The sequence below is a fragment of the Pipistrellus kuhlii genome, unplaced genomic scaffold (genome assembly GCF_014108245.1).
Source record: "Pipistrellus kuhlii isolate mPipKuh1 unplaced genomic scaffold, mPipKuh1.p scaffold_m20_p_29, whole genome shotgun sequence".
NCBI lineage: Eukaryota > Metazoa > Chordata > Mammalia > Chiroptera > Vespertilionidae > Pipistrellus > Pipistrellus kuhlii.
Window position 1 is genome coordinate 6,965,419 of NW_023425528.1, and position 144,179 is coordinate 7,109,597.

Below are 144,179 nucleotides of genomic sequence, written 5' to 3' on the forward strand. Positions count from 1 at the left end.
TATCATTTTTATTTTAAACATCATTTTACTAATGAGGAAACTAAGGCATTAAGAGATAAGTAACTTTCCCAAGTTAAAATAGAAAGCAAATTTTAAAACTGGGGTTTGGAGTTAGTTTTGTTTTGGAATCCCTGCTCTGAACTTCCTTGAAGAATACTGCCCTCAAAGAGAAAGAGGAGAAAAAGTCAGCAAAAGAGACTGCAAAGTAATATAACCCCTAATAACATCAGTTCTCTCATCTGTGAAATGGAAATTAAAAAAAGTGTGTGATTCACAGGGCTGTTGCGAAGATTAAAATCTTATAATGCTTGCCAAGTACACATCACAGTGCTGTCAAGTAGCCACTTGATAGATGGCAGCTACTATTATTACTTCTGACACTATTGTAATATGTCTCTAGATGGCCTACTTGACTCCTTGCTCTCAAGCTGCACCATCCCCTCCCCTGATCCCAAACCAGACAACCAACTCACATATTCCAATTTATCTCTATGTAGTAGTGGTGTCGCTGTGATCTTACATATTGCTCACTTTCAATGGCTCCCAATTGCTTACAGCAGAGGTAGGCCAATGGTTTATGTAAAATAGCATATAGTAAATATTCTTAGACTTTGTGGAACGTATATTCTTTATTGCCACTACTTGTTCCTGCCATTGTTTAGCAAAAGCATTCATAGAAAACACATAAAAAATATCTTGGATGTATTCCAATAAAACTTATCAAATGGCAAAGTTCAGATTTGGCCCATAGGCTATAGTTTGTCAACCCTTGATCTACAGAATTAAGTTTGGCATTAATGACCCTACCTGCTTCTAAGAACCTTGCTTCCAACTATTCTCAATTTTTAGTTTGCAAACTGACCCCTGTACACAGAGAGTAAAGAGAGACAGAAGAAAGAGTTAGGTTCTCCAGATTGGTAGATGGTAAGTTTAACAAGCACTTACATTAAGGCTTGTCTTGTATAGTTGCAATACAAGTAGATCTCTGTATCTGCCTACCTGAACCTTAAAAGTTTAAATACAGACTTCATCTTGGATCAGTCACATCACCATGATCTCAACAACACATTACTATCTCAAGGCTGTGTCCTTGGGGTGGTTTCTAGCATGGGAAAAACAAGTGGAATGCACATTCCAATTATAGGGGAAGGGGTGAGGATCCTCCAGTTGCCCAGGTCCAGTTTGTGGCTCAACTGGTGGTCACTTCCTCTCATGACCTCCTCCAATGCCAATCATTCATTAAAAACTCCAGTCAAACCAGGTGTTCTCTCTGTTTATACTTGTTCTTATGTAGGATTCCCCTCCTCTTCAAGTGCTGTCTGTTTAAATCCTATGTACCTGTATTGGTGAGGGTCCTTTGTAAGCAACAGAACTAACTTTTGGCTGTGGTATAGACTGCAGGTGCTCAGTAATATCAGTGCTCTCTTTGGATTTCCATCTATATTACATTTCCTAACCTGCCTTACAGCTAAGTGTGGCCATGTGACTGAATTCTGGCCAATGTGATGTGAGCAGAAGTGATATGTATCATTTTCCACAAAACGTCCCACATTTGATCTTTCTAGCTGATGCAGAGGATGCATGTCTTAGATAGCTTAAGATGTGATAACAAAATACCATAAAATGAGAAAATTTATTTCTCACAGTTCTAGAGCTAGAAAGTTTAAGGTCTAAGTACCAGCCTGGTAAGGACCTTATTTATATCTGCAGAAGGATTCATTCTTGCTGTATTCTCACATGTCTCTTCTCATTTTCCTTCTTTTACTGTAAGAGCACTGATCCAATTCATGTATGCTCCATCTTCATGATCTAATTACTTTCTCAAAGGCCCAACTCCTAATAAAATTGCATTGGAGGTTAGGGCTTCAACACATGAATTTTGGGGAGACATAAACACCCGGTCTGTCGCAACTCCTAAGACCTAGAAGAGAACAGAACCAAAGAATAGAAGGAGCCTGGATTCTTGAATAACTATGGAACATAGTGTTCCTCCTGACCCATTTTGGATTGGACATGGAAAAAAAAAGTGGACATTGTTAAACCACTAATATTTAAGAATTTGTTTATTTCTTACCCAAACAAATTGATTGACTAATCAAAGAATTTATTTGAGAGGCAATGGGTTAGCTCAAAGAGGAACAACTAAACAACCAGGTCTTGGGAACAAGGTATCTTCTTAGATCCAGATAAAGGGGTCACTTTTTCAGGGCACCACTGGCACTATGAATCAGCTCCAACTGTTTTCCATCTTTGCATTTCTCAGCTTCAGATTCAATTGACTTGGAGAACCCATAGACTTGGCTTGGATCTTGTGCCCACCTCTTGACCAGAGGAGTGCAGGTAATATTTATTGGCAGTCCCCAAAAGCTACACACAATGGGGAAGGGGAACCTTCCAAAGGAAATAACTTACCTGGTACTTGGCATGTCCTGGAAAGTAGCAGTAAACCTTAGGCATTATAAGGCTCATCAATTGAATTCTTAAATTTATTGTTTTATTTATTTTATACTTTGATTCTTTAAAAAAATAGATTCCAGCTTTTTAGTGAAAATCGTCATGTTGTTCTTTATTTTCTCAAATATTTATAGATCATGTCCTATGACTACCATAACTGGATCACTATGAATCTATTTCTATTGCTTGGGTTTTGTTTCTTCTTTTTTTCCAGTTTTTTATTATTATTTCAAGAAAATGATTTTTAAAACATTTAATAAATCTTGGCGAAACCGGTTTGGCTCAGTGAATAGAGCATCGGCCTGCAGACTGAAGGGTCCCGGGTTCAATTCCTGTCAAGGACATGTACCTTGGTTGCGGGCACATCCTCAGTAGGGGTTGTGCAAGAGGCAGCTGATCAATAACTCTCTCTCATCGATGTTTCTAGCTCTCTATCCCTCTCCCTTCCTCTCTGTAAAAAAAATCAATAACATATATTTTAAAAAATTTAATAAATCTTTATTTTTCAGATTATTACAACTGTTCCTCTTCCCCTACCCCCCAGAGCTCCCCTCCACCAGATTCCTATCCCACCCTCCCTCTGCCCTTACCTCCTCCCATCTGTCCTCATCCATAGGTATACGCTTTTTGTCCAGTCTCTTCCCACACCCCCCACTCCTCTTTTCCCCCAAGAATTGTAAGTCCACTCCTTTTCTATTCCCCTGATTCTATTATATTCACCAGTTAATATTGTTCATCAGATTTTTTTATTCCCTTGGTTTTAATTTTTTTATTTTTTAAAATATATTTTATTGATTTTATACAGAGAGGAAGGGAGAGAGATAGAGAGTTTGAAACATCGATGAGAGTCATCGACCAGCTGCCTCTTGCACACCCCCTACTGGGGATATGCCCGCAGCCAAGGTACATGCCCTTGACCGGAATCGAACCCGGGACCCTTCAGTCCCCAAGCCGACGCTCTATCCACTGAGCCAAACCGGTCCGGGCTCCCTTGGTTTTTAGATTCACTTGTTGATAAATGCATATTTGTTGTTCATAATTTTTATCTTTATCTTTTTCTTCTTCTTCCTCTTCTTAAAGAATACCTTTCAGCATTTCATATAATTCTGGTTTGGTGGTGATGAACTCCTTTAGCTTTTTCTTCTCTGTGAAGCTCTTCATCTGACCCTCAATTCTGAATGATAGCTTTGCTGGGTAGAATAATATTGGTTGTAGTTTCTTGCTATACATCACTTTGAATATTTCTTGCAATTTTCATCTGGCGTGCATAGTTAATGTTGAGAAATCAGCTAACAATTGTATAGGTACTCCCTTGTAGGTGACTTAACTGTTTTTCTCTTGATGCTTTTAATATTCTCTCTTTGTCTTTTGCTCCTGGCATTTTAATTATGATGAGTCTTGGTGTGGTCTTCTTTGGATTCCTTTTGATTGGGTTTCTCTGCACTTCCTGGACTTGTAAGTCTATTTCTTTTACCAGATAGGGGAAGTGTTTGGTCACTATTTCTTCAAATAGGTTTTCAGTATCTTGAACTCTGTCTTCTTCTAGCACCCCCATAATTCTGATGTTGTTATGCTTGTAGTTGTCCCAGAGGCTCCTTATACTATCTTCAGATTTTTGGATTCTTTTTTCTTTTCCAGTTGGATTTTTTTGCTTCTTTTTATTCCAATTTTTTAATTTGATTCTTGCAATCCTCTAGTCTGATTTTAGGTCTCTGTATAATATTTTTTATTTCACTCAGTATATGCTTAATTTCTAGTTGATCCTTTTTCATATTCTTGAGGGTCTTGCAAAATATATTGGGCTTTTCTAGGAAATTCTTGAATAAGCCTTATAACCATGGTTTTGAACTCTATATCCATTTGTCTTCTTTCCTCCATTTCCTTCATTTGTGATCTGCTTCTTTCTCTCCGCATTTTAGCTGCTTCCCTGAGTTGATGGAGTGCCTTTGTGTGCTATGTGTCCTAGCAGGGCCCAGTGGCTTAGCCTCTCCAGTTACCTGAGGAGGACACTCTTGGTGTGCCCCTTTGTGGGCTGTGTGTGCAGTCTTCTTGTAGTTAAGCCTAGATTGTTGTTAGTATCATTGGGGAGGGGGGTGTTTGACTTCCAGGCCAATTTGCTATGAGGATCAGTTGTGTCTCTGCTGAGAGAGCTTCTGTGCTCACCTTGGATGGGGTGGAGTCCCAGGGAGGAGCAGACAGCCTTGGTTTCCAGTCAGCCCCACCCTACGAAGCCCCTGTGTCTAAGTGTCCCATGGCAATGGCTGCACGCACCTCTGAGAGAAGGCTGCTTTTGAGTTTCACCTTCTGCCAGACAGTCCAGTTTCTCCCCGAATGAGTCTGGGTATCCTAAGTCTCACTTGGAACTGAATTTCAGTGCAGTCAGGAGGTTTTGTTTCCCTCCTTAATGAGAAAGCTAGCCATGTGCTCGCTGCCCACCCCCTCCGCGCACTGCGAATAAGCCAGCCACGTATTCAGCAGCCTGTCCTTTTCGCGAGTGCTGGTCTCTGCACCTCTGTCCTCCACAGCTCCTCTGGGTCTCAGTGTCCTTTTCTCTTTCCTTTTAGTTGTAGAGTTTCCACTCAGCTAGCTTTCTGGTGGTTCTGGATGATGTCTGCTATGTCTTCAAGTTGCAGTTTTGAAATTGTTGTGTGAGGTAGCAGTATAGGTGTTTACTTATGCCACCATCTTGGTTTCTCCAAGAAAATGATTTTAAATATAACAATGTTACATGCAATAAACCTTAATATTTCAAGAAAAACAATCTTAAATATAATAATGTTACATGCAATAAACATTAATATCTCAAGAAAAATAATTTTAAATATAATGTTATATGCAGTAAACACCAATTATTAAAGAAAAATGATCTTATATATAATAATATTACATATAATAAACATTAATATTTAAAGAATAAAAGGATTTAAGTATAATAATAATATTACCAAAACTGTACTAACATAATATGATAATACAAAAGTTGTAGGAAATATTAAAAATCTGCAAGTAACAGGATTACTTCTATTATATTCTAGTATATTTTTCCCCTCTGGCTCTATTTTTGTTCATCAGATTATGTTGTTTATTATATTCCACAAATGAATGAGATCATATGATATTTATCTTTCTTTGACTGGCTTATTTTGCTTAGCATGATGCTTTTAAAGTCTATTTTGTTATGTGTGAGTGTTGCTACTCCAACTTTTATTTTATTTTCCATTTGCATGGAATTTTTTTTTCATCCTTTCACTTTTATCCGGTGTGTATATTTTGTTTTGAAGTGGGTCTCTTGTAGACAGCATATATTGTAGTAAGGTCATGTTTTTGTATCCATTCAGCTACCCTACACCTTTTGATTGTAGCATTTATTCCATTTATATTTAGGGTTATTTTTGAGAGGTACTTAATTATAGCCATATTAGTTCTGTATGGCTAGGTTTCTTTCTCTGTTTCTTCTTCTCAGCAATCCCTTACAGCATTCCCTTTAGCATTTCTTGTAATGCTGGCTTGGTGGTGATTAATTCCTTTATTTATTTATTTATTTATTTATTTATTTATTTATTGTCTGGGAAGCTCTTTATTTGACCATCTATTTTGAATGATAGTAATCTTGCTTTCAGATACTTGCTTTCTATTACCTTGAGTACTTCATGCCATTACATTCTGGCCAGAGTTTCTTATGAGAAATCAGGTATCAGCTTTATGCGAACTCCTTTGTAGGCAACAGTTTTCTTTTCTCTTGCTGCCATTAAGATTCTCTCTTTGTCTTTAATTTTTGGCATTTTAATTATGATGTGCCTGGGCATGGGTCTGTTTGGGTTCTTCTTGTTTGGGGTTCTCTGTGCCTCCTGAACTTGTGTGACCTTTTCCTTTACCAGGATAGGGAAGTTTTCTACCATTATTTCTTCAAACACATTCTCTCTTTCTTTCTTCCTCTCTGCTTTTTCCGGCATACCTACTATTCTAATATTGTTATGTTTCACAATGCCCCACAGCTCCCTTAGTCTGTCCTCTGTTTTTTTAATTGTTTTTTCTTTCTGTTTCTTTAACTGAGTGATGTTTTCAACTCTGCCTTCTAATTCACTGATTCAATCTTCAGCTTCCCCTAATCTACTATGTATTCCTTCCAATGTGTTCTTTATTTGTGTTATGTCATTCTTTATCTCAGACTGTTCTTTTTTCATAGTTACTATATCTTTTTTCATACTGTTGAGCATTTTTAACATCATTACTTTTAACTGTTTCAGATAAATTTCTTACCTCTGGTTCATTTATCTCTTCTGGAGAATTCTCTAGTTCTTTCATTTTGGGGGTTGTTCCTTTGTTTCCTCATTTTGGTTGTTTGGGTGACTATGTTTTAGGTACATCCTCTGTACCTCTCAATCTCTAGTGCAGGACAGAGTTAAAGGATGTTTCTGACTAATTGAATCAGGCAAAGACTCAATGCCTCCAGAGATTGCCTACGTCAACAGACTAATAGGATTCTAACTTGAATTGCCCCCAGGCAATCGTCTTCAGGTGTGGAAAGAGGTTTTTTTTCCCCCCAATAGTGTGGGACAGTTGCTTCTTCCTGGAGGCTAATTGTTACCTTTGATCTCTTAAGTGGCTCAGGGCAAGGTGTTTTCCAATATAGTATGTGGGCTGTCTTCCCCCCAGCAAGGAAGATTTCTAATATGTGGGAAAGATGTCCTCTGCTGTGTGATTGCAATGATGCAGTCCAGGATACTTGGGGTGTCTGCCTTCTGAGCTCTATCCCTGAGTCCCCAGTCCTGGGTTCTGTTCTCACAACTCCAGTCCACTTCACCTTCCCTCTGCCAGAGCACAAGTTGGCTGGCTGGACAGGGAAATTTTGTGCATTGGCCCTTTAAGAGGGTGCCAAATTTTCATTTGCTACTCCCAGGCAGACAGCACCCCACTGCTTTTCACAGCTAGATGTTATGTGGGTACCCTCCTCAGTTTGGTGCTCTCTGCTGGGAAGCCCAGCTTTGGGATTAGTCCCAGAGTTCTCAGTGACAACTCCCCTCCCCCGCCAAGACTTCAGTTGCTGTCTGTGGATTCCTGGCTAGCCCTTTTGCACCTCCACCCTTCCTACCAGTTTTTATTCTTGCCATCTCCACCTGCAGTTCTTGAGTATCAGGGTTCTCGCCTGTGAGTTTTCTGTTGATTATTCAGGAAGCCTTTCCATATTTCAGTTGTAATTCCAGCTTGTTCCTGGGAGCATGTCAGTGCAGAATCCTCCTATTCTTCCATCATTTTTAATCTCCAGTCACAGGCTGGTTTTGTTTCTTCTTGAGCTTGTTTCTTAGTATGCCAATTAATTTTTTACTAACTGCCAGACTTTGTACCTGAAAAGGTATATAGATTCCAAATGATCTTATGTCCTTCCAGAGGGGATTCACCCTACTTTCTGCAAAACAGCAGGGGGGCAAATAACCTTTATCCAATCAGTCACTGAAGTTACTTGTGTCTGGCTTACAGTGTTTGCTAGACTCAACCTATCTCTAGTTTGCCCCATTTATAGGATTTAGATATTTAAGGGGTCTCAATTGAGAATCAAGGTGAATGTTTTCTAGGGACCTTCTTCCTTGAGAAATTCTGAACTCTAATATTTGTCTTCCCAGCTCTGTTGTGAAATTCCCAAAACTCCACTCCACTATTTAGCCACTTTGCTTGACTTCTACTTTTTTGCCCTGTGTGCCATAATTGGAAAATTCTTGTACTGTCAGGCTCACTTTTTTTGCTTCTCCTTTCTCCAAATGGTGGCTGCTCAAATCCTAGCTGGCCTTGGCAGACATTAAATTCCAATTTTTCATCCCTTCCAAGTCCTGTGATAGTAGCTAAAACTATGGTCGCATCTGCCTCTCAGGAGCTATCCCATACCATGTCTGGCACAAGAATTGACAAATATCATAATAGAAAAAATATCAACATATAGAAAGTTGTATTTACTTTGATGAGTTTGCCTTCTTTCTGGGATCTCACCTCTCAAATACTGGCTCTCTGACACTTCCAAAAATGATTTTTAAAAGGAATTTAACCTGATTTCTCTAGTTGTTCTCAGAAACCGCATTGGTATGTTCTAAGTTACTCCATCTTGAAGCAGAAGTCCCTTGTGTGGTACAATATTTTAATAAGTATTTGGCCTCCAAATATTTTCTTGTATATTTATCTCATTTTTGTGGTCTATAATTGGATTGAAAACCAGATGATGATGATGATGATGAGTGTATCACTCAGAGTTCAGTGCAGGAAATAGAAGCCACATTAAGAAGTTTAAGCAGGAAGGGACGTCCTTAACGCTTTATTACAAAAATGGATTTATACTACCTGTTTCATTAAATATATCACATATCATGACACAGTTTTAGGCTAATACACACAGCAATTTTTTTCAGTTTGATCGGAATATTCCATAGTGTGGATGTACTAATGAATTTAATCATTCCCCTTTTGATGGATGCTTAGGTTATTTTCAGTTTGTTGGGGTTTTCTTTTCACTAAAAATAACACAGCAATATATGCCTTTGTGGTCATTTATTTCTGTGCAATAGGCTTTTCCAAGTGAGATTGTTAGGTCAAAGAGTATACATATTTTCAAACTATAACAGACATAGATTACATTTTTAAAAGTTTCTAACAATTTACAGAAATAATCTAAAATAGAGAAGTGAGTGCTTACACAATTGCTGAAAGGTCTGGAGATGGGTATTGCCTGGATATAAAAGAATTGTTACACAAAAATATGGAACTGAAAGCTTAAGTGAGCTACTGTCTTTGATGTTACCCATAGAGCTCTGCCAAATCAAGAATCTGCCATTGTCATTTCTGCAATTGTCTTTGAATACCCAAGGAGCTAGATGAAGAACATCCATCGCTGTGCTCCAGTGATAACAAACTAGGTATAAAAACTTCTGTTGCTGCCCAGCTAGCTTGGCTCTGTGGTTGAGCATTGACCTATGAACCAGGAGGTCAGGGTTCAATTCCCAGTTGGGACACATGTCCAGGTTGTGGCCTCAATCCCCAGTGTGGGAAATGCAGGAGGCAGTAGATCAACGATTCTCTCATCATTGATGTTTATATTTCTTTCTGCTCTCCCTTCCTTTCTGAAATCAAAGGAGAAAGAAATAGAAACATCAATGATGAGAGGGAATCTTTGATCAGCTGCCTCCTGCATGCCCCACACTGAGGATCAAGCCCGCAACCTGGGCATGTGCCCCAACAGGGAATTGAACCTTCATCTCCTATTCACAGGTCAATGTTCAACCACTGAGCCATGCCAGTTGGGCAATAAAAAATATTTATTTTTTAAAATTTCTGTTGCTGCCTTTTCTGGAAGATAACTCCTCAATTCCTCTTTATACTCATAATGTTGGAGAAGATACATTGCAAGAATCTCATATATACATTCAGGACTGCTCTTTGTAAATTGTCAGACCATTTCCACCTGTCAGCCTTCACATAAGTATATCTCCTTGGTGATATATAATTTGCATATAAAACCCTAGCTGCTTTGGAATCTTGAGTGGAGTGCAAGTGGAGTAAACCAATAATAGTATTAGCTCAGTCTGTAGTTATTACGTAACATTCCTAATTACCCACTTCTGAGCAAGATGCTAATTTTGCTGTATTCTCTGCCTACCACTAGAACATTAGAATTAGTGGAAGATACAATTCACAAAACAGGAATCTCAAATGGCTTAGAAAATTATGAGAAAATAATTTTTAAGCAACTTCTTAGTAATCCAAAATTGAATATTGAAACTAGATATAATTTTGTGGCCTGTGAAATTAATAAATGTAAATTTAAGATAACCTGAAGCTGGTGACAGAGCAATAAAAGACACTTTTATTCCAGAGAGTATATATTGGCCCAAATATTTTGGAAACTAAATAGACTATATATGTCAAGAATCATTACTAATTTTCAATATTAGTAATAATTCCAATAATTCCACTTCTGGGAGTTATTCTAATGTAATCATCCTAATATACTGAAAAGAGGTTTGTATTAAAAGTTATTCTTTGTAACTTCATTTATAATAGGGAAAATTGGAAACAACTTAAATATATAATAACAGAGGAAGGATTTAATACATTTTAGCTCACACACAAAATTAAATATTCCACAGCCATAAAATAATGTATAAGTGAAGTGACAATAATGTTAATCAGAAACTTTAATTTTAATCTATAAACACTATAGGCACAAAGACTCAGGCCTCTGAACTTTTCAAGTACCTATAAAGATATTTGAAGCATGGTAAAAATTATTGGCTACAAAACATGAATGTAACTGCTGCTAAATAAATGTTTAAATAAAAAATGTCAAAACTGTAATGAATCAATTTTATAATTATTTTTTATTCATAAAAATTGAATACATTGGAAAAATAGTTCATTTGCACGAATTCCTGAGTATATATAACCTCTGTTAAGAAGTTATAACCAATAATATATTTCAAAAGCAAAATTTAAAAATTCAAAAATTTAAAAAAAAGTTAATGTAGAATGTGGGTACACGTTAAAGTATATATGTGCAGTGGGACCTCCAAAAGTAAGAGTGACTAGGATTTAGCATAGTCAAAATATTTTGGGTAATAAATGCCTCATTTTTATCATGCTATGTGTCAGATACATAATATGAATCATCTTTTTTTAATCCCTACAACAGTTATGGGTTGTAGCTCTGTTTATCATCAACTCGCACAAGGTTGAATAGCTAAGAAAGGCAGTGCTGTAATTTGAAGGCAAGCCAGCTTGACTAAAAATCCTGAGCTGTGAGTGAGAAATTACAGTGTTATGATATCAAATAATGATAATTTTTAAAAGCTTACAAAATTGTATAAATAGTTTGATTATAATTTTAGGAAAAAATGACTGTATTCATTGAAAACAAAACATGCTTCTGATTTTTACCATTCTATATCTTCTAAATTATCTTTACAATGGTTGTGCAACACGTGTTGATTTTTTTTATATTAAATTTATTGGGTGATATTGTTTAATAAAATTATATAGGTTTTTGGGTGTACAATTCTATAATAACTCATCTGTATTTTGTATTGTGTTCACAATCCTAAGTCATGTCTCCTTCAATCACTATTTATCACCCCTTTACCCTCTTTTCTACCACTTTTCACTCCGCCCAACCTTTTTACTCACGTGTGTGTGTATATAAATGTGAGTAACTGCACCGCAACCAAGATAAAAGGCATTCCCATCACCCCAGAAAACTCCTGGTGCTTCCCTTCAAGACAGCTCACCACACCATCACAAAGCTGTCTTGCTTCCATCACTACAGGTTCCTTTCCTCTCTTCCTAAGTTTCATCCTTTGTGAATGGGTTCTTCCACTCAGCATCAGGTTTTTAACATTCATGCATTTGGTTATTTACTTTTGTATTGCTGAGTAGTATTCCATTTTGTGAGTGTCCACAGCTGGTTCTTTAATTTTGCTGTTGATGGACATTTGGTAATTTTGAGTTTGGGATAAAGCTACCTTAAACATTGCACCGGTCTTATTTCAGACATGTAGTTATCTTGGGTGACATGTAGGAAGGATGCTTGGGTGACACCTAGGAGGGATGCTGCAAGTGTGTTTAACTTAATAAGAAATTGTCACAGTATCTTCTTGAGTGGCTATACCATCCCACACTCGCACCAGCAGTGTGTGGGTGATTGAGTTATCCAATAGCCAGTCCAGCACCAACCATCTCAGTGGTTTTAATTTGGGATGCTCAAGTATCCATAGAATAATATTTAATTATGGTTTTAAATGTACATTTCTTTGTATAACAAATGATTGTCCTGCATGATTTTAATGTGCTATTGGCTACTTGAATATCCCACTTGGGGAAGTGTCTGTTCTAAACATTTTGCTCATTGTTTAAACTGGCGTGGATTGTCTTTTTATCACTGATTTGTAGGAAATTCTATATATTTTGGATATATTTCATTCGTCAGATATATTAGTATGTTTGGCAAATGTGTTTCCCAATTTTTGATGTGCCTTTTTCATTTTCTTTTTTTAATGAACATTTTATCGTTGATAGTATTACAGATATCTGCCCCCCCCCCCTTTTTTAAGAAGCATTCAAGATTACTTGTAAAATAGTGTCATCTTGTGGTTTTTATATAGTCATTACAGTCTCAGCTTTAATTTCAGTTTGTGAGCTGATTACTAGAGGGCAGAACTGAGCTTTATTCTGGTCAAGTTTTCAGGGCTGAATGTGACAAAAAGCTAGGTCAGGATTCCACCTCTCCCTCAAAACTAAAAGAACAACAACAAACCATTTACAATGCCATAGATATATATCGTAGATACATAGATAGATAGATAGATAGATAGATAGATAGTCAAAAATACCTTCACATAGCTCCTCTGTATCTTGAAGCAATATAGCAGAATTATTAAGCATTGAGCCCTGCAGCCATGCTGTCTCAATTTGAGCCCTGACTCCACCACTTACTACCTGTGTGACCTTAGCCAAATCACATAACCTCTGTGGGTTTTATCTTTTTCTCCTTTTTCTCCATTTCGATAGTAAGGATAAGAATTGTTCCCACTTCTTAGGTTTGTTGGAAAAATAAATGAAATATAATAATATATTTATAGTGCCAGTTAAGAGGGGTGCTCAATAATTAGTAATTATTACATTGCCTTCTGCCCAAAGCTCTCCTTCTTTTAAGAATATATATATATTCTTTGTTAAGAACTTTGTTATTACTGCTGAACTTTCAAAAGAAATGCACAGCTCTTTAGCTCCGTAACCCATATCTGCCGAGATGTCAACTATGGTTGAGTCCTACGATATTTGTAAGGCTGGGAAAAGAACCCTGGCAGGTATTTTTTATAGTTTTCCTCTTCTGCTCTTGGTCTTCTTCCTCTAGCTCCCTGGCTACCCAGGTTCTCACTTCATGCCTGACTGCAAGGAGCTACATGTCTAAGTTTTGTTCTGGGTGATTAGCCAGGAACACGCCAGTCTGGACCTAGTTCTATAGCACATGCCCAAGTTTTATAGAGCTGTGCATTCTGTGTCTCAGTCTCAAAAGGAATACATATAAATGAGGACAATGCGGGGGGAAGGTAAGGGCAGAGGTTAGGGTGGGAATCAGGTGGAAGGCAGCTATGGGGAGAAAAAGGAGAAACTATTGTAATAATCTGAGCAATAAAGATTTTTTTTTAAAGGAATACATAGTTCCCAGCCTAATGTTATGGAAAGTCTTTACTGCTTTCACATGACATGCACACACACACACACACACACACACACACACACACTAGAGGCCTGGTGCATGAAATTCGTGCAGGTGGGGGCGGGAATCCCTCAGCCCAGCATGTACCCTCTCCAATCTGGGACCCCTTGAGGGATGTCTGATGGGATCAGGCCTAAATGGACAGTCAGATATTCCTCTCACAATCTACCGTGTTTCCCCCAAAATAAGACATCCTCTGAAAATAAGACCTGGCACATGGAAAGATAAAACATCCCCTGAAAATAAGACCTAGCACAACTTTGGGAGAAAAAATTAATATAAGACACTGTCTTATTTTCGGGGAAACAGGGTAGGACTGCTGGCTCCCAACTGCTCGCCTGCCTGCCTGCCTGATTGCTCCTAACCCCTTCTTCCTGCCAGCCTGATCACCCTAACCACTCCCATGCCACCCTGATCGATGCCTAACTGCTCCCCTGCCAGCCTTGTCACCCCTAACTGGCCTCTCCTGCCAGTCTGGTCCCTCCCAACTGCTCTTTCCTGTCAGCCTGGTCACCTGCAATTGCCCTCCCCTGCATGCCTGGTTGCTCCCAACTTCCTTACCCTGCAGGTCTGGTCCCCCTAACTGTCTTCCCCTGCAGGCCTGGTCACCCCCAACTACCCTCCCTTGCAGGCCTGATCGCCCACAACTGTCCTCCCCTGCCAGCCATCTTGTGGTGGCCATCTTTTGTCCACATGGGGGTGGCCATATTGTGTGTTGGAGTGATGGTCAATTTGCATATTACCTCTTTATGATATAGGATATATATGTGTGTGTGTTTGTGTGTGTGTGTGTGTGTGTGTGTGTGTGTGTGTGTGTGTTTGTAGTATTTAGCAGTAAAAAATGTTAAGGGACTCTGTTTTTGTTTTTGCAATCAATTAAAGTTAAGAGGGAAGTTAAGAGAGATGTGTCATTCCAAACTAGTATGATAAAATTTCAGGGCTTGCTGAGGCACTAAGATGGCCATGGTGGCCCCTCACCCTACGGGCTAGAGGCCGTGATCGTGACAAACTGCTCTCCCAAACCCGCCTCTTCCCGAGCCCCCGTCCCGGCGGCCGCTAATTAGCCCATATATGTTAATTAGTCATGCTAATATACTAATTAGCCCATATATGTTAATTAGTCATGACCAGTCAAGTGCTTAATAGTCATGATCAGTCAGGCGCGGCCCAGGAGCGGACCCCATGGAAGTGGCCACTGGTGGGGACATGCACAGGCCCGCGGCACTGCCCAGCCTGGAGGCCACACCGGCTGGGGATAATGAACAGGCATGCTGCATTGCCTGGCCTAGTAGTGCCCCCGGCAGAAGTGGCCACTGGCAGGGGCATGTGGGCACACTGCACATGGCCTGGAGGCTGCCTGGCTGAGTCACTTTAAAAGTATTAAAAGAACTTCTGGAGTGAGCATGGGAGAGGAAGTGGAAGGCTTGAACTAGACTGAACTAATGCAATTCATGTGCTATATATATATAGAGTTATTTTGATCACTTGGTGATCTCTCTATCTTGGTTGATAATATAGACCCAAGCAGAACAAATGACTTGGAATTCTGAAAAATCTAACATAGTATTCTTTTCTTTTTAAAATTCTGTGTTTTACTACTTGCTTTTCCTTCAGCCTGCAAGTCTCTTAATACCAATACCCTTTGCAACCCCATTCTTCAGGCTAACTTTTCTTTCAATACTCAACTCAGAGAAATGTCTCTTCTCCCTCCTCCCCTCCCCTGAAATTTGGGTTTGGGTGATCTTCTCTATCTTTCTCTGCCTGGGCTAATTTAATCATAGCACTTTTTATTCTGTATTGACATTATCTGTTTACATTTTTGTCTCTCTCCAAGAGGACAGTATGGTGGAGAAATGTTGACATATTTAATAGTATAATAATGATAATATCATTAATATAATGCTAACAACGTATCAGACCCTGTTATAAATGTTTGCTGTATGTTAACCCATGTAATCTTCGCAACAATGTGGACAGTTATTACTAAAGTTAAATCAACAGAACCTCGTGATGAATTGAATGTGGGGTCAGAGAATAAGGAAGAGTATCAGTTGACTCCCAGGTTTTTGACTGGAGCAAATGGATGAACTGTGCATGGAAGTGCTATCCGCTGATATAAATAGTACAGGAAGAACAAGAAAAGGAGGGATTTTGGTTGGAGGGAGCGAGGAAATATTTCCAGTTTGGGAACTGCTATCTCTTTTCCATTTTTTCATAACCAATATTTTCAGAAGCTTCAGGAATAATGTAACACGTATTTCCCTCTCATTGACAGGCATTTGGAAACACCACGGTCCATCTCGGGAAAGCACATTAACATTCCATTATTTCTTTGTTAGCTTTCTGGAAACAGGAAAGATATATTACTGGAACCTGGCCTTTCTCTCATCTTATACACTGGTTTAAGGCTCTCAGAAGACAGAGAGGACACTATGACCTTGCATTGTACAAGCTCTTGTGGTGGTTGTACCTCCTGGCCTTCACATCTCTCTCTAAGCAGGTGTGAGCACCCTCACAAGATAGGTGTTGTGGGCCCTTGTGCTCCTGATCATTTGTTCCTGATCATTGGTTGCTGCTCAATTCACCACTGAACAGATCAATAGAGACCCATCATTTGACCCGGGTTCTTGTTTTGAATATGTGATTTTCAATTAAGACTGTCAGACTTCCAGGGCCCTTTCCAGTTTCATTTCTCACCACCAGGTGGCTTTAGGATTCATTGGACCTGTCAACCCCAGCTACTGTGAGGCAGCCATGCTGTTTGGAAACAGCTGGGACAAAGGGATTTTCTTTTGGGCTTGTGTAAATTATGAATTAGGTTAAAACAAAAACAAACAAAAAACAACAACTACCTGACCTTTCTCAGACACTCCTTTCTTCCATTTGGTAACTGTCATGGAATATTTCCAGTGGGCTCAGACTGGAGTGATTATTTCTTCTTCTTCTTCTTCTTCTTCTTCTTCTTCTTCTTCTTCTTCTTCTTCTTCTTCTTCTCCTCCTCCTCCTCCTCCTCCTCCTCCTCCTCCTCCTCCTCCTCCTTCTCCTCCTCCTTCTCCTCCTCTTCCTCCTCCTCTTCCTCCTCCTCCTTCCCCTCCTCTTCCTCCTCCTCCTCCTCCTCCTCCTCCTCCTCCTCCTCCTCCTCCTCCTTCTTTCTCATTCTCCTTCTCCTTCTCCTTCTCTTTCTCCTTCTCCTTCTTCTTCATATATTTTATTGATTTTGTACAGAGAGGAAGGGAGAGAGATAGTTAGAAACATCGATGAGAGAGAGTCATCGACCAGCTGCCTCTTGCACACCTCCTACTGGGGATGTGCCCGCAAGCAAGGTACATGCCCTTGACTGGAATCGAACCCGGGACCTTTCAGTCCCCAAGCCAACGCTCTATCCATTGAGCCAAACTGGTTTCGGCTTAGAGTGATTTCTTTAGATGAAGACATTTGGGTGCACACAGCCAACCAAGTTGTAAATGCTCTTAGGAGCCATTGCCTACTTGTAGGGGTCGTCCTGAACACGGGACAAGTCAGCCAAAGCATCCAGGAAGCTCTCCCGTAAATTTGTCTGGTGGACAGAATTCGCAGTAAGTGCTTTTCTCCTGGCTGAGGTTTAAATGTAACTCAGAAAGATACTACAGTCTCCAACCTATTTCCTATCTTCAGCCATAGGGTATCAAATTACTCCCTAGTTCTTCATGCATTTGCCCCCTTTCACTCCCACACAGGCCGGAGACTGAAAAAAGGTACAGAGAATTCTGCAGTTAAAGTGCCTTTAGGTGCCAATGTCTGCTTTCAGCACCTGGGTGGGGAACAATAGCATCAAGAGCTATCCACATGCCTAACCCTGGAGGTTTCAGATTAGCCAAAGAGGAGTGTTTTTATTATTTCATTTTTGTCTGTTCTAGTCACTGAAGGGAGATTTTCCTTTCACTCCCTTCTGGGTACTTTCCCTCATAAGTGACCAAGGTCCTTGTGTTATCACATATCACTTTCTTTACCTTTTATTTATTTATTTATTTATTTATTTATTTATTTATTTATATTTTTAATATACAGTGGTGCCTCACACAACGAACTTAATTCGTTCCAGGAGCAAGTTTGTTATGCGAAAAGTTCGTTATGTGAAATGCGTTTTCCCATAACAATACATGTTAAAAAAAATAATTCGTTCTGTAGCATAAAATATGCTAAGATGACATAAAAAAAGATAAATTTTTTGTTATTATTTTTATTTAGATACATCTAAAAACATAATTTTTTTTAAAAAAACACATTTTTTTAATTTTAAGACAGACTAAGTAGAGTCTACCGAATCTTGCACATCTTCATCCATTTTCTGCTTTTTGGCCGATGGTTTCATGAAAAACCTGTCCAAAGTCGTTTGTTTTTCTCTTTTCTCCAACATCTGCCGGAAATAACGGACAAGAGTATCGGAGTAAAGATTGTTGATCCTGTTTGCTTCAGCTGAATCCGGATAGTGGGCATTGGTAAACTCCTGAACTGCTTTCTATTTGACCAGGATGTTCTTGATGTCAGCAGTCGGGATTGGTTGATTGTTTTGATTGTTGCTCCTCGTTATCAGATGACGCTTCCCTTTGAGCATTGTCCTGTTTCATTTCAACAGAAATCACCTTCCTGCTTTTTTTAGAAGCCATGATATAAAAAAAATATTGAGTTTAACTTAAAAGGACGACTGCCGTGATACGTGAGTGATTTAATTCGTAATGAAGAACGATTGCCGCGATACGTGCTTAAGTTAAGCGCAGTGACTAACGACTGCCTGCAGTGCCTGCGCGGAAGGATGCAATACATCGGCAGCGATCGTGGAAGCTCGGGCGAAGCAGTCGTGGAAGCTCGGGCAAAGCGGTCGTGGAAGCTCGGGCGACTTCGTTGTGTGAAACGAAGTTCGTTGTATGAATCATGAAATGAAGTTCGTTGTGTGCAGCGTTCGCTGTGCGAGGCGTTCTTTATGCGAGGCACCACTGTATGTTATTGATTTTGTACAGAGAGGAAGGGAGAGAGATAGAAAGCTAGAAACATCGATGAGAGAGAGTCATCAATCAGCTGCCTCTTGCACACCCCCTACTGGGGATATGCTTGCAACCAAGGTACATGCCCTTGACCGTAATCGAACCCGGGTCCCTTCAGTCCCCAAGCCGACACTCTATCCATTGAGCCAAACTGGTCTCGGCTACATATCACTTTCTTATCTGGACTCTGAAATGCATGTCCCCCTTCTGTCTTCTACCCGCAAACCAGGGCTACTTTCTCTGCAACACACAAGTAGCAGATATGGAACATCATTTTTGGCTAATAAATTAAAGCATATTAAAATAAGGCTGTCTGCATTTTAATATTTCCCCTTTCAAAAAAGTTTTTAAAAATATATTTTTATTGTTGATATTATTACAAATATATCCCATTCACCCCACCTCAAGAGAAGTTTTATGTTCAAAGATAAGTTTTACAAAGGCACTGGACAAATTGTGAACACTTTGGATCAACCCACTGAAGCTAGCATTAGCAGGGCGAGTGGGGACATTTTGGGGAAGAGGGTCCTTCCTGATCCTTTTAATTCAGGTCTTTTACTTACACTTATTACAAACTCTCATGACACTTAGTCTTGTTCTAATTTTTTAAGTATCCACTTTACATTTTTTCTAGAAAGTGGCAGTAATTTGTAAGAACACTGCTCATTTTCTTATTGCAGCCTCTCCACCACTTTGGGACAGATAGCTCAGACATTACTTTGTCAAACTGATTACTTCTAGGATTAGTCCTAGTCCCAGTCATTTCCTTAACATAACAATGGGCTTGTTAAAAAATGGTCCAGCTAATTCCTGGCCTATACTCAGAATCCCATTTTAGGTTTCAAGTGTCTTCAGTATTGGACATTAATTATGATTATTATGGGAGGATGAGGGCACTAATTTTTAGTTCCAGGAACTATAGTAGTCTGCTTTTAGCTCCACTCTACACAATTCTATAATGTTAAGCAATCTGTGTGGCTCTGATTACTTTATAATAGAGCTGAAACTTTTAACGCAGAGCTCAGAATTATTTTTAAAGATCTAAAACCGTTTCCAGGGAGGTTTGATGCCAGAAACAATATGTAACAAATCTTCAATAATCCCATTGTCTCTTGCAAGTTTACATTCCATGAGTGTTTCATATCCCACCCATTCTAAATAGTATACTCTTTGAAATGGCATTTTGACCTCTACCATGAAATGTTAAATAAATCTAGGTCCTGAAGCAATTTGGAGTGTCAGACTGAGAGAAGTTAGGGCTGAGTACTCACCACTCGCAACTCCTTTGAGGTAGGGAAATAGCAAATGTACACAATATTGCCCTATTAGAGATTTATTTCCTTAGGTCAGTGGTTCTCACTGCAGCTGCACACTGGAATTACCTGGATATCTTTTCAAAATGATTGATGCCAGAGTGCCTCCTCCAGAGATTCTCTGATGATCTGATAGTAGGGTCCCAGCAAAGTATTTTAAATAGCTGTACAGATGCTTGTAAAATATAGCCAGAGTAAAGAAATACTGCTTTAAGTTAATGCAAATGCAAATGAATGTTCCTTACTTTAAGCCGTTAGTCATTTTTGTCTTGTGACTTTGTTTAATCATTTTTTTGGTGTGTGTGACAGTATGGATGATCCCACTAAGGGAATGAAACTTGTAAGATTAGAGGTGAAAGTTAGAGAGGAAGGTATGTGATTATGGAACAAAGAAAGACAGCAACAAGAAGTATAGTAGGAACTCAGAAAGGGAGATAAAAGGTAGTGAAGACAAAGTTGTGTATTCCAGGACTTTGTCCTTGACTTCTGATAAAACATAGGCAGACTGAGATGAGGCATGAAGGGACAGGCAGGGAAAGTGAGCCATTTGTTAGGCTGTGCCCCAAGTATGACTTCTAGTAAATAAGTGTGCAAGTGTCCAAAAGAGTGTGTGGTACTTACTTACAGTTGATACTGCCAGTTGTTGGCATCTGCGGACATGCCAAGTGGTAGGTGGGATATGACAGTAGGAGTTGTGGAAGGGGAAAGAGTCTTAAAGTAAGATAGACCTGTCATCCACTTTATCATCTATTGAGAGCAGTGCCACAGCCCTGGGAGCATGAGAAGTAGGATCCAGAGTATAAATAGACAGAGTATTAGAACTTAGCTAAGTGGCCTTTGGTTCAAAGTACATCTCCAGCCCCATCATAGAATGATGAAAAACTGAGTCAGAAGTAAATGAGTATGGTTTTGACCAATAGAGCATTGAGGAAAGTTACAAAACACCAGGTAAAGCACAAACCAGATTAAATTTCAAGCTTATTTCCTAGCTCCTCTAAATTGGTAGGATTGAGAATGCTAAAGTGTTCCTAGTTATATTAAGGAGGTAAAAGAAAACTATAGAACACTGAAAAAAGAGATGGAGAAAGACATAAACAGATGGGAGAGCATACCATGTTCATGAATTGGTAGAAACAACATCATTAAAATGTCCATACTACCCAAAACACTCTATAGATTCAATGCACTCCCCATTAAAATACCAACAGCATATTTCCCAGATCTAGAACGAACTTTCCAAAAATTCATATGGAATAAAAAAAGACCCCAAATGACTGCAGCAATCCTGAGAAATAAGAACAAAGTAGGTAGAATCATATTACCAGATATCAAGCTCTATTACAAAGCCACTGTTTTCAAATCTGCCTGGTACTGGTACAACAACAGACATATAGATCAATGGAATAGAATAGAGAACCCAGAAATTGACTCAAGCCACTATGCTCAATTAATACTCAACAAAGGAGGCATGAACATACAATGGAGTCAAGACAGTTTCTTCAATAAATGTTGTTGGGAAAATTGGACAGATACATGCAAAAAAATGAAACTAGACCACCAACTTAAACCATACACAAAAATAAACTCAAAATGGATAAAGAACTTAAACATGAGATGGGAAACCATAAAAATACTAGAATCCACAGGCAGCAAAATCTCAGACATATGCCAAAACAATTTATTCACTGATACTGCTCATTGGGCAATAGAAACTAAAGAGAAAATAAACAAATGGGACTACATCAAAATAAAAAGCTTTTGCACAGCAAAGGAAATCATCAACAAAACAAGAAAGCCCACTTCATGGGAGAACATATTTGCCAATCATATCAAAGATAAGGGTTTAATCTCCAACTTTTACAGGGAACTCATACAACTTAACAAAAGGAAGATAAACAACCAAATAAAAAAAATGGGCAACATACCTAAATAAATACCATTTGAAAGAAGACAGAAGGAAGGCTAAGATTCATATGAAAACATGTTCAAAGTCACTAATCATCTGAGAGATGCAAATCACACCTTTCAGAATGGTTCTCATCAACAAATCAACAAATGACAAATGCTGGTGAGGATGTGGAAAAAAAGGAACCCTCCTTCACTGCTTGTTGGAATACAGACTGGTGTAGCCACTGTGGAGAATAGTATGGAGTTTCCTCAAAAAACTAAAAATGGAACTCCCATTTGATCCAGTGATCCCACTTCTAGGAATATATTCAAAGAAATTAAAAGCATCAATTAGAAAGGATACATGCACCCCCATGTTCATAGCAGCACAATTTATAATAGCTAAGCTTTGGAAACAGCCTAAGTGCCCATCAGTAGATGAGTGGATTAAAATATTGTGGTACATCTACACAATGGAATACTATGCTGGTTTAAAAAAGAAGTTCTTACCATTTGCAACAGCATGGATGAAACTGGAGAGCATTATGCTAAGTGAAATAAACCAGTCAGAGAAAGATAAATATCACTCATTTATGGATTTATGGAATATAATGAACAACAAACTGATGAACAAAAATAGGTCCAGAGACAGAGAAACATCAATCAGACCATCAAATCTCAGAAGGAAGGTAGGGGAGAGTGGGGGTAAGGGGGAGGGATCAACCAAAGGACTTGTATGCATGCATATAAGCCTAATCAATGGATACAGACAACAGTGGGGGTGAAGGCATGAGTGGGGGGGATAGGGGAGGTAATGGGGGAATAAGGACACACATGTAACATGTTAATCAATAAAGAAATTTTAAAAAATAAAGTGTTCCTAGTTATTATATATCTTGACTAGAAAGGTATAAGGTTTTTTATTGTATTTAATTCTCTACAAGCTATACATTTTATTTTCTTCACCTGAGGATATGCTTTTTACTGATTTTACAGAGAGGAAGTAAGAGAGAGAGGAGTGGGGAGAGGGAGAGGGAGAGGGAGAGGGAGAGGGAGAGGGAGAGGGAGAGGGAGAGGGAGAGGGAGACGGAGAGGGAGAGGGAGAGAGAGAGAGAGAGAGAGAGAGAGAGAGAGAGAGAGAGAGAGAGAGAGAGAGAGACAGACTCAGCCTTTTTCATGTACTGGACAACAACACTCCAACCAACTGACCCACACTGGCCAGGAAAAAGGCACTAAATGTTTTGTGTGACATCTGAGAATAGCTGGGGAAAGCAGACCTTTCTTATTCTGCTGGATATGAGGCTCCATCTTAACAATGTGGACCTCTAAACAAACCTTCAGAGAAGGACCCTTTGTGATATAAAAAGTACAGTGAAAAACAATCTCTTACTTTGAAGAGATCTGACAGTATTTGGAAATAATAGACATAGTTGGAAGATTGCTTTTGCCTGATCTGCTCAAAATAACAGCATTTGCAGCAAGCATGTCAAACTTGAGGCCCGCAGTTCACATGCGGCTTACAAGGAATAGTTTTGCAGCCCAGCCAATATAAAGGTATGTAAGAAACGTTTTAATGACAATTTCATAACTTGATTTTTACAATATCCTTTTATACATAATTATTAATAACGAACTACTATGTACCCTAATGACTGATTACTATAATCACGTTGCATTCATTTCCCTTAGGTGCTTTACGGGCAGGCACACCATTTCTCTCCACTAATACTAGTAGCGAATATTTTAGCAGCCAATTGCCACGTCATTAGGCTTGTACTGACTTATTTGGTGTGTGCAACAGGAAATATTTTGCTTTTGAAGAAAAAGAAAAATAGGTTTATTTGCATTACGCTTATTAATTTGTGCAGTTATCAGTGTCTGGTAAGTTAATATTCAAGAAAAAATATTACTTTTTATTAAAATGTTCTATTATTTTATCTTAACAATTATGCATTTATTTCAGCTCTTTGTATTCAGCATATCTCTATAAAAATAAATCTATGTTTCTATGAAAATTGAAGCTTTTAATTTTTTGCAGCCCACATAAACTTAAACCTTGTTTATTTGGCCTGTGTTAGACTTTGAGTTTGATATGCTTGGATTACAGCTTCATGTGGTGACAGTAGTGAAAGAAATGGTGGGAGGAAGGGGAGAGAAAGCCAGCCTGCTAATGGCTGGTATGTTATTTCTCCCTCTTGTAAATTTATGTTTCAAATTAGGAAATAACGCTAGCACCCTTACAGGAGTCAGGAAGACTGCCTTTCTTAGAACCAGGTCTAAATTGTGCTCATACAATACCAAGACAATGATAAAACTTTATAGTAAATATGATAACAATAACAATAATTATAGTTGTGGGCTTTTGGGAAGCAACAGGGACGTTATTAAATGCTACTACCAAAATAATAAAACAACCATAATTCCACTTTACATGTGAACAGCTCTCTACAGTTTATAAAGTATTTGCTTATAAATAATCTCATTTAATCCTCAGGATTAGGGAGGAGATAGGTATTTTTTCCTTTCAAATTTTACAACACCCGTGAGTCTCACATAACAAATAGGTAGGTGTAGGCATTATTAACACCAAAGAATGGGATAAATGTAGAAGTTACAGAGAAGACGGATTCAGCCTCTCCCATATTATCAACTCATTTCCTTTAAACTTCAGGGGCAATTACCAATCATCTTTGTTTCTGACAAAATCAAATAAGAAATATATTAATTATAGGCAAAGGCCTCAATTTACAGTCAGGGCTGCTGTGTGTGGTTATGTAGGTTATGCCCTGCACAAGGAATCTGACTGAGTAGGCAAGAGGGCCAAAATTCAGTTCATTCTCTGCTTCTTTAACCATGAGCTCTGATGGAGGTTTTGATCCAATGGGATAAAAGAGCATCCATTCACAAGACAGAACACTTGTGGTATTGCAATTACCCTGAAAAGGTTCTTTTGCTAATTCTCACAAAGGCTAGCAGGAGGCCTCACTAACAAAGTGCTTTAGAAAACTTTTCAAATGGCTATTTGAAGCCCTCCTCCATTCTCCTCAACTTCTTGCCTATCAATGCTTGGCTGATTGTGAAATCCTTTCAATTTGGGATTATCAGGTTGTTGAACTATTTAGGGATTCCTTTAAATCCCTCTAATTGGGGAATTCTTCATTACAATATGATGTTAAGTAAATTGGAGAAAATCAGAATGGCTTTCTTTTATACTTCAAAAAATCAGATATAGTATTACTATCTCATTGCCAGAAACCTGGCTTAATTCTTCCCATCTGTTGAAAATTTTGTGCATAAAAATAATAACAACAATAACAATGGCTAATATTTTTTGAGAGTTCATTATGTGGTATCATTTTGCAAGGACTTTATATAGACCACCTCACTCAACTCTTGCAACATCTGCAACATTGTTATAAAGTAAGGGTGATAATTATTTAATGTACTTTATGAAAGAGACTTCTGAAGCTGAGGGTAAATAACTTGCCCAATGTCACACAGCTAGTGAATGGGAAAGCCAGGATATATATTCAGCTTGTTATAAGGCAGAGACTCTAAAACCCAGGCATGTACCAAAATTCCCTGAAGGACATGGTAAAACACAGATTGCTGGGTCTTTCATAGTTTCTGATTCGTAAGGGCTAGGGTAGGGCCCCAACATTTTATTTTAAAACAGTTCATAGTGGTATTGATGCTGCTGGTCCAGAGTCCAACTTGGAGAACCATTAGTCTAATGAAAAACTTATGCTCTACTGTAAGCATGCCAAATTCAAAGGCTAACATGGGCCAACTAAACAAGGTTTAAGTTTATGTGGGCAGCAAAAAATCAAAAGCTTCAATTTTCATAGAAACAAATCTTTAGGAGAAACCAAGATGGCAGCATATGTAAATACATAAACTGCTGCCTTGCACAACAATTTCAAAACTACAGCTAAAAGACAAAATGGACATCATCCAGAACCACAGGAAGGCTGGCTGAGTGGAAATTCTACAACAATAAGGGAAGGGGAAAGCAAACTGAGACTCAGAGGAACTGCAGAAGGTAGAGGTACAGAGGCACGTGTATGGAGAGAGGATTGACTGCTGAGTGCATGAGTGGCTTTCTCAATTGGGAGGGAGACAAAAGCTCCAAACTTCTCTGAACTACAGTTCTGGGCAAGACTCTGGAGACCCAGACTCATTTGGGGAGAAACTGGACTGTCTGGTAGTGGGCGAAACTTGAGGGTGGCTTTCTCTCAGAGTGCTTGCAGTGATTACCGAGTGACACTGAGACCCAGAGGCCTCTTAGGGAAGGGCTTATGGGAAACTATTGCTGTCTGCTCCGCCCTGAGACTCTGCCCCATCCAAGTTGAGCACAGAGGTTTTTGCAAGTCTTGTCTCAGAAGGGTGTCTCCAGCACAGAAGTTCTCCCATAGTATACACAGCTGATCCTCACAGCCAATTGGCCTGGAAGTCAATTCCTCCCAGTGATATCAACAACAATCAAGGCTTAACTATAACAAGACTGTGCACACAGCCCACAAAGGGGTGCAAAAAGAGTGTCCACCTCAGGTAACTGGGGAAGCTGAGCCACTTGGCCCTATAGGACACCTAGCACACACAAAGCCACTCTGTCAACTCAGGGAAGCAGCCAAAATATGGAGACAAAGAAACAGGTCACAAATGAAGGAAATGGAGGAAACTAAACCATTGGATATAGAGTTCAAAACCACGGTTATAAGGTTTTTCAAGAATTTTCTAGAAAAGGCTGATAAACTTATCAAGACACTCAAGGATATGAAAAAGTATAAACTATAAGCATACCCTGACTGAAATAAAAAATAATATACAGTGATCAAATAGCCAACTAGAGGATTGCAAGAATCAAGTCAAAGATTTGAAATGCAAAGAAACAAAAAAACACCCAACCAGAAAAGCAAAATGAAAAAAGAATCCAAAAAGTTGAAGATAGTTTAAGAAGCCTCTGGGACAACTTCAAGTGTACCAATATTCAAATTATGGGGGTTCCAGAAGAAGAGAGAGAGAGCAAGATACTGAAAACCTATTTGAAAAAATAGTGACTGAAAACTTCCTCCACCTGGTGAAGGAAATAGACTTACAAGTCCAGGAAGTGTACAGAACCCCAAACAAAAGGAATCCAAAGAGGACCACACCAAGACACAGCATAATTAAAATACCAAGAGCAAAAGACAAAGAATATTAAAAGGAGCAAGAGAAAAACAGTTACCTACAAGGGAGCACCCATACGATTGTCAGCTGATTTTTCAACAGAAACTATGCAGGCCAGACGGGAGTGGCAAGAAATATTCAAAGTGATGTATAGTAAGAAACTACAACCAAGATTACTCTACCCAGCAAAGCTATCATTCAGAATTGAAGGTCAGATAAAGAGCTTCACATATAAGGAAAAGCTAAAGGAGTTCATCACTACCAAACCAGAATTATATGAAATGCTGAAAAGTATTTTTTAAGAAGAGGAAGAAGAAAAAGATAAAGATAAAAATTATGAACAACAAATACATATCTATCAGCTTGTGAATCTAAAAACCAAGGGAATAAAAAATCTGATGAACAATATTAACTGGTGAATATAATAGAATCAGGGGCATAGAAAGGGAGTGGACTGACAATTCTTGGGGGGAAAGGAAAGTGGGGGGTGCGGGAAGAGACTGGACAAAAAGCGTACACCTATGGATGAAGACAGTGCGGGGGAGGTAAAGGCAGAGGGTGGGGTGGGAACTGGGTAGAGGAAAGCTATGGGGGGAAAAAGAGGAACAATTGTAATCATCTAAACAATAAAGATTTATAAAAAAACAAACTGTAGGTTTATTTTAATAGTGACATGCTGAATACAAAGGGCTGAAATAAATGAGTAATCATTAACATAAAATAATAGAACATTTTAATAAAAAATATTTTTTGAATATTAACTTACCAGACAGTGAACAACTAACTGCACATATTAATAAGTGCAACAGAAATAAACCTATTTTTCTTGTTCTCTGAAAGTGAAATATTTCCTGTTGCGCATGCTAAACAAGTCAGTCCAAGACTAATGATGTGACAATTGGCTGCTAAAATATTCGCTACTGGTATTAGTGGAGAGAAATGGTGTGCCTGCACATAAGGCACCTACGGGAAATGAATGAAACATGATTATAATAATCATTCATTAGGGAACATTATAGGTCGTTATTAATAATTATGTAAAGCAGGATATTGTAAAAATTAAGTAATGAAATTTTTATTAAAAGGTTTGTTACATACTGTTATATTGACTTGGCCGCAAAAATATTTGTTGTGGGCCACATGCAGCCATGCTTACCCTACTGTCTCCTGTCCACTTGAGGTATGCCCCTAAAGCATTCTCATTGGAGATCTCTTGTGTTCTGTGTATGGTATATAATTTAGCCTTTCCATTTGTCTTTCTTAATTTTTTTGATCCATTGATGGAATTATTTTAAGTGCCTTAGGGTACCAGGCCTTGTTTTTCTAACGGTCATTACAATAATGATACTGATATTGTCAAAAGTCTTAGTCCTGGTAAGGAATAGGATTTGGTATAGATAAATGAAGGTAAATATAAACGATAAAGGAAAACTTGCTCTCATAAATGTGTCCACTATCAGAAATTATGAACTTATTGAAGACCCAGCACAAGAAGAAATCTCTAAAATTCTAGGTTTCCTGCATTTAACAGGCCTTATTTGTATAGCAGTTTAGGAAAGTTGAAGAAAATATATCAATATCTTGCAAGATGTGGAGGCCTAGTAAAACCTTATCTCAAGCTGGGCAGCAATGCAAATGCAAAAATTGTGCTTGCACTACCAGTTTTATATGGTACGGAAAAAAAACAACAAAAACAAACACAAGGTCTGATGCACCTAGAATGGTCATTGACTATAATATGTGTTTGACATCATGTTGAGCTACTTGGACCATCATTAGTGGCAGCTAAGAAAGTGGTTGTCTCAACACTTCAAGTGAAATGTGTGGGGTCTCCTTAGCCAATAGAAATAGCCACACACTGCCTAGTCCAGTGTTCTTAAAGTATGCTTTGAGGGCTTCCTATTCTGTGGGGTGGGGCTGGGAAACATGCAGATTCTATACCTTCCTATCCTCTTTTTATGTATCAATTTTATAGACTGGGTTGGGAAAAACTGAGAGGAATAGGACAGGAACGTACTTCTTTCACAGTGTGGCCAGATGGGATAAGTCCTGGAGAAATGTGAGACTTGGGATAAATTACACTGCATGCACCTCTCCTCCCATGACCTGACTGCCATTCCCTCTCTCTCAACATTTGTTAGAATAAATTAGGTTAAAATAGATGTCAGTAATAGTAAATGTCACAAAATGGTTAAAATGAAGAGCAAGTACAATAGAATGGGGGTTTCTGTGGGTTCAGAGCAATATCATAGGCTCACAATCTAAATATAACTCTTAAGGACTTTTTCAGCACATGCTAGTGGAAGCATTTCCATCTCATTATGTGCGATCCTGGGCCCAGTTTCCTCCACTAAGGACTATAGAACTAGTAATCTGTGAGAAATTTAAAAAGCAAACTTTGCATTCTAAGAAACATAGTTCCTCTATCTCAAGGAATTATTGGACAGAGTATTTCAATATAGGAAGATAAATAGGAGTTGATTGACTTGGTGATTGGATTTTCCTAGAGTTTCATGATATTTCCTGTTGCTAGTGTTGAAGGTGAAAGAGAAGTCTTGGACAGCCTGCCATAGTGGGTACCACAGTATAAACACATAGAGCTGCTAGACAGCTTGAGTCAAGCTTGGGTAACTCAGAGAACATGCTAATATTATATCTTGGTGAGATGGGATTTCAGGAGAATATATCTCCTGGTCTTTGTTTTGGTTATGGAGTGGCTTGACTATTAATAATCAGAATGGAAATTTACAAATTGGTATTATTCAACATATACCTGCTGACCCAGGCATTGTCTAGGATTTAATATTTCTGTCCACTAATCCTTTCCAGACAACAGCTTACAGGTAAAAATCCCATTTTAATGAATGTAATTTTGAGATAAAACTATTTAGTAAAATCATCATGTAGACCAGATGTATCCACAAATCCCTGCTCATGAAAACTATATTAAATATAATATATTTAGTTATATTAAATTAAGATGCTGTTGTTTGAATTCAGTATTTAAACTTTTTACTTTAATTATGTTTAATAGCAGGATCTTGCCATGCAAAAAAAAAAAAAAAAGAGAGAGAAACTTATGATTATTCCCTCTCAAGGCTTTCATTGCTTTGTCTGTAAAATAATGAGAGTGTGAGAAGAGCTAGATAGTCTTTCCAATTATAAAACTTCTGACTTTTTGTCTCAACTGTCATCAGTATAGGCCAATGAAAGGAAAATAAAATGGATTCAGGTTGAGGGTAAAGTCTTGAGAATACTTAATGATACTAAGCATTAAAGACAGCCACGATAGTATCTACCTGCCCAGCAACTATCTCTTCAAAATTTTTCTTCATACTAACAACTCAAATATGCTATGTATTTTAAGGAAACAACAAAAGATACCCACGTGTACAACCTCTCTTTCTGAAATTTTCAAATATTCATTTAAACAATGTTTATCTAGTGCATATTATGTACCAAAATAGTATGTACGAGATAGCACATAGTAACAGGAGCTCACAGTTTCATAGTGGAGTCTGACATAAATAGGGACAAAACATCTTGTATGTGCCATGACAGAAGTCAGTTCAGAGTAAAATGGAGCTCTAAACCAATGTCATAAGTCAATGCCCTGGAAAAAAAAAGTCTGTATGAAGATTTGTGTGAAGGAAGGTTATTGGGTATATGCTAAAGTACATCACCTGTAAGGGAGAAAGCAGAAAGAAATGGGCAGAAAGAAAAAACGAACCAGTCATAGTTGCAGCTAAGGTCTAGTACTAACAGGAACTTTCAAGCTGGAATGGCCCTCCAGAATTGTCCAGAATTGAGGTAAGGATTCTTGGCCTTTAAATCTCCATATTGACTAGTCATTGGGTACAGACTGATGCAGAGAAAAGGGTGCAGTGTGATAATGATTAACAGTTAGCATTTCAGGGGTGGGAATTGGGGAGGAAGCCCTGATTTTTGTAGCATTTGCTTATTTCAATGGTGTAATCACTGCCACCATGCCAAATTTCATGTTACAAATATGACATTAACTAGTTCACAAAATCCCTGAAAATTTAACCATAAACTCTTGTGAACCAGCACAAGCTGACTCCAGCACACTAATGATGGGATGTGACTTTGGGATATGTGGCTTTTCTTGGCTGAGGGAAATTCCCAGAGAGGCATCAGCTATTATCTCCTAACACCCACAGTAATTAGGAGAATGAATTCCATCTGGATGGCCCACAATAACATCAATTACATGTAGTGTATTTTAAAATTATTTCATATATTTTAACCAACACTATTTAGCTCTTTCCATCCAGTGAAGTGATTTTTAGTATTTTGTTAAGTAAATTAAATGGAATTCTATTTCTATTGGGTAACATTGATTGAGTCATCTAAATTCTGCTTTTGTAGAAGACAGTTATCAATACTGAGATATTTGCCAAGGATACTATTGGAAAAACTGTACAACTAACTGAAATACTTAACTCAATTTTTTCCCATCAATGGACCTGTTTGGATGAATTTGACCAAACTGATTCATGTTTAGTAGTATAGATAAATATAGGGAATTGGAAGCCTTTAGTTTTAGTTTCTCTTTCTAAATCTAACCCTTGCCTTATAAACCTCTTTGGCACTCCATTTTCTTATTATACAATACTAGAGGCCAAGTGCATGGATTCCTGCACTGGTGGGGAGTGTGGCCTGCAGGGATTGGCCTGCTGTGGGATTGCCACTCATCCTGGTCAGCTGAGTGGTGCTCCCACTGTGGGAGCACAGTGATCACCAGGAGGCAGCTCCTACATTGAGTGTCTGCACCCTGGTAGTCAGTGCACATCATAGCAACTGGTCAAACGGTTGTTCTGGTGGTTCTGCCTTTTGGTCACTGGGCTTATATATATATATATATATATATATATATATATATATATATATATATATATATGCAATTATGCACAAGGGAGACTGAATGGGATGTGACCTTGGGATATGTGGCTTTTGTATGGCTCATAAACTAGCTCCGAGGATATCCTGAGAGTATTTGAATGAATATTTGAGCATCAATACCTGTAGAACCCCTTAGGGTAATTATATTGAAGGAGATAATGGTCATTCAGAAACAGGTCATGGTGTGTGTGTGTGTGTGTGTGCGTGTGTGTGTGTGGTATTTAAATCAACTTCATAACTTACTAGTTATACCTTAATAGTGAAGATTTCTAGCTTTAGCTCAAAGAGGAAACTTTCTGGGGGTATTTAACAAGTGCAAAGAAGGTTTTTGAAAATAGATAAAGCAATGTGTAAATGACAAAGACCAGTCACTGAAATTAGTTAAAAATAGTCACATCCTGGGATTAAAGCTTCCCATTTAAACATGTATAATTAATATTTACCAATGGCAATAGAATCTTTTCCTTTCTTCAAGGAGTTCAGAATACTTGTCAGTCATTATCTAATTACTAGTAAATTATTCAATGTATCTGTGAAATGCATTGGAATTTACATTTTAAAGATGTGGGTACTGAAGCATAAGTGGGCTTACACTAAACCCATTTGGCATGCCTAAAAGCAAAATTGGATATGACTTCCAGTTTTATGATTTGGTTGCCATTCTTCAACTATGGCTCCCTCTATTCCATTTTATTTTAGCATAGCCTTGCTAACTAGCATAGTTTCATAAGTCTAGGAATAATTAAATTGAGTGCAAATAATTCAAATTATAGAAAAGTTAGATTTTTAAAAGTTGGACTTATTCATAATATTAGTAGCACTTATAAGTGAGTGTAAGTTAGTGCTATTCATTGTCTATAATGACTTTGGTATGGTTGGGAACAGTTGGTCAACATCTATTGGGACATATTTAGGAACTTGGCAATAAAAATTGACATTGGCTAGTGGAATGTCTCTATCCTCTCCTTTTAGCCTTCTTATTATCTTACCTAATAGTAGAGAAACGTGTAAACTGACCATACCTTTGCTACACCCACAGCCAATTAGAGTGAGTATGCAAATTAACCCAACATACATACCCGGGTCTTGGGAACATTCTCAGTACCCAGGTCACTCCCAGCCAGCCATCAGGCAGAAGTTTTAAGCTTGGGAAGGGGCTGAGCCTGCGATCAGATGGGCAGGGTTCCCTTCCCAAGCCTAAAGCCTAGGATGGAGGCTTTAGGCTTGGGGAGGTGCCAGGGGAAATCCCTTCCCAAGCCTAAACCTGGGGAAGGGGCTTTAGGCTTGGGAAGGGGCTGAGCCTGTGATCAGAGGTGTGGGGGGACACCTTCCCAAGCCTATAAACCTGTGGTGCAGGCTTTTGGCTTGGGAAGGGGCTGATCTTGGGATTGAAGGGAAGGGGAAAATATCAATGGAAACATCCTCAGGTGAGGATAAAAAGAAAAATAAAGTAAGAAATGTCATATCCGCCCTTACTGGTTTGGCTCAGTGGATAGAGTGTCAGCCTGCAGACTCAAGGATCCCAGGTTTGATTCTGGTCAAGAGCATGTACCTTGGTTGTGGGCACATACCCAGTAAGGAGTGTACAGGAGGCAGCTGATCGATGTTTCTCTCTCATCGATGTTTCTAATTATTTATCCCTTCCCCTTCCTCTCTGTAAAAAATCAATAAAATATATTTTTTAAAAAGGAAAAGTAATGTCATATCCTATGAAAGACACATCTTGAAAATGCTTAAAGAAAGTTGTCGTTTTTTCATGGTGAAGGGATTGGAGTCTGTGTTGATGAAAATACCTTGGTGGCTGCAATGACTGGCAGTGGCTGCAGCACTGGTGTGATGGGGCTGGCACCTTCCCCTAATCAGCCCAGTCTCCTCAAACAAAGGGAGGAGACTGTGGCTTAGGTCCACTCCCAATAGGGAGCATGCTTAAGCCATCCGTAGGGCATCCCCTGAGGGCTCCCAGTATGTGAGAGGGGGCATGCTTGGCTGAGGGACCCCTCCCCAGTCCATGAATTTCGTGCACTAGTAAGTATAATGATAACTATTGCTTATTGAGTGGTATGTGCTAGCACATTATATTAATTGCTTCTTTAATTGTCACTATGACCCATAAAGCACATATTTATTATCTCCATTTTGTGAATGAGACAGATAGAGATTAAGTAATTTACCTAAGGGTTTACAGCTAATAACTGATGACATTAGGATATAAACCTAGGCATTCCAACCCTAAAGCTTCTTTATTATTCTATCTCCTCTTTGTTATATTTATTGTTATTCCTATCTACTTTAGATTAAGCAGCTGTAGACATATTGTTCTTGTCCCTATGCCTTATCCAGAGTCCCTTAAACATACCTCACCCTCAGATCTGGGCTTCTAATCCTGCTCATCTTGGAGGCATAAGATAGAAATCATTTACAAATTGATTATAACACATTTATTTACTTCTCCCAATCTGTAGTTTTGGGCAATATATTTACTGACATATTGCTGCCATAACCTTCGTGCTTTGTTACAGTAATCATCATTTGTTTGCATTAGGCCTTGATTGTGAGAGGGACTGAGAAATATGCCTTGGAATGGGCTCATGATCTTAAAAAACGACTGATGAAACCTATGTCTTTGTTCCCTATGATGTCTTGCTCTACAATTTACCTTATAAGCATACTTCCCACCAGGTCCCGAAGAGTAATCCAAAACTCTGGGAAGCCTGTGATGCTGTGTTGACCATTACAGTGGAGTCCCAAAAAAAGACCTATCAAGCATATAAAGAAGCAATTAGAGGTAAAATTCTTGAGAAACGAGTCAGATTAAGTAAGCATAGATTCACAAGAAACTAAAAAATCATGAAGGTAAATATTTTTCCTATCAAGAGCCTCTATTCCATAGGAAACCTAATCAGTAACAGGCAATCACACATAAATGAAAAACACCATTTGTTTGCAGAAGGCATTTATAAAACAAATATGTATTATACTCTTGGAGATCTTTTCTCACCTTCAAGCAACTCACAATGACAGCATACAGCCATGAAGATTAAATAAAATATATTTAAGAACGGAGCAATAAAACTGTAATATAGAATAGAGCTGTTCAAAGGGGCCTAGTAAAAAGAAATCTTGTTTCTGACCCAATTTCTGAACCAATTCAACAATAGGACAAGAGATCTGGTATATAAGAGGACATTACCTTTATTATTGATAAATCTTATATTAGAGAGTTTGGCTTCTATTTGTATCAATAGGTATTTGACCTTCCCACTAATGAATCTGAGGATTAAATCTGATGTCTCCATCGAGTCATCAAAATTACTAGACCACCATATTCCTGCCCTATGGCAGCATACCTTTTGTAAAATGTACAGCCTGGAGAAGCATAGAAGAGCACATGTTTAGTTCTCTTTCCAAACTAACCAGTCCAATTAAATCACTTCTCCTTTGTGGGAAGAAATAAGTAAGGGAGAAAAGAAAGGTCAACTGTCTTTTGCTAATAGAGCTACCTCTATATGAAAGAAATAATTTGGAATTAGAAAGACTTACTACCTTCTATCATATAAAAAACAATATTTAAATGAATGCATGTATAAATCATTGTCTTTTAAGGGCAAAGGAATGAAAAGGAATGGGGAGGGGGGAAACAGAGAAAAGAATAGAGAGTAAAGGCAAAAACAAGGAGGAAAAATACACACATGAAAAAAGATGAGGAATATAAGAAGAATATGGGGAGGCCAAAGATGCCAGATTAGAGGCCAGATGTAGAAGGCAGTAATTTTCAGGAGTATTTAGAATGACACATAGATAAGTTTTAAGTGCTCTAGCATTTTCTAGCATACTGTATTAATTATAATGCTTTTGGCTGTAACTAACAGACAGCTCAACACAAAATGATCCAAGTAATTTTCTTTTTCAAAATTTGAAGCTATGGGAGATTCAGTCAGTTGTTCATCAGCTCAGTGATGTCTTCAGTGAATCAACTTCTTTTCATCTTTCTACTTTACAAGTCATAGAATGCTAGCTTGACCTTATGATCTGGTTGCTCTCATGTGCCCAAGATGGCTGCCACAGTTCCAGACATCACATACAGCTGGACCTGTCTACAGACAAAAATGGGGAATGTTCCTCTTACAGAAGCTCTTCAAGCAAACTTCTCCCCACATGGTCCTGGTCACAATCTTGTCCCATTCTCATACTTAACCCAATAATTTAGAAAGATGAATGAGACCACTGTCTCATTAAACAAAATGTGAACAAAATCACATTATCCATGATATATATTCTCCTTTTTTATCCACTCTTTATTTCTTTATCCCGTGGACTGCTTCTCTCTCTGAATAAGTGATTCAGATGACACTTAGGTTTACTTATCTCTTTCTCTCTTGAGTATTGATAGCAAAATTTTTATTGATTCTTGTTCTGATGGAAAAAGCAACTACCAGAACTATTAACAGTGCTGGACACACATACACACACATATTTAATGGAATAAAATTAATCAATTTGGTCAAGAATTGCAAGGATTCCTCAAATTGCTAAGAATGGTTGTTCAGAACAGTTGTTTGGTGTACTCATAGGCAAGCCACAATATAGTTGATCCTTATATTTTTTGACAATGATATGGCATCACATAGATATAGACTAAATTGTCTTTGTATTTTAATTACAGAATTTAGGGAAAGAGGAATGTGTGTGTGTGTGTGTGTGTGTGTGTGTGTGTGTGTGTGTGTATTATCTTACCTAATAATAGACAAACATGTAAACTGACCATACTTCCACTATACTCAATTAGAGTGAGTATGCAAATTAGAAGGCTAAAGATGGCGACCGCCCAGTTGCTCCAGGCACTGAGTAGCCAGACAGGGCAGGATGCCTGCTATGGGAGGAAGGGTGGGGGGCAAAGGAATCTATAGCAGTGGAGTGCTGCAGCGAAGACAGTACTGCAGGCTCTTGAAGTCTGCAGCGAAGATGAACATGGCAGACTTTAGCTGGAGCAAAGGCCTGGGTCCTGGGTGCTGGAGGAAAGTTGGTGCTGGAAGCCAAGGGAAGGAAGGCCTAATGCACGAATCTCTTTGTGCAATGGGCCTAAAGTAAATATATATGAGCAGATGTTTTGATACAAAAAATTCAGACATTCTCTTAATATTTGAGCCAATCTCTTTGAGCTTGTGGAAAAGATAATTAAGGCAAAAAAAGAGCTACCATTAGCTTGGTTGCTAGGCAGCCTGTACTCAGCTTTAGACGAGAAAATAGAGCTAAAAATAATCTAAAGCTTATAAAAAGCTTGTTTAGAATCTTGTTTAGATGCACTTCCACCCCCCACTTTGCAGGTGCCTAATCTTTACCTTCATAACCAAAGAATGATGAAAAGTGAGACAATTATCTTCATATTTGTGATAAACAAAGCTTCCCTACCCCCATTCCTAAATTATGCTGTTTTAAGGCCTTTTTGAAGGCAGCTGGTATAGCAGAAAGAGCATATAATGAGATAAACTCTGGTAAATCTCAGCTCTCATTCTTTTTTTAAAATTACTTTGTTGATTTAGGTATCACATATTTGTCCTCATCCCCCTATTCTCATCCCAAACCCCTTCCTACCCATGCCCCCATCCCCTGTTGTCCACTGGTTAGGCTTATGTGCATGCATACAAGTTTTTTGATTGATCTCTCCCCCTTTCTCCCACCCTCCCCTACCTTCCCTCTAGGTTTGACAGTCTGATCGATGGTTCCATGTCTCCGGATCTGTTTTTGTTCATCAGTTTATGTTGTTAATTAATCCCCCTAGAAGAGTGAGATCATGTGATACAAGAAATACATTTACAAGAACTGAAAATGAGACAAGCAATAATGATTATGCTAAGAGGCAAATGAACCAGTCTGTAGTGAGTTTCTTTCTGGGCCAATAGTTCTTTTGAGTCCCAATTTCAATGTCAAACAGTTTCTTATGTATACATGTCAGCAATGATAATTCAGTTAAGGATGGTGGACAAATGGTGGTGATGCAGATCTGACCCTCTCTGGTTTGGTCCTGGGCAACCTGCAGTGATGAACAGCTGATGACTGCCAGTATGGCAAGGTGTCCTCAGCATCTTCCATCTCTGGACTGTTTCTCTTCTGTCTTCATGGCTGGAGCAGTCCTGCAAATTTCTCTCTGTTGCAGGAATCCACATGGTCTTGGAGTTGTTTTCTGAAAATATACAAAATATTCTCAACCAAAAGTTAATAAAGGAATATTTTCTATAAATTTGACTTGGGATCCTTTTTCATTTTTTGCCCAAACGATTTTCCTTTGGCTTGTTTTGACACCATTTGTGTTTTTTATGGGTGTCTTGCTGTTAGCATTACAAATGAAAGTTAATTTTCTAAAGTATAAATTTTCTAGATGTAATTTACTTACAGGATATTTTTCCTTACATAATATTCTTCTAGTACCCCCCCTTTTTTAATTCAAATATTTGGAGGCTTTTGGAAATTTTATAATGTAGTCTTGATAGCTTTTAAATTTTAATTTTTGCACTAAAGTATGACTGCTATAGGTTCATTACATGTTACATATTTTTACCATGAGATGAACTAACAATAAAAATTTTAGTTAATACTTTAGGAACAGCCTTTTGTCCAGTGAAATCAATTTTTCTAATAGTCGCTTATTTCTCAGCTCTCATTCTTATTAGTTGTGTGTCCTTGGGCAAGGTAGTTAGACTTTTTTTTTTCAATTACACTTTATGTTCAGTATTCTTTTAGGTGGATAGCATAGTTTCAGGTGTATAGCATAGTGGTTATATTACTTAGATATTTAAAAATATGTTTTTATTGAATTTTAGATAGAGAGTAAGAATGAGGGAGAGATATAAACATTGATGGGAAACATCATTATCAGCTGCCTCTTGCATGCCCCCTTCTGAGAATTGAGTCCACAACATGGGCATGTGTCCTAACCAGGAATCAAATCTCTGACTTCTTTGTCCATGGGTTGGCACTCACCCACTAAGCCATACTTACCAAGCCACTTAGACTTTTTGAGTCTCAATTTTTCTATCTGTAAAATTGATTAGTGGTCTACTTCTTCTAAGATTACTGTGAATATTAAACAAAGTAATGCTGTGTAAGGTGTCTAGCAGAGTGCCTGTCTAAGAGCTACCTTGCTGTGGGCCAGAATGATCTTTTTGATATGATTTAGCATTAAATTACAATCTGACTTCAGCTTCCTACTTTCTTGTTTACTAATAACTGGTAGAAACACTCAGTAGTTCTAGCTTTCAAAATTATTTTACTTTTAACATCCAAATGGTATTTTCTAAGATCAAATTTTGTAATTAATGTTCACTTATTTCTAGGCTCCTGTGTTGTTGTTTTTCCTATTCAGTCAACAGATCAGCAACTATTTATTAAGTACCTGCTATGTGCCACACACTATGTTGAACTCCAGATAGAATAGTAAACAAGACAGGATTTTTGTCAGTTGTATGTTGGAGTCAGTCCACAAAAGTCAATTGTGTGAAAATTGTTAGAGCAACACAGTTATATTTTGTGGCTACAATGCACAACTGATAAAAAATCTTGTGGTATATACTGAAAATATTTGGGGGAGCACTTTGTAAACTATATGATTGTCTAACCACTATGCTATACACCTGAAACTAATACAAAATAATATTGAATGTAAACTGTAATTTAAAAATAAAAATACAAACACAAACGTTAATAGTGTGCATCTTTTCTCAATTCAGTGTTAGTGGCATCATGATGGTAGCTTGAATCAGGCATTGAGAATATTTCCACTACAGAAATTGATAAGTGCTCCAAGTAAGAGGTTTTTTTTTTCTCTTTCTTTCTCATGGAGATGTTAAACATTTGCTAGCACATCATTTGTCCCTACTCTTATAGGGCTTCAATTCTAGTGAGAGATATAGGTAGTAAATGATTCAATAAAAATATGAAAAACATTGCTGTATTTTTGCTTTGCCCAATAACTTACAGTGGAATTGAAATGTCTGCACAAAGGCTATATTGCCTATAGCAATGGTTTGCAACCTCTTTTCTTCTATACCCTTGCTTCTTTAAAAAGTAAAACAGACAAAAAATAAAACCATAAAAGTGATAAATACACATAATTTTAAAAGTCAATAAATGTTAAAAGTTTTGTATCACCAACAAAGCAGTCCTAAGACTCCCCCCGAACCTTTATCAGAAGCAACACTTTCATGTATTTTAAGTCTCTATTTTGGTATTTACTTCTACATATACTGCCACTGGTCTCTTGATTTATCAATTTTTGTCATTATTCATCGCTTTTCTTCTATAGTTGAGAATTGTTATTTCATATACTTATCTTTTTTAAGCCTTCAATATAGTTATATCACAATCTTTTTATTTATTTAGTTTTTTAATATTGTACCTATGTAAATATAATTCATAGCTGATCAATGTGGTATATTATGGTAATAATTCATTTTACATATAACTTTTTATTTTTACTGGATTCATAATTACTGTATTTTTAAAATTATTTACCTTAATTTAAATTTGTAAGTCTTTCAGTACTGTCTGATAAAGCTATAGAAACTTCTAAAAACAATTTTATATATGATAAAACCAGTTAAATCTCTTATCAATTTCATTTGTTTTTCCTGAGGCTTTCTGTTCTCTTTCTATTCCAATCTAAACTTTTGCACAACTATTGTGGTAAGATTTCCCTTTTCATGTCTCTGGAAATTCCTTTCTTCTTTTTTATGTGCTGGATCCACTACTTTGTGAATCTTTTGTATCCCATTTTCTTACTTTACTCATTCGGTGGAGCACATCTTCTAATAGCTTCTAAGAGAGGTATACAGGAGGTAAACTTTTGAGATTTTGCATGTCTGAAAGTCATTATTCTATCTTCACTTTTGATTTTTGAGTATGTAAATCTAGGTTAAAAATATATATTTTTTCTCAGCAATTTGAAGACATGGCACATTGGCTTCTAGTTTCCACTGTTGGTGTTGATAAATCCAATGTTATTCTCATTCTTGATTTTGTGATGCAACCTATTTTCACTCCTTATCTACCCCAGAAGCTATTAAGATTATCTCTTTATTCTTGATAATATGAAATTTCATGATGATGTCTGATATATATTATGCTGTACATTTGGTGGAGACTTTCAATCTATCAATAGAAGCTTATTGTGCATAGAAAATTTTCTTGTTGTTTATTTGATAATTTCCTTAATATTGTCTTTGTTATCCCTGGAAGTACTCTTTGTTGGATATAAGATTGCCTGGGTTAATTTTCGTTTGTCTTATTATTTCTCTTGTGCTATCATATCTTTGTTTTTCATTTTTCTTTCTGGAAGAATTTGTTAGAACTCTTTTACTAATTTAAAAACAAAATTTGCTATCACAGTTTTAATTCCAAGAATCAACTTTCATTGTTTGGTTATTTTATTTTAATAACATTCTGCATTTGTTTCATGAGTATAGTATTTTCTCTTATTTCTTTGAAGATGTACATTATAGTTCCCTTGAAGTTATCTTCTCTGTATTTTCCTCAATTCCTAATTTTTCATGACCCTTTATTTTGATGTTTCTATTTTATTTTTGGAGCTTTCCTTAAATGTTTGGTGATTCTGCCTGCCTGTTTACCCTTAAGACTTAAAGTTCTAAGTGAAATAAGCCAGTCAGCAAAAGACAAGTATCACACGATCTCACTCATATGTGGAATCTAATTAATAAAATAAACTGATGAACAGAGTGGATTCAGAGACATGGAAGGATAGAATAGACAGTGGGAATCTCAGCAGATGTTTGGGAGGTAATCAACCAAAGACCTTGTATGAATATATGCATAAATCAAGGACATAGACAATAGGGTGATGAAGGTCTGGGTAGGGTGGGCTGGAGGGGGTCAATAGCGGGAAAAGGGGGATATAGGTAATACTTTAAACAATAAAGATTTGTTTTTATTTATATTTATTTATTTATTTATTTATTTATTTATTTATGTATTTATTTATTTTCATGGCACACATTTATTACACACTTAAATTTTGCCAGACATTGTTATAAGCAGCCTATATACATTAGTTCATTTTTTGTTCCTTTTAAAAAATTTAATAAATTTTTATTGTTCAGATTATTACAGTTGTTCCTCTTTTTTCCCCCATAGCTCCTGTCCACCAGGTTCCTACCCCACCCTCTGCCCTTACCTCCCCACACTGTCTTCATTCATAGGTGTATGCTTTTTGTTCAGTCTCTTCCTGCACCTCCCACTTTCCTTTCCCCCCAAGAATTGTCAGTCCACTCCCTTTCTATACCCCTGATTCTATTATATTCACCAGTTAATATTGTTCATCAGATTTTTTATTCCCTTGGCTTTTAGATTCACAAGCTGATAGATATGTATTTGTTGTTCATAATTTTTATCTTTATCTTTTTCTTCTTCCTCTTCTTAAAAAATACTTTTCAGCATTTCATATAATTCTGGTTTGGTGGTGATGAACTCCTTTAGCTTTTTCTTATATGTGAAGCTCTTTATCTGACCTTCAATTCTGAATGATAGCTTTGCTGGGTAGAGTAATCTTGGTTGTACAATAGTTTCTTGCTATACATCACTTTGAATATTTCTTGCCACTCCCGTCTGGCCTGCATAGTTTCTGTTGAAAAATCAGCTGACAATCGTATGGGTGCTCCCTTGTAGGTAACTGTTTTTCTCTTGCTCTTTTTAATATTCTTTGTCTTTTGCTCTTGGTATTTTAATTATGCTGTGTCTTGGTGTGGTCCTCTTTGGATTCTTTTTGTTTGGGGTTCTGTACACTTCCTGGACTTGTAATTCTATTTCTTTCACCAGGTGGGGCAAGTTTTCAGTCACTATTTTTTCAAATAGGTTTTCAGTATCTTGCACTCTCTCTTCCTCTGGGACCTCCATAATTCTGATGTTGGTATGCTTGAAGTTGTCCCAGAGGCTTCTTAGACTATCTTCAAGTTTTTGGATTCTTTTTTCTTTTTTCTTTTCCAGTTGAGCGTTTTTTGTTTCTTTGCCTTCCAAATCTTTGAATTGGTTCTTGCAATCCTCTAGCCTGTTTTTAGGTCTTCGTGTAATAGTTTTTATTTCAGTCAGTGTATGCTTAATTTCAGTTTGTTCTGTTTCATATTCTTGAGGGTCTTGTTAAATTTATTGACATTTTCTAGGAAATTCTTGAAAAACCTTATAACCGTGGTTTTGAACTCTATACCCAATGGTTTAGTTTCCTCCATTTCCTTCATTTGTGACCTGTTTCTTTGTCTCCACATTTTGGCTGCTTCCCTGGATTGATGGAGTGGTTTTGTGTGCTAGGTGTCCTAGCAGGGCCCAGTGGCTCAGCCTCCCCAGTTACCTGAGGTGGACACTTTTGGTGTGCCCCTTTGTGGGCTATGTGTTCAGTCTTATTGACGTTAAGCCTAGATTGTTGTTAGTATCACTGGGGAGGTGGAGGGGGGAATTGACCTCCAGGCCAATTGGCTGTGAGGATGAGCTGTATCTCTGCTGGGAGAGCTTTTGTGCTCAGCTTGGATGGGGTGGAGTCTCAGGGCTGAGCAGACAGCCTTGGTTTCCCATCAGCCCCGCCCTACAAGGCCTCTGTTTCTCAGTATCCTATGGCAATGGCTGCACACACCTCTGAGAGAAGGCTCCCTTGAGTTTCTCCTGCTGCCAGACAGTCCAGTTTGTCCCCGAATGGGTCTGTGCATTTAAAGTCTCACCCAGAATTGGAGTTCAGTGCAGTCGGGAGGTTTTGTTTCCCTCCTGAATGAGAAAGCTGGCCATGTGCTTGCTGCCCGCCCTCTCTGAGCAACAGGAGTAAGCCAGCTGCATATTCAGCTGCCTGCCCTTTCCATGTACACAGGTCTCTACACTTCTGTCCTCCACAGCTCCTCTGGGTCTCAGTGTCCTTTTATCATTCCTTCTAGTTGCAGAATTTCCACTCAGTCACCTTTCCAGTGGTTCTGGACAATGTCCTCTCTGTATTCCTGTTGCAGTTTTGAAATTATTGTATGAGGCAGCAGTATAGGTGTTTACCTATGCGATAACAGATTTTTTTCCTCTTTTTTTTTTTTTTTTTTTTTTACAATATCTGTAGGTCTTGCCTGTTGGGCTACTCACTTTATTCAGAGAAGACTGCTCTAATCTCGTTCCCGCTGTCAGTATTCTAGGAACCACATTAGGGGAAGGAGACTGGGACTCTTCATCATTAAGTATGAAGACTTTAACTCCATGTCTCTTTTTCTGTGTGGCCCACCTAACTCCCAAAGGAATACAAAGGAAGGTGGTAGGACACTTTCCTTTGGATCAAGTGTCCCAGATCTGAAGCCAGTCTGAATTAATTTGACCTCTTTTCCATGGAGATCTGACTGTTTTTAGTAGAAATGCAGATGGTGATGTCTCACTGATCTTTACACAGACAATCAAGCAGCCCTCCCTCTTTTAGAGCTCTGCCTCACAAGAACTTCCATAGTAATTGGTGCCTCTAATTCCTAAGCCTTTCCGAGATTCTCAGAGGGCAAATCTGCTTGTTGCTTACCAATATTCACCTCTTCAAGTACTTAGGTTTAATCACCCTCCACTCTGCTAAATTAGTTGCCAGCAGCTTTTCATCTTCATTTTCTGTGGTTTCGAGTTACAGACATCTGCTAATGCCATTAGATACGGAGGTTTTTGTTCCTTGTTCTCTTTGTTTAGGAGTGAAGTTTATGAGAAGGAAGAGAGTGAAGAAAAAATATTTACTTATCTTTAATCAGGAAGTCATAAAGAGGTTAAAAAAGGGTGTCACTAATTAATTAATTAAGCAAGTATTTTATTAAGCTCAAATATAACATGGTAGTTAAGAGCATGGGCTTTGAAGGCGGACTGATGTGAATTTACTTAAGCTCTTTTTTAAATTTTTTAAAATTGAGAATAATACTAGTAACTATCTCATACAATTATGAGGATTAAATAAGTTAACAAGTTAACACACATAAAGAGCTTGCCTGGAACCTTCAGCTCCTTAATAAATGTAAATTATTATTGCTATTAATGTTATTATTTTAAATATATTTTTATTGATTTCAGAGAATAAGGGAGAGGGAGAGAGAAATAGAAACATCAGTGATGAGAGAGAATCATTGATTGGCTGCCTCCTGAACTCCCCACACTGGGAACTGAGCCTGCAATCTGGGCATATGCCCTAACCAGGAATCAAACCCTGACCTCCTGGTTCATAAGTCGATGCTTAACCACTGAGCCATGCTGGCTGGGTGGTTATTTTTATTATTACTATGGGCTAGTCCATGTGCAGGTAATATAATGAAGAACAAAGATGAACAAGATCTTTCCCAGTGAAGGGAACAGTTTTAGTATTTTAGGGCAGTTAGACATTGGTATAAAATTGGGACTTTGTTATGTATAGATCACAGATTCAAGACTGGAACAAAAGATTTGAACACTGCAATTCCAGGATGATATTACTAGAGTCCTGTTTCCTCTTCAGAGATGCAAATAATAGTAGCTATTATGTGTTTAGCACTTACTCTGCATGATTATAGTTTACATAAATGATTTCATTGAGCCTACAGATTAGGTATTAAAAGCTCCATTTTATGGACAATGAAATTGAAGCTCAAGGTAACTGGCCCAAGGTAATACAGCTTGCAAATGGCAGAGCTAGGATTCCAACAAAAATCTGCTACCAAAACCTTACCATTTAACAACACATTAGCCTTTAAAGCAATTACACTGTGTCCCATGTCTAGTGCTTTATTCAAAGTAACATTACTAAATAACTAATACTTTGATTGGAATGGGTTTGTCGGATTGTTTTCCTTTGATATAGGAGGTGATAGGGCTTAATGAGGACCCATGAAAAGAGAACAATAAATCAGAATGAAGAGACTAGGAGAATGGGACACCAGTTACAAATTTACTAATTTGGTCTCAGGATGATTGGGCAAGTTGTATTACTTTGTAGCTTTATATTTTGGCACAGAATAGACTTCTGAAATAAGGTTTTAGTTGTCTGCATTCTTCTCTTTTATTATATTCCCTTTATTCAATGAAATTCCATTGGCTACAAATGCATATTTCTGGAACACATATTTTGGATATCCCCCCCCCCCCCCCAAATGTGGTCTTATTTGGCTAAACAAAGGAAGTCCTCGGTATTTCTCAGCTAGCTTGGAGGACCTTAAGCTCCTTGCACCTATTGTTAATTGTATTCTTATATATCCCTGGCAAACAATTAGAAAATGAAAATTTCAAAATTTCTGTTTACAATATCACCAAAATCATAAAATATTTAGGAATAAAGCTAACAAAAGGAGACCAAGACTTCTACATTAAAAACTATAAAATATTGCTGAAAAAAGTTAAAGAAGACTTAAATAAGTGGAAAGATATAATATATTCATGGACTGAAAGACATTATTTTTAAGACGACAATATCGTTATGGTAAACTATACTCCATATGATACCAATAAAAATTTCAACAGAAAAAAAAAGATAATTGTAATTTTTAAAAATGGGTTTCACTGTGGTTTGTAACTATCTACAATTCAATTTACTTATCACACAAGCCGTGAATAAAGCTATGAAAGAAAATGGATGGGCTAGTGCTGCCAGCCTAGTTCATCATTCCAGAAACATGCAGTTCTGTGCATTCAACCAGTTGGTAAAAACAGATTCAAATTGAAATGCAATTTCAGAATATGTAATCCTGGACACCAAATGGAAAGAATGGGAACTCCATGGAACTTACAGTGTGGATGTGGAAACAGAGCTGCTACAATTCATAGTAGGGACTCTCATTCACTTCACTTGTGGCAGGCCTCTTAGAGCAGATGGAAGTTCATTTGTTCATTTGCAGAAGGGAAGATCAACCGAGGAGGTAAGGAATGAAAAGTCACTGGTAGTCAATTTTATTCAGCTTGGTATACAAGAGAACCTCTTTAGGGATATTTAAGTATTAGAACACTCATAGAATCAATCATTTGCATTCAGATGTAATAAATGTCTTGGCATGCTGTGTAGTCAACTTAAAATAATGACAATGAAAGGTACTTTACAGCCTTGAGTAATCATCCACAATTTAAAAGCTTCCTCCACTTGTTATTTTTTAATTTAAAGTTTTATTTTTTCAATTATAGTTTGCATCCAATATTATTTTGTATCAGTTTCAGGTTACAGTATAGTGGTTAGACAGTAATATACTTTACAAAGTGGTCCCTCTGGTATTTCATATACCCACCTGGTACCATACTAGAACATAGGTAATACAATATTATTGAATATACTAGAGGCCGGAAAAGGTGTGGGGGGGTGTCCCTCAGCCCAGCCTGCACTCTCTCCAATCTGGAACCTCTTGAGGGATGTCCAGTGGGATCCAGCCTAAACAGGCAATCAGACATCCCTCTCACAATCCAGGATGCTAGCTCCCAACTGCTCACCTGCCTGCCTTCCTGATTGCCCCTAACTGCTTCTGCCTGCCAGTCTGATCACCCCCTTACCACTCCCCTGCCAGACTGATTAATGCCTAACTGCTCCCCTGCCAGCCTGTTTGCCCCTAAATGCCCTCCCCTACAGACTTGATTGCTCCCAATTGCCCTCCCTTGCAGGCCTGGTCCCTTCCAACTGCCCTCCCCTGCTGGCCATCTTGTGGTGGCCATCTTGTGTCCACATGGGGACAGGATCTTTGACCACATGGGGGTAGCCATCTTGTGTGTTGGAGTGATGGTCAATGTGCATATTACTCTTTTATTAGATAGGATTATTTATGCTGTACTTTACATCCCATGACTATTTTGTAGTTACCAATTTGTAGTTCTTAATCCCTTTAAATTTTTCACCCAGAAACCCAGCTCCCCTCCCATCTGGCAACCATGAGTCTGTTCTCTGTATCCCCTAGTTATTTTTAAAAGGATCCTACTCTCAGAAGGATTGTAACCTTCTCTATCTTTTGTAGTCTGCTGTCCCTTCACCCCTTGCTAGAAAGACCACCTGTCCTTCCCTTGGTGTATCCAAATTCTATGGATCAGGTTTCACTGCAGAAATACCATATCTAGCCCCTCTCCTCTCTGAACTCCCATTGAACTAAAAGTCTATACCTCAGAGATTAGCACAAAATTGCTTTTCAATTGTTCCTGAATATTGATTGTATCTCCTCCTGTCAAATAGACTGATCCTGAGGGTAAGAGTTATAGCTAATAATTCTTATCCCCTCCCAAACTGCCTGACACAGTCAGCCTCCAATAAATATTTGCAGTTTGGTTGACTGATGGAACTCTGGCCTGTGAAATAGGGAAAACTCTACCAAATTTCTGAGAGTCAGAGGGGAACTTTGGAAGGATCCATATTATTGATATGTAAATGTACACCACAACCTTCTAAAACCAAATGCATATATTTGAAATGGACTTTCATTTCTATTTTACTTTAGTCTGGCATACCCAACCACCTCTTTACTCACATCATTACATATTTTCCCTCTGAAATGTTAGTAATCCACCCAAATATTTAGATTTTTCCAGAGACCAATTTATATCCTGATGAAAACACTAATTATCAAAACCAGACTCACCCTTGAAGGACAAGTGCTACTTTTTTTTATAAAAAACTCACAAGGTTTATGGGCTCTGGTGAATTAGAAAGGTCTTTTATTTTATGAAGGCAACATAATACTTACCCTTCACAGATGAGATAACATATTTATGCTGAAGAACTCTATTGCTATCCAACATAAAATAAGGTTCTCAAAGTTTTCCATTCGTGGACTTTTTCTTTCAGAGAAACACCCAGGTCAGCCCTAATTCATGTGATTTGCTATTGTCAGAGTGGTGAGTGGTTTTGCTTCAGAACAGTGAAATTGCTTTCTGTGTACATAAAATCAACAAGATAGACTGTGCTGTAGAAAAATAGGATTAAGTTAGGTAGATGTGGCTTGATTTTAGAGTCACCAGAAAGCATGAAGAGTCTCTTTGTGATGCCATTTATTTACAGCCTCTCTTTGATAATGCCATTCTTTCTCTTCCTTTTTTTCTCTTCAGGCATGGGCCCTGCCTTTGCTGTGATGGTTTGCCTTACTTTGCTTTTAACCCTGCTATTTATTAATGGATTTTCTTACTTTATAAGGTACATTTTTATTTTTTGTATATAAAAATATAAGCCCATAATAACCTTGTTAATATTAATTTCCAGGAAGTCATGTTGTAGTACAATTGCCTCATTATATGACCCATTGATTTTCTTTTTATCATAGTGATTTACCATTCCTACTGGCCTCATTTAGGGTGAAGCTGTTCATGATGCCAAGAATAACTTCTTCAGTTGTGTTGTCAGTGTTTTTGCCTGTGAGTAGATATGGCTCACAACACTACCATAAAATAAGGGAAACTAGTACTTCAGGGCCTGTCTACTCCCTATCTGTCCTCTTTTTTCCACTGGCAGTATCTTTCCTTTCCTAAATGGTATAGACTTGTAGTGAACAGAGTTTGGACATTTATAAAATTCTAAGAGTTAGGCAGAATTGGCTACAATCCAAGAGTTAGGGATTTTGATACTAACTCACAGGATTGTAGTTGGGGGTTAAAGAAACCAAAGTAGCTGAAACTGGTTTTGCCCAGGTTCGATTCCAGTTAAGAGCATGTACCTTGGTTCTGGGCACTTCCCTAGTAGAGGGTGTGCAGAAGGCAGCTGATCCATGTTTCTCTCTCATTGATGTTTCTAACTCTCTATCCTTTTCCCTTTATCTCGGCAAAAAATCAATAAAATATATTAAAAAAAAAAGAAAAAGAAAAGAAAGAAACCAAAGTACCTAGAACAATACCTGACTTGCTCATCAAATGGTAAATCTTAACTCTTTCCCAGACATATGAGACTTGCCTTATGATAGTTGGGAGCCCAGAATTCCCACTTTGACATTCATATTCCAGATTTTTACTATCCTTCTTCCTTGGACCAAAGCTCTCCTAGCTAATCATTATTACCATCCTTGTCATCATTCTTTGCTTTCTCCTTCAAATCCCTTAATAGGTGACAGGATCAGGGATAAATGGCTGAAGATGGCTTAATATGACATCCTTTTCTTCTAATAATTGCATTTTAACAATTGGGCCCTCCCTCATACTAGGATGATTTAGGAAAAGTGAAAAATTAAATCTATCACAACTCTCCTGCTTTAAGCTTTCCACCCTGCAAGCCACACCTTTGTTATCTCTTTGTAAGAGTGGTACTAACAGCAATGTGATGCAAATTTGGTAGGAAATGGAATGGAACTTCAAGAAATAATGTCTAGAGTGTATTAAGTAGCTATATAAATTTGGACCAGACACTAAACCTCTCTTGGCCAGAATTTTCTCATTTTATTTATTTATTTTATTTATTTATTTATTTATTTATTTATTTATTTATTATTATTATTTTTTACTTTTCACATTATTATTATTTTTTAAAATATATTTTATTGATTTTTTTGCCCCTCTCCCTCCCTCCCATACATACCCTCCCTCCCCAGAGTTTTATGTCCATTGGTTGTATATACTTATATGCATGTAAACAAGTCCTTCGGTTGATCTATTATCTCCCCCAGATCTTCCTCCCCTCCCCACTGTAATTTGACAGTCTGCCTGTTGCTTTACTGTCTCTATATCTGTCTCTTGGTTCATCAATTTATAATGTTCTTTATCATCCACAAATGAGTGAGGTCATGTGGTGTTTCTCTTTCATTGATTGGCTTATTTCACTCAGCATGATGTTCTCCAATTCCATCCAGGTTGCTGCAAATGATGAGAATTCCTTCTTTTTTATGGCAGCATAGTATTCCATTGTGTAGATGTACCACTGATTTTGGATCCAATCATCTGCTGATGGGCAACTAGGCTGTTTCCAAATTCTGGCTATTGTAGATTGTGCTGCTATGAACATAGGGGTGCATATATCCTTTCTGATTGGTGTTTCTAGTTTCTTGGGATATATTCCTAGGAGTGGAATTACTGGGTCAAATGGGAGTTCCATTTTCAGTTTTTTGTGGAAACTCCACACTGTTCTTCACAGTGGTTGCACCAGTCTGCTTTCCCACCAGCAGTGCACGAGGGTTCCTTTTTCTCCGCAACCTCGCCAACACTTGTCGTTTGTTGATTTGTTGATGTTGACCATTCTGACAGGAGTGAGATGGTACCGCATTGTTGTTTTGATTTGCACCTCTCGGACAGAATTTTCTCATTTTAAAATAAAGAAATTAGATTAGATGATCTTCAAGAGTTCTTTCAGCTCTGAAATTCTAATGACTTTGACATCGTGGATTGAAACTATAACAAGTATAGCTCCTAGTGTTTAATATGTCGATATTGCTGTGAAAAAAAAGTGTTATCCATTTTCCCTGTAATTAGAAACTTGAGAAAGCCTTTCAGAGTAATAGATAACTTATGAATTGGTAAAATACACTTGATAAATGTTAACAGCGGACAGGACAGCACCAGATGTTACCAGTGGAGCTAGACCTCAGTCCTTGAGCTTGGCTAAGAAAGAATTTAGTGCCAAGAACTCCAGCATAAGAAGTTTATTTAGAAAGTCATGGAGGTAGAAGTGATCTGTAGAAGAATTGTGCCAGCTGAGCTGCATGGACCCAGGAAACGCATTATAGTGGCAAAAGAAGCCCTTGGAACTTAGGAAAAAGAAAGGCAAAGAAAACACACCTGGGGAACTGAAAGGTGGAAAGGCATATGTGTGCTCCAGAGAGAGTTGGTCCTTCGTCTTAAGGGGTTTTATCTTTTTTTCCAAAAGTGGGGATTTTAAGGGAGGTCTCAGAGTACCATCTCAATAAAATATTCATCAGCTTTCCAGGTCTGTCCTTTTATGATTGTGGTCTCTACTGATTGATTGATGCTTGGGACAGGGGATTATTAGTCACTGATGTCAGCCATGGTGTCACTTCATCTGGATTTGCTGCTTTTCTAAGTATGAAGCTGAAACACAACTGAGGCTTAAATGCTATCTCAAGTTTCACCAAAACTCTGTCTCTGTGGTCAATAGACCTGAGGCTTTGTTCCTAAGATTATTTGATGCAAGACAGAGCCTCATTGTAATGGGGGCTTAATGCTTAAGGGAGTAGTGATGCAAGTGCTTGTGTGGGAATAATATGAGGCTATTCTCTGGCCCCCTTGTTTCTCCTAGAAGGTGGTCTACCACACGACTAGCAACATGCCAATGAAGAAAAGGTCAGGGGAAAGATCTGAACCATATGACTAAATATATGAAAGTCATGGGGTCTAAATCACATGACTAGCAGTATGCTATGGGAGGAAAGGCCATCATAGGGGTGAGGTCCCACCCTACAGTACTTGTTTTACCATTATTAGGCACCCCGGGCTTTCTGCCCTGATGACTTTCTGCACCTGGCTTATCATTCCTACTCTGCTCATGTCTGTTTAATTGCCCACTATGTCAATAAAAATATTACTTCAAAGGAAGTTTTTCTTTTTAATTTCTGCGACTGTTACATATCCCTGCTCACAGCAGAAATTTAATGTCTGTAATTTATCTGCTTCCAAAGAATAAAGTATTTAAATAACATCATTAACTACTTAGTGAAAATAAATTTCATTCAATAAAAAAGCTTCCCCATTCAGGGAGATTTGAGGACTAATAGGCTCTGGCTACCCAGTGCCAAAACATTCTATGGTAAGGTGGAAAATGGAGTCACTCAGCTGTTTGTGTTTGTTATCACCCCACCCCCACCTCAAATGACTGGTTTGTTTTTTTCCCCATGGAACTCACTTGTTCTTTGGGCTTAGAGTGAGCCCAATTGCAATTCTTAGTAAAGGGAGGGAAAAAATAAATGAAAATCATGGGTTTGGCAGGCATTTGTTTGGAGCTTGTGGGCTGAAGGGCAAAGAAGACTGGAGAGGAAACTGATTGGAGTGGGACATGATTAGTGATTAAAATGATTGGAGAGGAAAATGAATTTGAGACAATTGGTACTCAGAGTGGTCACAGAAAACTCAGAAAGGGGAGAAGAGCACATCGTTTTCCAGAGTAACTTGGTTCTTGGTTTTCAGTTTACAAAGCACAAAGGATGCCTTCTCTTTGCTACCTACCTCCTTCTCTCTGCCCACACGGCTGCAATCAGACAAGCTGAGTGGCTGATTAGTTTCTGTAATAGATGGTGATTACTTGCAGGAGAGTGACTCTCTGTTCCTTCATTTTCTGTGTTTTGATTAAGTTTTTTTTTTTTTTTTCCTTCAGAATTAAGGACATACAAAGAATTCAACCACCCCAAAATAAAGGATTCTTTGAACCCCTCCTTTCTCTCTCATCCAAAACAGATTGCCTTCTCCTTTCTATAAAGATCTCATGTGTTTTGTAATACTAATTATGATAATGATAATAATGAGGCCTTATACTTCCATAGTGCTTCATGATTTTCAAGGCACTTTCATATATATTATCTCATTTGATTTTCAAAACAACTATAGTATAAAAGCAGATAATGCAAGGGGAATTATCTCACTTAGATGAGGACATTGGGGCATGAAGAGGTTAAATTATTTATCAAAGGTCATTTGGCTAATAAATGACAAAATCTACACTATACCCCAGATCTTTAGATTGGGAGTCCAGTTCTCTTTTTACTTGAATATATTCTGCATCATGATTATTTTGACAGGTGTACCTGCTTTAAGACAATTGCCTACATTTATGAAACAGATAAGTTAGGGAGAGATGTTTTACTTTGCCAATAGATTCATATGGTTTACCCAAGAATTCACTACAGAGCTCTTTTATTTTTTTCTGCAAGGCTGTATCTTCCACAATGATAATGGACATATTTGTTGGCAGACAGAAACACATTAATTGTTTGTTTACAAATCGGTGGAATCACTGAAAAAACTGACTGGGTTCTGGTTCTTAGAGCTACAGTGACATTGTAGATTTCTTAGAGCAAGTTGACAAAGCAGTTTGATTCAGTTGTTTTCCCCACTCTGGCACTTAACTTTAGTATTTTCCATAGGGTAACCATTAAGGGGTTACAGAAAAAGTAAATACAAACTGTAGCTGTCAGACACCCAAGACAGAACAAAAGCAAACAACCACATGGACTAATCCAAGAATCCTTCCAGGTGCTCAAGTTGTCCCATTAATTCAACTGAGATGACCTACCTGGCTATGTGGGTAGATATCATAAACTCCTATGTATCTAGTAATTGATTTTTAAGAAATAATTGCATTCAGTGCAAATTAATAGGCACATTTGCAGAGAATCAGATTTAAACTGTGTCTATGTAATGTTCAGACAAGAGACGAGTTCAGTAAAAGAAAACAACAACGGTAAATCCCACATGTTTGGAATCAAGTAGATAAAGCAACCAAATGATTGATTTTTTCCACTTTTCAAACTGTTGCTTTGACAACACATACATGCAACTTTGTAAGACAAGTGGTCTTGTGGAAAAAAAAATTGGTCCCATGGCCAGGGACCAAGGATTCAAGTTCCAGCTGTGTCTCACATAATTTGCTCAATTTTTATTTGTTTCTTTAATGTGTTTTTATGACTATAAAATAAAGATGAATAATTATTGGCCCTGGTATTATTAGAAAATAAGCTATGGCATATGAGAAAGGGCATTGGGTTCTTTAAAAGTATTCAGACATTATATTTTTGAATGTGCCCTTGATGTGGGAATATTACTTTTTTATCTCAGATACCATACCATACAACACTTTCCCCCCTCCCTTTGATGTCTCTTGAATAGCATTTTCACTTTTCTCTTTTGGTCTTTGTAACTCTGCAAGTAGTGAGTATGAGGGTTTGTGCCTCTCTTTGCTGTGGGTACTATGAAATAGATCCATGTGTGGTTATTCTCACAGTTGTTTTGTGTATTTTTAAACTTTTATCATAGACAAATTTACCCTGGGCTTGAAAAATATCTATCCCTCTATGCTGACATGCTTGTTTCAGATGTCATATAAGTAAAATCCATTTAGAATTCTACTGATTTTGGAGGATGTGACAGTTATCAATCCTCATTTTGGCAGTAAGGTAAGGAGCTTCTCTTTCTCTTGTTGTACTATTCAATATGGTATTTACAAGCCACAAGTGACTATTGAGGACTTGGCTTGTAGCTAGTCTGAACTGGGCTGTAAGAGTAAAATTTTCACTGGATTTAGAAGACAGTTCAAAACCATGTAAAATATATCATTACATTTTAAAAATATATTAATTACATGACACATTATAATACATTGTATATATTGGGTTACAGTCTATTATTAGAGTTTATCTCATCTTTTATCTTCTTATGTTTTTTAATGTGCCTACTAGAAACTTAAAATTATATATGTGGTTCATGTTACATTGCTATTGGATGGTGCTGTTTAGAACAGTAATGTGGAAGTGATGCAGTGGACTTTGAGCAACGATGTGCTTTTTTACTCTATGTATCACCTCTTTATTCATTTGGACTCAACATTTGATTGCTAGTTCCTCAAGGGCACATCTTTTTTTTTTTTTAATGTTAGCCTAAAGCACCTGACATGGTGCTGATACTATAATAGGTGCTTATGAAAGTTTTATTAATGAATCAACTAGTGAAAGATAGTTGAGTTTCACACAGGGGTTCTGTTCAGATTTTGATTGTGTTGTAATTCATGATCTTTATTGAGGGGCTGCTAATAAGTTCTGGCCCCATGCTAGAGATGGCATATAGTTTCTGCCTTTAACAAGATTAGAGTCAAGTCAGAGAGTCATATCACAGTACACAAAAAAGATTATGGACATATTGCACAAAAGACACTAGAAATATGATAGTACTTCAGATGAGACAGATCAGTGGATAAAGGCTTTCTAGAGACCCAGTACTGAAGATGTGTCTTAAAGATGGAAGAATAGGATTTTTCTAATCTCACAATAAATTGTGAGATTAAATATAAAATTCTGGATTTCTGGGTATTTTTTAAAAGGTTGGACAATCTAGCAACCAGATGGAATATCCAGATAAATGTTTGTGTAGAGTTTAGGACAAACCCTTCTCCTCAAATGCTAGTTGTTCTTCCTATACATGTTATCCTCTGATATTATTGAAATAATAATTCTAAAGATTATTCATTTATTTATTTTTAAAGTATTCATGTATTTATTTTTTAGCCTATACTGACTCTTGGAGTAATGGGTTACTATCTTCTGTGTAAAATATAAATATTTTTTATTTCACTTAAGTTTCTGTCTTTCAAGCTTTAAGAGGCTACCCCTTGTTCTAAGATACTGGAATTTGGCAACCAGAACAAATCTTGCATCAGTTGGAGAGATGAACTGTTTCTTCTCAGCAGGAAGAATTAAGCAGGGGGTAAAAGGGAAACTAAAGTGCCTTTCTTTCCCTCCTAAGTGAGGCCTTCCCAGTGTGGTTTCCTTGTTTTGTTTGAAGGTACTCCCAAAAGCATCAAACATTCTAAATTTCAATAGTAACTACAAAGAAAGTCCAAAAGAGGACAGAATGGGTTTTTTAATTGTCTACCACATTGGGTTTTCAAAGTGAATGCTTTCTTCCATTGGATAAATTATTGACAGGGTCCTAAAACACCAAAATTGGCAAAGTATGTATTTACTCAGAGTAACTGAATGCTTTGAGTTAAATTTGTGGCAGTAAACCTCTGGATCATTCCTTGTTCTTAATTCAACTTGCTTAAAGTATAAACTTGAGGTACTGGGGAATTGACAGTTTTACTCTTTCAAAAACTACAGACAAGATGATCATATAGCTTTTGAATGTCAATGGAATGGGCTGATAGTTTTATACATGTATTAACACCTCCAATATTCCAAAGTAAATCTCACTTACCTAAGCCAGTCTCTTGGTTTTCCATCTGCAAAATGAGGGTTTGAACTAAATTATTTATCTTGGTTACTCATTAAAATCTCCAGATGACTGCTAGCTGGTTTGGCTCAGTGGATAAAGTGTCAGCCTGAGGACTGGTGGGTCCCAAGTTCCATTCTGTTCAAGGGCACATGTCCAGGCTACAGGCTCAATCATCAGTGGGGTGTGTGCAGGAAGCAGCCAGTCAATGATTTTCTTTCATCATTGATGTTTCTATCTCTCTGCTCCTCTCCTTCCCTCTCTGAAATCAATAAAATATATTTTATTCATTTGATATGGGATGGGCTTAACCATTTCCCTTATATGTGCAGCCATGGTTGAGAATTGCTAGACAAATAGATTTCTAAGGCCTCTTCTGGCACATATATGCTATGATTTTCTGATTCTATGGAAGAACCTATGTGTTGAATTATGTATGTTTTATTGGGTGGAGTTGGAAGGTTATAGTGTAGAATTGAGAAGGGAAAAAATAAACATATATATGTAACTGGCTTTTAATAATATGTCACATATGTCCTCATTTGGGAAGGAGGCAGAAAGTTCAGTTAGTTCCCATAATGACTGTTGGTCAGTCAGATGAGTATTTCTAAACTATATAGGCCAAAAGGGGCCTTCACCTGCCCAAAGGAGTGTGTTAGTGAGAATAATACCACACACTGAACTCAGTATTAAGCTGATGATGGGGTGCAAAGAAAGATAGCTGGAACTAGAAAACTGCCTAGGTAGGGCTGAGTTGGACTCAGGGAGAGAGCTTAAGTTAATTGAATCAAAAGATTAAACAATGAGGTCCAGTATTCCATCTGAAATTGTCCTCTATTAGGAGCTTTTTAAAATATATATATATTTTAATGATTTTTTTACAGAGAGGAAGGGAGAGGTATAGAGAGGTAGAAACATCGATGAGAGAGAAACATTGATCAGCTTGCCTCCTGCACACCTCCTACTGGGGATGTGTCTGCAACCAAGGTATATGTCCTTGACCACAATCAAACCTGGGACCTTTCAGTCTGCAGGCTGATGCTCTATCCACTGAGCCAAACTGGTTAGGGCTATTAAGAGTGTTGTAAAGAATATTTATTGTCTAATTTCTGTTTAAATAAATAACATTTTAAATAAAATGTATCCTGCTCAGACTCTTTCAGAAAATTCAAGAGGAAGGAACACTTCCAAGTTCATTCTATGAAGCCAACATCACCTAATATGAAAACCAGATAAAGATAACACAATGGAAGAGAATTACAGGCCAATATCCCCCATGAACATAAATGCCAAAATCCTCAACAAAATTCTATCAAATAAGATCCAGCAGTACATCAGAAAGATCACACACCATGACCAAGTAGGATTTATCCCAGGGATGCAAGGATGATACAATATTTGCAAGTCAATAAACATGATACATCACATAAACAAATTGAGATATAAAAATCACATAGTCATATCAATTGATGCAGAAAAAACATTTGACAAAATCCAACACCTTTTATTGATAAAAACATCTTAGCAAGGTGAGAATAGAAGGATCATACCTAAACATAACAAAAGTCATATATGACAAACCCACAGCCAACATCATACTCAATGCGCAAAAACTAAAACCTTTTCCTCTAAGAATAGGAACAAGACGGGGATGCCCACTCTCACCACTCCTGTTAGACATAATGCTGGAAGTACTAGCCATTGCAATAAGACAACAAGAAGAAATAAAAGGCATTTAAATTGGAAAAGAAGTAAAACTGTCCTTATTTGCAAATGACATGATACTGTACCTAGAAAACCCGTAAGACTCCATCAAAAAATTATTACACTTAATAAATGAATTCGGCAAGGTAGCAGGGTACACAATTAATGCTAATAAATCTATGGCAATTCTATACACCAATAATAAACTTACAGAAAGAAAGATTAAAGAAACAATCCCATTTACCATTGCACCAAAAAAATTAAGATAAGTAGGAATAAACTTAACTAAGGAGGTAAAAGACCTGTACTTGGAAAACTATAAGACACTGAAAAAAAGAGATAGAGGAAGACATAAACAGATAGGAGAACATACTGTGTTCATGAATTGGTAGAATCGACATCATCAAAATGTCCATACTACCCAAAGCAATCTATACATTCAATACACTTCCTATTAAAATACCAATGACATATTTCAAAGACCTAGAATGAACTTTCCAAAAATTTATCTGGAAAAAAAAGACCCCAAATAGCTGTGGCAATCCTGAGAAAGAAGAACAAAGTAGGTGGGATCACAATACCAGATATCAAGCTGTATTACAAAGCCACTGTTCTCAAAACAGAATGGTACTGGCACAAGAACAAACATATAGATCAATGGAATAGAATAGAAATCCAGAAAATGACCCAAACCACTATGCTCAATTAATAGTTGACAAAGGAGGCATGAACATACAATGGAGTCAAGACAACCTCTTCAATAGATAGTGTTGGTAAAATTGGACAGATACATGCAAAAAAAATAAAATAAAACCAGACCACCAACTTACACTGTACACAAAAATAAACTCAAAATGGATAAAGGACTTAAACATGAGATGGGGAAACCTAAAAATACTAGAGGAATCCACAGGCAGCAAAATCTCACACATATGCCAAAAGATCTTCTTCACTGATACTGCTTCTAGGGTAATGGAAGGTAAAGAGAAAATGAACAAATGAGACTACATCAAAATAAAAAGTTTTTGTGTAGCTAAGGAAACCATCAACAAAACAAGAAAGCCTACTGCATGAGAGAACATATTTGCCAATGATATCAACGATAAGTGTTTAATCTCGATAATTTACAAGGAACTCATACAACTTAACAAAAGGAAGATAAACAACCCAATCAAAAAATGGGCAACTGAAGCAAATAGGTACTTTTGAAAGAAGACAGAAAGAAGGCCAAGAGACATATGAAAACATGCTCAAAGTCACTAGTCAACCAAGAGATGCAAGTCAAAAGAACAATGAGATACTATCTCACACCTGTTAGAATTGCTATCATCAACAAATCAACAAATGGCAAGTGCTAGTGAGGATGTGGAGAAAAAGGAACTCTTGTGCACTGCTGGTTGGAATACAGACTGGTATAGCCACTATGGAGAACAGTGTGGAGTTTCCTCAAAAAACTAAAAATGGAACTCATTTGACCTAGTGATCCCACTTCTAGAATATATCCCAAGAAACTAGAACCACGAATCAGAAAGAATTTATGCACCCCTATGTTCATAGCAGCACAATTCACCATAGCTAAGATTTGGAAATAGCCTAAGTGCCTTTCAGCAAATGAGTGGATCAGAAAACTCTGGTACATCTACACAATGGAATATTACACTGCCATAAAAAGAAGGAGTTCTTACCATTTGTAACAACAATGGGTGGAGCTGGAAAGCATTCTGATAAGTGAAATAATCCAGGCAGAGAAAGATATCACATGATCTCACTCATTTATGGAATATAATGAACAACATAAACTGATGAACAAAAACATATCCAGAGACAGAGAAACATCGATCAGAATGTCAAACCTCAGGGAAGGTAGGAGACGATGGGGATAAGGGAGATCGATCAACCAAAGACTTAATGCATACATATAAGCCTAATCAATGTACACAGACAACTGGGGGGTAAGGGCATGAATGTGGGGGTAGGGGGTAATGGGGGAATAGGGACACATATGTAATACCTTAATCAATAAAGAAATTTTAAAAATAAATAAAATTTTCATGAGAATTACTATTGAAAGATCTGGAAGTTCCAGAAAATATGCCTAAAGTAACAAATACCTAATAGGAAAAGACAGACTTCTCTAAGGATATGCCATAACATTGTACTACACTGACACAAATTCACACTTTGATTGACACATATGCATACCATTCATAACTTCACAGAAAAATCAACCTTTATTTCATATTCTCTTGGAGATGTGAAAGGAAAGCCAGATGAGCAGACTTCTTGGGATAAAGAATTGTGAATGGCAGATGCAGGGGGAGCATGTTGTGATCCTGCTTCTAATAGCTACAATCTAAGATAGAGGATTGAGATAGGCATTAGTACAACCCTGGCACACACAGAGAGAACCCACTGAAATCATCATTCTTCTCCATTCTCTGACTCCATCTGTCTCTCAAGGCCTCTCCCTTTGTTTCCTTCTTTCTCATTTCACCCTCTCTCCCTTCACACCCTTCATATTCATCTACCTTTCCCAGAACCTTTTCCCCATCTTTCCACCTTCCTCTATACTCTTTATAACTCTCTCTCCTCCCCTCTCTTTCCCCCCAAACACCTCTCATCTCTCTCTCTCTCTCTCTCTCTCTCTCTCTCTCTCTCTCTCTCTCTCTCTCTCTCTCTCTCTCTCTCTCTTTCTCATCAAATCTGAAAAGAATCTAATAAATCATCTAAGTTATCCAGCTGTGTCAGTGAGGAAACTGAGGCTTAGGCTATTTAAGTGGCTGTTTTAAGGCTACCCCTAAATTTGAGGTAGAGTCAGGTCTAGGACCTAGTTCTCTTGACTCTTAGTTAATACACCATGGCCTCAGTTCAAAACTAATGGACGTTAAATTATTTCTAAAAACTTTAGTGGTTAGAGTTTGATATTTCTTCCTTTTAATTAAAAAGTGAATGATGGCCTAAACCGGTTTGGCTCAGTGGATAGAGCGTCGGCTGGGGACTGAAAGGTCCCGGGTTCGATTCCGGTCAAGGGCATGTACCTTGGTTGCAGGCACATCCCCAGTAGGGGGTGTGCAAGAGGCAGCTGATCTGATTCTCTCTCATTGATGTTTCTAACTCTCTATCCCTCTCTCTTCCTCTCTGTAAAAAATCAATAAAATATATATATTTTTAAAATTAAAAAAAATGTGAATGATGAGTGAAGTATTTTATTATTCATTCTCTTAAGAGAAAAAAAATACACCTCAAAACAAATAGTGCATGTGTAGTAAAGATAAAACTTGACTATTTCCTTCCTTTTCCTCATTATTTGTGAAGTGGGACATACACAGACTCAATAAAAATAATCTTATACAATTTGTGAGGATTATTTAAATCTTAAAACAAATACACACAAATCCCCTAAACCAAAGAAAGGCCAAGTAGAACAACAAAGTGAGAAATGGAAGAACTTGGTTCTGTTCCCACCTAGCTTTCTGACCTTGGGCAAGTCGTTTAATCTCTTTAGGATTCAGTTTCTTTATTATCATATGAAGGGATTGGCCTGGGGACATCTAAGACCCTTTCCAGCTCTCAAATTTAATAAATTGGCAGGAGAAAAAAAAAAAAAAAAGCTCTGCTTACCTACCTGTAAAGGCTAATAAGTGAGAGTGAAGGCTAAACTGTGTATATAATAAGATTGACTTCAGGAAGCAGCTATCTGGTACTGGGTATAAGCAGAGTTAGGGCTGTCAGTACTGATGTTCAGGTTGTGCCTTACACAAGGGCACCATATATCAGATGGTACTATTCATGTTGTAGAAATATACTAACTTCTATTATATGAGAGGGGTTGCAGATGCAGGCAGAGATTCTGGCCTTCTAACCTAGTTTTGGAATGAGGTATCAGGGGCACCTTCTCATATTTACATTTATACCAGCATACCAGCTCATGCACATACATAGTCACTGGTAAATATATGTGCACCTGGCTATGTGCTATCCTGACCATACCCCAGGAGTTTCTTGAGGTTACTCCTTTCTCCTGCCTAATATTCTTGGAGATACAGTTTTAGCTTCTCAAACCCATATCTACAGCCTGACTCTGAATCTGACAAAAAGGCTTGATGGTATACAGAGTATTCATGCCACTAGTGGAAAGTATTTCCTGGTGTTTGGAAGATGTATGAGTAAATGAGAGTGTGGTATATCCATGTGTGTTTATAGTTGTGGCTGCTGCCCAACATCACAGGGCTGCCACAGGCTGTAAAAATAACCATTTTTTATTTTTACTTGGGGGAAAGCACCCTTTTCTAATTAGCACAAAGGTGCCATGATGGCTAGGAGTGACCATGAGTCGAGTAATATAGTTGATTGCAAAAGCTCTAGGAAGGCTTTATTGCCCACTGGCATATCCCACACATTGACTGATTTTGTGAATTCTCATTTTAGCTTAAGCTTTGACCCCTATAAAGGCTTAAGTCCTCAGAATGCTAAAACTTCAAGCTCATGACTTCTATGATTAAGTAAGTGTGTATGTGTGTGTGTGTGTGGGGGAGGAGCTTGAGAATGGCCTTTCTATCTAGTTCCCAGGTGACCATGATACAGCTGCACGGAGTCACACTTGAAGAATTGCTAGGCACAAGAGCAGGAAGGCTGCCTTTGGTGTTTTGACTGGCTGCTGCCAGGCACTGGTCCTGGATTACCTTTCTGAACTCTATGGGTACTGAGCCAACTGGTACAATTTTGTTCAGCTGCTGAAGGCTTCTAAGAGCCATTCCATAGTTAAAGAGTTTTGAGTTCCTTGTCTAGAAGATGTCTTCTAACACAAAGTGTGGGCAGGAAACTCAGATGCCTGCAGCTCCTATTATTTAGCCTTTGCCTCTCTCTGGCAGGTGCCCAGATGCAGTACCACAGCTGGATATTCCTTAATAAGAGAATGGTTGCACTCTCATATTCTGCTTTATTATCTCTACCTAATGAAAAATTGGTACAACCTGAAATGGAATCTCCAGGCTATAGATAATAGATGTGAAAGCACTTTGAAGAGTAGCAAGCACTGTGCAAATATAAGGCATTATTATTATTATTATGGAGAAGAATCTATATTTGTATTGCTTTTTAAAAAAATTTCGGTTGGACAGAAACTAAATAGAGTTTAATGACTGATGAATTCTTGAGGCTATGCATGTAGAAGAAAATTATCAGTTGCCAGTGTTAAAGTGAAGACAATAAAATAATTGTTGTTTTTTACTTGACAGTAACCTTGCAAATTGCTTTTTTTTATACTTAAAATTTCAGAAATAGACTTGTAAAAGAGTCTAAGTTGCTTATATTACTATGGTAATACATTGTGCATCCCAATAAAAGTGTTTAATCTATATTTAAGCTAATTGGTTTATGATTAAAGCATAAGAAGCCATCAAAATGGCCTGTCTCACAAGAAAAAATGGATGAAGGTAAATGCAGGAAACATTTGCTGCACTATGTCTCCCACTACAGATGCCTCACAGCAGTGAGAATTGCAACCACCAACTATCACCATTTATCACAGGGAACCTGGTGCTACATCACTATAAATAAGTGAAATGACCTAGCACTTTCTGCAGTCACTTGAGTTGTTACAGAGAGTGGTATTATTCCTTTCTGGAGTTCTGAATACCTTTAATTGTTTTTCTATCTAGTTAATTGGAGTTTAAAAAATAAATTTCATCTCTTTTAATTTTTAAAAATATATTTTTATTGATTTTAGAGAAGAAGTAAGAGGGAGAGAAAGATAGAAACATCAATGATGCTCATCCACTGAGCAACACTGGCTGGGCTTAATTGGAATTTTTAATTTCTCTGTATAACCTCATTTTTAGCTCAGAATACAGAATGTCTATGGGCAGAGGATGAGAGAGGAACAATAAAGCCTGTTTAGATTGATGGTGTAACTATAAACCCTTCATGTGGAAGGGACATTTGCTGTACAGTTCTAAAGCAATTAAGTCTCATTACCATTCTCTACCTTTTAGGGTAATTGGGTGTGGCTGAAAAAATTTCCTTCTGGAGATGTTAAGTCCATCAAATCAAGTGCAAGTGATAAAACCAATCTGTTCTCTAAAATAACTAACATTTTCTATTTACATAAAAAATGATTTCCCAATCCCATCAATTATGTTCAAAGAATTCTTGGGTGGTTTATTTAACAAAGCAGCCTGAATATTTGGGTTGGACAGAAACTAAACAGGGTAATAGGGTTCAGTTTAAAATCTTGACTCCTCCTTGAACATAAAAGATTTGTGAAACTTAAATTATAGGGTGACCGGACACATTCAAATCTTGAACTTTTGATGGTAACCAGCTAGGGAGATATGGCAGAGGTGAAGTACATGCCTACCCAGTAAATGTTCAGATGACCATCTTGCTAGCAGAGGTGCTCCAAATATTCTCTGCTTCCTGGGTTTGTCCAGAATATGAGTAGGGTATGACTGCATGTATAGAATCTTCTCTATTGGTTGTAGCTGAGGACATATGACTATAAAGAACTATGGAAAATTTAAGCCTAAAATTTTCCATACTAGGGTTCTTAGTGTAAAGCTAGATGTTGTAACAAAATACCCTAAAATATTTAATGTCTCAAATACAGCACAAGGTTTTCATCCAAAGACCAGTATAATTTTGGTTTCATTAGTTGGCTGGTGACTCTTCTATTAATAATATGGTGATTCAGGGGCCTAATATATGACCATTTTATGACTCTGCTCTCTCCCAGGGCCTTATCATCTGCATTCACCTATTGAAGTGGGAAAATAGCATGGAAGTTGTATATTCACTTCTTAAAAACCTTAGACTAGAAATATCATTGGTCACTTTCTCTCATATTATATTGCTAAGAATTCAATCATATGGCTACACTTAGCTCCAAGCTAGGTTAGAAAATGTGCACTAGTTGTTTTCCAATAAGAAAAGTAAATGGATTTGTATTGAACTTCTAACAATCTCTGACATAACCACTTTGTACTCTGTCTTTCAACAGTGGTTCAGAGCCCCATAGTTTTGGTTACTTTGTCCATAAAAGCTGCTACAATGAAACCTGAGAAAAAATTGATCACTTTGCTATGTGTGGGCTGATTTTCCATGTCTGCCTTAGCTGGTTTAGGCTGGACTATGGTTTTATTTTGTTTATGTCTATATCTCTAGCATGAAGTCCAATGTCTTATACATTGTGGGCACATACTAAATGCTTCTCACATTAGTGAAAATAATTAATAATTGCAAAGAGAAAATGTAGCCAAAATTCTAGATGTTTCTTCTGGAACAAATTTTATAGGCAATCTATTCCAGCTTTTAATGTATTAACCTTCTTTAATCTTCCTAGGATATATATATATATATATATATATATATATATATATATATATATATATATATATATATTACTTCTTATTGGCATTGAGCAGTCTTTCAGTAATCCTTTCTTCTATTCCACTTCTTTGCTTTCTGGATGTGGGAAAGTGCTCATTTCCAGATTTTTTGGTGCTGCTTAGTCCCATCTCCTGGCTTTAACCTTCTAACAAGTGGTTCAGTCTAGAACTGGATGATGGGTCTTTGCGTACCATGGGTATAGATATGGAACTCAGCATGGCAAGAAAAACTAAAGACCATTGGGTCTATCAGGCAGCATATTAATTTTCTGAGGCAAGTATTATTTACAACCAATACAGTTCATGGATGGGCTTTAAAGGAGTTCATGAACTCCCTGGAATAATATTCAAATTCTGTCTATGTGCATTTTTATGAGGCTGATCTTTTTCAAGCTAGCTTTTATAGACATTATCTTGTTCCAATTCTCTGTAAAATAAGTGTGATTGACCTCCTTTTACTGAGGCGCAGAGCAGCTAAATGAGGTGTACTTTCTTATGTAGTATCTGCCACACATAGTAGGTGCTTAATAAATACAGAGGTGGGCAAAAGTAGGTTTACATTTGTGTGTACATGAAACACAGAGTATAGCCAGTAGACTACAAGAATGTGTAAAAAAATGAAGGCTAGTAATTTGAGCACTTATGAGATTGTACCTAAGTGCACTTTACCATTGTGACATTCTTTTGAGTTAATGAAAATATTGTAATAATTATAAACTGCCTGTCCTTTATGTGAAGAACTAGAAACCTACTTTTGCTTTCACCTGTATTTATTGTATTATATCAGCCACCTATTAAGTGGCAGAGTTGATAATGTTACAAAATTTACTAGGCAACTGGAAAATACACAGGAGTACCAAAGATTACAGGGGGAAAAAAAACCATTTGTTTCCAGATATACTAGTACCATGACTCAGGGAAACCTATTTCCAAATCTTGAGCAAAACAATATGGAGGAAGCTTTCTCCTTATACCCTTAGGTTTCTTTGTACCCCAAATATGGCTCATACTTCTAGAACTTTCACAGGCTTTGCAAAAAGCCCTGTGTGTTGGGATGGGGGCCGTGAGACCACACCTAAAGGCCTGGTCTGGTGCCAGCGCTGATAACCCCCTCTGGGGGTTGTGTATTGTTCATGGTTTATGGCCTCTGTAAAATGGGAGTGTTTAGGCAAACAGGTCTTGCAAGACCAGACAATTAAGGAAAGGGCAGTGACTAGACTATAGGCTAACAGGAATGTGCATTAGGGAATACAGAGTCAAGACTGCTAGGGACAACCCCCCCCCCCTCCAATGTTCTATTTTCTTCATCATTCCCCCCTTTATTCTTAAGCAGATTTTCAGCCTTGAGGATTCAATAGAAGACTCAAAGCTAGGGAGTACGGTGTTCAGCAGTTCAAGTCTTTTTCATCTACATCACCCAAGGAATTATAATGGCAATCCAGAGATCTGGTCTGGAGTAGCATCTGGGGCTTCAGGGCTTACTGATTCTATCTCTATTAGCTGTTCTAAAACCTGTTGGCTTTCTTAGAAGAAGGGAGAGTGAGTCTGCACAGTTTCTTCATTTCCAGCTTCAGATCAGTTGGAGTGGTAAGAAACACATCTCAGGGTTCCATCCATTTCTTCTCCAGTTATCCCATCGTCCTTGCTCTGCTCATGTCTGTCTAACTGCCTAACACATCCCCTCAAGTATCCTGGCTCTGAATTCTGTCAGGGAAAGTGGGTGTCAATGGGTTTCTCTGGCTACTTCCATGCTGAAGAGGGATAGAGTTTTCTTTTAGAGCCAAGATATTCTTGTCTGTCAGAGAGACAATGAAGGCTGGGCATGGAAGAAGGTGGGCTTGTGACCTGGCAGAGACAAATTGTATTATAAAATTTAGTATTATTGAGCAATTAGAACAGCAAGAGTTACAACAAATGGTCTGGTGGAAGGGAAAGAAAACAGTTCTAATAACCCCTATTGAAATAGAATTTTCCTCCTTAAAAATCAGAGTTATGTTTATAAAAGAGCCAAATTAAGACCAATTTATCTATTGCATTCAATTTGATCTGATTGTTTGCATAAACAAAAGAATGGTAACTGACCACCTTTGCCGGAATTTCATGATTGAGTCACAATGTGCCCCGTAGAGCCAGGAAGCAAAGTCATCCAGCTGCTGTCAGGCCTACCAGCAGTATCTGCTGATTTAGGTGAATTCCTCACCTGCAGTGCTCCAACCGGGCCCAAGCCCTAGGCTTCAAGGCCCATCTCAGAAGGTCTTTTACTTGTCGTGGCCTAGAGTGCCTGGGGATTTTGCAGGAACACAAAGGCACCCTTGTTGCTCCCCTTCCACTCTCACCAACTGCCAGCAACAGCAGGGTATGGGCCTGATGCTTCAGCATCATTCATTTTCAGGGCTATCAAGCAAGATACCAGGCTTTTGTCATGGCACTCTTATTGGCTTCAAGTCTTAAGAGTCCAGACAGGACTCTTTAAAACATGGCACTCCACTTAAAGTTTTTGGCCAATAAAATCACCATTAGAAACTGGTTTTATTGAATTTATGCAAAGAAATGCATTGCCATGATTCATTTATTAAGTATAGCCAAATTTCAGAGGGAGAAAAATACACTAACTTTAAGATGGTCAGATTTTTCCTTGCTGGTCCTATCCATGGACACTTCAAAAGATGTAATATTTTCCAAATACATTATAACAAAACAGTTACTGTTTCCAAATGACAAGACGAAATTTAAAATGACATGTTTATGGATTTTATTATAATGCAGATGACATGAAATGTTGTCCTTTCTATAAAACCCAACATATTATCCTGTCTAATAAAAGAGTAATGTGCAAATTAACCATCACTCTACTACACCCACATGCCACATCCACAAGCCACTCCCACACGCCAATCAGGAGTGAATATGCAAATAAACTCAACGAAGATGCCTACAGCCACAGAGATCAGGAGGGAGGCTTGAGTTTCCCAGGCAATAGAGGAAGCCAAACTTTCTGCCTTCCCTTGCTGGCCTAGGCCTCCACTAAAGGCTACAAAGTTTCAATGATAGAGGATACATAAACCCCAACAGAAATGGCTGCACCTACGGAGCAAGCAGGAGGCTTGGCTCCACTCCAAGCTACAGAGTTTCAATTGTAGAAGATAAATAAACTCCAGATACCAGGGCCACCACTTGGGTCACCAGGGGGCATAGCCAGCCTGCAAACCACCACAGGCCCCTCACCCAGGCCACCCTACTCTCCAAGGGAACCCCCACCCTGATCTTGGACATCTATCAGGGCAAACCAGCCGGCCCCCACCCATGCACCAAGCCTCTATCCTATCTAATAAAAGAGTAATATGCAGATTTAATGTAAAATACCATGACTCCAACACACAAGGTGGCTGCCCCCATTTGGTCAAAGATCCTGCCCCCATGTGGACACAAAATGGCCACCACAAGATGGCCAGAAGCAGAGGAAAGTTGGGGGTGACCAGGCATGCAGGGATGGGCAGTTGAGAGGGTCCCAGGCCTGCAGTGTAGAGCAGTTAGGGGTTACCAGGCCAGTAGAGGAGGGAAGCTGGGGGTGACCTGGCCTGACGGAAGGGCATTTGGGGGGCACCAGACGTGCAGTGGAGAGCTGTTGGGGGCACCAGGCCTGCAGGGGAGGGCAGTTAGGGGCAAACAGGCTGCTGGTAGGGGAGTGGTTAGGGGGTGATCAGGCTGGCAGGCAGAAGCGGTTGGGGCCAATCAGGCAAGCAGTTGGGAGCTAGCAGTCCTAGATTGTGAGAGGGATGTCTGACAATGGGCCTAAACAGGCAGTTGGACATCCCTTGAGGAGTCCTAGGTTGGAGAGGGTGCCCCCCCCACCCTTCACAAATTTCGTGCACTGGGCATCTAGTAATATTATAATTAATAACCATTGGTTATAAGCGTATTTGACAAAGGGTCCTATGTACCTGCAGTATAAAACTAACATTCAAGGCATTTCAGAGCCTATTAGAATGATCTAAAGCCAATTCTAGATCAAGAGAACATTTTTTGGAGAGAAACCAAGATAGCAGCATAGATAAGCACTTAAACTGCTGCCTAGCACAACAATTTCAAAACTACAACTAAAACTCAGAACGGACATCATCCAGAACCACAGGAAAGCTGGCTGAGTGGAAATTCTACAACTAGAAGAAAAGAGAAAAGCTCATGGAGAATCAGAGGAGCTGCAAAGGGCTGAGGTACAGAGACATGCACGCGGAGAGGAAGGGTGGCTGAGTGCTTGTCTGGCTTTCTCTGGCGGGAGCGAGAAGGAAGCTCCCAATTGCACTGAACCTCAGTTCTGACTGCACTGAACCCCATATCCAGGCATGACCCTGTGGACCCAGGCTCATATGGGGGGAGTCTGTACTGTCAAGGTAGAAAGAAAGGCACACGGAGACTCGGGAGCCATGGAAAATAGGGGTCTGGAAGCATGCATGCCAGTTGCACACAAAGAGGACTGACTGCTGAGGTTACCGCTAGCTTTCTCTAGCGGGAGGGAGTTGGAAGCTCCCAGCTACATTGAACACCAGTTCTGACTCCACTGAACCCAAGTTCTGGGTGAGCCCCTTGGAACTCAGGCTCTTACTGGGGGTGGGGGTGGGGGGGGAATCTGGGCTGTCAGGCAGAAACTCAGGGGTGCTGTGAAAGGCAGAGTTCTGGAGGCATGTGCACAAGTTCATGCAGAGAGGACTGACTGCTTAGTGTACTGCTGGCTTTCTCTAGCTGGAGGGAACATAAAGCTCCTGACTGCAATGAAATCCAGTTCTGGGTGAGAATCTGTGAATCCAGATTCATTGGGGAAGAAACAGGACTGTCTGGCAGCAGGCAAAACTTAAAGGTGGCTTTCTCTCAGTGGTGCTTGCAGTGATTATCGAGGGACAGTGAGACCCAGGGGCCTCATAGGGCTTGGGTGACAGGAAGCCAAGGCTGTCTGTTCATCAAGAGAAATAGTCCAGAGATGGAAGATGCTGATGACACTTTGCCATATTAGCAGTCAGCAGCTATGCATTGTTGCAGTTTGCCCAGGATTAAACCAGAGAAGGTTGGACCTTCATCACCACCATTTGTCCACCATCCAGAACTGAAATATCATTGCTGACATGTTCACTTAAGGAACTGTTTGACATTGAAATTGGAACTCAAAAGAACTGTTGGCCTAGAAAGAAACTCACTACAGACTGATTCATTTGCATTCAGCATAACCGCTATTACTTGTCTCATTTTTAGTTCTTATAAATGTATTTATAGTATCACATGAGCTCACTCATCTAGGGGAAATGATGAACAACATAGACTGTTCAACAATAACAGACCCAGAGACAGGGAGGCGTTGATCAGATTATCGGACCTCAGAGGAAAGGTAGAGGAGGGTTAGGATAAGGGGAAGAGATCAACCAATGGACTTGTGTGCCTGCATATGAGCCTAACCAGTGGTCACGGACAACAGGGTGGTGGGGGCATGCGTGGGGAGGGGTTTGGGATGGGAATGGAGGGGATGAGGACAAATATGTGATACCTTAATCAATTAAGAAATTTTAAAAATGAAAAAAAGATTGTTCATCCAAACTGAGCACAGAGAATTTTGCAAGTCTTGTCTCATAGGGCTGTCTCCAGCACAGAAGTTCTCCTAGTGTAGACACAGCTAATCCTCACAGCCAACTGGCCTGGAGGTCAATTCCTCCCAGTGATACCAACAAAAATCAAGACTTAACTACAACAAGGCTGTACACATAGTCCACAAAAGGCTGCACCAAGAGAGTCCACCTCAGGTAACTAGGGAGGCTGAGCCACTGGGCCATATAGGAAACCTAGCACACAAAGCTACCCTACCAACTCAGGGAAGCAGCGAAAATGCAGAGACAAAGAAACAGATCACAAATGAAAGAAATGGAGGAAAACAAACGTCTGGATATAGAGTTCAAAAACACGGTTATAAGAATTTTTCAAGGATTTCCTAGAAAAGGCTGATAAATTTAATGAGACCCTCGAGGATATGAAAAAGAAAGTAAAAGTACACTGACTGAAATAAAAATTATTATACGGAGACCTAACAGCAGACTAGAGGAATGCAAGAATCAAGTAAAAGATTTGAAATACAAAGAAGCAAAAAATACTCAACTGGAAAGCAAAAAGAAAAAAGAATCCAAAAATTTAAAGATAGTGTAAGAAGCCTCTGGGACAACTTCAAGTGTAGCAACATCAGAATTATGGGAGTGTCAGAAGAAGAGAGACAGCAAGATACTGAAAACCTATTTGAAAAAAATAGTGACTGAAAACTTCCCTCACTCGGTGAAAGAAATAGACTTACAAGTCCAGGAAGTGCACAGAATCCCAAACAAAAGGGATCTAAAGAGGACCACACCAAGACACATCATAATTAAAATGCCAAGGGCAAAAGACAGAGAATATTAAAAGCAGCAAGAGAAAAACAGTTAGTTACCTACAAGGGAGCACCCATACAATTGTTAGCTGATTTCTCAACAGAAACTATGCAGGCCAGAGGGGAGTGGCAAGAAATATTCAAGGTGATGAATAGCAAGAACCTATTGTACAAGCAAGATTACTCTACCTAGCAAAGCTATCATTCAGAATTGAAGGTCAGATAAAGAGCTTCACAGATAAGAAAAAGCTAAAGGAATTTATCACCACCAAACCACTATTATATAAAATGCTGAAAGGTATTCTTAGGAAGAGGAAGAAGAAAAAGTAAAAATAAAAATTATGAACAATAAATACATATCTATCAACAAGAGAATCTAAAAATCAAGTGAATTGAAAATCTGAGGAACAGAATAAACTGGTGAATATAATAGAATCAGGGGCATGGAAAGGGAGTGGACTCATAATTCTCAGGTGGGAAAGGAGTGTGGGGGGTGCTAGAAGAGACTGGACAAAAATTGAACACCTATGGACGAAGACAGGTTGGGGAGGGGAAGTACAGAGGTTGGGGGGAGAACCAGGTGGAGGGGAGCTATGGTGGGAAAAGGAGAAACAATTGTAATAATCTGAACATTAAAGATTTATTAAATAAAAAAAAATAAAAAAGAGAACATTTCAAACCTTGCATGCATATAAGCCTAACCAGTGGTCACAGATAACAGGGGGTTGGGGGCATGAGTGGGGGCGTTGGGAAGGTAATGGGGGGGGTGGGGAATGAGGACAAATATGTAATTATTTAATCAATAAAGAAATTTTAAAAAATTCAAACCCTTGAAGGACTGTCAAACATGATTTTACCAAAAGATTATATACTAAGGTGTATTAGACAGGAACATAGGCTAACAAACTTCAGTTCCCATGATTAAAAGATGGTCCATTTTTATTTGTTAAATAACTGATTAATATAACACAATTATTTTACTAGAAAAGAACTAACCAAAATAATGCTGATTTTCTAACTTCATTTGTCCTGGGTGTGGATAGCAAATGACACTAATTATATTTTTGCTATCAGTCTCCCTGAGTACTTTGACATAAGTAATTTACCCTCTTTTTAAGGAGGCAAAATACAAATCATTGACTCTCAAGTGCTCTTGGTTTAGGGAAGATAGGGTTTTCTAGATGTTTCAAATTGCTGTTTTACTATTTCAGTTTTGCTGTTCTGCTTGTCTTGGCTTATTGGCCTGTATCATTTAATCAATGTCCTTTTAACATTTCTTTTTATAAACTTCTTATAAATTCCAAGGACATTCTTACAACTTTCAAAAACATTTTTACAACTTTCAGAAATAACCACATTTAAAAACCACCTTCTTTTTCCTTCAAAATGGATAAACTTGTCTCAGTCCTTCCATTAAGTATTTCTACTCTAATATTCTTTCTTTCTGTCATATAATCAGCAACTTGTATAGATCTTTTCTTTTTTTAAAATGCATTAGAATTCTTCACTCTTAGAAACCTTAACTTTTCAATGATAACCAAAAAGTAAACAACCAGTATTTCTTAGATTAGCATTTATGAACACACTTTAAATGCACTCTTACTTTCAAGAAAATATACCTTCAACAAAGTACAAGAGACCTTCTGTAATAAATGCTAAGGGCAGGTAAATTAAAACGTGTCTAGCAATCAATACTTCAGTTTTTAAAAAAATGTTCTATATGTTTATTATTTAACCCAACAATGCTCAAGAGACTTTAAGTTACCAAAGACTTTGGAAAATTATGTATAGGCATATGAGGCTAGAGAAAAGGGGCCGGGGGAGTGGTTTGAGCAGGCTGTTCCCAGACCTCTCGCCACTTGGATTTAATCTGCCATATTTTCCCTTAGAGATAACATGTTAAAGTTTCTGCTGTGGCTTCTGTTTCTGGCCCTCCAGGCCAGCCCTTCCATAAGCCACTTGTTCTACAATTCTGAACATTATGTTAGTTTTCTGTTTTTGCCTTTCTTATTTTTATGCACATAGATTTTTCTGAGCCTCTTTTAACAGCTTTTCCACACTTCTGTCCTTCCAGTTCTCTACCTTTGCAATTTTCTTGAAATGTCAAGCCAACTATTGGTGACAAAAACTAATTTTTAAGATTTCTTGGCCCAACAGGTCCTCAGGGTCTGGCCCAGAGTACTTTCTCATTTTATCTTTTAATATTTGGTAAAATTTGAAAGGCCCTTCTTCTTTGCCTTGCTGAATATTGAAGGTGTTATTTAAGTTCCAAGTCCAATTGGGGCTCCCGGGTTTGGAAATATTCCATCTGCTGAAAGCACCCCAGGGCCAGCCAAGTGCTCCCTTTCCCAGATAGTTATAGCTGACTTTCAAATCATCCCCCCTTCTTTTAGTCTAGCTAGTCAGCTAAGACTCATGGTTCTTCCTGCAGATGTTTTAACTTTCTTTTTTTTACTACTGCTCCAACTCCTTTTGCAGCTGGTTTCTGGTGGTGCAGTGGATGCATGGTGGTTAGAGCCTTATAAAAAAAGCTCTCCTACCAATGGAGAAATTGGGATTGTAAATCGCCATCTTGGCTGTCATACCCTGGTCACATAGAGAGGGGAAGGCAGGATAAGGGCCTCACTCCCCTGTCTGCCCTTGTTCTCTTTTAGGCTTTTTTACTTTTACAGGCTGGCCCTTTCCTCCAACAGAGAGCACAGTCAGTCTCCTCTTGACTGACTGGACTTTCATTGTTAACATATCTATAATTATTACTGAAAAGGCTTTATCCAAATTTTTCATTTTAGTTTCATCTATTTATTATATCTTAACAACTTTGAGATTTTAAAGTCAATTATTACCTAAAGCATTTTCCTGACCAATGACCATGATTGTCCTTTTCATTCAAGAAAAGGACATGCTAATCTGGCTGGGAATCATATGCCCTTGGGACCCTTGGAATATCTTCATTCAAGAATCGCCCATTATCATGGAAGCATTAATCTTGTTACTCAAACCAGCCTGCATAGCTTACTTCCTTATATAATTTCAAGTGAATTGTATTGGTCCAATTTAGTTTAAAATTATTTCCTTTAGGGAGAGAGAATAAATCTTTGTGCCACCCCAGGGCTCTTGAAATGTCATAAAGCTGTCTCGCAGTTAAATTCTTGAAATATTACATTCGGGAAAGCTGTCAAATATACCCAATTTAAAGATTATCAAAACTTAAACTGATTTTAACATTAAAGATTTGATCTTCACCACAGAATTAATTATTTTCAATTTGGCTACTAAATTTTTGTATTTTAGTAATGTCGCTGATATGATATATTATACTTTGAATGTCTCAGAGAAAATGCTGGGGGAACAAGCCTACCACCCACCCATTTCCTTGCTGCCCTAACCTCAAGGGCACAGAAGCTGCCAAATTGTGACTGCTTTGTAGCCAGCCTCAGTTCTGCCTTGGCTGGCCTGTGTGGGTTTGTAATGTCACAAGCAGTCACAGGCCACCTGCTTACCCTCCTGTTTCTTTCACCATTAATACCAATGCTGACAACTGGATGTTTAATGGATGTGATGCTGGGCAGGATTTTGCTAATTTATTTGACCAGTTGAGTTCAGAAAGTACTGCCTCTGATTCTATCTGGCCTGGGAACTGAAACCTCAGCTTTTGCTCAGAGTAAAATGGCCCTCCCCCCTTTTTTTGTTCTTTTCCCCTCCCACTTTGCCTCAGGTAGGGAAGATAATGGTTTGTTAGGCTTGGAATTAGATAGCCTTTGTTTTAAATTCTCTGGGTTGCAACCATTACACATTTTGCATTTTCAAATTAATCTTAGAATCTTAAAATTTTAACCCAGCACAGCAAAATCATAAATCATGAAAGAGCAAATTAAAATACCTAAAAGTTAGAAAACCAAAATTACATTACAGATAGACAAACAGACAGAAATCTTACTAGCAAAGAGTTTCTGATGGGCTAACACCTTGACAGGAAGAGCAAGAAGTCCCCAAGAATAAGGATTCTTGGCAGCTGTTGGGACATCCTCAAATCTCTGTCATGTGTTCAGCTTCACCACACACACTGGGATACCGCCAAAACTAGATTTGCCCCATTTTCTAACAAATTAAAGAACAAAGAGACATAAAATATCAACAAACACTGTCAAGTTTACCATTCTTGGCCAAAAGCTGGGGGCCTCTGATTTCATGGAGAGAATTTGCATTGCAGGCAGCGGTATGAACCCTTCTTAAAATTATTTAGCATACATTATAAGACAGCAGGTTTACAGGAGCTACCTCCCATATTTGCAGTTAAGCCCCTCCCAGTTAACAGAGACACAGGATAATAAAAGGTAGTTTTCACTTCATGCAGACTCTCACACTCACATTCACACACCAGTCAGTCTGAGTTTTGATTTCTACCCATGGAAATTCCCTGAACCAAGGCAAATAATTTGCTTGAATAGTGATCAGCTACTACTTCTGTCCCTAAAGGCAGGCCTGAACTTGAACTGATCCCCAGATGTCTGGTTCCAGAAAAGGGCTTTCCTATCCTCCTTGGAGTCTACTACAATGCTAGTGAGGGCCCCAGTTGCCCAGGCCCAATGAGTACTGAGACCCAGTAAATCATTGGAAGTGTGCCTTCCTGTCATCAGGGGGTTGGTGGAGTGGGCCCACCCACCTGCTCTTGTGCAGTAGTGCCTCAAGGGGGAAAATTTGGCTGCATGTTCTCAGTCAGGGAAACAATTTTTATGTTACAGAATTTACTAGGGGACCAAAATATACACAGGACTACCCAGAGATACAGGAAAAGCCCACTTATTTCTAGATGTACTAGTGCCATGACTCAGGGAAAGCTATTTCCAAACCCTGAGCAAAACAATATGGAGGAAGCTTTCTCTTTATACCCTTAGGTTTCTTTGCCCCTCAATATGGATCATACTTCTAGAACTTTCACAGGCTTTGCAAAAAGCCCCATGTGTTGGGATGGGGGCTGTGAGACCACACCTAAAGGCCTGGTCTGATGCAATGTCTTATTTTCCTCATCAATAATAGAATCCAAATCTCCTAATTCCTATTTTAGTACTTTTCCACTTACCTTGTAAGCAAGGTCCTGTGAATTAAGGGAAAAACCTATAAATGACAGTGCTCTCAGGCCCATGATGAATGAACCCAAGCATTAGATAACCTGGGAAAAATCTTATCCACTGCAAACTATGCTAGGAAGTTATAGGTGACTGCAACCTTTTTGAGGTCATACGATATAAAGCATCTATATATATAAAGAGATAATATGCTAATTGGTCCTAATGGTGTCCCAGCCACAACTGGTCAACAGGATGCGCATGCACAGGAGCTGGTGGGTGGGGGGACATGAGGGCTGGGACTTCCTCCCCTAGTAGATGTGTGCAGGCCTGCTCCATGCTAATGTCACACTGCCTCGGAGGCGGAAGCCACTCCCAATGGAGGCACACACAGGCAGGAGCTGGTGGGTGGGGACACAGACAGGTGTCAGAATAAGCCAATGGAAAATGGTTTGGCAGAATGAAAAAATTCTGATTCCACTTTATAGAAAGGATTCCTTTATTAACCTTTGGTCAAGAATATGCCTATATATTTCCATAAAACTCCTCCAAGCCTGTGTGGATTCCTGCAACAAGGATCTAAGAGAGGAACTGACCAGACTACTCCAGCCACAGATGGTGGTGGCCCCAAGCAACATGCTGAGGAGACAGAGGAGAAACAGTCCAAAGATAGGGGATAGTAAAGACGCCTGGCCATGCTAGCAGACATTAGTTGTGCATTGCTGCAGGTTGCCCAGGACAAGCCAAAGAAGGTCGGATCTGCATTGCCATTGCTCACTGTTTATCCACCATCCAAAACTAGAGTATAATTGCTGTCATGTCACAGGGGACAGTGATTGAGAAAGAAACCTATATAAAAAAAACACAAACCTGTTAGACAGTAATTAAGAAGGGGGCTCAAAGAATTTGGCCCAGAAAGGAGCTTACTGCAAACTGATTCCTTTGATGCCTGGCAGCAATTTAAAAGAAAATGATAGAACTCAATCCTTATTATTGAATTTAAAAATCTTAAAAGGACCAGAGCTCTGCAAATGGTATACATTCTTGTTAAATTTATTAAATCAAAAAGGGTGATATGCTGGAGACTAAATCTAGTGGGTCATAATACATGTGAGAAGTCCTCAAAAGGTTGAAGGGATTCTTTCAGCAGGGCTAAAAATCTGCATGTTATTAATGTTATTACCTGCTGCTGGAACAGCCAAAGGCAATCCCCCTAACCTGATGGTCCTTTATTGTTTATCAGGCCTTACCTTTGATATTGTATATCTGCTTTGCTAAAGGGAAAATTTGGGAATAAAAAGCCAAGGGTCCCGAGATTTGGAGAACCCACTTCACTAGATAGTAGAGCCTCCCCTGGCTTTCCCATGCCTCCTAAATTTATAGTTTATGTCTAGTTTATTCATTTACGTGCAGCTCTTCTCCACATTCCCAAACCCTTGCAGCTGTGAAAAAGACCCTAGCAGATAGGTATTTATTGTATTTCAAATTATACAATATTATAAAGCAAATCTGCAATGAGAATTCTTGTATGTCTTCTTGTACAGATGAGCAAGCATTTCTTTGGAGAGGAAGTAGAATCTATAAGACTCTCTCTCTCTCTCTCTCTCTCTCTCTCTCTCTCTCTCTCTCTCTCTCTCTCTCGGTCAATTTTCCCATCTAAATGGATGTACCAGTTTCCATTCCTGCCAATTGTAGATGAGAGTTGAACTAGACCTTTGTGTGTGTGTGTGTGGGGGGGGCGAATCTTCAAATTCTTGATAATTATATATGTGTGAATCCATCCTGTGTTTGAAATGGCAGTAAATTTTCCAATAACACACAACTCTTGAAATGATTCCTTATCAAAGTATACAATTTTAGAATTAAAATCGACCTGGAAACAATTCTTGTCAGAGTTTGATTTGCCAGGATATAAGAAAAAAAAAAGGCTGAATTCTAGATCATAATAGCTCATGCCATTAATCTCAGAAAGCAGCTCTATAAGCAAAAATAGTTAAATAAGTTGCTAGATAAATCCCGTTTGTATTATCTTCAGGGCATGAAGTACTTACACTATAGAGAGTTTGTTTATTGGAAGTTGAAATCTGGTAACTATGTGGTAGATGGGCATTTTGTACTAAAAGTAATATATTATGACTTTAATGACATCTTGGAAATGCTAACACTCTCCCAACAGAAACCTTCTGCTGAAGGTAAGCAATGTATTTTTCCTTTCTGATGCACATAAGGTAGCTCCAAAGTTCAAATGAGTATATGCACTGAATTAAAGTCTCAGACTGATTCAACCCCTCACTTTTGTTGAAAAAATCAGCCTCATTTCCAAGCCAAAGGAGTTGAATGAATTCTGTAAGCTGTAATCTTAGCAAAGCCTAACCTTCAGAACAAAGCCTATGCAATAATGTTGAGTTCCTGCTGTGGCAGGATTAGGCTGTATTGTTTGGAGACCCCAGGAGTCCCTGGAGGAAAGTACTGAGTGCTGGGCACACAGTAGGTACTCAATAAATACTTGTCAGATTGAATGGAAGGTAATTTGGTAGCTGGACCCCTACAAAGCACATTCTGAAATGGCATATCATTAGAGCCTACCCTCAGTATCTCTGTCAGAGAGATAGAAGGAAGCCCCTAACAAGCTAATGCTCTATGGGTTGTGTGGCATGACTTCAGACAGAACTGTGGCATTCTAGTAAAGAAGAAAGTATGGCATTAAGGTCCATTTTGTGTTTTTGTCTTCTGTTAATGCACTAGTGGCAGCACCAAACAATGTCTGTAGGGATCATCATACATAAAATAGAAATCTGTAATGGGGAATGGGAATGAGTGAGTGAGAACTAGGAGGAAATAAACCGATGGAAGAGAGGGAGTAAGAAAGAGAAAAAATAAGGAGAAACAGTGAATCAGATAAAATACACATAAGAAACAGGCATTAAAAGTTTTAACCAGTATTGCAAGGGCAAAGAAGAGAGTGACACAGAAAACAGAAAAACACAAGAAAGAGAGGAGGAGAGAGATAAAATTACACATTCTCGTATCCTTTAAAGGATTTTTGGCATTATAAGTTTTAAAACTGCTGAGTGTATTACATAGAAAAAATGAAGAATGAAAGATAGAAGGACATGTGCAGATAGAGATGGACAGTCTGGTCACCAGTGGTATCATCTTTGTGCTTTACAAAACTTGTGGGATATTAAACTTTAGGGAATCATCTAGTCCAACTCTTATTTAACAGATAAGATAACTGAAGCTCAATATTTTCTCAAATAATGCAGCTACTTAGCAGCATTTCCAGGAATTCAATTTTGGTCTTTGGAAGACTAGCCCTTTCATCCAACTAAATTAAAACATATAATAATTTCCTTTTTTCCCTATCCATCCATGATTTGGAGGATGAAGCTCCTGGTAATCACAATAAAATTCTCTCTCTCTCTCTCTCTCTCTCTCTCTCTCTCTCTCTCTCTCTCTCTCTCTCTCTCTCTCCTTATCCTTATTGCACACTTAGTCCTATGGTAATTATTTGGCTGATTCCATTTTAAAAGTTTGGAGTAGTTTTCTGCTCTTAGATCTAACATATTGGGACAGCAGTTGCAGAGTTGCAAGTACTTAGCTTCCTGTCAAAATTAGTTACCCACAAAAGATAAAACACAATACCAAGTTTCCAAAGTTCCATTTAATTCACAGGTTGATAACTTTCAAAGTTAAGAAATTCTATTCTCTGAGTGAGGAAAGGATAGTTGCAGTGTGTGTGTGTGTGTGTGTGTGTGTGTGTGTGTACAGTGTCTGTCTTTTTTCATTTCACTCTCCAAATTGCAATGGCAGTGTAGATGCTCAATTCATTCTTCACACATTGCAGCCAAAAGTTTTCTAAACTGCAAATCTGATCATGTCACAGCTGTGCCAAAATTCACTCAATGGCTTCCCATGGTTTAAGATAAAGTTCATATTCTTTTACATGGCTTATGAGCCTTGTGCAGTCTGGGCCTTGAAAACCTCCCTCCATCTCTATGCTCCATCTCTATGCTCCAGTAGTGCTGAACTCCTTCCAGTTGTGTATTTACACCAGGCCCTCTCTTAGTTACAGATCTTCACACACACTGTGCATATTACTTGAGATAGTCTTCCCTTCTCTCTCTTTATACACTTATATGATTCTGGCTAAATTCTATTCCTTCTTTAGGGCTCAGCATAAATATCACTATTTCAAGAGGATTCCCATGCTTCCTTATGCTGGGCTAAGTTCTCTCAACGATCCTTAGGGCTTTGAACTTTGTTGTAATACTATACATTTTTTGGTATTACATGTTTAATTAGCTATCCTCTTTCCCTATTTAAACTATAAGCTCCGTGAAGGCAAGAAACAGGTTTGCTTCCACTCAGCACCTTTCTCAACCAGACAAGATAAATGTTTGCTGCATCTACAAATGGATGAAGTAACTTGATGCTCCCTGCTGTATATTTCAATCTTATAATTGAAAAGCGCTTAGAGATCATCAGGCTCAACTTCCATTTTATAGTTGGGGAAACTGAGGTTCAGAAAGGTGAGCTAATTAGTGACCAACCTGAGATTTTAAACTCACATGTCTTTATTTCCATATCTATGCTATTTTTGTACTTTACCACACTGACTATTGACAGGTGATTTTATCACCATAGCAAGGCTCAGAGTTAGTATTGCCTCCACTAGATTAAAAACACAACAAAACAAGCTAAGGCAATTTTTCTAGTTTTCTTGAGAGTTTAAGTATGGCATGTAGTGCTCTTACTTGGCTCTGGAGTAGGGATGGGAAAATGGGGGTGGTTTGTAAGTGTATTCATTACTGTCTACTCTCAATTATATAATTATAGTGCAGATAAAGCCACATTTTAGCCATTAACAACATACATGTAAGTGCTCTCTGAAAATACTATCTGGTAATGATTGTATTTAATAATCCAGCTTTTACCAGAGAGTTCTGTCCCCCTTTTCCTTCTTGTGCTTTTAAATTTGCACAGAGAGAGGATGCCAGGAAGAAGCAGTCACACACCATTTTCTCTGCTCCCAAATATTCCTCCTGCCCTCCCCGTCAAAAGCATATGCCTTAAATCCCACAGACATAAATATATTCTTTGACTGAAGTATCATTTAATCTTTTCAGTTTTATTTATAAAAATCAGTCAACTTAGGTATGGAGACATAAGGGCAAAATCACTATAAATAGTGTATCAGAGACTTTCATGGGGGCAAGGGAGAGGGAAAAAAGACTGGGGATGCCTAAAAGAGAAAGAGAAAAGATGTGTATATGATTGAGGTTAAGGCGAGAATTCTCTGTTCTATCATTTTGATCAGGATTGGCTTAAAATAAGAATTTCCAAGGTGAGTTTCTCCTTCCTGGGTTTTATTAACAAACCAAAATAATCTGACCTTTCACTCTCCTTCATGCTTCATATAAGTTTGTCCCCTGGACTCCCTTCCCAATACCCCAAATTTAACAAGATAAAAAGTAAGCCACTACTTTCCACTACACCGTCTTGAACATTACTTCATCCTCTCTATCTGGCCATTAACCAGTTGTTTACTACAACCTTCATCCCTTTTCAGAGCACAAAGAGCTTATCCCCAGCCCTATCGCTTCCTTCCCCCTTGTAGCCTTCCTATATGTCTGGTTTCTGTCCTGCTGCTGCCACTTGCACCCCTATTAAGGCCTCTTTCACACCAACTCTGGCTCTTCCAGTAACAACTTCCTAACTAGTTCCCCTGATTACAGCCTCTCTCATTTTTCAATCCAGCTTGTGCATTTTGCCAGACTCATATTCCTGTACATGGTTTTCATCAAATCCCTCTTCAACTTCTGTATCCCTACTGCCTTTTGTATTCATTTCAAATACCTTCATTTGGCTCTCAGGGTCTCTCACCTTCTGACCTCATTCTTTCACATATCCTTCCTCCCCCACTTCATCAACCCCATTTTTCATTTCTCATTATTTCCTAACAGAGCCACTCATTTCAGCCAAGCTAATCTGCAATTTGCTCCTTTGTACCTCTTATTCTTTTGCATGGACTGTGCTTTATCCCTACAAAGACTTTACCCTCTCAGCTCTAAGAAACTGCACCTCAACCTTAACAAGTTCCTTTAATATTTAACTTTTCCAGGAAGCCTTTCTGGATTAAGTTGATCATCAGATTATATTTGTTTGCACTTTAAGAAATTGTCAATATTTAACCATTGTGACCTATAGAAAAAGAAATTTTATACAATTCAATGTAAAAGACTCCCACCAACTTTTGACTGTTCTATTTATATTGTTAATGTGTATTTCTTCATATATTGCTTAAGGGGACCCTCTCAAAAATTTCTGAGTCTCTAACTGCCATAACACTCTGAAAGCAGAAATAATATATTTTTTTTACCTTAATGGGACCTGAAATGATGCAGAACACGCTATGGGTGATCAAATTTGGCTTTTAATGGATTCATTTTCTTGTGCTATATAGTAGGCCTCATCACTATCTCTCTTGTATTGCAGTTAGGGGTACACATGTCTGTCTTATCCACTGGTCTGTGCAAGGGCAAATGCAAGGCCTAATTTATCTTTGGCACCTTGCTTATACTTACACTGTGTCTAATACATAGTAGATCCTCAATAAATACTTGCAGAACGGAATTGAAGGATTTGCTATACCTTTTTGCTCTTAAAGGAACAGAGGAGGCCTGAGGGTTCTCTAATCCTTTTAGAGAAGACCTGGAGAAACCAACCTATGAATCCCTGAGCTCCAGCACAGTCAAATTACTAGACACATATAGATTTTAGCAAACAGCAAATCCATGGCAACCAATTTGGAAATGCACTACCTTTTCCCAGAAGCCTGCCAACTGCTACTGGCAGGCTCAAGAGATCAAGAAAGCAAGAGCCAGATACTTTTCTACTTTGAGCTTCTCTGTTCTTCACTACACATGTGTTGTGTATGGCTGCATGGTCCTGGGGTGGGGAAAGTAGTATGCTTTCTCTGTGCACAATGCAAACAAAACAAAACAAAAACCTCCAAGTAGTTACCATTTTCCCTACTTAGAGTCCAATATCACTTGTCTACTCAAAGCTCCCCAACTGTTCCCTATCAGTCGTTAAATGAAACACATGTTTCTCACATGACATATAATGCTTTTCACAGTCTGGCCCCTAACCACCTCTCTAGGCTTATCTTCACTCCCCACACTCCACCTTTTCCACCTGGAAAAGTTAAATCTTAAAGGAACTTGTTAAGGTTGAGGTGCAGTTTCTTAGAGCTGAGAGGGTAAAGTCTTTGTAGGGATAAATTCCTTAGGTTCATAGATTCAGACCCTGGGAAGGCATTAGCATGCCGGTTTGTCTAATCTATATATATATATATATATATATATATATATATATATATATATATATATATATATATATATATATATATATGGCTAATATGTGAAGTGTCCCCTCGGGAGTGAGACCAGGAGACCAGGAGTTCAATCACTCACTATGATATGAGCTGGCCACCAGAGGGTGGTTTGGAATGAAGGAAGGCTCTGGCCAGCAGCTGGCAGCTGGCAGCCAGGAAAGGGAGGCCCTGGCTGGCAACCGGAAGGCCCTGATTGGCTCTTATAGTTGGCCAGACCTAGGGATCCTACTCGGGCATGAATTGTGCAAAGGGCCTCTAATAATGATATAAAGCAGTCAATGAAATAGCACCCTTGGAGCCCTTGAGGACATTGTACATACTGTCAGTTAATCTACCCTGCATTCATTACACAATACTTTCTTTTCAGAATTATTGTGGGCAGCCCCTGAACTGTTGAGAGCCTCCAAGGAAAGCAGGTTAGTTTCTTTTGCACTAGATGTCTATAGCTTTGCCATCATCATGCATGAAGTGATGGTCTGGGTAACCCCATTTTCATGATGGACATGCCTGATCAAGGTAAGCAGGAGGTGAGAAAAGCACACCAGGGTTTCACCAGGACCCAGTTTATCAGGCCAATCCACAGGTCAAAGGAACCCCGCTCACTCTGCAGACACCCTTTGAGCCATGGTGCAGCCCCAGGTGCTGCAGCTAGGGAGAGACTGTGGGAGGTTGGCTCCAGGGCATGCCCAGTCTGTCTAGCTCAGTGCCACCCTGCCAGCCACCTTCTAATTAATTTCCTTTCAATGTACACAAATCTGTGCACCAAGCCATTAGGGGTAACATAAGTGAAGGGCATATAGGCAATTGTACTATTTTTTATAACTTTTCTGGAAATCTAAACTTATTTCTAAATAAAGGATTTTAAAAAATGCAAACAAAACAAAACAAAAACCTCCAAGTAGTTACCATTTTCCCTACTTAGAGTCCAATATCACTTGTCTACTCAAAGCTCCCCAACTGTTCCCTATCAGTTGTTAAATGAAACACATGTTTCTCACATGACATATAATGCTTTTCACAGTCTGGCCCCTAACCACCTCTCTAGGCTTATCTTCACTCCCCACACTCCACCTAAACCCCATGACTGGCAGTGCCCTGAAATCCTTGTGTTCTCTCCCACCTCTGTGTATTCACACAGGCTGTTCATACTACCTGTAATGACTTCAACTTTCCCCCACCTTGCCTCATCCAAATTGTGTCACCTCCTCTTGAAAAGCTTTTCTGAACTCTTCAGAGTGAGTCAGGTGCTCCCCTTGTGTTTAACTGCATGTTTGTCTGCTAGAAAACTTATATTGTTGGTCATTGTTTATTTTATTAATTGGACTGTGATCTCCTCAAAGGCATGAATCATGCTTAACCTAAATAAAGAAGTGATTCATTCAATTTGATGGTGTTCTGAGAAAGAAACAAAGACTCCCTCTGCTAGAAAGTGGATAGGGCAGTTGTATCTCAAGGGGTTGATTTATATGAACTCTAATTGCATTGAGAGAGTAGGGTGCTGAGATGGAGAAACCATTACTGGTATAAGCAAACCTGCATTATAAGAGCAGAAGGTGTGATGTCACAAGGGGCTAAGAAGTCAGAGGCAACAGCTGAAATTCTTTCATGTGGTAAGGGATATTTATTATGGTTTGAAGCATCGCTGTTGTGTGTTACAGCCAATGGGAAGAGCACACAGGTAGGGTAAGTAAGGTTGGGTTCATGATGAGGATGTTAGGGTTGGGTTGTGGACAACAGACTAAGGATAAGAAATGAGATGAAGATACAGGGTTTGGGTTTTATTTTGTGAGTTATAAGAAGTCATGAATGGGTTTTAGGCAAGAAAGTGACATGGCCAAATTCATGTTTTAGGAATGGTTTGGAGAAGGATAGACTGGAAGCAGAGACAAATTTGAGACTAGTATAGGTTGCTGGGGGGGGGGGGAGTAAAGGCTAACCATTTTCTCCTACTTCTAGGGAGTTTTCTCACTTCGTGAAAACATCAGTAGGACTGATATAGACCTCTGGTAACTAATAGCTGTTGTGTCTGAATTAAGAGTTTAAAACTCCCAGTTGAATAGACTGATGAACAAGAACAGACCTGGAGACAAGGAAACATAGATCAGACTGTCAGACCTCAGAGGGAAGGTAGGGAATGGTGGGAATAAGGGGGAGAGATCAACCAAAGGACTTGTGTGCATGCATATGAGCCTAACCAACGGGGATGGACAACAAGGGGGTGGGGGGCATGTGTGGGGAGGGGTTTGGAATGAGAATGGGGGGATGAGGACAAATATGTGATACCTTAATCAATAAAGAAATTTAAAAATAAAATATAACTCCCAGTTGAGGTTTGAGACATTTGTAAGAAGGACAATGTTGTAGACTGATATTACCTAGGATCAAATTTGAATTCTGTTCACTTACTATCCATGCGACTTTGAGTAAGTTACTCTCTCTGTGTGCCTCAGTTTTCCCTTTTGAGAAATGAAGAGTTCCTACTTCATCTATCTATAATGAGAATAAAGTGAAACAATGCATGCAAAGTACTTACTCAGGCCATAATCTGTTAAATGTTCCTCCAAAATGGAGCTCAAGGACAGCCAGGAGGATACCAATGATGTTCTGAACTATCTACTGGATTTTTAAATCCCCTTTTTCTAGGGGCCAGTCAGGGCCCATAGCCTGGACCTGAGTTTGTATTAGACCTTATGGGGGTGGGGTGGTAATTGTGTCTTCTATGCGGATTAGAAAATTTAGATAATTTGTGGAGGAGAGAAGGGAGTCAGATAATTGGAGTTATAGTTTTATAATTGGCATCTGATAGGCCTCATCTAAAACCTAGCAGAAGCAGAATGAAGCTGTGCCTAAATGATGCTCGTAGTTTAATTGATTAACTTTTTTACCCCATCCTCAATTAACCATTTGCTTGCCTTCAATTGATGTAACATTTGCTCAGATACAATTTATATTCATGTCACCAAAGCAGAAAGCAAGGAGATGGTCTTTCTGTGATTTCTGCTGACTAACAACTTTTTTTTTTTTTTTTTTTTGGCTGAAACTCACTTATTTTTGCTAAGTCTTGGTGCTTTTCCCATGATTTGTACACCTTTCTCTTACTGCGTCTGGGTAAAAAAATCATAGACATACTTAAGAAGCCTCTTCCTGTGTACAGTCCAGTAGCTCCTCCTGAGCATGCCTCTCAGAATGTCCCCAGCTGATGAAGTGCTGGGCTTAGTCTTCAGAACTATGACCAACTTTTGATTAAATATTTCATCAGGTAAGGACTCTGTGAATCTTAGCACTACCCAGCAACCATTTTGAACCCACATTAACTCCCTAGATTCTTGTCATATCTTGGAAGAGAAAAAGACACTTCTTTAGGCAAAGAAGCATGGAGGTGGCTACTTGGAGGCCTTTCAACTGGAGCATTCCAGCACATCTTCAAAGAACATAAGCATTGGTTTTTATGCTCTTCTGTATGTGAACCTCTGTTCCAGACAATCAACAATCTGACCTAACAAACTTTTCAGTGGTGGAATTGAACCATCAAGCGTTTGTGAGGCACTAGCATTGAGACTGTTTCAAGATGAGTATCATGGGATAGGGATCTTCATACAGTCATGATTGCATTGAAGATCACAGATAATTATGATGACTATACTATTTAAGCAATATGGGTTGTTTTGGAGGTTCAGGGAAAATATAGATATTTGAAAGAGTGTTTAAAGTGGAAGAAAGTGCAAATGTGGGGTACAAAAGCAGGAGATTCCTTAGATTTCTAGGGAATGATTTGGGCAAGAGTACCTGTAATGTGATAAACTCCTTAAAATATGAAATTTCTAAAAAGGCTGATTCTTTCTTTAGAGAGTGGAACTAAAAGGGGGAAATGAGAAAAGGACAGAGAAAGTCCTTTTAAGAGATCTTATGGTTCTTATGCTGGAGCCAGCAGTTTAGCACTTTGTTGAAACTACAGGATACTGAAACTCAGGGTGCCCTCTATGAGTGCTGTGTTAGCTTTGGTGAAGAGGCTTTTGAGCCTGGCTGGAGTACAGCACTGAGATGCTTTCTGAGAGGCAGGTATCTAAAGCATAAAAAAAAGAAAGATTTGGATTGAAAGCCTGACAGGCCCTGCATATGAACTCATCCAGTTAACAATGCCTCCATTAGCCTAGCTGGCTTTCTTGAAGACACTCAAACAGGTGTTTAATATTATATAAAAGACAAAAAAATCATGAAGGTCATATTACTAAAAATTTCTCATAAATCAAGAGTAAAAGCATTTGCCCTTGTGTTGATGCTAGATATGTTATTTCAGAAGACAGCAGAGAAGTCGGTGATAGAAGGAGTTGTATATCATGGGACCTTCAAAGAAGACATTGCTGGAACTGACCTCACTGAAATGCTTCAGAGGAAGTTTAGATTGACTGAAAGACAAAGGTAGTCTCCCAACTCCCTATAGCTAATAAAACTTAAATAGAGAAAAGACTGTGAAGCTTCCTGGAATAGGAAATAGGGGGAGACCAAAGCATCTGATCTGGCTACTGAGATGATCAGCAGGACTTTGGTGAACTGTAGATGTGGACCAGGCTCAGAAGAAAACTACTAGTGTTGGCCTTGGCATACTGAGTATCAGATGTGTGGCCCAGCCATATAGGAGAGTTCATTGGGACAGATTCCTAGATGTCTGCCCAGCAAAACTTTTTGTTGTGAACACAGCCTTCTGCATGCTAAATACCGCAACAAGGAGGGACTACCTCATCATTATTCCAATGCTATGCCAGGCTCCCTATTTCTGTAGATGGGAAGAGTCCTAGGAAGGTGTATTGAAAATCTATAGTATACAGTCACTTTTAAAGAATCAGGGCATAGAATGGGACAAGACCAATTGAATTTATACATTGCCCTGACTAACATGAAGGGCAGGTGACAAGGAACACCATTCTTCCTGGATTCCGTGGGGAGAAAGAGGGTTTATTCTTACCATGTAGATCTTGGGTCATATTTAAGAGGCCAAGGAACCCTCCACTGCCCAAGAATTGGCAATACAGCAGCACTTGAGGTTGAGGATAATTTAATAGATTGATGATCTAGAAGGGTAAAACAGCACTCCCTGCTCTATTTCCCTTTATATCACTCACAACTGGACTGGGCTCAAAAGCAGATCCTGTTGCCTTAGAAGTAGCTACTATTCATCTGTTTGTATCTCAGAACTGAAGGGTCCTGCCCACATCACCTTTGCTCAGTCTTGAAAGAAACAGAATGTTAGGGAAACAACTACTCAAAGAAAATGATCGCTGTGAATGGACCAGGGTGAATATGATGGTGGGTGGTGACTTTTGCTACTTTTACATGGGTTAACCTCCCCTCACCTGGCATTTTAAAGGAAGGGGCTTTTGATAAAGGGTCCTGTTCCATTATCACTGAGTTTGGGAAGTAAGAATTCCCTGACTCCTTTCTGTTTTACTTCATCCACTTTAAAACTTTCAATAAGAGTAAAAAGACCAATATCATTGATTCTATACTTTGAATGTTGGGACAATATTCAAGCAACTTGGAAGATCTGATCCAGGAATGGACTGAAGAGCTGGAAATTGAAAAACAGAAAACAAAAAAACTTCTAACACAGATGCTACTATCATATGTGTGAACCCCTAAAGAGTGTGAATCCTTGTAACTATGTATTCTATTAAACATAGAAAAAATACACTCATCAACTAACCTCTCTCTCTCTCTCTCTCTCTCTCTCTCTCTCTCTCTCTCTCTCTCTCTCTTTTGGTACCTTCTCTCTCTCTCTTTTGGTACCTTCTCTAATCCCAGTAGATTTGAGTCACACCTTCAAATCAAAGAATAATTGGATAGCTTTTAAATTTTAATTTTTTGCACTAAAATATGACTGCTTTAGGTTCATTACATATTACACAATTTTATCATGAGATGAACTACCAATAAAAATTTTAGTTAACACTTTAGGAATAGTTTTTTGTTCAGTACAATTAATTTTTCTAGAATATTCATTTATTTCAATTAGCCAATTTAAATTAGTCTGAAAACTTGACTACTATTTAGTGTCAAATTTAATACTCTAATAACAATCTTATTTTACCCTGTAAATATTAGTGGAAAGGATTATTTGCCTTCTTGAGTAGGCCCTGAACATTCCTGGTACTAGGCTGGGTTTAGATATTAAAAAAACCCACATCCCAACACCATGGGTATGAGACAACTCAAACAGGTCTTGTTGCAGTGAGAGGGCAGCTGCTGTCAGCCAAGTCTCTGTCTGTTATCTGGGTCCCAATTTGAGCTTGGAATGGGAAATGAAGCAGCTATGGAGGCAGGAGACCTCCCTCAGAAGGGGTGAAGGTTCAGGCCCCTGCATTGTTGGGAGGGCAAGGGTCTGTGCCCCACCTCTATTGACCCCCATGTTCTCTCCTGATGGCCCCTCTGTGACTGTGCCTGTCTTAGGTTGTTCCTTCCCTGAGGAATCTTACCCATCTCTGGCTAACCAGCCATCCTCTGGGGCCAAGCAGGGTGATGTGAGGTTCAGTTCTGTCTCCTTGGTAGCCTAAGCTCCCATGGCCTCCACACCCAGCACCTGCCTTGGGATCCCCTCACCTGCTGGCAAGGCCCCAGCACTGATCACATATCTTGGGAACCCTGGTTTCTTCTCGAGAGAGGGCCCAGCTTACTCCACTGGGCGAGAAATAGATCCATGGTACTAGCCACCACTAGGCTTCAACCTCAACAAGAACAGATAGCTAAGGCAACAGCTGTGGGCAATTGGATTGTGAGAAGAGGGTACCTCTTGGCCAAACAGGGCAAATATAGAATGATCAGGTGCCTTCCCAGGGGAACCTCTACACAGTGGAAGGGATTAAATCCTTTCATATCCTTTTTAAATTGCTTCCAGACATTCAAAGAATTAGTTTGTAAGTTTGGGATAATTGTACATTATACTGTTGTAATTCTAAAATATTAAGAGAACTGTTACTTTTGTATCCAAGCACCAACAAGATGATTTTTTATTGATTCCCAAGGGTGAAAATTAAAATTTAAAAGATATCAAGGCTACATTATAAAATTTCCAAAAGTCTCCTAATATTTAAATAAAAGGGGGATAGTAGAAGAATATCATGTAAGGAAAAATATCCTGTAAGTAAATTACATCTAGAAAATTTTTACTTTAGAAAATTAGTTTTCATTTGTAATGCTAACAGCAAAACACCCATGAAAAACACACATGGTGTCAAAACAAGCCAAAGAAAAATCGTTTGGGCAAAAAATGAAAAAGGATCCCAAGTCAAATTTATAGAAAATATTCCTTTATTAACTTTTGTTTGAGAATAAGTTTGTATATTTTCAGAAAACAACTCCAACACCATATGGATTCCTGCAACAGAGAGAAATTGACAGGACTGCTCCAGCCATGAATACAGAAGAGAAACAGTCCAGAGATGGAAGATGCTGAGAACACCTTGCCATACTAGCAGTCATCAGCTGTGCATCACTGCAGGTTGCCCAGGACCAAACCAGAGAGGATCGGATCTGCATCACCACCATTTGTCCACCTTCCAGAACTGAAACATCATTGCTGACATGTATACATAAGGAACTGTTTGACATTGAAATTGGGACTCAAAAGAACTGTTGGCCCATAAAGAAACTCACCAAAGACTGATTCATTTGCCTCCCAGCATAACCATTATTGCTTGTCTCATTTTCAGTTCTTATAAATGTATTTCTTGTATCACATGATCTCACTCATCTAAGGGAAATAATGAACAACATAAACTGATGAACAAAAACAGACCCAGAGACAGGGAAGCATTGATCAGATTGTCAAACCTCAGAGAGAAGGTAGAGGAGGGTGGTGAAAAGGGGGGAAAATCAACCAAAAGTCTTGTATACATGCATATAAGCCTAACAAGTGGTCACAGACAACAGGGGAGTGGGAGCATACCTGGGGAGGGGTTTAAGATGGGAATGGGGGGATGAGGACAAATATGTGATACCTTAATCAATAAAGAAATTAAAAACAAAACAAAACAAATATACAATGTTAACCAGATAGTATGCTAGCTTCTGGTGGTACAAAAAATTGATACATTCCCTGTCCTCCATCCCATATAATAAAAGGTTAATATGCAAAACAAAACAACCCACCCCCCCCCCCCCCGCAAAAAAAAAACACCAAAACAAAACAAAACAAAAAAAACAACCAAAGAATAATTAGAAATCAAGGGAGCAGAGCACACTTGCTAATTTTCTACTACCTGTACCTGCTGGTCATTTAAGTTTTGGTACCTTGGTTTTTCTGTCATTTCATGACTTTGCCTGTAGTTGATCAATTAAAAGGAAGTTCTTTGAACATCTAGAAGAAAGTAGTAGAATTGTATTTCTAGGATTTTCATTCCTTAGTTGAAAGTTTTATCTATTCACTACAATTTCCAAAATTTACCAGGCACTTCATTCTGTTGTAACAGGATCTTCTAGGAGATAATTGGGTAAACTAGTCTCTTGCAAGGGAAACTACCTCAGAACATTCGCTAAGGGCATAGAGTGCTGTGGAAGAAAGAGAGCTGAAAAAAATTCACAAAGGAACAGACTAGGTTTGTCTGGTAAGTGCTGTATTCCAGCATCTAGCACAATACTTAGCACATTGTAAGCACTTGATATATATTTGTAGAATAAATGAAAGAATTAATGTTTTTATCCAGGTGATATTTTTTTCCTCATCATTTACTTGACAGTGATTTTTAGATAAATTATATTCTAGCAGGTCTGTGTGTGACATAATGGAAGGCATCTTTCCTCTGAGGAATAACTGTGTCTGCTTTTCAGTTAAGTTGCTGAATCCCTCAAAAAGGGCAGAACAGGAACAAGACAGGGATGCCCACTCTCGCCACTCCTGTTTGACATAGTACTGGAAGTACAAGCCATTGCAATTAGAGAAGAGGAGGAAATAAAAGGCATCCAAATTGGAAAAGAAGAAGTAAAGTTATCCTTATTTGAAGATGACATGATATTGTACATAAAAAAACCAAAAGACTCCATTTAAAAACTAATTGACTTAGTAAATGAATTTGGCAATGTAGCAGGATACAAAATTAATGCCAAGAAATCCATGGCATTTCTATACCCCAACAGTGAAACTACAGAAACAGAGACTAAAAAAGCAATTCCATTTACCATCACACCAAAAAAATTAAGATACCTAGGAATAAATTTAACTAAGGAAGTAAAGGACCTATATGCGGAAAACTACACAACACTGAAAAAGGAGATAGAGGAAGATGTAAAGAGATGGAAGAAAATACTATGTTCATGGATTGGTAGAATCAACATCATCAAAATGTCCATACTTCCTAAAGCAATCTATAGGTTCAATGCACTCCCCATTAAAATACCAACGGCATATTTCACTGACCTAGAAAGAACTCTCCAAAAGTTCATTTGGAACAATAAAAGACCCCGAATAGCCACAGCAATCCTGAGAAAGAAGAGTAAAGTAGGAGGGATCTCAATACCAGACTTCAAACTATATTACAAAGCCACTGTTCTCAAAACAGCCTGGTACTGGCACAAGAACAGACATATAGATCAATGGAATCAAATCGAGAACCCAGATATCAACCCAAATCACTATGCTCAATTAATATTTGACAAAGGAGGCACGAATATACAATGGAGTCAAGACAGTCTCTTCAATAAATGGTGCTGGGAAAATTGGACAGACACATGCAAAAGAATGAAACTAGATCACCAACTTACACCATACACAAAAATAAACACAAATTGGATACAGGACTTAAACATCAGACAGGAAACCATAAAAATACTAGAAGCATCCACAGGCAGCAAAATCTCAGACGTATGCCAAAAGAACTTCTTCACTGATACTGCCCCTAGGGCAATGGAAGCTAAAGAGAAAATAAACAAATGGGACTACATCAAAATAAAAAGCTTCTTTACAGCAAAAGAAACCATCAACAAAACAACAAGAAAGCCCACTGTGTGGGAGAACATATTTGCAAATAATACCACTGATAAAGGTTTAATCTCCAACATCTACAAACAGCTTATACAACTAAATAAAAGGAAGATGAATGATCCAATTAAGAAATGGACCTAAATAGAATATTTTCAAAAGAAGACAGAAGGAAGGCCAAAAGGCACATGAAAACATGCTCAAAGTCACTAATTATCCGAGAGATGCAAATCTAAACAATAATCCAGTACCATCTCACACCTGTCAGAATGGCCAACATCAACAAATCAACAAATGACAAGTGTTGTTGAGGTTGCGGAGAAAAAAGAACCCTCATGCACTGCTGGTGGGAATGCAGACTGGTGCAACCACTGTGGAGAACAGTGTGGAGTTTCCACAAAAAACTGAAAATGGAACTCCCATTTGACACAGTAATCCCACTCCTAGGAATATATCCCAAGAAACTAGAAACATCAATCAAAAAGGATATTTGCACCCCTATGTTCATAGCAGCACAATCTACAATAGCCAGAATTTGGAAACAGCCTAGGTGCCCATCAGCAGATGATTGGATCCAAAAACAGTGGTACATCTACACAATGGAATACTATGCTGCCATAAAAAGAAGGAATTCTCATCATTTGCAGCAACCTGGATGGAATTGGAGAACATCATGCTGAGTGAAATAAGCCAGTCAATGAAAGAGAAACACCACATGACCTCACTCATTTATGGATAATAATGAATATTATAAACTGATGAACCAAAAGATAGATATAGAGACAATAAAGCAACAAGCAGACTGTCAAATTACAGTGGGGAGAGGAGGGAGGTCTGGGGGAGATAATAGATCAACCGAAGGACTTGTATACATGCATATAAGTACAACCAATGGACATAAAACTCTGGGGAGGGAGGGTAGGTATGGAAAGAGGGAGGAGGAAAAAAATCAAAATATATTAAAAAAAAAAGAGAAAAAAAGTGCTGCACGGTTGAACCTGAGGGTTTTGACTTGATCACCTTGTACTTCAGTGACATTGTGTGCTTCACCACCATCTCAGCTGTGAATGATCCCACTGAAGTGGTGGATCTTCTCAATGACCTGTACATACTTTTTGATGCCATCATTGGCAGTCATGATGTCTACAAGAAAAGTTAATTAGCACAGAAATACACTGAGTGGCCAGATTATTATGACCATCCCATCAGTACTTCATTGGGCCACCTTTTGCCTTCAATACTGTGGCGATTCTTCTTGGCATTGACTCCAGGAGATGTTGAAAGGTGATGTGATAAATCTGACACCATGCCTGATGAATAGCATTGTCCAGTTCTTTGAGATTTGATGGTTGTAGAGCCAACTGCCTGATGTCTCTTTTAACTTTGTCCCACAAATGCTCAATTGGATTGAGATCTGGTGATTGTGGGGGCCACCTAAGCAAGGTAGTATCCCTCATGTTCTTGAAACCACTCCTGCACAATATGAGCACTGTGGCATGGTGCAGTGTCTTGTTGGAAGAAGCCATCTCCATTGGGAAATGTCATCAACATGATAGGATGAACTTGATCAACAATGATACTTAGGTATGTTGTGCTATTCATATGTTGTTCCACACAAATTAAGGGACCAAATCGTACCAGGAAAACATGCCCCAAACCATAACACTGCCCCCACCAGCTTAAAGGGTTGTATTCATGCATGTGAGGTTCATGCTTTCATGCTGTTTCCACGAAATTCTCACTCTGCCATCTGCATGATGTAACCGGAAACGTGATTCATTGGGTCACATGACTTTTTCCCAATACTCGACTGTCCAATCCTTGTGTTCCTATGTGAATTGGAGATGTTTTATCTTGGTAACTGCAGAGAGCAAAGGTGTTCAAACAGGTCTTCGACTTCCATATCCCATACGATGTACTGTACGGCTAATTTGCCTACAAACATCAGATGGTCATAATAATCTGGCCACTCAGTATATATTCCAGAGAGAATTTTTTATATGAGGCTCATCTATGTATACTTCAAAATAAAAAGATGCTATTTTATTATTTGTTATTTAGGAATTAAAATTTAAATAGTAAATTAAAAATTTTGCATGGGTATCTCATTGGAAATGAAAGCCTGACATGATTGCTGGTCACATTTCTTTTGGGCTGTTTCCTAGAATTGGGACTAAGAAGAGATTAGGTCCAAAAATGTTATTGCACTTCAGTGGCTGACTCCCTAAAGTGTAGGCAGTATAATGCTAGGCACTGAAGGGGATATAGAAGTATTGGTGTTTTGCTTGTAGTTGGTAACTGCTACAGAGTTCATCTTGGTAAAGTTTATGTAGAAATACATGCTGATAAAAGTTGGTTTTCCATTTAGGTATTTTTTATATATATACAGAAGAGAATTCTAGAATTACTCATGTTCAAGAGCTATTAAATCTGAGGCTCTTAGGGGGTACTGCAGGATAACCAAAATCTCACCTATTGTTGTAAGGTCTGGGAAGTGGTTAATTGTGAGGTGCAATTTCCTGCTTCCACCTTTCTCTACCCTTCCAGCCTTTTAATTTCTACTTTTCCTATCAAAGTTTGCAGAAGATGAATAAAAAAATAGATGACTTCATGAACTCACTTAGATGTGATGCTTCCTTACACTTGATTTTGTTATCTTGTCTCTAGGAAGAAACTTGCCAAAATTTTCATAGCTGTGCATAGATGTTTCCAGGTAGTCTGCAACATGGATGCTTATCTTATTGGGTGTAGAAAGATGTCACAGGCATTCCAAACTTTAGACACTCCTCTGCCCCAGGAACCAAGGCATTGCTGGAGAATGAGTAACTCCATTCATTGTTTCCTTCACAGAAGTCTGAAATGTTCCAATTCTTAAATCACACACGGGGTAGTGTGTTTATCTCAGATTAGACAGGGCCCTTTCAGGTAAGGTAGAGAGCCTCAGGGCTAGGCAAAGTCATTTAAATACGACTCACAAATAGACATCATACCTGCCAATCAGCAAGAGCTGCAAATTAGTCAAGAAGCACACATAGAGACTATGAAGGAGAAAAATATCCATGGAATCAGACTACTCATCTCAACTTGTTGAACTCAAGCAGCCTGAAGAGAAAAACAAATCACCAAAATCTAATTCAGTTGAAACTAAAATAAACGGTGATTCAGCATGAGCAGTAAGACAGTCACTGGTTTAATCAATACAGCTGATATTGTTCAGACAATTGTTGATGATCGTAGGGATGAGGATGTTAGATATTTTTGTACTTTATGGTTATAGTAGGGAGTTAGTTGGCTGTTTCCAGGACAGAGCAGGGCTATGTGAATCCAAAATTGGAATTTGATTTTTTAGTCCAGTTTATTAAAAATAAATAGCACAAAGGAAAAATATTGAACCAGCAGTGATTCATCAAACCTGTTTGTGCTTTCTTCCCCATGCCCCGTAAAGTTAGAATCGCTTCTTCTAGCACTTAATAATCTGAAATGGAAATGAGAAGGCTACTGCAGAATTACGAAGTGCATGATTTGTTTTCAATTTCAATTCTCCTGCCATTACCTCCTCTCGACCAGACCCTTTTCTATACCTCCTCTTCCCTTTCTCTGTCCTTTTGCTGATTTATGCAATCTACAGTTTCCCCCTGCAGTCCCACACCAAGGCTAGGCAGTGCCTATGCTCCTTGACCTTCTAATCTTTTATCCATATCCAACTCCTGTGTAAATGACTCAAATCTTAATGGCCAGCCAGTGAATTTTCCCCTCCCATATAGCATCTGGACAGTACCCATTGCCTCCCTCTGTGTAGAGAGGCATGCTTATTTGAGGGCAGGAAACCTTTTCTCAAAGTCCACCAGGTAAGGGAGGTCCTGATTGGAAGCATGCTGAGGTACAAAGACTCATTAGTGCAAAGATAATTGTTATTGGCTATATAGAAAATCATGATGAGAGGCCTATTGCTGATTACTACTGATTATTTCTCTAAGGCTTGTTTCAAGACTTATCAGTTTGGTAATGATGCCAATTATGATGAGGAGGAGATATTTTGCATTTATTATACACCAGGCAGATTTTAAGTGCTTTGATATGTATTAAGATTTTAGTTCTTAGAAAACTCTATGAGGTAGATACTGTCATAATCCCTATTTTACAGATAAGGATACTGAAGCACAGAGAGGTTAAGTGACTTGCCCAAGGCTATACAGTTTATAAATGATAGATCTTGGATTCTAACCAAGATAGCATGGTCTTATCCATTGAAGTCATGAGTACTGCTCTCTAGGAGAACATGGATTTAAGCTGCATCCACACTTATAATAGCAGAGTCAGATTGGCAGATTTCATAAAAGTCCTTTCAACTTACTTATCTTTTGGATTTACTTGAAAAGCTCCAACTTACTGGTCACCTAAAAAAGTGAGCACATTTCTGTGGGGAAGATAAGGAGCACATATTTTCCTTTATTTACAAGTTTCCAGCTCTAACTGTCTCCTCCAAAGCAGGTGAGGCTTAGTAGTGCTGCCCTTAAGTGTTAGCACTACGAGAGGAGGAGATAGCTGGTGGTAAAAAAAAACCAAAAAAAAAAAAAAAAACCATTTCTCATATCCAATGAGACTGATAAACTAATTTTATTATATTAGCAAGGCAAAGCAAAAGGAATGAACTCTTCCACCTCCATTATTTCCCTTTTCCTATACTTGCATTAAGGTTGCCATAGCTCATTTATCTGAAATCATTTAGTGAATTGTTTGATGGAGGAGTGCCAGGTGCACCTTTTCCTAGGGTGATTCCCCATAGATACCTACAGACAGTCTCAGAAATCTGCCCTTTTCCTTTTCCCAGGAATTGTATGGAGCCTAATAGTGCTCTAAGGCCAGCCAGAAGCCTGCAAAGTACTTCTACTTATTTCAAAATTTTATCTGTGTGGGACCTGACATCAGTATTTTCTAATAAAATTTCTTAAATGATTCTACTGTGCAGCCAGTCCTGTGAACCACTAACAATATCCCTTTCCTTCTCACTTTACAAAAAGTATACCTGGTTCCCATCATACCACTTAAATTTTGTGAAAACACACACACACACACACACACACACACACACACACACACGCACACACACCATAAGTTATTTGCTTGCTAAATCTATACTTTCCCCTATTTCCCAGGTAGAGACCATTGGTGATGCTTACATGGTGGTACCAGGTCTCCCAAAGAAGAATAGCAGTAGGCATGCAGCTGAGATTGCAAGCATGTTCCTAGGTATCCTGAGCTCTGTGAGTATCTTCAAAATGCAGCACATGCCAGAGGTGCCAAATATGTCTGCACTCAAGTAACAATGACCAGCTAAAACGAGAGGTGACAATCCCATGTGCCTCAAGGGAAAACTAGAAAAGGGGGGAAATGATATATTTTCCCTGATTATTTGTAGCTGGATTATCTAGCTGTCTAGTGCTGCATAAATGTTTTAAGCCCACTCAAATTTATTCTCTTCACAGCGGTCAGCATGCTTTTTCAAGATACCAAACCCTTTCAGTCTACTTTTCTTGTTAAAGCCAACATTTCAGTGTTTTACTATATGATACAAGATCTACGTGTATATGTTGTGTTTAGGATAATTCACTTAATTATTTTAAAATTTCAACTCCTGAAGTATTTGTCTCCCACACTACTCCCCACTTGTTTGAATATATTCAAGGTCTCCCCTTCATTGTATCCTTCTCATCTACTTTAACAAATTCAATGTTATCTTGACAGATATCTCACTTGATGTCACAGATATCTGGCCTGGTAGTCCTTCTTGCTCCCATCTCCACTTACCTCCTCTTTATCATTGCTTTGCTCTTTTAAGATCCTTTTCTTCCCCCTTTCTTTTCATTCCTACTACCATATTTCTTAAAAGAGTGATTGATATTCACTATGCCATTTTGTCAATACCCACTCCCTCTTTAGCTCCTTTGTAACCTGGCTTCAGCCTTCAACACTGTCCCCAGTTTTGTTCTCCTCTTATCTCTGCAGCATTTTATATTCTTGAAAATCCTCCCTAAAAATATTTCCTCAATTGGCTTTTCTAACATGTTTCTCACTTGCCAAATGACTCTTCTCCATTTCATTTCCTGTCGCTCTTAATTAGTCCTACTCTCTAATTGTGGTTGGTCCCATATTTTTTGCAAAACTCTGAGTTAAGGTCTCCTTTCTCTCTGCCCATTCTAACTTCCAATTCATTCTCTATGCACTGCAACCTGTCTTTCATTTTCTACCATTGTCTGATAATTTCTTCTGTCTCTAGGGTTCTGTCCTTAATCCACTGTTCTCCTTTCCTTATATACTCTTCTGAGTGATCTCATTCATGTCTATTATTTAACTGCACTGTATGCTGATGACTTCCAACTGCACAACTTCAGCACATGTCTTCTTCCATAAACTTTAGTCTTGCATAGCAAACTTGCAGTTGACATTTCTACCCGAATGTTCTACATGGACCTCAGTCTCAACACACCAAAACATAATGATTTTCTTCCCACATTAACATCCTCTTCTTTCTGTTTTTATTCTCTAATTTCAGTTGGTGGTATCACCAATCATCTTGTTATTTCTGTTAGTCTTGTGAGTCATTATCCTCGACTTCTTCCTCACCCCAACCTTCACCATTAAACCAACTATTAAGTCTTGAATATTTCACCTTTTAAATATTTCTTCAGTATATTTTATCTTTCCTTGACTCTCACTACTTAGGGATAGGTCACCAGCATCTATTGCCTTGGTCATTGCTATTGCATCTTTTTTGTTCCACTCTTACTTTTTTCTATCCATCCTTCTCATAGTCATCAGCATAATTTACATTTATTTGTCCTTCCATTAGACTATACATTCCTTGATGGTTAGAACCATGTCTTACTCATGTTTATATCCTGAATGCTTATCACTTTGTAAGTGTTCAGTATTTTTCTTTTAAAGAAAAGCTCCCATCTCTCATTTGTCCTTCAGTTTAACATCTCCAAAACCCCTTAGCACAGTGGTTCTCAACCTTTCTAATGCTGCGCCGCTTTAATACAGTTCCTCATGTTGTGGTGATCCCCAACCATAAAATTATTTTTGTTGCTACTTCATAACTGTAATTTTGCTACTGTTATGAATTGTAATGTAAATATCTGCATTTTCTGATGGTTTTAGGCTCTACAGCAGAGGTTCTCCACCTGTGGGTTGCGACTATTGGAAAACACAGATATTTACAATACAACTTATTGACAGTAGCAAAACTATAGTTATGAAGTAGCAACGAAAATAATTTTATGGTTGGGAGTCACCACAACATGAGGAATTTTATTAAAGGGTTGCGGCATTAGAAAGGTTAAGAACCATTGCCTTAGCACATCAATTCTTAGATAATTCACCATTACTTTGAATTCAACCTACCTAAAACTTCAAGTCATGTTTTCCCACAAACCAGCATAAGTTCATTAGCTTATGCCAATTTCCTCATGGTCATCAGTCAGATAGCCAACAAGTCTGTTGGTTCTCCTTTCACAATGTCTCTCTTTTATCAACTCTTTGCCCTTTCCTTCCTCTATCAGCACCTCCCTTCAAGTACTCACAACATTTTAATTAGATTGCTGCACCTTTCACTTAACAGTTTTCCTTGGTTATAGTTTTTTTTGTTTTGTTTTGTTTTGTTTTTTACTTTCAATGCATTCTATATACTGAGATGAAAAAAAGAAAAGAAAAATGTTCGTCCTATAATTCCTGCTCAAAGTTACATAATAGTTCAATGTCCTATAGCTTGTAAAGCTAATATCCAACCTTGTTGACAGTTTTTCCCTAGCCACCTGAACTACACAGACTGTTTTCCCTATGACCTTCCCCAAATTCCATGCTTAATTCCAATCACAAACCTTTGATTCATGTCCCTTTTGTCCTACTTAAATTCTACATACCCATAAAAATTCAGATCAAATTTTGCTTTTTCCACTGGATCTTTCTTAACTGAATCAGATCCTAATAACCACCCTCTCCCCAAACTAGTATAGCACTTCCTCCTGTAGCATGTATCTTAACTCAACCATACATTCTTCTAGGTTGTTAGTTAATTGCTTTCTGTTTGGTTGTCTCTTCTCTTCAATCCTCCTATATAATAAAGAGGTAATATGCAAATTGGCCATCACACCCTCACACAAGATGGCTTCCCCCATGTGGTCACAAGATGGCCACCACAACATGGCCAGCAGGGTAGGAGAGTTGTGGTTGACCAGGCCAGCATGGGCAATCAGGCTAGCAGAAGATGGTAGTTGGGTGTGACCAAGCCTGCTGGGGAGGGAGGGGACCAGTCATCAGGGGAGGGCAGTTAGGGGCAACCAGGCTTGCAGAGGAGGGCAGTTAAGGGTGACTGGGCTGGCAGGGGAAGGCTGTTGTGGACAATCAGGTCAGCAGGGAAGCAGTTAAGTATCGATAAGGCTGACAGCAGAGTGGTTAGGGAGTGATCAAACTGGCAGGCATAAGCAGTTAGGGGCAATCAGGCAGGCAGGCAGGCGAATGGTTGGGAGCCAGCATTCCTGGATTGTCAGACAGTCCCGGAGGGGTCCTAGATTGGAGAAGGTGCAGACTGGGCTAAGGGACACCCTCCCAGTGCACAAATTTTGTGCACTGGGCCTCTAGTTAGACTATAATCTCCTGGAGAACTGAGACTGTGTGTTACATTTCTTTTTTATTCCCCTACATGCCCAGATCAGGGCTCAGTGAATGCTTTCGAATGGGTGAGAAATGAATTAAAATGGGAAACTTAGGTTTTGTAATTATTCTTTCTTTATTTTTTAATTAATTTATTTTTTAATTAATTTAATTAATTTATTTTTCCTCAACCCTCCATTCCAATCCCCTACCTCCCTCTCATGCTCCCACACTCCTATTGTCCTTGACCACTGGTTAGGCTCATATGTGTGCACATAAGTCCTTTGGTTGATCTCTTCCTTTTATCCCCACCCTCCCTTTGAGGTCTAACAGTTTGACCCATGGCTCCTTATTAAAAATTAAGATTTAAAAAGGACTGTTTGAAGCATAAAGACTAATTACTTTTTCTAACTCAGGAAATAACAATAAGACAATGCTGAACAAATTTAATAGAAACAGAGTGGAAAACAGAAAGATAAAGGTGAAGAACTTCCTAGTTACTCCTAGAACTAGGTTTTCAGTATGGTTATTGAAGTTTTTCAAGTAATGTTCACTCTATGAACACATAACACAGCCACATTAAAATATAAGAACAAAAAACATTCTAAGGGCAAATAGAAAATATTCGTGGGCTATCTATATATACTGCTCTTCTGTGCTCCTAATACAAATGACTGAACGTCAACTCCACTTCTTTTTGGATTTTAAAACTTTCTTAGTAATAATTGTCTTGTTAAACACAGTTTGAGATACATATAGCTCTATGGCATTCCTACTTCCAATACTAAAGCACAAGAGAGTGTCCAATTTTTTCCTTGCAACAAATATGTTTGGATCCTGAGTCCCTGCCCATTCTTTCTGGCTTGGGTTTGATACTTATTTGTCCCTGTTGACAAATATAATCATCTTGGGTATAACTGTTGCTTGGAACAAAGCTATAAATCAGAAAAGTAGTCATGTCTGCATCATTATAAACTTGCTTCTCATTGGTCAAAGAATTCATTGCTCATTATAAGATTTCTTTCAGATTATCAGAGCTATTTGGTGGCAACTTTATTCTTTTATGAAGCATTGAATGCATACCTGTTGTCTGTAATCCCAACTGCCTGCTACTTTGTAGGGCCAGTTTTTGCTGGAGTGATAGACCTCACCATGTCCAGATACTGCTTATTCAGAGATACTGTGAACACAGCTTCTCAAATGGAATCAACAGGGTTATGTGAATACCTATAGTAAGGTGGATGGGATAGTAAATTTAAAAAATTTATTTATTGATTAAGGTATCACATATTTGTCCTCATCCCCCCATTCTCATCCCAACCCCCCTCCCCACGTATGCCCCACTCCCCTGTTGTCCATGACTACTTGTTAGGCTTACATGCATGTATATAAGTCCTTTGGTTGATCTTTGCCCTTTTCCCCCACCCTCCCCTACCTTCTCTCTGAGGTTTGAGAGTCTTATCGATGCTTCCCTCTCTCTGGGTCTGTTTTTGTCCATCAGTTTATGTTGTTCATTATTTCCCCTAGATGAGTGAGATCACATGATACAAGAAATATACTTATAAGAACCAAAAATGAGAGGAGATCCAAGATGGAGGCTTAGGTAAACACACCTAAACTGCTGCTGTGCATAACAATTTCAAAACTACAACTAAAAACAAAACGTCTATCTCCCAGAACCATGGGAAAGCTGGCTGAGAGGAATCTCTACAACTAGATTGAAAGAGAAAGGAGCATTCAGGGCACAAAAGCTAAAAAACTGAGATACAGGGGCATGAGTGCAATATGGGAAGGCAGCGGATCCCAGCTGGTGGAAGGCATTGCTTTCTTCAACATAAAGAGAGAAAAGCTCCCAATCTCTCTGAAATCCAGTTTCTGAGGAGAAGCTAGGATGTCTGCCATTGGATCAGAAAAAAAGGGTGGCTTGCTTGCAGAGCTGCATGCAAGAATAATTGTTTGTTGTGCTGGGGAGCAAGATGTTGGGACAAGGTCAGAGAGTCAGAGAAGGCTGACTGGAAGCTATTGCTGTTTGCCATGCTCAAGCCTAGAGATGTCCTGAGACTCCGCCCTGAGACTCTGCCCTGACACTCTGCCCCTCACAATCTACAAACACACCCAAGCTCCAAGCAGTGACTTTTGCATATGAATGGCCTTCTCTATTGCAGTTTAACCTAGCAAACTTGCAACCTGGTGCAGATAACTCTGAAGCTTCCAAGCTCTAAGCAGGGAGGAGAGGACTATGGTTCTCACTGCTGCTCCTGCAGGGTGGCCTCAGACAGTAGCTGAACTGCACCCCATTGGAGATCCAGAAGCTAATGTATCTAGTGGTCAGTGTGAGACAACATCAAATTTCAACTGTTCACATCCATAAGTGACACATTCAAGAGGCAGACTCAGTGAGCACCAAAGCCCTACAGGAAAAATTCCTCCCCCATAAACGTGTCTCCAGCACAGCAATTCTTCCATTATAGACACAGCGAGTCCTCACAGCCAATTGGCCTGGAGGTCAATTCCTCCCAGTGACATCAACAACAATCAAGACTTAACTACAACAAGGGTGTACACACAGTCCACAAAGGGGTGTACCAAGAGTGTCCACATCAGGCAACTGGGAGGCTGACCCATTGAATCATATAAGTCACCCAGGCCCACAAAGCTACACTACCAACTCAGGGGAGCAGCGAAAATGTAGAGAAAAGGAAGGAGATCTCAAACAAAAGAAATGGAGTAAAACAAAAAACTGGATATAGAGTTCAAAACCACGGTTATAAGGTTTTTAAAGAATTTCCTAGAAAAGGCTGATAAATTTAATGAGACCATTGAGAATATGAAAAATAAATTAAATCAACTAGAAATTAAACATACAATGACTGAAATAAAAAATATACAGAGACCCAACAGCAGATTAGAAGAATGCAAGAATCAAGTCAAAGATTTGGAATACAAAGAGGCAAAGGACACTCTTCTGGAGAAGCAAGAAAAGAAGAGAATCCAGAAAGTTGAAAATAGTGTAAGAAGCCTCTGGGACAACTTCAAGCATACCAACATCAGAGTTATGGGGGTGCCAGAAGAAGAGAGAGAACAAGATACTGAAAACCTATTTGAAGAAATATTGACAGAAAACTTCCCCCACCTAGTGAAAGAAATAGACTTACAATTTTAGGAAGTGCACAGAACCCCAAACAATAGGAATCCAAAGAGGACCACACCAAGACACATCATGAATAAAATGCCAAGAGCAAAAGACAAAGTGAGAATATTAAAAGGAGCAAGAAAAAAACAGTTACCTACAAAGGAGCACCCATAAAATTGTCAGCTGATTTCTCAGAAACTATGCAGGCCAGATGGGAGTGGCAAGAAATATTCAAAGTGATGAATAGCAAGAACCTACAATCAAGATTACCCAGCAAAGTTATCATTCAGAATTGAAGGACAGATAAAAATCTTCACAGATCAGAAAAAGCTAAAGGAGTATATCACCACCAAACCAGTATTATATGAAATGCTTAAAAGGTGTTCTTTAAAAAAAGAAAAAAGAAGAAAAAAGTAAAGATAAAAATTATGAACAATAAATACATATCTATCAACAAGTGAATCTAAAAGTCAAGTGAATTAAAAATCTGAGGAACAAAATAAACTGGTGAATATAATAAAATCAGGGGCATAGAATGGGGGGATTTATAATTCTCAGCGGGAAAAGGGTGTGGGGTGCAGGAAGAGACTGGACAAAAATCATATACCTATGGATAAGGATAGCGGAGGAGGGGGGGTGGGGGTAAGGGTAGATGGTGGAGTGGGGACCAGGTGGAAGGGAGCTATGGGAGGAGGGGGGTAGAAGGAGAAACAATTGTAATAATCTGAACAATAAAGATTTATTTAAAAAAAAAAAAGGAACCGAAAATGAGACAAGCAATAATGGTTATGCTGGGAGGCAAATGAATCAGTTTGTAGTGAGTTTCTTTCTGGGTCAACATTTCTTTTGAGTCCCAATTTCAATGTCAAACAGTTCCTTATGTATACATGTCAGCAATGATGTTTCAGTTCTGGATGGTGGACAAATGGTGGTGTTGCAGATCTGATCCTCTCTGGTTTGGTCCTGGGCAACCTGCAGTGATGCACAGCTGATGACTGCTAGTATGGCAAGGTGTCCTCAGCATCTTCCATCTCTGGACTGTTTCTCTTCATGGCTGGAGCAGTCCTGTCAATTTCTCTCTGTTGCAGGAATCCATATGGTATTGGAGTTGTTTTCTAAAAATATACATATTCTCAATCAAAAGTTAATAAAGGAATATTTTCTATAAATTTGACTTGGGATATTTTTTCCTTTTTTTGCCCAAATGATTTTCCTTTGGCTTGTTTTGACACCATGTGTGTTTTTCATGGGAGTCTTGCTGTTAGCATTACAAATGAAAACTAAATTTCTTAAGTAAAAATTTTCTAGATGTAATTTACATACAGGATATTTTTCCTTACATGATATTCTTCTACTATTCCCATTTTTATTTAAATATTAGGAGACTTTTGGAAATTTTATAATGTAGTCTTGATAGCTTTTAAATTTTAATTTTTGCACTAGAGTGTGACTGCTATAAGTCCATTACATGTTACATATGTTTACCATGAGATGAACTACCAATAAAAATTTTAGTTAACACTTTAAGAACAGCTTTTTGTCCAGGACCAGTAATTTTTCTAAAATATTTGCTTGTTTCAATTAGCCAATTTAAATTAGTCTGAAAACTTGACTACTATTTGGGATAGTAATCTTTTACTTTTGAGAAAGTAATTCTTCCTTAAGAGAGCAGGAAGAGAGCAGGGTACTTGATGTTTTGAAGAAAAATAAAATAATTTGAGAAGATTAAGAAGATTTAACACATGGTGTGTAATGGCAAAACAGTAGGGGGTGATGTTGGATTGAACATGTATCTTTCTTGTTCTAGAAATGAAACTATAGCTAAGTGACACTGAAGCAGCAAATATTTTATCAAAACAAGTAAAAAAAATATTTGGTAAAGAAAAAAATTTTCCAACTTGATGTGTTTAGGGAAATCATGTTGAAAAAAAAGAAATAACTAAGGAACTGACATGTTTAGTTTTTCAACTAGTTTATGGAGACATACCCAGAGCTAGCTGCTGTTTGCTGCTCTGGTTCTCTTTTTGAACTAATAGGACCCCAGGAGTTCTGGATTAATAAAATAGCTCCCTTGAATTTAGATACCAATAATCCCCCAACTTAAGGAGTTTGGGATTCTGAAATAATTAATTCCAACTTGCTTGTATATGAAACCATTAGCTTCTATCAAAATATCCACTGTGTCCATGATACCACTCCTTTGAGAAGAAAACTGTACAAACTATTAAGACATCTGTCTGTTGCCAGCAACTCTTTCTTGCTTATGTACTGCTACTACTAAGGCAGTCTGAATCACGATATGCTTTTATGTATATCCTGGTTGAGAAGAGATTTGTTCATGCTAGTATAAGAAAATAATAAAATTTATGGATACTTTTTATAGTTTTTATACTTAAAAAACATAGGCCCTTAGTAGCCCTGGCTTTGGTAGTTACCAGGTAACACAGCTCATCTTAAATTTCAGCAATATATGCAAACTAGTCCCTGATAATATTGTGGCATATATAATAGTGGGTGGTGCCTTGTCTGATCCCATTCCTCATCACTCATGTGAAGAAATAGGCTTGCACAATGGCTCTAGTCTTAGTCAATCTAGCCTATGCAGCCATGATTAAGGATGCAGCATGGAATTTAGAAGCTGTTGTCAGAATAAATTTTCTGACATCTGGGAAAGTCTTCAAACTCTATAGACATGGCTGAGGCCATGGACACAGTCTTACAAAAACTGCTATCAATATATACATTTGACTTTGCTTTTGAAGTGCATCTCAAGATTAAGTGAAATTGATCATGGAGCTGCAATGCAGATTTGGCACAATTTATTGGACTAATGTAAGCTTGTAGAAGACTAAAGTCATATTCTGGTCTGCACCTAGGAAACTCCACACATTTCACATAGAATATATAGAGCTGAGAGCAGAAATTGAATTTTCAGATTTAGGCAGCATCTTGTTTAGTGATGAGCTGGGAAGAAGAAAATGGAATGAATACAGCAGGTGTTTAACACTGACTATGCAAAGAAGGCATTAGGAGGGATACAAAGAAGTATACACATGTGATCTTTGCACTAAAAGATCTAGTTAATATGCTTTTTTGGAAGCTAATAACTAACTGAAACATGGCATTAAAATCTATACTTGACTGAATGTCTGTAAAGTGGTACCTCTAACCTCATATTGGATATTAGACTGGGGCATGTCACAGGTCTATTAAAAAGTCATTTCATCAATACCTCCTTTGTGTGCAGTTGTATCCATTAATTCTGGAATGGAAGTGATTAATAACATAGCCCTGGAGTGATCCCCCTTGGCACACAAGTAGATGATGTTCTCTCTCTTATGAGCTGTGTGTTCCTTGCCAGTGGGATTACTTTAGTAAAAGGCTCCCTGAAAACCAGATGCTAGTGAAATGGCACACATAGGGCTGGCTAGGAACACACTAGTTGCTTATATGACTTCTAGGCATAAGACTACCCTTTTTGAACAATTTTTCTGGGTGGCCATGAGTTAGTGAGGAAGATATCAACAACAGTAGTGACATGTCAAAAAAGGAAAGTCATTTAGAGTAAACATACCAGAATTTTTTTCCAATACTTTTCAGCCATGCCTTCCTACTTAGATTATACTAAGCTTGTAAAAGAATTACCTTCTCAAATGTGCGTGAGAATAAATCTTGGACTTTTATTTAAGACTCAACTTGAACAAGATTTTACTTTATAGGACAGCAGTTTTCAAGAAGGCTAAGGAATCTGCTTTAGTTAATAAATGATTTTTCTTTACCAAGAAAAATACATAGTTTCAAAAAAATTTTTTTAGTTTCCCATATAAAGCTCTTACCCCAGGTTAGGATCCTTAGTTGAAAAATAATACATTCATATGTATACACAGCTAGATAAACCTACTCAAAGGTCAACTATAAATATGTAGTAGGCACAAAATGTTATGAGAGGTCTTGAGTCACTTCTCATTGATTTTTAAAATTTTATGTGCAGAAATATTGAAAAATGATTGTATGGATGTATATTGAAAAGTCAGTCACTTTTTCGTCTCTTAAGTAGGATATGTAAACCTTGGAAGTTCAACCTTGGCAGCAGCCTGTGAGAGACTCCTTTAAGCCTCATATCCTTTAGAGGAGATCACATATCATCTAAAAGCACAGCAGTGGTTGCTGGTTTCTCCACCTCAACCTTCAAATTAAATTTTATGTCAGTTCCTTAGTTATTTCTTTTTTCAACATGATTGCATGGTCTTTCATCTGAGATGGTATCTAGGAGCTAAAATATGCTATAATCTTATTTGGGCCTTGTGAGGAAGGCCATAATTCCCCCTTCCTCCTATGAAATACTAACTAATGCTCTCTCTCAGGACCCAGCTTGTGTGGCTCAGTGGTTGAGGGTTGACTCATGCACCAGGAGGTCACTGGTTTGATTCCTGGTCAAGGCATACACACAGATTGCAGGCTTGATCCCCAGTAGGAGTGTGCAGGAGGCAGCTGATCAATTTTTCTCTCTCATTATTGACATCTCTATTCCTAGACCATGCTCTGTCTCCTCGTTCCCCCCAAGGAAAGCTTTGTTCTAACCATTTCTCTCGGATCCAGGGCTGCTGATTGGTCTGGGGCAGGAGGGAAGAATGGAAGTGGAGCAGGGCAGGGCAGAAAGAAGTATGGGGTAGAAGACAGGAGGGGTAGGGGAGGGAGAGGGTGAAATCTGTGTGTGAACCTCAGCCACCAGTGCTCCTATCCTACAGGTGGCATTTATTTAGAAATAATTTAGGACACTCTCTCTGCCCTTAGGGCTGAGTCCATCCCTTAGCCTTCCTGGGTTCTCTGTGGCTGTCTGTCTCACCCTGTGCATCTCTCTCCCTGCTCCTTACTCTCCGATCCTGTTTGTTCATTCCCCATGTCTCACTGGGCCTTTTGTCTGTTTCTCATCGTATCTCTGCCCGTGGAGAACACCCTTGCTTCCCCTGTAAAGGAACACAAATCAGCAGAATCCGCCTTTTCAATAAAAAATGACAAGTGGGAAACAGAGTGAATTAAAAAACATTAACTTAAAAACAATCCATGTGTCTGAAAATATGTTCCAAATGGCAACACTTCAGCGGGAGTAGCAGGGCTGTATTGGCCACATGTCTGGAGCCTCAGACACAAAGTGTAGGGGGCTCAGCATCTCGCTATGGACCCCTCCCACTAGCCATCTGGGATGGCAGGGTCTGGGGAAAGGACTTAGTCTATGCTCAACCTTGAGGACCCCCTTATTCCTGATTTCATAGACCCTTTCCCCTGTTCTGGCATCTGCTAGTCCCTCTTACTCCCGCAGTACCTTCAAACCTTCCTATGCTGACCCCAACTCTCCTTCTGCATCAGCCCTCCCCCTGCCACACATACAGATTTCACCATCTCCCTCCCCTACCCCTCCTGTCTTCTACCCCATACTTGGTTATTGAGGTGGCAGGGGACTCCTGAAAAAGAGAGACTTAAAGGGAGATACAAAGACAGAAGAATAGAGGCACTCCAGGGAAAAGGAAGAAGCAATAAGAAGGAAATGATAGAAAGTAGGACCCCCCCAAAAAAAGGAAGGGAGAGAAGGTGAGATCCTTTCTATCTCTGTGTCCCCCACCTCCACAGCAGAGGACAAGTATTAGACATTACATAGTAGGGACTGGGGGATTCTTTCCCCAATAAGACTATATCACCAGCACACTTCAGAAATTCTGATTCAGTATTTCCACTCCTCATCCACTGAAAACAAGAATTGCTCTAGTAACATGAGTCAGAAACACCACATTTGATGGCCAGCTAGGTGTGATTTCAAAGCTAAAAATATCTTCTTCCAACTGGTTTGCATTTTCAATTCCTTCATCAGAGTCTCTTCTCTTGGCCTCAGAGCTTGGATCTAATAATACTGTTCACCCCCCACCTCCATCCCATCCCATCTTCTTCATTGGACTGATAGCACTTTAAGATGCTTCCCTTAGTGGAATCTAAGATGTAGATTGTACTAGGTAAGAAGAGAGAACATACAAAAGTTGAGTAATTGGATGGGTACAAATAAAGAGACCAAAGAAGGGGAGCTGAAGTAGCTTGGGGGAGGACCCATTTAGAGATGTGAAGCTCAGCCTCTCTGGGGACTTGTCCAACTGCCCATTCCAATCCCCACTTATACTATGCTGATAACAAATCATTTTTTGATATTTCTTTCTGATGATAAGTCATCATATTACTTCTTTTCTTACATTATTCCCTGATAAGTTTGAAGCTTCTTGCTGAGATATGTGTGTGTGTGTGTGTGTGTGTGTGTGTGTGTGTGTGTGTTGGCTTATAATTTGTATTTACCAGGGCCTCAGAAGAAGTAGCTCAGAAGAAGATTTACTCAAATGATTGCTCTCAGCCAGTTTATGTTGTTGTTGAGGTAGATAGCCACTTGCCATCTTCTCCTGCTTAGCAACCCCAAGTAAAATAAGAAACAAGTGCATAACTGAAAGCTGTCTACAACCTAAACAGATCCATGCAAAATATCTGATCTTTGTCTGAATTCAGGGACTAAGTAATATTTGTTTCTCAGGCCCCTAAGAAGTAGTCTGTTTTACTTATGATTTCTCTTTTCTCTCAACCTTTTCCCTCCCACCCTCAGTTCTTAACAAACATGAACATGCATACATGTAAGAATGTGCACAAAAACACACACCAGTAATTGAGCTAAGAAGTAATAACATTTGTATTGACAGAGTCCTGAGGATCATAAGAGCTGGTCTGTATTTTCTGTCTCATCAATGACTCGTGTGAAAATGTACAAGAAACCACATCCTCTCTGTGCTTTCATTTCTCCACATAAAAGCCTGTTCTGGCCTGTGATTATCAAGAAACTCATTTATTAAAACTTAAAAATTCCCAACAGTTGATTTTTGGCCTTTAAACTGGCCCCTTGATTCCAGTGTGTTGGAAAATCTATATAGTATAGAGGCAAGAGCAATAAAAATTTGGAACTTAAGATGTTAACTAGAATTATTGTGATGACCATTTCATAATATTGTATATACAAATATTGAATAATTCTGTTGTACTCCTGAAAGTAATATATTATAACATTGCATGCCAATTATAGTATAATAAAATTAGCAAAGTCATAGTGAAAAATTAAATTTGGGGTCTAGTAGAATTAGGTCCAAGTGCCAGCTATGCGTGCTTATTGACAAGACATTCAATCTCCATGAACCTTAGTGAACCCATTTGCAGAATGAGGTTAATAATAAACCTATTTTTCAGAGGTTTAGTGAGGATTAAAGACAGGAGATGCCAAACTGTCTTAAAAGTTTCAGACAAAAGTAAGATAATATTATTGGAGGGGTGTATCTGGGACTGCTTAGAGATGATTTTTGAGTAAAAGAGTTTGCTTTAGGCTTTAGTTGTTATGTACTTGTCCCCCCCAACCCCTCTCACTTCAACAGAATTTTGGAAGGGGGGTGGGTAAAAAGAGAACTAGCATTTTAAGAAGTTTTCTGGATGGGCTCCAAAACCTCAGAGAGCCCATAGAACTCACCTTAATACTCTTTTTCCCAATTGAAGTTACTGGGATGGCATTGGTTAATAAAATTATATAGGTTTCAGGTATATAATTCTATAATACATCATCTACATATTGCACTGTGTATTCATCACCTCAATTCAAGTCTCCTTCCACCACCATTTATCACTCCTTTACTATATTCTACCTTCCCTCCCCTACTGTTCTTTCCCTCTGGTAATCATCATGCTGTTGACTATGACTATGAGGTGTTTTTTTTTTTTGTTTTGTTTTGTTTTGTTTTCTTCTTTACTTAATCCCTTCACTTTTTTCACCCAGCCCCTCACTCACTTCCCCTCTGACAGTTATCAGTTTGCTCTCTGTACCTATAAGTCTGTTTCTATTTTGTTCATAGATTCCACATATAAGTGAAATCATAAGGCACTTGACTATCACTGACTGGCTTATTTCACTTAGTATAATGCTCTCCAGGTCCATCCATACTATGAAAAAGGGTAAGATTTCCTTTTTTTTAACAGCCAAGTAGTATTCCACTGTGTACATGTACCAGGCTTTTTTTTTTTTTAACTGTTTACACTATTACAGATATACCCATGTCTCCCCTCTTGCACACCTCCCCTTTACCCATCCTTTCCCCTCCCCTCACCCCCCCAAGGCCATCACCACACTATTGTCTGTGTCTATGGGCTATGCATATATATTCCTTGGCTAATCCCTTCACCTTCTTTCATCCAGTGCCTCCTTCCCCCCTTCCCTCTGACAGCTGTCAGTCTGTTACTTGTATCCATGCCTCTGTTTTTATTTTGTTCATAAGTTATTTTATTCATTACATTCCTCATAAAAGTGAGATCATATGATATTTGTCTTTCACTGACTGGCTTTTTATCCACTCATCTACTGATGCTCACTTGGGATGCTTCCAGATCTTGGCTACTGTAAATTACAATACACTGCAATGAATGTAGGAGTGCATACAATCTTTGAATTAGTGTTTCATATTTCTTTGGATATATTCCCAGAAGTGGAATCACTGGGTCATAAGGCAGTTCCATTTTTAATTTTTTGAGGAAACTCCATACTGCTTTCCACAATGGCTGCAACAATTTGTATCCCAACCAACAGTGCATAAGGGTTCCCTTTTCTCTACATCTTTGTTGATTTATTTATGATAGCCATTATAGCAGGTGTGATGTGATATCTAATTTTATTATACTATAATTGGCATGCAATGTTATATTACTTTCAGGAGTACAACAGAATTATTCAATATTTGTATATATTATGAAATGGTCATCACAATAATTCTAGTTAACATCTTAAGTTCCAAATTTTTATTGCTCTTGCCTCTATACTAATTGTGATTTTAATTTACATTTCTCTGATTATTAGTGATGTTGAGCATATTTTCATGTCTATTGACCATCTGTATAGCCTCTTTGGAGAAGTGTCTATTTAGGTCCATTACCCATTTTTTAATTGGATTGCTTGTTTTTGGTATTGAGGTTTATTAGTTCTTAATAAATTTTAGCTATTAACCCCTTATTAGATGTATCATTGTTGAATATGTTCCCTCATTCAGTGGGTAGTTTTTTCACTTTGTTGATGGTTTCCTTTGCTGTGCAAAAACATTTCAATTTTATGTAGTCCCGTTTGTTTATTTTTCTTGTTTCCCTGGCCTGAGGAGATATATCATAAAAAATATTGCTACAATAAATGTCTGAGATTTTGCTGCTTGTGTTTCCTTCTATGTTTTTTAATGAGTTTGAATCTAAATTTAAGTATTTAATCCATTTTGAATTTTCTTGTGTATAGTGTAAGAAGGTAGTCTAGTTGTATTTTATTTTTTGCATGTATCTATCCAATTATCCAACACCATTTATTGACTAAACTATTTTTGCCCCATTTTATGTTCTTGCCTTCTTTGTCAAAGATTAATTGACCATAAAGTCATGGGTTTATTTCTGGACTCTCTATTCTATCCATAAATCTGTATGTTCACTTTATGGCAGTTCCACTCTCTTTTGATTACTATGGGCTTGTAGTATAATTTGATATCTGGTAGCATGACTTCCTCGACTTTTTTCTGCTTCTTCAAGATTGATGTGACTATTTGGGATCTTCTGTGTTTCCATATAACTTTTTGGAACATTTGTTCTAATTCTGTGAAATATGCCATTGGTAACTTGATAGAAATTGCACTGAATGTATAGATTGTTTTGGGTAATATGGACATATTTATGATGTGGATTTATTCTATTCATGAACACAGTATGTGCTTCCACTTATTTGTGTTTTCTTCAATTTCTTTCTTTGGTGTCTTATAATTTTCTGAATACAGGTCTTTTACATCCCTGGTTAAATGTATTTTTATCCAATTGTAACTGGGTCTGTTTTCTTAATTTCTCTTTCTGAGAGTTCATTATTGGTGCATAAAAATGCAACTGATTTCTGGACATATAAATTATACATAATTTATAGAATTCATTTATTAGTACTGATAGTTTTTTGGTTGGATCTTTAGGGATATATATATATATATATATATATATATATTCTCAAGTCACCTGCAAATAATGACAGTTTTACTTCTGCCTTTACAATTTGGATGCCTTTTATTTATTCTTCTTTTCTGATTGTTCTGGCTAGGACTTCTAATACTATGTTGAATAAGAGTGGTAAAAGTGGACATCCCTGTCTTGTTCCTTATCTTAAGGAACTGATTTAGTTTGTGCCCACTGAGTTGGCTATGGGTTTGTCATATATGGCCTTTATTCTGTTGGGATATGTTCCCTCTATTCCTACTTTTCTAAGAAAAGTAGGAATGGGTGCTGAATATTATCAAATACTTTTTCTGAAGCTAAGGGTAATATGATTTTTATCCTTATTTTTATTCATTTGATATATCATATATTGATTTGCAGATATTGTACCAACCTTGCATTCTCAGAATAATAATCATAGTGTGTAAGATTTTCATTGTATTGCTGGATATGGTTTGCTAATATTTTCTTGAAGATTTTAGCATCTATGTCCATCAGGTACATTGTCCTATAATCTTCTTTCCTTTTAGTGTCTTTTCTGGTTTTAGAATTAAGATAATGCTATCCTTATATAATAAGCTTCAGAGTCTTCTTCCTCTTGAATTTTTTGGAAAAGTTGGAAAAGGATAGGTGTTAATTCTTGCCTGAATGTTTGGTAAAATTCCTGTGAAGTGATTAGATCCTAGAATTTTGTTTGTTCAGAGTGTTTTGATTATGGCTTCAAATTCATTAGTTGTTATCTCCATATTTAGATTTTCTGATTCTTAACAATTCAATTTTGGAAGATTGTGTGTTTCTAGAAATGTATCCATTTTGTCCAGGTTGTCTAATATGTTGGTATACAGTTGTTTGTAATATTTTCTTACAATCTTTTGAATTTCTTTGGTGTCAGTTTTTAGTTTTTCTCTTTCATTTATGATTTTATTTATTTGGGTCCTCTCTCTTTTTTTCTTGATGAGTCCGGTTAAAGGTTTGTCAATTGCATTTATCTTTGCAAACTCTCGGTTTCATTGATTTTTCTGTTGTGGTTTTTAAACTCTATTTTTAAAACTTCTGCTCTGATCTTTATTATTTCCTTCTCCTCATGTAGGGTTTTGTTTGTTGTTCTACTTCTAATTCCAATAGGTGTAAAATTAGATTGCTTATTTGAAAATTTTCTTGTTTTTTGAGGTAGCCCTATAATGCTATGTATTGTATTTCCCTCTTATTACTGATTTCACTGAGCCTCATAGATTTTGGGTGGTTGTGTCCTCATTTTAATTTATTTCAAGATACCTTTTGATTTATTCCTTGATCTCATTGTTAGCACGTTCATTGTTTAGTAACATGTTATTTAGCCTCCCTGTCTTTGTGTATTTTTTCTTTTTTTCTCCAGTGACTGCTTTCTAATTTCACACCATTGTGGTCAGAAAAGATGCTTGACCTTCCTTCTGTTTTCTTTTGAGAAGTGTCTATTTAGATCAGTTGACCATTTTTTAATTGGGTTGTTTATCTTCTTTTTGTTAAGCTGCATGAGTCCCCTATAAATGTTGGAGATTAAACCCTAATTGTTGATATCATTGGCAAATATGTTCTCCCATGCAGTGGGCTTTCTTGTTGTTTTATTTGTGGTTTCTTTTTCTGTGCAAAAGCTTTTTATTTTGATGTAGTCCCATTTGTTTATTTTCTTTTTAGTTTCCATTGCCCTAGGAGCAGTATCAGCGAAGAAATGCTTCGTCATATGTCAGAGATTTTTCTGCCTATGGATTCCTCTAGTATTTTTATGGTTTCCCATATTATGTTTAAGTCCTTTATCCGTTTTTGAGGTTTTGTTTTGTGTTTTTTTTTTTTTTTGGTGTGTGTGTGTGTGTGTGTGTGTGTGTGTGTATGGTATAAATTGGTGGTCTAGGTTCTTTTTTTTTGCACATCCAATTTTTCCATCACCATTTATTGAAGACACTGTCTTGACTCCATTGTATGTTCATGCCTCCTTTATCAAATATTAATTGAGCGTAGTGATTTGGGTCGATTTCTGGGTTCTCTATTCTATTCCATTGATCTATATGTCTGTTCTTGTGCCAATACCAGGCAGTTTTGAGAACAGTGGCTTTGTAATACAGCTTGAAATCTGGTATTGAGATCCCACCTACTTTGTTCTTCTTTCTCAGGATTGCTGTAGCTATTCAGGGTATTTTTTTTTTAATTCCAGATGAATTTTTGGAAAGTTTGTTCTAGGCCTGTGAAATATGCTGTTGGTATTTTAATGGGAAGTACATTGAATTTATAGGTTGCTTTGGGTAGTATGGACATTTTGATGATGTTGATTCTACCAATCCACGAACATGGTATGTTCTTCCATTTGTTTATGTCCTCCTCTATCTCTTTTTTTCAGTGTTGTGTAGTTTTCCATGTATAGGTCTTTTACCTCCTTAGTTAAATTTATTCCTAGGTATCTTAATTTTTTTGGTCTGATGGTAAATGGTGTTTCTTTTTTAGTATCTCTTTCTGTAAGTTCATTATTGGTGTATAGAAATGCTATAGATTTCTTGGCATTAACTTTGTATCCTGCTACATTGCCAAAAAAAGACAGAAGGAAGGCCAAGAGACATACAAAAACCTACTCAAAGTCACTAATCATCAGAGAGATGCAAATCAAAACAACAATGCAGTACCATCTCACACCTGTCAGAATGGCTATCATCAACAAGTCAACAAATGACAAGTGCTGACGAGGAAGCAGATAGAAAGGAATTCTTGTGCACTGGTGGTGGTGGGAATGCAGACTGGTGCACACTGTGGAGAACAGCATGGAGTTTCCTCAAAAAACTACAAATGGAACTCCCATTTGACTCAGCGATCCTATGTCTAGGAACATATCCCAAGAAACTAGAAGCATGAATCAGAAAGGATATATGCTCCCCTATGTTCATAGCAGCACAATTCCCCATAGCTAAGATTTGGAAAAAGCCTAAGTGCCCATCTGCAAATGAGTGGATTAAAACCTGTGGTACATATACACAATGGAATACTATGCTGTGGTAAAAAAAAAAAAGAATGAGTTTTTAACCATTTTCAACAACATGGATGGAGATGGAGAGCATTATGCTAAGTGAAATAAGCCAGGCAGAGAAAGATAAATATCACATGATCTGACTCATTTGTGGAATATAATGAAAAACATAATCCAATGAACAAAAATAGATCCAGAGACAGAGAAACATCAATCAGAAAGCCAAACCTCAGGGAAGATAGGGGACAGTGGAGGTAATGGGGAGAGATCAACCAGAGGACTTATATGCATGCATATAAGCCTAATGAATGAACATAGACAACAGGGGGATGGGGGCATGAATGGAAGGTGGAGGATAATGTGGGAATAAGGACACATATGTAATACCTTAATCGATAAAGACATTAAAAAAAAGAAAAAGGAAAAGAAAAGATGCTTGATATGATTGTAATCTTAAATTTATTGAGACTTATTTTTTGAATGAACATGCAGTCTATCCTAGAAAATGTTCCACGTGCACTTGGAAAGAATGTATATTCTGCTGCTGCTTTGTGGTAATATACTTTGAAGATATCAATTAATTCCATGTGATCTAATATGTCATTTAAAGCCACTGTTTTCTTGTTGATTTTCTGTCTGGAAGATATACCTATTTATGTTAATGGAGTGTTAAAATCCCCTCTATGACTGTATTACTGTTGATATCTCCCTTTATGTCCATCAAGATTTGCCTTATGTATTTAGGTTGGTTGCATAAATGTTTACAAGAGTTATATTCTCTTGTTGAATTGTTCCTTTATCATATATAGTGTCATTTTTTTGTCTCTTAGTACAGCCCATGTTTTGATGTCTATTTTTCCATTTTCATGAAATATATTTTTTCCATCCTTTAATTTCAGCCTGTGTGTGTGTGTGTGTGTGTGTGTGTGTGTGTGTGTGTCTTTCATTTTGAGGTGGGTCTTTTCTAGATAGCATATATATGGGTCTTGTTTTTTAATTTTCAGCTACCTTATGTCTTCTAATTGGAACATTTATTATTATTATTATTATTATTATTGTTGTTGTTGTTATTGATTGGAGCATATAAGCCACTTACTTTTAAATTGATTATTGATAGGTATGTATTTATTGCCATTTTATTCTTTTAACTATGTTCCTTTTTTATTTTTTCTCTTCATCTTCTTTTTAAAGAAGACCCTTTAACATTTCTTGTAATACTGGTGGTAATGAACTCCTTTAGCTTTTACTTATCTGGGGAGATCTTTATTTCTTCTTTAACTTTAAATGCTAGCCTTACTGGGTAAAGTAGTCTTGGTTGTGGGTCCTTGTTTTCATCACTTTTACTATTTTCATGCCAACCCATTTTGCCCTGAAAGTTTTCTGTTGAGAAATCAGCTGAGAGTCTAATGGGAGCTACCTTGTATTACCTAACTTTCTTTCTCTTGCTGTTTTTAATATTCCCTCCTTGTCTTTAACTTTTGTCATTTCAATTATGATGTGTCTTGGTGTGGGCCTCTTTGGGTTCATCTTATTTAGGACTCAGCATTTCCTAGACTTGTGTGTCTTTTTTTTCTCACCGTGTTAAAAAAATTTTCAGTCATTGTTTCTTAAAATAGGTTCTCAATCTTTCACTCATTTTTTCTTCTTCTTGTAAGCCTATGATATGGTTTGTTTTCTGTATATTGTCTCAACGGTCCCTTCAACTATCCTCATTTAATTTTTTTTTTCTTTTTGCTGCTCTGATTGGGTGTTTCCTGCCAACTTTTCCAAATTGCTGATGCAATCCTCTGCTTCATCAAAAGTAACTGTATTTTTCATTTCAGGTATTGTATTCTTCAGTTCTGAATTGTTCTTTGCTATGGCTTTTATGTTCTTTTACATGCTGTTGAAGTTCCCACAAATTTTTTGAGCAACCTTATACCCACTTTTTGAACTCTATATCTTATAAATGGCTTTCCTACATTGTATTTAGCTCTTTATCTGGATATTTTTCCTGTTCTTTAATTTGGGGAATCTTTCTTTGTCTCCACTTTAGCTTACTTTTTGTGTTTGTGTTTGTTTTTATGTATTAGATAGATGTGCTATGAGTCCCAGTCTTGGGTGGTATTATGTAGTAGAAGGCCTATGAAACCCAGTGGTCTCCTTGATCCCCTGAGCTGGTTGCTCTAGGAATGATCCTTTGTGTTGTGTGAGTCCTCCTGTTGCAATTCTTTATTGCTATTGGCCCATTTATGCATGACATTGACCCTCAGCTTAGCTGACTGTGAGTGTGATTCCTGGTCACAGTGTATGAGCTGCTGTTCAATTGCTGATCACAAGAAATAGATTGGGGTTCTCAAATTTGAGCTTTAAGACTAAATTTTACCAAATTGAGGTCCAATGATACCTTGAGTGTTCCAAAAGCTCAAGGGTTGATAACTCCAGTTAATAGAACAAATATTTTGTTCAGAACACTGTACTAGATACTGTGAAGAAAAGAAAGAGCTTAAGGGGCAGAAGGGTTGGGCTTGTGTTTAGATAGTTGTTTTTATCTAACTACACTGAGCCCTTTATGGACAGAGCCATATCTATATTCCCAGCTCTGAATCAGTGAGATTGGGTTAAATGTAAGGATGAGTGATGTGAGAATATTTTCAAGTTGTTCACCTATTCTGAAAACAGAGTGGCCCAAACAGTTCAATTATATGGGGTTTAGGTGAGTTGGTTGCCAGTTAATGGCAGTCATGGTATTCTCTTCTTACTTTCTTCATGGAGGGGCTGTTCAGAACCTTAAAGCAAATTTTTGCAAAATGCTTTCAGATTCCTCAATTCAATGTGCTAATTATTATTATAGTTGTTATTATTATTGTTAAGGGATGAATATATGTGCTATAAAATAGAGAGCAATAGATTTTATACTTAAATGAGGCAAACCTAATTTGAATTTGTAAGTTAAATAATTTAGAACTGATCCAAATGAGATATGCTGCAAGTAAGACCATATTTCAAATTAATAAGTTAGAAACATATCCCATTACTTTCCTCAGTCTTAGTAAACACATTTGTTTATTATGGATTGAAGGAAATGAGAGGACAGACAAAAGAGTTTTGAAAGGAGGAGAGAAAAACTCATTGAGAGGAGGATTTATTGAAGAAAAAAAAAGGAGGACAGAGCAGAGGCTGAGAACTTGGCTCCTCTGAGGTTATCACTCAGGCTTGAGGAAAATCATCTTGAGTTTATACTCCCTTTATAGTATCTTCTTAGACCAATGGTTCTTGACAGCCAACTATAGATGAAGGCTGCCCACCCCTCGGGGTATCTCCCTACTTGTAGGAATCCCATGGCAGGATGAAAACACTGCAGATGTGTAGACTTCTCAAAGCACCCAGGATGCCCTGGGAATACAAAATTGCACAGCCTTTTTCCATTTCTATTCCGTTTTGGGGTTTTGTGAGTGTTGTTGGATGGTGTTGTGTTATGGGGAAGTATGTACTCTAGATACAAACAAACAAACAAACAAACAAAAAACAAACTAACAATGATTTGCCTAATATGAAAATATTATGGACAAAGTGATGAACAAAATCTTAAATTTAGCATCCAGGTGTTTACTTGCTATGAAGCTAAACAGCCACACAATCCCAAAGATGGAGCTGCATGTAGACAGGTAGATAAAACATCTGGATGACAGCTTGAAATGGTGTTCACTTTTCAACTGACTGCTTTGGCAGCTTATGGAGCTTGCTTGAACCTCAGGTATATATAGCAAGCAAGCCACACAGAAAGAAAGATTCCAGGGAGTGATGACAAAAGGAAAGCAGAGGCAATTTCTGAGCTAAGATAAATGCTTGTAACCTATTGATCAGAAGGACTTCTTTAGGTTTATAGCATGTCTGCAATTTTCCATATTTTCTATAGTAAGGGCAAAGCAGAAGAGACATTCTGCTTGGGGGGGGAAAAAGGTTTCACAAAGCCCTTTCTTGTGCCTCCACCAGTGAGAAAAGTGGGCAAGTGAAGTTCACACTTTATTAGAGCCTCCTATGACCTATTCTGCCACACCCTCTTCTTCACTATTTTTGTTACTTGCCTACACTGCAGTAAAGTGGTACATGGCCTGCAACTGGTAGTGATTGCAACTCTCCAAATAAGAAAAGCAGAAAGGCAGCTGGTAAAAACAACAACAACAACAACAACAACAACAACAAAAAAAAAACAAGCCATAAGGTCATGACCAGTAGGAAAACAGAGCATAAGAGCTTGCCAGATTTTCAAAGCTAGGGCTCTCTTTGGCATGAGTGCCATTCTCAACCTACACTCTGTTGGCAGAGTGTGATGGAGTTGGTGAATTTTCAAGCTCCGCTGAATTATGCCAAAAACCTTGTGGATAAGCCTGTTGCAGAGCAAGCTGCATCTGAGGGAGGTCAGCTGCCCTGGCCTGAGTGAGACTCTTGCCTCCTGCACTAACACATTTGCATATTAACAAGACAGGCCTTGTTATCCAGTTATCAGGCAGGTACACCTGTCTCTTTCATTGCCGTGTACCTGGGCCACATAGTGAGTCACCTCAAGACTTGTGAGACATCCACCTAAGCAACATAGCATTATTGCATTAACCCCCATTTCCTGGGATATATTGGCAAGACCATCTTTGAGGAAACACTACTTGATCCCTTCCAAGGTTGGCGTTGCCAACCAAACTAATACTGGCTACTCTTTTATTGCTTGGCTTGAATTCAGGATAATTCCACCATTCCTCCTCTACTAGAAAGATATGATTATGAAGCAGGAACAACCTAATTATGGAGAATTCTTCCCTTGTATTTATCTCTAAGAAATCCGTTGCTTTCTTGGGCTTCTGTCAATATCTCTGCTCTTCTTTATCTTGCTTTTTAAAGTCTTGCTTTAATGGGGACTTTGAACCCAGGAACTTTTGCTCTCTCTACATATCCTTGAAAATCACAAAATTCTAAAGTAAGCATTAGGACATCACCACTAACTCCTGTTCACTTCTTTTTAACATGTTCTACAATAATCACAATCGTAGCAGCAACTACCAAAGGCATCCACATGCTTCCAATTTTTCTACTAGCCTCGGTTGACTTTATCAATTCTATGATTCTTTCTCTCCTAGGGAAATCCAGTGCATCTTCATTTCTGTGACTATCAGAGTTACTTTCTACAAGTCATAACATTAATAATTCAGAAAGGCTTCTGTACTGAGCATGTGGCTCCACTGTCACCCTACCACCTGGGTGGGTCCTGGCTCTGTTCTTTCCTATGGATTAATACAAACAGATAAGCAGCTGGGACACACATACATCCAATTTTCAGGAACATTCTTTACTGTGGAGAAGGAAACATACAGACATACAATCAATCTCTGTCTCAGACTCAGTCTCAGTTTCTGTCTCTTTCTATCTTCCTCTCACACAGAAAAAAAAAAAGTGATTTGGAAGCTCTTAAAGGGTTTTTCTTTTGGCAGGGTAGGGCAGGCTTTGGAGGAACTGTAGAAAACCAAAAAATGTATCCATTTGGAAAGGATTCAAGATGGCTGCCCACAGGACTGCAGGCTGCTGGATAGTGTGAGAGTGAGAGAAAAAAAGGAGAGCGCGTGGATGTGCAGAAAGTGTCAGTATTTGTGAGTCAGGGACATCTATACTCTAAGGGACTGTTGGGGGACTGGCAGACCAGCCCCCCATGACCAGGCAGCCTCTACTGTGGCTGATATCTCTCCCGGATCAGCCAACTCTGCCACAGGAGCTGTGCCATCTTGAAGGGAAGATTAGAACTCTGTGATCAGAGACTGAATGTGATCTGAGACTGACAGTGATCAGAACCCCTGAACTCCAACCTCCCCTACCACAGGCACCTGGGAGGTTTGCTCAGGGGGATACAAATGCACAAATTCGAAGTCGGGCCCTGAGCCTTCTCAAAGAACAGAAGGAACAGCCGAATCAAAGAGCACCAACCTGGAATGGCAAATTAAAGACAGCTGGTATTTCCTAAAGTAAGGTGAGGTTAGGGATCCAGGCTAGAGGAGAAACCTACGCAGTGGGAACTAGAGTCTCAGAGAAAGGACTGCCCCCCACAAATTTGCGGCTGTTGGGATAAGTGTAGCCCTTAAATGCTGGCAGAAGGGGATTCTAGATATTAACCCACAGCTGGACTGCCCACAGAGTCCTGCACAGAGTGGCACACAGAGTGGCTCACATAATTTCACTCAGAGCCAGAATAGAGAGGCCTTTTATCCCAGGATATTAAGACAGAAGCACTGCCACCCAGGGGCTGTAGCGGAAATTGACTCTTGTGTGCAAAAACAACAAAAAACAGACTGAGAACCAAAGAGAGTGGAGGGATCCCTCTGCTTGAAAATAGGGTTGTGGCTTATGTCATCAGGAAACTTTAATACTGTGCTGGCTACCTGCAAGGAAAAAGACATGCCAAGCAGAACAGTGGAGTATGTGAATGATCTTCACTACTTCACATTTTTACCTTTTATCTTTTACTTAAGAATCTAATTTTTTTTCTCTCTCACTCGATTTTACCTAAATTTTTATTATATTTTTATTTTTAACTACTAGAGGCTCAGTGCACAAAATTTGTGCATGGGGTTGGGGGTGTGTGTCCCTCAACCAAGCCTATATGGTCTCTACTCTGGGATACCTCTCACAGTCCAGGATTGCTGGCTCCCAACTGCTCACCTGCCTGCCTGCTTAATTTCCCCTAACTGATTCTACCTGCCAGCCTGATAACTCCCTAATCACTCCCCTGAAGGCCTGGTCACCCCTAACTGCCCTCCCTTGCCAGCCTGGTCACCCCTAACTGCTCTCCCCTGCAGGCCTGGTCACCCCTGCCCTCTCCTGCCAGACTGATGACCCCCTACTGCCCTCCTTTTCCAGCCTGGTCAGCTTGGTCGCCCCTAACTGTCCTCCCCTGCAGGCCTGGTCGCCCCTAACTGTCCTCCCCTGCTGGCCTGATGACCCCTAACTGCCCTACCCTGTCAGCCTGCTCACCTCTAACTATCCTTCCTTGCCAGCCTGATGACCCCTAACTGCCCTTCCTTGCCAGCCAGATCGCCCCAAAATGCCCTCCCTGGCAGACCAGGTTCCCCCCAACTGCCCTCCCTGCAGACCTGGTTTCCCCTAACTACCCTCCCCTGCTGACCTGGTCACCCCTAACTGCTCTCCCCTGCTGGCTTGGTTACTCCCAACTGCCCTCCTTTACCGGCCATCTTGTGGTAGCCATCTTGTGTCCACATGGGGGCAGCCATCTTTAGCTACATGAGGGCAGCCATCTTGTGTTTTGGAGTCATTATCAATTTTCATATTACCTCTTTATTATATAGGACTAGTATTAATAATATTCTTTACCCTTTTATTTTTTTAAAAAAAATATTTTATTGATTTTTTTATAGAGAGAAAGGGAGAGGGATAGAGTTAGAAACGTCAATGAGAGAGAATCATCAACCAGCTGCCTCCTGCACACCCTCCACTGGGGATGTGCCAGCAACCAATGTACATGCCCTTGACCGGAATTGAACCTGGGACCTTTCAGTCTGTAGGCTGACACTCTATCCACTGAGCCAAACCGGTTTCTGCTTTTTACCCTTTTTGAAAAGTTTTATTTTACTTTATTTTGGGATTAATGTTATACATTCTATTTTGATTTTCCCTTTAGCATTATTTTATTCTATCTCAATTTTTCCTTTATGCCAACACTCTCTTCATCACTTTTACCCCTTTTTGTCCTGTTTCTCTTACCCTGTTTCTGCTTTAATTTTTGTCTACCATTTCTTTTTACTCCCTGTTAAAAATTGATCTTATGCATACATCTAATTTCCTCTCCCCTGCTTCAAACCCATACACACTTCTCTCTTGGCTTTCTTCACTATCCAAATTCTTTCTCCTTCTTTTGCCCTTTTCTTTCTTTCTGTCTTATTGTTGTTTGATTAATTATTGGTTAGTTTTTTGTTTGTTTGTTTCTTAGTTTTGCTTCTGTTTTTCCTCTCTGTGCTTTGTTCTCTTCTTCTACTAATAGCTTAACTAATTCCAATCACCAATTCAGGCCTATCTACTGTCTATCCTCCTTTTCCAATAGTAAACAAATACATGGATATATAGATTAAAGGAGGAAATTATATATATATATATATATATATATATATATATATATATATATAATTTTCTTTTATATATATTTCAAATATATATATATTTTTTTCTTTTTTTGTACTTAGTTCTTTACTTTTCTTCTCATGCAACCATCTCTTTCTACCTTCTCTATACTGAATTGTGGCTAATTCCTCATTTATTCAATTCCTTGACCTTACCTCCTGGAAATAAGCTCTGCTTCCTCAGATTCATCAGGGTGTGGTTTGGAGGTTTGTTTTTTGCATTTTTTGTATTAGTTGTTCTTTGTAGTTTGCATTCTTCTCTGGGTGTTTGTTGTTTCCATTTTTTTGGATTAGTTGTTGTTTTATTGGAGTTTTCTCCCCATATACATAATTTTCTGCTTCTTTTTTCTTCTATAACTTTTCTCCCTTACATTTTTCCCTTTTCTCAATATCATTTTTTTGCACTCGTCTCTATTCCCTAATTCTCTTTTCTCTGGTCGTCACCTTTATTTAGGGGTATTAGTATTGTAAATACATTTGTGTTTGGTTTCCTGTGTGTTGTCTTGTTGTGCTGTATTTTGTGCATTTAAGTCAACATAGGAGAGAGAGAGCCACATGACCAGAAATCGCGAGTGGAGCGATCATGGGGAGACAAAGAAACAGCCCACATACAAAAGAAAAGAAGTCACCAGAAAGGGAAGTAAATGAAATGGATGCAAGCAATATGGCAGAAAAAGAATTCAGAGCAATGGTCATAGGTTGCTGAAAAGGATAGAATACAATTTCAACAATATGTGTAAGAACCAAGAGGAAATAAAGAAGAACAAAGAAGAAACAAAAAATGACATCATTTAATAAAGAACTCAATAGAAAGCATCAACAGTGGACTAGAAGAAGTGGAGGACTGCATCAGTGAGCTAGAAGACAAGGTAGGAAAAAATACACAAGCAGAGCAGCATCTACCCTGTTTCCCCGAAAATAAGACAGTGTCTTATATTAATTTTTCCTCCCAAAGATGTGCTAGATTTTATTTTCAGGGGATGTCTTTTTTTTTTTCCTTGCGCTAGGTCTTATTTTCGGAGGATGTCTTATTTTCAGGGAAACACGGTAGAAAAAAAATTTTTTTTTAAATAGGAGAAGAGCCTAAGGAATCTTTGGGACAACATGAAACAAAACAGCATCTACATAATCAGGGTACTAGGAGAGGAAACTGAGCAATGAATAGAAAAGCTGTTTTAAGAAATAATAATAAGAAAAAAACTCATACAAGTCCAAGAAGCTGACAGAGTCCCAAACAAGATGAACCCCAAAAGATTGACACCAAAATATATTATAATTAAATTGGCAAACACTAATGGCAAAGTAAGAATCTTTAAGGCTGCCAGAGAGAAACAGAAAGTTACCTACAAATCGACTGATTTCTCAACAGAAACGTATCAGGCCAGAATGGAATAGAGTGAAATATACAAAATCATGCAAAGCAAGGGTCTGAATCTAAGTATACTGTACCCAGCAAGACTATCAATCAAAATTGAGAGTGAAATCAGGGGCTTCACAGATAAAAAAAGGACTAAGGGAGTTTATTATCACCAAACTAGCAATGCAAGAAATGCTAAAGGGTCTGCTGTAAAAAGAAGAAATAGGAAGGGAAGAAGAAACACACACATAAAGAATAAAAATGGTGACAAACAAGTACCTATCAATAATAACTTTTTTTTTTTTGAGGTCTAAGAAACAATATTTTTTTAAATTGTTCAAAGTATTACATGTCTCCTCCCCCCCTCCTCCATTGACCTACCCCTGCCATTACCGCCCCCCACGGACCCAGGGCCCATGTCCATTGGTTATGCTAATGTGCATGCAAACAAGTCCTTTGGTTGATCTCCTATCCCTCCTCCCTGGCCTTCTCTCTGAGATTGGATGGTCTGTTCAGTGTTTCTTTGTCTCTGGATCTATTTTTGTTCATCAGTTTATGTTGTTCATTATATCTCACATATGAGTGAGATCATGTGATAATTATCTTTGTCCGACTGGCTTATTTCACTTAGCATAATGCTCTCCAGGTCCATCCATCCTTTTGTAAATGGTAAAAGTTTCTTCTTTCTTACAGCAGCGTAGTATTATATTGTGTAGATGTACCACAGTTTTCTTTTTATTTATTTATTTATTTATTTATTTATTATTTATTTATTTTTAATATATTTTATTGATTTTTTTTGCCCCCCTCCCTCCCTTCCACACATCCCCTCCCTCCCCAGAGTTTTGTGTCCATTGGTTGTACTTATATGCATGTATAAAAGTCCTTCGGTTGATCTATTATCTCCCCCAGATCTTCCTCCCCTCCCCGCTGTAATTTGACAGTCTACTTGTTGATATACTGTCTCTATATCTACCACAGTTTTCTAATCCACTCATCTGCTGATGGGCTCTTAGGCTGTTTCTAAATCTTAGCTATTGTAAATTGTACTACTATGAACATAGGGGTGCATATGTCCTTTCTTTTTTTTTATCTTTTATTTTATTTTATTTTTTTATATTTTTGTATTTTTGTATTTTATTTATTTTTTTAATAATATATTTATTTATTTATTTATTTTTACATATTTTATTGATTTTTTTTGCCCCCCCCCTCCCTCCCACCCATCCCCTCCCTCCCCAGAGTTTTATGACCATTGGTTGTACTTATATGCATGTATACAAGTCCTTCGGTTGATCTATTATCTCCCCCAGATCCTCCTCCCCTCCCCGCTGTAATTTGACAATCTGCTTGTTGATTTACTGTCTCTATATCTATCTTTTGGTTCATCAGTTTATAATGATCTTTATTATCCACAAATGAGTGGGGTCATGTGGTGTTTCTCTTTCATTGATTGGCTTATTTCACTCAGCATGATGTTCTCCAATTCCATCCAGGTTGCTGCAAATGATGAGAATTCCTTCTTTTTTATGGCAGCATAGTATTCCATTGTGTAGATGTACCATAGTTCATAGCAGCACAATCAACAATAGCCAGAATTTGGAAACAGCCTAGGTGCCCCTCAGCAGATGAGTGGATCCAAAAACTATGGTACATCAATAATAACTTTAAATTTAAATGGATTAAATGCCCCAATCAAGAGAAACCAAGATGGTGGCATAGATGTACACCTAAACTGCTGCCTTGCATAGCAATTTCAAAACAACATCTAAAAGACAAAATGTCTATCACCCAGAACCATGGGAAAGCTGGCTGAATGAAAGTTCATCTAGAAGGAAAGAGAAAAGAGCATTGAGATGTTCATAAGTGCTGAAAAGCTGAGGTACGGAGGTGCGTGAATCGGGTTGGTGGCGGGTGACAGGCTTCCGATTACTCTGAACTGAAGTTTCTGGGGAGACACCGGGGACCCAAATTCCTACAGGGAGAAATCAGACTGTATGCTGTCAGGTGAGAGGTGAGGGTGACTTTCTTGCAGAGGTGCACCTAGCAATCATTGTTTACTGCACTGGGGCACGGGACACAGGGACATGGAAATGCAGAGATGAGATACCGCTGACTGGCAGCCATTGCTGTTTGCCATGCCCTAGCCTAGTGACTCCCTGAGACTCAGCCCACACAATCTACAAACCCACCTAAGCTCCACGCAGCAGCTTTTGCATATAAATGGCCTGCCCTATCACACCTTAACCTAACAAACTGCAGATCTGGTCAGACAGCTCCAAAACCTCCAAACCCCAAGCAAAGAGGATAAAACTGCAATTCTCGCTGTATGTATCAGACCTGCACCCCATTGGAGATACAGAAGCTAGCGTATCTAGTGACTAGTGGGAGACAACACCAGATTTCAACTATTCACATCCATAAGTGACATTTTCAAGAGGCAGACTCAGTGAGCACTAAAGCCCTATTGAAACAAGTCCTATCCCATAAGCATCTCTCCATCACAGCAGGTTCTCACAGCCAATTGGCCTGGAAGTCAATTCCTCCCAGTGACACCAACAACAATCAGGATTTAACTACAACAAGGCTGTACACACTGCCCACAAAGGGGTGTACCAAGAGTGTCCACCTAAGGCCGACCTATAGGGCCATATAGGACACATAGCACACAAAGCCACCCTACCAACTCAGGGAAGCAGTTAAAATGCGGAGACAAAGAAACAGATCACAAACGAAAGAAATGGAGGAAAACAAATGACTGGATATAGAGTTCAAACCCACGGTTATAAGGTTTTTCAAGAATTTCCTAGAAAAGGCTGATAAATTTAGCAAGACCCTCCAGGATATGAAAAAGAAATTAAATCAACTAGAAATTAAACATACACTGACTGAAATAAAAACTATTATACAGAGACCCAACAGCAGACTAGAGGAATGCAAGAATCAAGTAAAAGATTTGAAATAAAAGAAACAAAAAACACTCAACTAGGAAAGCAAAAAGCAAAAAGAATCCAAAAAGTTGAAGATAGTGTAAGAAGCCTCTGGAACAACTTCAAGTGTACCAATATCCGATATGGTGGTTCCATAAGAAGAGAGAGTGCAAAATATTGAAAACCTATTTGAAGAAAAATAATGACTGAAAACTTCCCCTACCTTGTGAAAGAAATAGACTTTCAAGTCCAGGAAATAACAGAACCTCAAACAAAAGGAATCCAAAGAAGACCACACCAAGACACATCATAATTAAAATAACAAGGGCAAAAGACAAAGAGAGAATATTAAAAGGAGCAAGAGAAAAACACTTACCTACAAGGGAGCACCCATACTACTGTCAGCTGATTTCTAAACCGAAACTATGCAGGCCAGATGGGAATTGCAAGAAATATTCAAAATGATGAATAGCAAGTACCTACAAGCAAGATTATTCTACCCAGCAAAGCTATCATTCAGAATTGAAGGTCAGATAAAGAGCTTCACAGATAAGAAAAAAGAGTTCATCACCACCAAACCAGTATTATATGAAATGCTGAAAGGTATTCTTTCAGAAGAGGATGAAGAAGAAAAAGGTAAATATAAAAATTATGAACAACAAATACATATCTATTAACAAGTGAATCTAAAAATCAAGTGAATTAAAAATCTGAGGAACAGAATAAACTGGTGAATATAATAGAATCAGGGGCATAGAATAGGAGGGAGTTGATAATTCTCAGGGGGAAAGGGTGTGGGTTGTGGGGAAGTGACTGGACAAAAACTGTACACCTATGGATGAGGACAGTGGTGGGAAGGTAAGGGCAGAGAATGGGGTGGGAACAATAAAGATTTATTAAATTAAATAAAAGCTTCAATCAAAAGACATAGGGTAATGGATTCGATAAGAAAACATGATCCATATATCTGCTGTCTACAGGAAACTCACCCCAGAACAAAGACTCACACAGTCTGATGGTGAAGGGATGGAAAAAGGTTTTTCAGGTGAATGGAAATTAAAAAATATAATCTGGGGTAACAATACTTATATCCAACAAATTAGACCTGAAGGTGAAGGACATAACAAGAGATAAGGAAGGCCAGTTCATAATACTAAAGGGAGCAATTCCACAAAAAGATATAATTCTGATAAACATATATGCACCCAATGTAGGAGCATTCAAATACATAAAAATAAAAAAACAAAAAAACAAAGAACCCACACACTTCTGGAAGATAACAAGGGAGAGGTTGACAGCAATATAGTCATAGTAGGGGACTTTAATACCACACGAACACCACTAAAGAAATCCTCTAAACAAAAAAATCAGCAAAAAAAACCCCCCAAAAACAAAAAAACACACACAGCAATCCTAAATGAATTACTAGACTAGATGGAATTAATTGACATCTTTAGAACATTCCACCACAAAGAAACAGAATATTCAATGATAGACCACATATTGTGGCACAGGCAAAATCTCTTCCAATTCAAGAAGATAGAAATCATATCAATCATCTTCTCAGATCACAATGGCATAAAACTAGAAATCAACTACAATAACCCCCTACCCCCCCCCAAAAAAAAAAATCAAATACCTGGACACTAAATAAAATGCTTTTAAACAATGATTGAATTCCCAAAGATATCAAAGAAGAAATAAAAAGCATCATGGCAACAAATGACAATGAAAACACAACAATCCAAAATCTAAATACACACTTTTCAAAAGAGGACATTCAGAAAGCCAAGAGACATAAGAAAACATGCTCAAAGTCACTAATCATCTGAGAGACACAAATAGTAACAACAATGAGGTACCATCTCACATCTGTCAGAATGGCTATCTTCAACAAACAAACAAATGACCAGTGTTAGACAGGATGCAGAGAAAAAGGAACCCTCCTGCATTGCTGGTGGGAATGCAGAGTGGTGCAGCCACTGTGAAAGATACTATGGAGATTCCTCAAAAAGTTAAAAATGGAACTCTCATTTGACCCAGTAATCCCACTTCTAGTACTATAGACCCAGTAATCCCACTTCTAACACTATATTTAAAGAAACCAGAACCACAAATCAGAAAGGATATATCAACTCCTATGTTCATAGTAGCACAATTTAAATAGCTAAGATTTGGAAACAGCCTAAATACCAATCTTCAGATGAATGGATTAGACAACCGATACATCTACACAATGCAATACTATGCTGCTATAAAAAAGAAGGAATTCTTACCATTTGCAACAGCATGGATGGAACTGGAGAGCATTATGCTACGTGAAATAAGTCAGTCAATGAAAGAAAAATATCACATGATCTCATTCATTTATGGATAATATAAAGAAAATTATAAACTGGTGGACAAAAATAGATACTGAGGCAAAGCAGTATTTAACTGCTTTGCCTCAGTATCTATTGTCAAAATACAGTAGGAAGGCTGGGGTGGGTTGAGGTAAGAGATCGACCAAAGGACTTGTATGCATGCATATAAGCATAACCAATGGATGCATGATAAGGGGGGGTAGGCAAAACTGGGGAAAGGTCAATGGGGGGAAAAGGAGACATATGTACCACTCTTTGAACAGAAAGTATTTCAAAACGTTCTGGAATAGATGGTATTACTGGGTGACATCACAAATAAATACAAAAAAGTATTTGTAATACTTAAAGCAATAAAAAAAAATAAATAAAACCTTTCCATTCTTAAGAATATGTTGGAGTTTGCAGCAAAAGACACAGAAGCAGTCTTACTATCATTGGCTGTGCTTGGTAGTGCCTTTCCAGCATTATAGATGGATGTGGCTTAGGCCCGTGGTTGGCAAACTGCGGCTCTCGAGCCACTTGCGGCCCATTGGCTCTTTGAGTGTGGCTCTTCCACAAAATACCACTGCCTGAGTGAGTCTATTTTGAAGAAGTGGCATTAGAAGAAATTTAAGTTTAAAACATTTGCTCTCAAAAGAAATTTCAATTGTTGTACTGTTGATATTTGGCTCTGTTGACTAATGAGTTTGCTGACCACTGGCTTAGGCCGTTTACACTCACTCTTTTGGAACACCTTGACAGAAGGCAGGCTTCTGTGGGCTGTGGAAATATGGAATAGATTGAAGCCAATTGGGTTAAAAGTAGATTTGACCTCTGATCCTGTCATCATTAGCACTTGTGCTTTAATCAACATTTTAATTAATCACGGTGGCCTTGGAAGGATGTGCAAATCACAAAAATTCTCAAGAAGAGCACTCAAAAAAATTCAAAAGGCTTGTTCTAAATCCAAGAGCTCCCAGATATCTCATTTATCTCATTAAATATCCTATGTTGATGTCACCCAGTAATACCATCTATTCCAGAATGTTTCAGCCCTTCTTTTAGTAAGATAGATCCAACTTACAAAAGACACAGAGTATCTATGAATGATTCTCATCCACTGCCACAATCATGGAAGCTGTTAGGGGAATACTTGAGTCCTTTAGATTGTCCAGTGGCATCATGGAGGAAGGAAACATGCCATGAAAGTGTTATATACCTAGTAGCTCCTTTGGCATGTTTCCAAAAATCCACCACTCACCAAACCTTCCTAAAAGTTATCACTTCATCCGATTATTTTCCCTAAAATTTCACCAACTGGGGTTTATTTGGGGTTGACAAACCTCCTCTTTCAATAACAGATGTACCTTTTGGAGGGTAAGGGGCAATTAGTCATATAATGAAGGTAAACTAAGCTAGATGTCCAGGAGGACAAAAAAGTTTCATTTTGATTGGAACAAGGAGAAATAGCAAAGTTGTTAGTTTTTAGGAATGGATGCTCATGATGGTCAGATTCTACCACTTAAAATATTTGCTTTGTATTTATCTTAGACCCCTCCCCCCCAAAATGGGAAGAAAAAATCCCTTTTCTTCTGTTCCCAGGACCCGGGACCTCTGCTAGAACTGTAATATATTAATAATTCTGCTCCATGTGGGATAAATAAGCCTATGTAGGCTGGCCTAGAAACCTGACCACCACATATTTAACACTCTTTCTCTGAAGCAATGCATTCCGATGTCCAAATCGGTGACTTACAAATGTTTTGGACATATGTCATTATATGTTGAGGACTAACTGTATATATATATATTTTTTATTCGCCATTTTTTATTTTTTTATTATTTTATTATTTATTTTTTAAAAATATATTTTATTGATTTTTTTGCCCCCCTCCTTCTGTCCCACAAATCCCCTCCCTCCCCAGAGTTTTGTGTCCATTGGTTGTACTTACATGCATGTATACAAGTCCTTAGGTTGATCTATTATCTCCCCCAGATCTTCCTTCCCTCCCCGCTGTAATTTGACAGTCTACTTGTTGATATACTGTCTCTATATCTATCTTTTGGTTCATCAGTTTATAATGTTCTTTATCATCCACAAATGAGTGAGGTCATGTGGTGTTTCTCTTTCATTGATTGGCTTATTTCACTCAGCATGATGTTCTCCAATTCCATCCAGGTTGCTGCAAATGATGAGAATTCCTTCTTTTTTATGGCAGCATAGTATTCCATTGTGTAGATGTACCATGGTTTTTGGATCCAATCATCTGCTGATGGGCACCTAGGCTGTTTCCAAATTCTGGCTATTGTAGATTGTGCTGCTATGAACATAGGGTTGCATATATCCTTTCTGATTGGTGTTTCTAGTTTCTTGGGATATATTCCTAGAAGTGGGATTAATGTGTCAAATGGGAGTTCCATTTTCAGTTTTTTGAGGAAACTCCTCACTGTTCTCCACAGTGGTTGCACCAGTCTGCATTCCCACCAGCAGTGCATGAGGGTTCCTTTTTCTCCGCAACCTCGCCAACACTTGTCGTTTGTTGACTTGTTGATGTTGGCCATTCTGACAGGTGTGAGATGGTACCGCATTGTTGTTTTGATTTGCATCTCTCAGACAATTAGTGACTTTGAGCATGTTTTCATGTGCCTTTTGGCCTTCCTTCTGTCTTCTTTTGAAAATGTTCTATTTAGGTCCATTGCCCATTTTTTAATTGGATTATTCATCTTCCTTTTATTTAGTTGTATAAGCTGTTTGTAGATGTTGGAGATTAAACCTTTATCAGTGGTATCATTTGCAAATATGTTCTCCCACACAGTGGGCTTTCTTGTTGTTTTGTTGATGGTTTCTTTTGCTGTAAAAAAGCTTTTTATTTTGATGTAGTCCCATTTGTTTATTTTCTCTTTAGCTTCCATTGCCCTAGGGGTAGTATCAGTGAAGAAGTTCTTTTGGCATACGTCTGAGATTTTGCTGCCTGTGGATGCTTCTAGTATTTTTATGGTTTCCCGTCTGATGTTTAAGTCCTGTATCCATTTTGAGTTTATTTTTGTGAATGATGTAAGTTGGTGATCTAGTTTCATTCTTTTGCAAGTGTCTGTCCAATTTTCCCAACACCATTTATTGAAGAGACTGTCTTGATTCCATTGTATATTCGTGCCTCCTTTGTCAAATATTAATTGAGCATAGTGATTTGGGTTGATATCTGGGTTCTCGATTCGATTCCATTGATCTATATGTCTGTTCTTGTGCCAGTGCCAGGCTGTTTTGAGAACAGTGGCTTTGTAATATAGTTAGAAGTCTGGTATTGAGATCCTTCCTACTTTACTCTTCTTTCTCAGGATTGCTGTGGCTATTAGAGATCTTTTATTGTTACAAATGAACTTTTGGAGAGTTCTTTCTAGGTCGGTGAAATATGTCGTTGGTATTTTAATGGGGAGTGCATTGAACCTATAGATTGCTTTAGGAAGTATGGACATTTTAATGATGTTGATCCTACCAATCCATGAACATGGTATGTTCTTCCATCTCCTTACATCTTCCTCTATCTCTTTTTTCAATGTCGTGTAGTTTTCCACAAATAGGTCCTTTACTTCCTTAGTTAAATTTATTCCTAGGTATCTTAATTTTTTTGGTGCGATGGTAAATGGAATTGCTTTTTTAGTCTCTGTTTCTGCAGTTTCACTCTTGGTGTACAGAAATGCCATGGATTTCTTGGCATTAATTTTGTATCCTGCTACATTGCCAAATTCATTTATTAAGTCAATTAGTTTTTTAATGGAGTCTTTTGGTTTTTTTATGTACAATATCATGTCATCTGCAAATAAGGATAACTTTACTTCTTCTTTTTCAACTTGGATACCTTTTATTTCCTCCTCTTGTCTAATTGCAATGGCTAGTACTTCCAGTACTATGTCAAACAGGAGTGGCAAGAGTGGGCATCCCTGTCTTGTTCCTGTTCTTAGAGGAAATGGTTTTAGTTTTTGCCCATTGAGTATGATGTTGGCTGTGGGTTTATCATATATAGCTTTTATTATGTTGAAGTATGATCCTTGTACTCCCACCTTGTTAAGAGTTTTTATCAGAAAAGGGTGTTGGATTTTATCGAATGCTTTTTCTGCATTAATTGATATGACTATATGATTTTTATCTTTCAATTTGTTTATGTGATGTATCACGTTTATTGATTTGCGGATATTGTACCATCCTTGCATTCCTGGAATAAATCCTACTTGGTCGTGGTGTATGATCTTTGTGATGTTCTTCTGGAGTAGATTTGCTAGAATTTTGTTGAAGATTTTGGCATCTATGTTCATGAGGGATATTGGCCTGTAATTCTCTTTCATTGGGTTGTCTTTATCTGGTTTTGGTATTAGGGTGATGCTGGCTTCATAGAAGGAGTTTGGAAGTGTTCCTTCCTCTTGGATTTTTTGGAATAGTCTGAGGAGGATAGGTTTTAGTTCTTCCTTGAATGTTTGGAAAAATTCTCCTGTGAAGCCATCTGGCCCTGGGCTTTTGTTTGCTGGAAGGTTTTTGATGACTGTTTCAATTTCTTCCCAAGTCACTGGTCTATTGAGATGTTTAGATTCTTCCTGATCGAGTTTTGGAAGTTTCTATTTTTCTAGGAATATGTCCATTTCCTCCAGGTTGTTCAGTTTGTTGGAATAGAGTTGTTTGTAGTATTTTGTAACAATCTGTTGTATTTCGGTGGGGTCTGTTGTTATTTCACCTCTTTCATTTCTGATTTTGTTTATTTGGGTCCTCTCTCTTTGTTTCTTGGTTAGCCTGGCTAGAGGTCCATCTACCTTGTTTATCCTTTAAAAGAACCAGCTCCTGGTTTTGTTGATCTTATGTATTGTTTCTTTGTCTCTATGTCGTTTATCTGTGCTCTGATTTTTGTTATTTCCTTCCTTCTGCTTACACTGGGCTTTTCTTGTTGCTCTTTTTCTAACTCTTTGAGTTGTAGAGTTAGATCATCTGTTACCATTTTTTCTAGGTTTTTGCAATAGGCTTGTAAGGATATGAACTTCCCTCTCAAAACTGCTTTTGCTGTGTCCCATAGATTTTGGATTGTTGTGTTTTCATTGTCATTTGTTTCCAGGATGTTTTTAATTTCTACCTTGATTTCTCTGGTAACCCAGTCCTTGTTTAATAGCATGCTGTTTAGTCTCCATGTGTTTGATTTCTTTGGATTATTTTTATTGTAGTTAATTTCCAGTTTTATGCGATTATGATCTGAGAAGATGCTTGATATGATTTCTATCTTCTTGAATTTGAAAAGACTTTGCCTATGTCCCAAAATGTGGTCTATCTTTGAGAATGTCCCATGTGCATTTGAGAAGAATGTATATTCTGTGGCTTTGGGGTAGAATGTTCTCAAGATGTCAATTAATTCCATCTGGTCTAGTGAGTCATTTAGGATTGATATTTCTTTGCTGATTTTTTGTTTAGATGATTTGTCGAAGGGTGACAGTGGGGTATTAAAATCTCCTACTATGATTGTATTGCTATTTATCTCTCCCTTAATGTCCTCCAGCAGTTTTTTTTATGTATTTGGGTGCTCCTGTATTGGGTGTATATATATTTACCAGGGTTATTTCTTCTTGTTGGATTGTTCCCTTTAGTATTATGAAGTGGCCTTCATTATCTCTTATGTCCTTCACTCTGAGATCTAATTTGTCAGATATAAGTATTGCTACCCCAGTTTTTTTTCATTTCCATTTGCCTGGAAAAATTTTTTCCATCCCTTCCCCCTCAGTCTGTGTGCATCTTTTTTTCTGAGGTGGGTTTCTTGTAGACAACAGATGTATGGGTCTTGTTTTCTTATCCAGTCTGACACCCTATGTCTTTTGATTGGAGCATTTAATCCATTTACATTTAAGGTTATTATTGATAGGTACTCATTTGAAGCCATATTTATTCTATACCGGTGTTCCTTCTTCACTTCCTATTTCTTTATTTTTACAATAGACCCTTTAGCATTTCTTGCATTGCTGGTTTGGTGGAGATAAATTCCTTCAGTCTTTTTTTGTCTGTGAAGCTCCTGATTTCCCCTTCAATTTTGATTGATAGCCTTGCTGGGTACAGTATTCTTGGATTCAGACCCTTCCTTTGCATGACTTTGTATATTTCATCCCATTCCTTTCTGGCTTGATATGTTTCTGTTGAGAAATCAGTTGCTAGTCTGATGGGGGTTCCTTTGTATGTAACTTTCTGTCTCTCTCTGGCTGCTTTTAAGATTCTTACTTTGTCGTTTTTGTTTGCCACTTTAATTATAATGTGCCTTGGGGTCTGTCTTCTGGGATTCATTTTGCTTGGGACTCTGCGAGCATCTTGGATTTGTGTGGGTTTTTTCTTCTCTATCTCTGGAAAGTTTTCTGTCATTATTTCTTGAAATACTTTTTCCATGTCTACCTCAGTTTCCTTTCCTTCTGGAACCCCTATTATTCGAATATTATTTTGTTTTGTATTGTCCCAAAGCTCCCGTAGGCTCTCCTCCTGCTTTTTAATCTTTTTTTCTAGAAGCTGCTCTAATTGGGTATTTTTTTCCATCTTGTCTTCTAGCTCACTGATGTAGTCCTCTGCTTCATCTAGTCTACTCTTGATGCATTCTATTAACTTCTTCATGGTAGTGATGTCATTTTTCATTTCTTCTTGGTTCTTCTTCAGTTCCTCTTGGTTCTTCTTCAATTCCTCATGGCTCTTCTTCACTTCCTCATGGTTCTTCCTCATTTCTCCTTGGTTATTGTCAAATTTCTCTTCCATTCTTTTTAGCCAACCTATGATCATTATTCTGAACTCTTGCTCTGGTAGGCTGCTTGCCTCTGACTCGTTTACTTCCTTTCCTGGTGATGCCTGCTTTTCTTTCATGTGCGGGGTATTTTTTTGTCTTCCCATGGTATCTCTTTTCAGGATGTCTGGTTATGTGGTGTTCCTTCTCTTGTGTTGATTTAAAGGTGCAAAATACAACACTACCAGGTACAACACAGGAGGCACTTAACAAGAATGTATTTACAATATTAATAACCTCTAATAAAGGTGACCACTAGAGAAAGGCAAATTAGGGGATAGGAGAGAAGGAAGGAAGGTAAGAATAAAGTAAGGAAAAATTAAAAAAAAATAATAAAAAAATACATAAGTAAATAAAAAAAGATGGATAAAGAGATAGTCAAAGAAGAAAAAAGTAATGACAAAATGAAGGTGGAAAACAGGGAAAAAAAGAAAAGAGAGAGAGAGAGAGAGAGACAGAGAAAAGAAGCAATCTATAATAAAAGAGAGATGGGAAACAAACTATATATATGTGGAGAAAAATTGCCATAGAACAACCACTGAGGCCAGCCAATGCGAGTAACAATACTTGGAGGTTAATATAAACTACAATATCCACTATTATTAAGTAAGGCTATGATATACAGAAGTAAAAGAAACAAACAAAAACAGAGGATTTTTTTTGTTTAAAAAATACAAAGCAACAATAACAACACAGGAATAAGCATAACAATTTCACTAAAAAGCATAAAAATTCACAATAATCAACCTGTACACCAACCATGAGAAAAGGATAGAAAGTAGAACAGTTTTTTTTGTTGTTGTTGTTGTTGATGTTTTTTAAACTAGTTAATATATTGCAGAGATTGGTATTTATACACTTGGATCAGGGGTTGGAATTTAGGTCTACAAGTATAGTGAGAGCTTTAGCAGGGGGTACACAGAAAGAATAGAGAAAAAACTAAGGCCGGAAAGGGATAGGATAAACTGGAGACTAAAAGGTTGAAGTTTAGTAAGAGAGTGATGGTGTAAATGTTGAGTTGAGATACGGTTGAATGATGCTATAGTAGAGATTAAAATAGAATGAAGGTTACTCCCAATGTAAAATAAAGAAGAAATAAAATGGTACTGGAGAGGAAAAGAAAAAAAAACCCTGCAAAATAGCAGTAGTAGTAGTGATGATAGAGATTGAAAAATGTAATAATTGAAAAGGTAAAATCAAGTAAGGGAAAAAGAAAAAAATTCGTTTCTTAAGTAAAAGATGTAAAAAATGAAAATTAAGTAAAAGATGTAAAAAATGAAAGTAAAATAAAGAATAGTAAAATTAGCATAAAAATGTCCAGTAGTGGTCATTCACTTCCTCTGTTGTTGTATTTGGCACACCTGATTCTCAGATCAGAGAATCTTGTAGTTCCCAGCATTCCACTGCACCTCAGTTTTGTACGGTAGTCCTTAATTTTAGGTAGGCTATATCTTAGGACTACCTGTATATTAACATGTCTCCCTTTTTGTGAAATTTGTAAAAAATCTTGTAAATAGCAACATCTAATTATGTAAACCTGACGAATATAATAATGTTTAATTGTTCAGTGATTTAGGAAACTTTAGCAGTTTGCAAATTGTTTGTGGAATAGAATGGTGTTGAGAGGTTTGGAAACATTCATATTGAAATCCTGTGAATGACCTAAAATGGAGAAAATATACTTACTTTGTTTTCTTTTTCCCACCCAGGAGTAAAATGACCCAAGATTGAAATCTTCTGTTGGTAAGGAATGGAAAAGCTCACTCTTGTTCAACAAATTGTTATGCCTGGGCTAGAAATTAGTGAATGACTATACCTAGGAGGATGACCAATCTCCAGTGTTATTCAAGCCTAATTACAGTGTAAAGGCCTCTGGGAAGTAATTTATTATTGTTATTTTATTTTTAATTAAATTTATTTTGGTGATATTGGTTAATCTTGGAAGTAACTTTAATAAGCTTTTTTCATTACATAGCCATCATGAGAAAAGTTGTTTGAATGTAAAGGATAATGAATGTGAACCCTAAGGAATGGAAAGGACTACTTCCAAGTAGGGTCACTTCAAAATAGCAGGCACAACTAGAACTAAGATAAGAAGGTCTCTATTTTCACAGAAAAAAGTAGGAGGTACTTTGTTTTATTTTCCATTTTGTTTGAATTTCTAGAAAGTATTTAGTGAGCATAATCAATAACTCAGATACTATGAGATTAGTGCCCAGAAAAACATCTTCTTGCAAACATACACCTGAATTTCAGTCCACTGTGACCTCAGTTGGCTGGAATGCACAGTAGCTATGGGGAAGATAAGAGTCTGGCTAATTGTGTTGTTTGGATAACTGAGAGCTAAGAAGTTTGTTTTCTTATTGCTTAGTATTCAAAATCTTTCCATAACTGTTGTGGCCTCTTTTACTGTCTAAGGAAGGATAATTTAGGCAAGATAATTGAATTTCCTTGCTAGATAAGTGAGTATATCAGTGGGCCTCACAGTCATATTCAGAGATGTAAAAGATGTTACCAAGGTAAAATACAATATATATAAGTAGTGAATTGAATTGGGAAATTCCCTTAAAGTTTTTTTTAATTTCCCTGCCTTTCCCCCTGCCCACTGGCCTTTCAAATCCCTACCCTTTTCAACATTTGTTTTTACTTAATTATGCTTTTAGTTTTGCAGATTCTACTTTCAAGGGGGTTATTGGCAGTGGTTTAAGTCACTGGCATGCTTAAAGTAGCTAAATAAGCTTTCTTCCCTTTTATTATAAAAAACTAGAGGCCTAGTGTGTGAATTAGTCCATGGGTGGAGTTCCTCAGTCTGGTCAGTGATTAGGGCCGCCAATTGGAGCCATCTCTCCCAGTCCCCATCCAGGCCACAAGAGGTTGGATGGCCAGGGGGGAGGGGCTTTAGGAGGTTGGCCAGTGGGGGAGGGAGGGACTGTAGGAGGTTGGCCGGCTGGTTTCCCGATTGGGGCCATCAGGAAGGTTGGCCAGCCAGGAGGAGGGGCTCCAAAA

General features: G+C 38.2%; 1 protein-coding gene across 1 annotated transcript; it reads left to right on the plus strand.

Annotated features, from left to right (window-relative positions):
* The first annotated feature begins 15,675 nt into the window (after positions 1-15,675).
* On the plus strand, positions 15,676-115,235 carry GUCY2F (guanylate cyclase 2F, retinal). Its single transcript, XM_036454438.1, is given in 21 exon segments — positions 15,676-15,770; positions 17,120-17,283; positions 34,541-34,617; positions 34,620-34,826; positions 39,466-39,483; positions 43,074-43,116; positions 46,584-46,855; positions 46,858-46,894; positions 49,050-49,134; positions 49,262-49,352; positions 79,437-79,593; positions 85,168-85,288; positions 87,889-87,977; positions 87,980-88,059; positions 90,256-90,452; positions 95,740-95,921; positions 99,928-100,087; positions 101,358-101,361; positions 101,767-101,773; positions 104,540-104,633; positions 115,208-115,235. Coding segments are annotated over 21 exon segments (2,208 nt in total).
* The last annotated feature ends 28,944 nt before the right edge of the window (positions 115,236-144,179 follow it).